We start from the raw sequence: 144,179 nt of genomic DNA on the forward strand, positions 1-144,179 counted from the left end.
ACAATATAGATTGTGTCATAATTAATATAAATACTGAATATAAAGTGAGATATCATATAACTCCTTCTGGAGATACTTTGATAGTAGATAGTCAATTATCTTTGTTATACCCATATATTTAGTATACTGTTAAATCCATTTAGGTGCACGCCTGGATTTTATCCTTGACATTTATATGTATATACGTATTCATATGATATGCTAGAATATAATGTTTCCAATGGATGCAGTGCAATGTAATTTTTGTAAACGTTTTATTATTTTGTACTGGCCATATGCCATAATAAATTATTTTGATACCCACCCTGCCTTACAACATGAGAGAAGGGATATCCTTTCTGTGGTCAACACTAATCACTCTGGGGGAATTGTGCCATGTATTCTTATCTAACACAGTTCCAAGTGTTGGATGTTATTTGATAAAGCCCTGTAAATCTTGAGGCTATCTTCTCCTTTGAACAGTGCCTTGGAGCTCTTCTCTGGCCTCCATGCAGTGATGAGGCAGGTGGCTGCCACAGGAAGAGTTTCTTCTATTGTGGCAATCCCCCACCCTTCCTTGCTTTGACCAGTCTCCCCCAGGGGTTAACTTTGTTGCTCACTTGGGTTTCTTTTGTCACTCAAGACCTTATCAGTTTCAGAGGACTTCTTAAAATGATGTACACTGGTTTTGTTCTGCTGGGGGATGCATTCTTACTGCTTCTTTGTGTCTGACTCATTTTATCTGTAACTGTTGGTTATTGGGTGTTCTCTGTTCTGGTAGTAGAAATGGATGGGGTATAGTTTTTTTAAAAAGGACACATTTTCCTGCAGGTGTTGTCAGATGAACATGCCCGGGAGATGTGCTTGCGCTTTGCTGACATGGAGTGCAAACTGGGTGAAATAGATCGGGCTCGGGCCATCTATTCTTACTGTTCGCAGATGTGCGATCCCCGTGTAAGTGACCTATTCCAAGTATCAGAGAACTAGTTAAAACACCTGTCTGCGCAACCAGGGAAGGAAGAAGAAATAGACTTGTTCTTTTCTTTGAGGCCAAATTAGAAATGCTAGCTTCCTATTCACTTCAGCTATTGATTGGCAACAGTACTATTGTTGCAAAGAATTGATAACTTTATGTATGTTTTGGGATAGAGACTTAAAAGGGTGGATGTTGCTACTTAGTTGCCTGTTGCCCAATGACTGGCCAGACATGATGTAGAGAATATGTAGCACAGCAGTAACTGACTCTACATTTCTGCATTCAGACCCATTTTCTCTGTATTGTTTAATACATAAGAAAGCTGAAAGGCAGCTGAAATGGAAAGGATAGGTTTTGTTCAAGCAGTCACTGCTATTGCCCCAATTGCTCCCTAAACCCAGACCTTTTTCTTCTCTCCAGACCACTGCCAATTTCTGGCAGACATGGAAAGAATTTGAGATCCGGCATGGAAATGAGGACACTATCCGGGAGATGCTGCGCATCAAACGAAGTGTGCAGGCTACCTACAATACGCAAGTCAACTTCATGGCCTCCCAAATGCTTAAAGTTTACAGCAATGCCACTGGCACAGGTAAGATATACAGTAAGAGCCCCTGGCAGAGGGGAGTCTGCTGTATCTCCTGTTGTAACCTCTTCCTGCAACTTCTGCCCCTTGCTTCTGCTTCTCTTTTGCTTTTAGTGTCTGACTTGGCACCTGGACAGAGTGGCATGGATGACATGAAACTCTTAGAGCAGCGGGCAGAGCAGCTGGCAGCTGAAGCAGAAAGAGATCAGCCCCGAACTAAGGAGAAGATCCTGTTTGTCAGGTAAGTAGTGGTGTAGGCAAGACTTGACTCCCATCCAACATGCCATACCTTCAGGGGCCAGCAGGCAAAAAAAAAAAGGGGGGGCAGGGACAAAGCCAATTTCTCAGTATTTGGTTAAGTGTAAGCAAGAACAGCCCAATAACTGTCATTTTAAGTAGGCTTTAAGATAAATCAAATAGGACAAAATGGGTATGATGGTTCCTATGACAAATCTGACTTCCAGATGTACTTAATGTGAACTGGACACTTATGTGTAAGTTTACATGTGTTAGATATATATATTTCTGACTACAGGTTTTAAGATGTTTTTCTAGAGTTTGCACCCACTGCATCAGTGCTGAAGTTGTCCTAGGGATAGACTGAAAAATGAGATTACCGTATTTTGTAAAAATAATGAGTTTGTCCATCCTGTTTATCAAATCTGTGCATGTGTGCACTTGTAACTTCAAGCTGGATAGGTAGGGGGGATATCAGTGAAGAATGGAACTGAAATATTAACAGTTATTCTCAAGGCAGGATTGTTTCTTACATAACCAATATTCAAGTGGTGTCCACTCAGACTAAAGCAGGCATTTAGTGCTGTGCTGGATTCTTCTTCCTTTGGTATTCTCAACTGGGAGCTGGATGTAAGGGTATAGCAGTGGCCAAGAGATGGCATGTAAGGGAAGAATCTAGGAAATAAGTCTGTTACTTTCATTTCCCTCGAACCTTACTTTTATTTCCATGGTCTGTTGGCACATGTAACGCGGTTATTATAGTTGTTTGTTGTGTACCTTCAAGTCATTCCCTTTTATGGCGATCCTTGGCACGATTTCTTCAGAGGAAGGTTGCCATTGCCCACCCCTGAAGTTCGAGAGCATGTGAGTTGGCCAAGGTCACCCTGTGGGTTTACATGGCTGAGCAGGGAATTGAACCCTTGTCTCTAGAGTTGTAGTCCAACACTCAAACTATGTCACACTGGCTCCTGTATTAATTATGGTCACTCAGATGGCTGTCCTTGTGGTGTTATTGTTCCAATATCCAGCACAGCTTGGAGTCATTATGATTTTGAGTTAAATTCTGAAGTAGCAAAGAGTATTATAAAGGTGGAGTGGTATCTTGATTTTCTTAATAGTGAAGGCCATGTGTGTAAATTTTCTTTAAAATGATTCTATACCTGAGGAGGGAACTATCATGACATACCTGTTTTCTTTGAGAGACACTAGTTTCCCTTTCATTATTTTTAGGAGTGATGCTTCCCGCAGTGAGTTGGCTGAACTCTCCAAACAAGCCAACCCTGATGAGATAGACATTGACTTGGACGATGAAGATGAGAGTGAGGACAATGAGCCTGATGGTAAGAGAGGACAACTATATGACTTAATCCTTTTTCTCTTTGTCCTCCATATTAATTCTCATTTCTGCTCTCTTACAGAGGTACAGCTGGAGCAGCAAAGTGTCCCTTCTGCTGTGTTTGGAGGTCTTAAGGACGACTGAACTGTTTTCAATGAGAGCAGACTATATTCTCTGCATAAACCTGGCTGTAGTGCAAGCCGCTACTTTCTTGTGATTTCCTAAGCTACTGCTCTAGTCTGTCCATAACTTTTATTTATAAAATAATTTTGTCAGATGGTTGTTGTTACTTCTCATGTTTCATCATAAAAAAATACATCAACTGCTGTGTTCTGCATAAGCAAACTTAATTGCCACCTCTCAGTGGGAACCTCAGGAAGATTGTTTTAAGAATAAAGGGGACAGAAAGAGAGGCTAGATCTGTAGCTATTTCTAAGATGAGAAGATTGCTTTATAAATAGAAATTCTTAAAATGCATTAAATATCATTTAGCCATGATGAAATACCATAATCAAGTATACTTAACTATTTGTTTTATGGGTATAAATTAAGATTACGGAGCCTGAGACAGCTTTTATCCTCTTTCTGTGCATACTATAACTCCCACCATCCATATCCAACATGCCCATGTTTCAGTACAGTTGATTTTTTGTATTTAGCTTCTATTGATGTCACTGGTGACTTCACAAGACACCAGGTGTTGGATTCAGTGAGCATCAGCTGAAGGGCGTTTGTTGTAACATGACTATTAGCATTGGATCCACCTTAAATGTTACCATACCTATTACAGCAAGATGTTTTTTTCCTTTGTAGAGGGGGGCTGGAAGGCTACAGCTCTGTAGCTGCTGTTGGATTCTAGTTCCCATCGTCCTTTGCACATCTGACTGAAGGATAAGTACTTGCTCAGCCTCAGAGCCCTCCCCTTTTTCCAGTCAGCTTACATACAGATCACTACTGTTAGATGAAGGAAGTCTGTCACAAGGACAGGGTGGTAGCAGCTTGCTTTCATCTACTAACAACATCCCCTACAATAAAGAAGGAATAGGTGCAGAAATAAATGGTTTTGCTATGTTCTGTACTTCCCTTAGGAAGTGAGGGGGAAAGACCTGCATCCGTATGGCCAACTTCTAAAGTGAAAAGATGAACTTTCAGAACGAGCAGGCAGTCTATGCCTGGTATTCGCAAGGTGTAGGTGTACAGTGGACTCTTGTTATATGATGGGGTTTGGTTCCATGATCCCCCATGTATAACAAAATCTGTGTATGCTCAAGTTCCATTAAATAGAATGACATGGCAAAATGATGTCCCTTATAAAAAAATGGAAAATCAAGGTTTGATATTTGAAATTTATACTTTTTTGAACATTTTCAAACCATGGATGCTTGAATCTGTGTATAAGAGGCCAACTGTATTTTTATTATTTTCCTGCTTAATGTTGCCCTAAAACACACCATGTAATGACCAGCCAAGAGCTCATTTAAGTTACTTTATTAAGCAGCCAGGGCAAAATCCCCATCCACTTTTTACACCAACCCTGTACTATACGGAACCCCCAAACACCTACATAACATTCAGTCAGCAACAAGCAACCACGAGAAACTAGGAATAGAAGGAAAGAATCAGGCTGGGGAATAAAACATGAGTGACAGTATCCCACATACTCTGCCTTGAGAGCAAGTAGATAGGAAATATAGAAGGGCCTAAAAAACAAGGTGGGGGTGGTGGGGAACATAGGAGCACCTGGGCCCAATCATCCTCTGTCTCTTGAAAGGGAGTAAAGGAGCAACCTACATTCACTGCCTACTCAGCCTTGGCGCCTAGCAGTTAGGGAAGGGAGTAGAGCTGGGAGCTCACTTTGCCCTAGAGTGGTAGGTGCCCACTTTCTTTTGGCAGTTCAGTTTAGGACTCACAAAGGCCTGCTCTGTGACTACAGGAACAGCCAGCTTCCCATCATTCAAAGGAAAGTGGCCAGCTAAAGCATGCTCTGCCTCACCAGAAAGACAGGCTCCCTGCTGGTTAATCTGACACCCCAAAAAAGTCTGCTAAAAAGTTATCCCATGTAACAGCCCTTTCCCTATGCCAAATAGCCCTTGTGCACAAGGGGGAGTAGACTAAAAAACCTATCAAGAGAGAAAGACACTGAAGGAAGGAACATACATACACACACCCTGCTGTGCTACCCCCGCCATGCCAACCTCATATATAAATTCACCCAGCCCCATTGTTCCAATTTGCTCCTTTTTATATACAAATTGAAAAATCATTAAATAGCTCCTATATATATATATATGTATAGTATGTATAAATATAAACAAGGACAGCCAGGCAATGAGAAACCTAGCCAGAACCAGGGAGGATCTGGGCAAGCAAGAGTCAGAAAATGGGACCCTGTAGTTGCTCTGGCTGTGGCCTGACATTCAGATGGGGGCTGGAGGCAGACTGAGCTTGAAGCCCCAGGCCCTATGTAGGGCAGTGTCACTATGGCAACTCTTGAGCCTCTAGCTTAGCATGGGATTTGGCAGTTTCCAGAGCATCTGTCCTCTTTGCTTCTTCCCACACACCCAAAGCAAATAGTCAAAAGCTGCCTCATCCTCAGAGCAGGCACCAAAATATACAAAAGACTCCCAGGTGGTTCTGATCCAGAGACAGCACTGGTCCATGCCAAGATATGCAGCCCTGTCTACTCAAGCCACCCATCATGGAAGGCCCCATGGGCTGGCAACTTAACAACAGCCCAAAGTTCAGGTAGAGACAGTAGACACCAAGCTCTGCTGATCATGGCTATTTGGGAGTACCAGGCTTCTTGGGGGTGCCTGGCCTCTTGGTCTGCCAGAGGTGGCCTTGGATGGTGAAGGCATCCACACTCATGGACATGGTCTTGCTGGGAATCTGAGTGAAGCGCTTGCGATCAGAACTGTACTTGTAGATGCCTTCAATCATGGGCAAGGTGATGGTGCGCGGACCATAGCCTGCCAAACGGGTCAGTTCATCCGTCTCCCCAGACAGTGTGTAGAGCGCTCGGAACTGGCAGCTTGAATCACGGAAGAGAATGAGGAAGTGATTGGCTTTACTCTTCTCAACTTCCTAAAATTGAAGGAAAGGGAGCAAAAGAGATGTAATACGGTGTTTTATAAGAGTAAAATGAAGTATAAACACATTCCTAAAGCATTTGAATTTTTTTTATTTACACTGATATTCTGCCTCTCTTCAAATGAGCTCAAAACTGGCAGACGGAGCTCCTCCCCTTTATCCCTCTTCATCCTCATAACAACTCTGTGATTGTCCAAAGGTCACTCAGTGAATTTGCTGGCAGTGCAAACTTGAACATGGAATTCCCAAGTCCTGAACTACACTGGCTGATCTATTGAACAAGTACTAGAAGGTGTAGGTTCTTGTGGATAGTTAAACAACAAACTAGAAGAGTAACAGATATAATTTTTTCCAGACCCATGGACAGAAGGGAGATTAGTGTTGCTTTAAGCTATCATGGAGTTGTCCCCACAAAAGCAGGATCTCTTACCTTCTGGAAGAAAAGTTCAGCTACCTTCATATCTCAACCTCCTGAATAGCTGTACTTTACTTGAGGCTTATAGCTAGGCAAGGGGCTGAACCTTTGCACTTCATCCTCTGGTATGACATCCCAGTGCACTTCATCCTCTGGTATGGTATACAGTCATCCCTTTCGATTTGTGGGGGATCCATTCTGGACCCCCGCCCCTCCACAAATTGGAAAAACCTCAAAAACCAAATATTGCAGCCCCATTTTTTTAGTGCCCGCGCACTCCTGAGTGCGGCCCCATACACATGCCATTTTGTCCCTCCTGGCTGTCCATCTGCAGAAACTCAAAACCGCGAATGGGAAGTCAGCGAATCTGGAGGGACAACTAATAGTTCTAGGAAGAAGATGGAAGATAAGTCTGTATGTATCTATGATGCATCAGGCCTTGCTGTACTTCACAAAAGGCAAATATCTACAAAACTAGCCGTATCAAAATCTATTTGGCCAACCAGCTGGGTTCTTAATCTTTGCATACCTACAACTACTACAGCAAATAAACCTGATCTAAAGCTATTGACTCTGGAATAGTCTGCCTTGAGTGTGGTAGGCTCTCCTTCTTTGGAGAGTTTTAAACAGAGTCTGGATGGCCATTGTGTCTTCCTGCATTCAGGGAGTTGGACTGGATGACCTATGTGGTCTCTTCCAACCCTATGGTTCTATGATTCCAGAAAGAAATCATTTTTTTTTATAGATGACTAGGTACCAAAACTTAACAGATGGAGCTGATTATCTTACAGGCCTATATACCTTAAAGGCACCGTATCTCATCTGATCTGCAGGGTCAGCCCTGGTTAGTACTTGAATGGAATACCATTAACGAATACTTGGTGATATTTCAGAGGAAGGAACTGGCAAAACCACCTCTGAGTATTCCTTGCCTAAGAAAACTTTATGGAATTTGTGGGGTCACCATAAGTCAACAGACAACTTGAAGGCACACATATACATATACATACATACACAGAGAGAGAGAGATCTAGGCCAATTTCAAACAAGCTTTAGACCTGGTTTCAGAATGAAGAGTGCCTTGGTTACTTTGAGGTTATCTTTGTTAGGAGAAAGGTGGCCAGGTGTGCACTCCTATTGATTTCTCCTGAAGCTATCAGCATCATTTTGTATGATCATCCATAGCATCCCCTGGGCAGGTTTATCTGAACTGAGCATAAGAGCCACTATTTCCCTTTGGATGGGCTCTCCTTTGGATAGTCAGTTCCAGAAAGCAGTGCTGGGGAATCCTTGCTCTACTCAGTAAAAACTATTTTACCAACCCTCTGGGATCTCATTTTTCTCCTGTCTTTGTAGCACTTATATGAAATTTCTGAGAAAAATTCATCCACAGTGATGGAATGATGTATTGGCAGTATACAGATGATGCCCAATTTTCTCCCTTCATTAATGTAGTCACTATCCTTTCCTAGTGCTTTGGCTCTGTAATGGTCTGAATGAAGGCTAGTAAACTGAAGCTTAAGCCAGAGGAAATTGAGTTTCTGTTAGGTCATTTGTCTGGCTGGTGAAATTAAGCAGTGTTTAATCTGCCCTAACCAGAATTGCATATGTGTGGAAGGAGCAGGTTTGGAGCCTGGAACACTTCATAGATCCAAATGGATTCAGTGGCAGAGATAAGATTTTATCGGTTATCATTTAGACTGGGGTAGGCATGTTATGGCCCTCCAGATGCTGTTGGATTACATCTCCCATCATCTCTCACCCCTAGTTGTGATCTGGGAACTGCAGATCAACAGCATCTGGAGGGCTGGAATTTACCCACCGATGGTCTGATCAGAGATAGCCTGGCTGCAATTTTCTGTGCACTAGTAAACTCCCATCTGGATTACTGCAATGCAGCATATATAAACTTTATTTAAAGAAATGTATTTCAAAATCTTCAGCTGGTGCAGGACAAAGCAGCAAGATTGTTCAACTGGGTCTGGTTTTATCAAGTATATTGCTCCAGTGCTGTTTCAACTGCACCAGTTTCCCGTCAGTTCCAGGGTCCAATTCCAAATGCTGGTGCTAACCTTTAAAGCCCTAAAAGGTTAAGAAACAATTTACTTGAAAGAATGCCCTCTGCCTTCTTAATAAAATCATCCTTGAAAGCTTTACAATGGGTGGCTCCCAGGAAAAGAAATCCTTATAGTGACAGCATCAGAGGAATGCCCTTCCTTACAGAAATTTGCCTCACATCCTTACTATATACAGACATCAGGGTAAGACTTCTCTCCTTTGGAAGGAGTTTATATTATAATTTGTTTTTTACATCACTTATATTTTGGTCTTTCAAATATCTGAAGTTTTAATATTTTAATTAGTTGCACTGTTGCTTTGGTTGGTATTTTACTGTATTGGATATTTAACTTCAAGCCATGCAAAGGGCATTGGCCAGCTAAGCAATATATAAATTTAAATTAATAAAGGTAACCCAGACATAGGAGTTGCAACAGTTGTCTTTTTCCAGAGTCACATAGGCCAGTCAAAGCTGGGCTTACATATGACAGACTGCAGTTTTACAGAATCTGGGCCAAGTTAATGGTTAATGTGTGAAAATGAAGGCATAACAAAGCCTAAGGCTCCATTCCCACTGGGCTATAAAGCGATGAATCTTGCTGCGAGTCAGACATGGAACGAGTTCTCCGAGTCGTATTCGAATCACGTCCATCGTTCCCATTACAAAAGGGAGCAAACAGACTCTGTTTTTCTTGACCCATGTTCTCGTTCCAATTGATATTTCTCTGTTGTATTTTGACATGGACTTTTTGGTTTTTTAAGCTATCAATCAAGCGCTTAGGTGATTAGACGTCACAGTGATGTCAGTTGCTTCGATGCATTTAGACGTGGGCTATTTTTGTTCCCCGTTCCCATTTGTGTCTTTCAAACCTGTTTTTCTGATATATATATATATATATATATTGTGGTCAATGGATCACTGAAGCACCTGAGCGCTTGGGCGGCTAGGCGTCATTGTGATTGCCACCCAGATGCTGGAGCGCTGAGGCGCTTAGGCGCTCAGCAAAAACAGAAAAAGGAAAAAGAAATAATAGTTATAAAAAGGATGTGCAGTAGGTCTCCTCACACATTGATCTAGTGGGGGGGGGTGTTGACAGGGGGCGTCATGCGCTTACTGCGTTTGGATGCCAATGGAGCAATCTGTAATGTTCGGATACCCGACAGAGCACCTAGGGGATTGAAAGCTTAATTTTTTTAAAAAAAATTTTGTCTACATGCGCGATTGCTTTACCCTGCTTCCCGCTCCACCGAGGGAAAGGCTACGTGAACGGGGGGAAATGGTGCCAGGAATGCAGGAAACAGAACAAAGCGGGTGACACCCTCAGAACAGCCCCCTGAACATTGCTCCTCTCCTCCTAAAATACCGATTCAGACACTCTGTCGTACCCATTAGTTTGCCTCGAATCTGACAACGCAGCTGCAAAAAGAACTGCTGGAGAAGTGGTATCAGGATAACCCGGTTATCCACCACTATTGTTGTATCCCCTACCCTTTACAGTAAATCTTTCACTTAGCTCTCGAGATAGCCAGAACTTAAGGCTGTCATGCTATGTGGATAGCCAGCTTACCACATCAGAGTTCAGGAATGCCCTTGTATAAACCACACCCAGTTTGTAACCTTTCTGCCATCCTCCTCACTCTTCAGCTTACCTCCAGGATGCGGTTTTTCTGGGGCTCATTGACTTTGCCAGCAAGGCAGCAGTGAGACAGGGCATTGTGGATAATGTATTTATTGGACTTGGCACTGGGTTCCTTGTACAGCTTGGGCCCTGCAGAGAAGAGAGAGATCAGCAGAGCCAAAATAATATGTCTTCCCTCCTTTCCAGAGGAAAATAGTTAGAGGCGTGTTAACAAATTCCTTGGACAGCATGTAGATGGCTTTTTGGAGGCCCCTCAAGACCCTGTTGCATGCTGTAACAGCAGAGGCCAGATCAAAGCAACCAGTTTTACCAGGGCATCTGGAAAGGGGGGATTTAGCAAAACAGTGTCACTGAGAAAGCAGGAAAGCTTCAGGGGAGGGTTGAGAAAGCGCAGGATGGAACAACAGAGACTTACCAGTGTATTCTGGAATAGAAGCAGGTGAGGAGGCAGTTGAAGCATTCTCCCAGTCACGCTCCCTGCTCTGGTTTGAAAGCAACCGGCTGGGAGACATTGGCCCAGAAGGGGATGCAGCTCTGCAGAACAGATAAGTATTTCATTTCTCATTCCACAAAGCCACAACTGTGTATAACCAAACTCAGTTTCTAAGGTATACAACCAGTCTGAAGGTCCTGGTCTCAAACCTAAATGTCGCCCACCAGCAATCCAAGACCACCAGAGCCTGGGCTTGTTCAGCTTTGTGAGGAGAAGACTGAGGGGAGGCATGACTGTACTCTTTAAATACCTCAAGGGCTGTTACAGAGATGAGGGGGCAGGGTTGCTCTCTTCTGCTCCATAGTGCAGGGCCAGGTCTAAGTGACAGGACAGTAGATTTTGATTGAACATTAGAAGAAACATCTTGGCAATAAGAGCAGTTTGGCAATGGATCCAATTGCCCAGAGAGATGGTGGGGTCTTTAGATATTTTCAAAGAGAGGCTGGACAGCCATCTGCTGGGGATGCTTTAGCTGGAGATCCTGCAGTGAGCAGGGGATTGAATCTGATAGCCCATGAGGTCCCTTCCAACTCTATGATTTTAAGAGTGTCTGCTTCATTGTAGGCTTCTTGCATCAGAGCAACGGTACCTAAAAAGGTTATGGAAGAGCACTACACACTCACCGCGAAGACCTTTTGAGGGAAAGTGAATTGCCAGGATCATTAGCTACTGTTGAAAGTGAAAGAGTGGATTGGGAATACACTTTGCTGAGCTTGGATCCTAAAAAGAAAACAAGATGAGTTAGTATAGCGTAGGCTCACAGACATAAAATACCACTGATCACCATTCATCTGCCTAGCAGTAAAAACCAAGAACAAAATTGCCCAGCTTGATGGCTAGAAGTACAGCAACTGAAACAGGTATGAATTAGCTAGGACAGACATGAAATCTTGAGCCACATCTACCTAGGGGCTTCAGAGAGGATGTTAAAGACTCCTGCTCCAGTGCCAATGTCCTGCAGGAGGGAGATGATACACTTAACAGAATCTCCTTCCAGTCTTATATGACCATTGTCAATAATAGATAGGTGGCCCCGGTATCAAAGGAAGGAGTCATGAGAGACCACCACAACCCCACCTCCTCTCCCCCTGAACATTAGTCCATCCCTGTGATGAACTGACTCATAAACCAGCCAATCAGAAGTCAGAGACCCTAAGCCAATCAGGTGCTGGCTGAGGAGTTTGAAGATTCCACTTGGCAGTAGGTTTTAGTCAGTGAGGGTTTGGAATCCTGAGGAATGAAGCTGGTGTTCAGTTGGGGAACAGTAGAGTTCAAGAGAGGACTGTGTTCCAGGAGTTCCTGAGGGAACGGCATTTTGTTAGAGTGGGGTGTCGATCATAGACCAAGAAAGGGTGTCTGATAGGTCCAGAGAGGGACAGTATTAGTTTGGGAATCTAGAGAAGAGAGACTCAGGGTAGCCAGACTCTGGAAGAGGGGTTTCGGTTGCATAATTTCCTGTGGGATATTATAGCCTGTGTGGCTGAGTTATTAATTGAGATTTAAAAACAAACCTGTATATATGTAACCAAGAAAGACACAGTAAGAACTTCATGTCCAAGTTACCTTTTTCCATTCTGTTTTAAAATAAACTTTTATTCTTGTTTGAATATCCACTTGGCCTGTGTTTTGAAATCAAACCATGCTACTGATCTTTAGAAATGCAGGGTTGTGGGGCCATCATAGGAGAGTATCTTGGGGCCTTTCACATAAATTAGGTGGGAGCAGGGTCTAAAGAGCCAGTGTCAAGGTGAAGGGTGGGCAGAGACCTTCACAATCTCTCCTCCAAACTACCTCCAAAGCATCCTGCATTCTTATCCCTTAAGAAAGACAGCAACCTCTTTAAATTATAAAAATAAAAATTCTGTTTCCAGGGTATTCCTGTCCCTCCTCTCCCTCCACATCTCCACACTAAGCCAGACACAACCCTTACCAAGGAGCCCTTTTACTGGGCTGCGGGCAAGAGCAGAATCATCACAGAAAACTGTCTTGGGCCGACCCTTCTTCAGGGCACGCACTGTGGTGGGCTTCTGCCGCAGCACCTTGTCTAGGTCCTCCATCAGCTTGAGCTGGTGACGCCGTAGGTACTCCTGGCGGGTGAAGTCGCCACGCCTTGGCCCGACTTCCTCCTCTTGTCGTGAACGCTCTTCAGTCTGCAGCCTGAAAAAATGCAGACAAATGCCCTTTGAGGTTAAAAGCACTGACAAATAAGCTTTATCCAGGCCAAGACTCTTTCTACAAGCTAAAAAAAACCCCAAAAAACAACCCAAAATTGTGCACCATCATTTTGAGCAATTGAGTCCATTTTGAGTCCACAGTTCATGGAAGTAACTTTCAAACTGTACAATCTGTAACAGACAAGCCTCTCTGCTAAAACCCATTTGTTCTGTAACAAAATATGTTGGTTGCATTCTCAGTTTACACATGGCAACAGCAAAGCCAAGAGGTAAGGCCAGTGCCTTGTATCAACTGAGTACATGTCCTACCGTTGGAATCCTTTGCCAATGCATGAAGATTTCCTAAGAGACTTATGGGAGTTTTCAGCAGTCAAGTTGATATACACTGGCCAAGATACCAAATAGAAGCATGTAGCATAAGAATCCCACATGTGTAACTCTGCCATAGTTCCCCTCCTCCAGTACTCCCTGTGACACTGTGATAGCACCTTCTAAACCTATGAATGTCATTCTCTAGCTGGTGAAGAGCAGAAAGAGGGATTGGAGAAGCCTTTGGTTCTGTTCCCACAGCCAGACACAACCAGAGGACATCTTTGTCCAAGATCTCCAGAGATCTCAGCAGATGTTGTCCTCAGTCTGCATCAGACTATGGGAGTATAACCAGCCACCTTTCCAGTCGCCTGTGCTCTACCCCAGAGATGGAATGTCCCTTGGAGGTGGCTTCTGCAACAACACAGTGAGTGCAGGTGGAAGGCTTTGGTGGCTGATGAGACAGCAAGGGAATAGCACTGTTTGCAATAACCAAATACTCACACACACATGCAGGCAGTAGGGGGAATTATGCTTACATATGTTATTAACAGGATGCCAGATGTTTTATTCTCTGAATGTATACTGTGTGAAAAACCTCTAGACATTACACAATTACAATCCACTCAATACTGTCTCAGGACAAGCTCTTTTGTAGAGAATAGGGACTGCTCTCCAGTGCCTACTGGATAGAAACTCCAAGTTGCAGTCCCAGCAACATCTTAGTCATGGCCTAAGTCAGGGGTGGGAATCATGGCCCTCCAGATGTTGCTGAACTGCAATTTCAACAGCCCCAGTCAGCAGAGCCAATGAGGAGGGATGTTAGGACTGGTGCCCAGCAATAACTTGAGAACCACATGGCTCCTCCTGCATGTAAACAAAGAGGTGGCAGTGGTTAACACCAATGCCTCATTCACATGTGTATTCTAAAGACAACAGATCCAGCAAGATAGCCCACAGTCTGAACTAATAAGCATTGTTTTTTCCTCTCAGTGCCACTGACAAAGTAATCTTACTAATTTGCGACAACCAGATAATCCAGTGAAACTGCAGTTCAATCAAGCATATCTAACTCTTAAGACCATAACAGCAATTGATGCAGACAGGAATGGAACATTTGGCCACAGGATAGGGCTGGTAGGTGCACATGGCATAGCTGACCAGGGGCCCACTGCCACTTGAGCTTTGACCATCTATCCATTCTTTCCCTTTGGTTTGCCTTTAGCAAGACGTAATAAAACGAAGTTGCCTTATGCAACTTAATGGCTCAGAATTTTAAGGAGGGTGAGCAGGAACACTAATAATTGGGAAGAGAAGGAATGGAGCATCTGGCAAAGGTGAAGGTAACAGACAGACCAGATGGTTAGGGCAGATTTTGAGTCACAGGGAAAAGGCTGTTTGAAATATGCTTCTTGGAATGGAATGGAAGGCTACATATAGAAATCAGTGGCGAAATCAAGTAAATTAAAGTCAATGGAATTGAGCAGATATGTCTACCCACCCACAAAAGAAAGCCAATGAGTGCTTGATATGTTCAATCAGCATGACATATTGATTGACTTTGTTGGGGAGACTCTGAAAGGGGACATGGATGTGACCTCAAATAGAAGCATTCCACTCTGCAACAATTTATTGCAGGGCCACTTGCATTAAGTCGATGGGCAGAGTCCAGCTCAAACTCTTTTTGCAAAGGGGAGGCAACCCCAACCAGCCTATTTACACATATGTGCAGGGGAACCATTTCTCCATATGTGTTCATAAAAACACTTAATATGTGTAATCAAAGCCAACTGCATGGATCTTTCCCAACTGTTGTCACTCAGGAGGAAGGGCAGTAACAGGGTGAAAATCCCCATGCAAAGTGATTCCACCTACTTGGTGCCATGGTTCATAGCCTATTTAGAACAGAAAGTGTTATAACACAGCAAAACATTTCTGATGCCACTGGGTTGGCATACACAAGTGGTCAAAAATGGGGAAGACATTGAATACTGGCTTGGCCCCATCTCCCTTCACCTGGTCTCCTCTTTCTTCTGCTCTTTTTCCTCCTCCTGCCACTGCTTCCTGCGCCGGGCCTCCTCAGTGCGCCGCTGCTGCCTTTCTAGGAAGGTGGCACGCTTCTGTGCCATCTCCTCTTCAGCCTTCTCCTCATCCTGCACAAACACAGTACATCAGTATGGAACAAGAAGTCCTAACAGATACAATGTCACCTTCAGTTCACCAGCAAGGCAGGCACATTCCTTTCCCTGACCACCCTCAGGCTGGAACCAATCACTGTCTAATAATAATAACAACAGCAATAATAAATTTTATTTCTTTCCCACCTCTCCTCAAGGCTGGATTGCAATATGTTAAATTACAAAACACAATTTAAAAAGAAAAAACATAAGACCAACAGGCAAAATAAAATACTTTGAAATCATGAAGATACACTCCTATAAGTACATTCTTAAAAAGTAATAATTTAAAACTGACTAGGTAGGCCTGCTGGAAAAGACATTTTAAATGTAGTTAGCCTTTTCAGCTGTCATAGCTCTTCAGGCAGGTCATTCCACAGCCTGGGGCAGCAGACAAAAAGGTCCTCTACCCTGCAAAAGCCCAGCACACTGGTACCTGCACAGGATCCTTGCACTCTACTCCAGTTACTCCTGCTGGGCGTGCCTGCTATGGGTCCCTACTGAATCCCTTCTCCTTTTGTGTCGTGTCTTGTTAGATTGTAAGCCTGAGGGCAGGGAACCGTCCAATTAAAAAGATTGTATGTACAGCGCTGTGTAAATTTACAGCGCTTTATAAATAAAGGTTAATAATAATAATAATAATAATAATAATAATAATAATAATAATAATAATAATTGTGATTCACAGCATCTGCGGATGAGACCAACACTCCAGGAGCAGCTAAATGTCAAGTGTTACAGGATTATAAAGCCTTGAAATTGAGTTCAGTGGGTGGAAAGCTCAGGAATGAACAGCTTAGTTACCTGCACTAACTCCCAAGCTGCTCTGGTAGTAGATAGCACACACAGGAACTAAACCCTGTGACCTCTAATCCAACACTCAGCATTGGCTCCAGGATTCAGGCAGGTCCAGTATGACTATTTCAAGGTGCTGCAGAGATCTGTGTCACCACTAGAGAGCAGCAACAGTGGCAGGCTCTTCTGGTGGGATTCAAGCAGGTCAGTGCCAGTAAGACAGAGCCTCTGAAATAAAACCTTTGCTTTCTTGACCCAAGGATATAAAAAAGGAGAGGTGTGTAATTTTGAATCAGATTACTATCTAATAGCAAGTTCTATTAGATACAACTGCCAGGAGGCTTCTTAGTACCCCAGCCCCACTGCAAAGCTCTTCCTTACACCAAACTCTCACGTAGGGCTGGTGACAGCAGGCACTGGATCTGGGGCAAGATGCACAACTGGAACCTCCTCCTTAAATCTTCATACAAACCAAATGTAACTACTTTCTTTCAACAGGTTTTGAAGTGACTCGGATTTTGGTATAACGGGGGTCTAGGCTAGGGATTGGGATTTCTTGCCCCTGACTTTGTTAAGCTTTAGCATATCTGAATCATACTGATAAGTATTGGTGCATGCAGAAGACTTGGATACACTGAGATATAGCAATGAACATTATAGCTGCTGTGATACCAAAATTGATTTAGTAAATTATTGTTTGTTTGTTTTTCATTGTCCAGGACCTCCAGATATCTGAGACCTCGGAACTTTCCATACACACAGACACACAGTTCCATTCACTTTCAGCCAAGACCTAAACCAGCCATCCTGCCTGCAGTGAAACCCATTCCATATGGTTGGTCACATAGGAAAAGCCATTCCCTAGTCCTACTTACAAGACCATTCCCTTTCTCCAGGAGCAATTCTACCAAAGTGGAAGGCTCAGATAACTACCTAAGCCATCACAGTAGCCAAAGGATTCAGTGCTCACCTTGAAGAAGAAGCCCAGACTGGAGCGGGGCTCAGAATCCAGTGTCTCTGCAATAGATTCCTCCAGGGAGTCATCACCATCCATATCATCTTCCTCCTCCCCTTTCAAGCTGGACAGAGGGATTTCAATCAGGCTACTGCGCCGATCGCTGGGTGAGGAAACATCACTGGTGCCATCACCTGAAACACGGGCATTGCCCCCCTGGGGAGGTACTGAGGCAACAGGCCGCAGATTATTCTGAGCCTCTGCCTCTGGCACAGGCAGCTCCTCATCCTCAGCAAAATGGATCGAGGAACGAGTCTGCACATTCACTTGGCTGGGTGAGAATTTGCGGAGGTGTGGAAGGTTGTCCACATTGTGGGGAGGTGTCAAAACCCGTGTGAGGGGCGGTAGCTTTAGCTCAACTGGCCGGGTGTGCTTGGGGCTCTTGGGGGGAGCAGGGGCCGGGGACTTCTTGGGGGTGGGCTGAGGTGAACGAGATTTGCGGGAAGGGGATGGCGAAGGTGAAGGAGAGGAGAGTTCCAGGGAAGAGCGGGTTGGAGCACCCTCACGGCTGGCCCTTGGGGCTGGGATCACCCAGGCTTGGGCACTGGGCTTCTTCTCCTGCATGAGGCGCTGCTGTTGCTCACTTAGGCGCTGCATGTCCATCTGCAGGGAACTCAGAGCAGTGTTAAGCTTGGCCACCGCCCGATTGTAGTCGCCCAGGTTCTCATCAAGTGCTCCCTTAGTAATATCAGGTGAGAAAGTCACCTGCTTGTTCTCCAAGCGTGTCCGGGGGCTTCCAGCCTCATCCTCTGCCTCCAGTTGGGCAAGACGCTCTTCTAGGGTGAGCCGGCTGTCCTCCAGCTGTGCCTGGGAGTCAGGTGCTTTTTGAAGTTGCAAGAAGGCGCTCTTGCCCAAACGCTGGCGGTGCCGAGTGAAGATAGCTTCAATGCGCTTCTTCTGAGCCTCAATGGCGCGACGCTTCTCCTCCAGGCGGGCCCCCAACTGGCTCATCTCTGAGCTGAGGGCAGGGCTTTGGGCAGGGCTTTCGTCAGGTTGTGCAGGCCCAGTCTCTGAACCCTCAGAGCTGATCCCACTAGACTTGCTATCTGTGGCTGCCAACTTCTTCTTGCGCTCCGCAAAACTGGTCATACGCACGCCAGAAGTGGATGACGCCGTGCTGTCCGGCTGCGAGCTCAGTGAACTCACGCAGGAGGTGGAGTCATCTGGGCCACCTGGGGGCCGGGCAGCCTCCTCAGCATCAGAGTCCAAACTACCATCCTGGGCTGGCTCCCCACCATTAGGTGGTCCATTGTGGCAGCGGTAGACTGTGGACATGGGCACCTTCTCTGGCACAGAGGCTTTAGGTGGGTCTGGTGAGTGCAAGTAGAAGCCATCAGGGGCTCCCTCAGGGAGCAGGCGTTCACTGCTGTGGATGATCTGCAAGGCTTCCTCAATGGTGGGCAGGTCTGAGTACCCATCAGTCAGCCCATTCTCCAGGGCCAGCCCCTCTTGGCTCTTGTGCCCACCATGAAGTGATGGTGCCACTAGCCCATTTGGGGCCTCAACTACTTCGCTGGCCCGTGGGCGTGGGGAGCGAGGCAAGGAGGAGTAAAGGGCAGGGGCCAGGCTATCAGAACTGACAGAGCGAAGGATGCCCACAGGATTGCCCATCACAATGTCCACATCGCTGTCCAGACCAAAGGGGATGCTGAATGAGACTGCTTGAGACAAAGGATGACTAGAAAAGCAGAAAAAGGGGAAGAACATTAATGGAGTATCCCAGGTCTCTACTTTCCACCTGTTGGCCTCACATTACTCCCTTCCCCCACTATTCCACATTCATGTCTTTTAATTCTGAAAGGATATGGGATGCCAAGTTCTCTTCTAGTCTTATCTATGTGTCCCCTTGCATACAGAGAATCTTGGTATATGTTTTAATTTTAAAAAGCAGTACTAAGTATGTAATTCTCTACAAAAATGAACACTCTCCCATCTGGTTTTTACATCTTGGAGTCCCCACCTCAATTTTTTGTGGCTCAATTGTAAAGAACAAACATATGTACAAACAAATATACCTAACATGTATATTTCCCAAACACTTAGTTTCGCATCCACTCCAAAACGTTTTTTGACCTTTTTTAAAGGCTGAAGTGGACTTTCAGTAATTATCTGTTTCAGCAAGAGGGGATGGAGTGTGGACTGCAGGGTAGAACATTATTTATTTTGTCATTTATTCATTTAATTAGCCCCCACATCCTCTGAAGTTGTCCAGCTCTGCTCTAATATATGGAAACTGGCTTGGGAGTGGGGGCAGCAATTAGCTATAACTCAGGAGCCAGTGGAATGGGATGGTGGAGCCAGACATGACTACCACTGCCTTCTCTTCTTCCACATCCTCCTCAAAGGTGGGAAGGATGGGATTCAGTGGTCCATAAAGTGGATCCCTGATGGCACAGTGGTTAAAATGCCAGTACTGCAGCCACAAGGTTGTGAGTTCAATCCTGCAGGGCTCCAAGGTCCATCTTTTCATAGGTCAGTAAAATGAGTACCCAGCTTGATGGAAGCAATTGGTTTACACACTGTAAACTGCTTAGGGAGTGCTAGTTCACTGATAAGAGGTACAGAAATGGATTTGCAATTGCTATATCCCCAAAGTCAATCTCCCACCCACCCCATCCCTTTGACTAGCAGAATGAAGTATACAAAATACGGAATCTGAGTCAGTCTTTTTTACTGGTACAAGAAAATTTTGCTCCAGAAACCTGTTTATTAGCCCCAATATTTTAAGTAACTCTCATGCTAATAGCCTGCCAGAGTATGTCAATTGTTATTTTAATAGCTTCTTGTTGTGTGTGACTTTAAGTTGTTTCTGACTTAGGGCAACCCTAAGGTGAACCTGTTAAGAGGTTTTCTTGGCAAGATTTTTTCAGAGGTTTGTTTTTTCTGTCTTCTGAAGCTGAGAGAATGTGACTTGCCTAAGGGGGTTCCATGGCCAAAGTAGGGATTCGAACCCCGGTTTCCACAGCCATAGCAGAGAGTACAAATGACTACAAGCTACTACCTCAGTTAATAACTACAGTTAATAATTTAACTGTAGATAATTGTTTTATTTAATAGTTGCTGCCTACTATTTCAGCAAGTTGAATGAACAGGATATAAATTATTCTAATTAATAAATATATTTGTATTAAGGGGGGTTTCGTACTGATGGCAGAATCCAAAGGAATATTTCTGTTAAGCGATCTTCCTCCACCAACAAAAAAAGGATCCTGCTCCCCACTGCATCCCCAAAACCTGCTCCAGAGGACTAGAAACCCCTCCAAACCAGATCTGCACCTGCCCTGAAGAGTGACATCCTATTGGCTGCACATGGCAAGTATAGTGTTGGTTTCAGGCCTTGGTTTTTGAGTTTTGGATAACCCATTTTGGATTATTTCTACCTTCCAAGAGGCTAAAAGAATCTTCATGAAAAGTTTTTACAAGGACAACGAAATTTAAATGCAGTAATGTCCTTTAAATGAGTTTCAGGCATCTTTATAGTTGAAACCGTCCCAACAACTTTCTCCAGTTTGAATCACAAGATGATTAGGACAAGATTGTTTGAAGGGAAGGAGAAGCTGTACACTCAAAGAGTATATAATAAGAGACTATAATGCCTTTTCATGATTCATATTTTTCATACTCCAGATCTGTTTTTCATATCAGACAGAAAGCATTAATTATTAATTAGTAAAGAATGGGTTTTCCTCTGCCAAAACTGTTAAGGAAAATGCAACATGGGACATACAGTAAAAGAAATAAAACATGTATGTGAAAGTCACAATGACTAAGCAAGAGCAATTAAGAAGCCACACAGGTGAAAAAGCTAATGTAATTTAGAAGTCTTGAAAGTCAAGGACAGAATTATAGAATGTACAATTGGAAACACCTGAGATTCATTAAGTGTACAAGGTGAGATGATGAAATTCTTATGTATGGGTTGAACTATGTGAACCAATCAGAATGAATGTACACGCCCACTGGGTGGAAACTGACTACTGGGTGGTGATTAACAAATGGCTATAATAATAGCAATGTTTGCCAATGTATTTTGTGGGTAGTTGTGGATAGTTGGAGTGTTTTGGAGATATTGGAGATTGTGAGGGCATTAGTATTTGTATATAGTAGAATAAAGTAGATCTTTTATATAAGACTACTGAGTTGTCTGGTGTCTTGACTGAAGATACAAGAGCCAGCAGAATCCTGGAGAAGTTTGGAGACTTCTGAGGAAGAAGAGTGAGAAGGCTTGGAGAGTTTGTCAGGGTCTTCAGCCTATTCTCTGAAACTCTGCTGCTTTGGAAGAAAAGCATTAACCACTGACCAAAGCTGGTCAGCACCGCTGCATAACAAGGTGGTGAGTTTAAGCCAGAGGTGAAGAGCTACAACTCCCATCATCCCTGACAAAAACATCACCTGCTCCTGAATGTTCTTTAAACTTGTCCATGTACAGACTATAGCCAAGAACTTTCCAAAGTACCACCACTGCCCTTTAATTGTGTGGAACCAGCCCAGGACTCTGTACTCTTGCTAAGAAGTTCTTGATCTTCCTTCTTGCCTTTCCACACCACCATTCCCATGATCCCACAAGGGCCTCCTCACCCCTCTCACCTGAGCTGTTTCTTGCTCCATGCTTTACCAAAGCCCTCCACATGGGACATGGACGTGGAATGATGCAAAGAACCTATGGACACAAACAGAGACAGAAAGTCATGGAGGAGCACAGAACTAAGCAAGTTCCACAGAGGGCTCCTGGAAGTGTGTTAGCAACATTCAAAGCCTGCACACAAGGGAAAGTAAGTAGACATCTCAAAAGGATCAATGCCTAAAGGCAGTGACATGCCATGTTAGATCAAAGTAAGAAGGTTCACATACCTTGGGGGGGGGGGAATAAAAGGTGAAACAATAATCTGTTTTAAACGTGCACAACTTTGGCAAAATTGCTCTTAGCAAAACATGCATTTGAAAGAAAAACACAAAATTGGGGGCAGGAGGTACTACATTTCTGTCTGCAAGCACACAAAGCGATTGACACAAACTATCACGCTCTTTCATATTTCAGACTATATCAGAACCATCTTCTGAAGTTAGATTTTGATTAAAATCTAGTTTCTCAGGCTGATATTATTAAAAGTTAATTCCCACTGAGTGCCCTAGCAGTTTCTTCAAGACAGATTTGAATAAGACTGCAGCTCTCATTGCTTTGAACTACATCATAAAGCAGAAGTGGACAAAGTACAGTCCCCCAACTATAATGTCTTCCTTTTTTGGGGGGGGGGGCGACAATATTTGGCCCAGGTATGTCCCTAAACCTACCAAGCTCCTACAAAAAAAATTGCTCTTGGGTTCCCTTGCCTATCTCATGTCCCAGAACCCTAGAAAAAATGAAGAAAATTGGGCTTTGAGGAACAAAAACCAAAGCCATAACTGGCATTACATCACTTCCAGTCATGCCAGGAGATATGCTGCAGCACAGGAGGGCTCTAAGGGGGAATGATACTGAGCCCCTTTGCTGCTGTTCACCTCAATAATGAAGCAATAGGAAACACAGAGTCATTCAGGGAATGCAATTACCACTATTCAGTACATTCAAATAACATCTCAAGGGCCACAAACACAAAAAACTCATTTTGGGGCAGAAACCTTTAAGAAACATTTTAAAACAGTCTTACTGTTACCTTTCCTACTAGCACAGAAAAAAATGTGCAGCAACTGCTCCAAAGGACAAATAAAGGCCTAGACTGCTGCCTCTTAAGCTCTCAGATGTGGGAGATGACATACTCCCCCTGCCTCAAATGGGCCAGGAACCAGTGCCATATATATGCCTATTGGTTGTAACTGTTTGTTTATTTCCTGGAAGCATGCAAGGATGGCTCATGGACCAGCAACAGTCCACAGACCACCACCAGTTTAGTCAGAATAAGTCCTACAAGAGATTCTGATAGGATCCAAATGACTCAAGGGGGGTTATTTGAGGGAATGCCTCTCCCTACACAATCCACCCTGCATTCTCAGAACATCTGAGAAAAATTTATTAGAATACCATAAGCCCAGGTTAATGTCAACTTCCCATAGACTGTTTACGGCCACAACCCCCAAACTATGGAACAGCCTACCAAAAGAGATCTGTCTTATCACCACCTTAGATGCATTTAAGAAGGCACTTAAGACGGATCTCTTCTGGCAGGCTTATCCATCTGACCTCTTATAGGAGATCTTTAAGATAAAATGCTTCACTTCTGGTTATGATGTATGCTTTCTAGATGTTTTTGATGTTCTAGATGTTTTAGATATTTTATTGAACTAATAATAATGCCAGTTTTATTGATTGTATTTTATATTTGTACTGTGTTATTTTACTGATGTAATCCCACCTCGATCCGCAGATAGAGGTGGGAAAATATAAATAAAATTATGATTATTGTTTATTATTATTATTATTATTATTATTTGCTTGGACTAACTTTGTTCTCTAACAAAATCAAATAATTCCTGTTCTTCTTCTACATCTTACATGGGCAGTTATTGGGTGGGTGGGCAGGCAATAGCTGGGGAGAACAGAGGGTAGAGCATCTCACCTAAGGAACCACAGAGTGGAGACTGTGCCTGCCCCCCAGGCAACAGTGGGTGACGGAAGTTGAACACTGGGGAGCTGCTAGGAGAACAAGAGAGACAAGCAGAGATCAGTTCAAGACAGGGACATTGTTACAAAATGTGTAGGCACATACAGGAAGGCTGCAGTTCAGTTGTTAGGATGACATAAACTAAAGCCTGAGCCCACAGACACAAGCTTCCTATAGAAAGATATAGAAAGCCTTCAAACACAGAAAGGAAGCTTGCAAAAGACAAGCGAGTGCTCAAGCCAACCCTAAGGAAAATGCCCTATTTAGGGGTGAAGGGCAATGAGAGAAATCCAGGTATAAATTTACACAGCACTAGAATTACTGCATGGCATTAAATGTGGAACACGCATACATATACATTTGCATGGAGAAGAAAGTGTCAATCTGCTTTTTCATTTGGCAATTAAAATGAGCATGTGCTTACAGACTTGCACGAACACATTCCACTAATGTGCCTGCCTAAAGGCATTCCCATAGCTTGCAGATGGAAAGAGATCTGTGCCAACCTTAAGATCAGAAGCTTTCCCTGTCCCCCCCACAAAGATCCTTGGTCTCTACTGTCCCAGGGCAATCTGACAGCAACAGTTCAGGCCAGGAGTGCACTCCTCTTTCCTCGCTGAGTGAAATTCAATCCAGGTACCTCATGGAGGTTCCCCTGATTAACAGCTACAGCTGATCAGGAAAGGGAGTACACAGCTCCTACATAGAGAGATAGGACTCTCTTTTCTCCCTGAAGCATAGGAAGGTCCCCATCAGCCTGAAATATAAGAAGACACTAAGCCACCACAAAAATACAAGGAGCTTTCTCCACCCTGATAGCAGGAATAACTCCTTCTAGATCAGGTTTCGCCAAGCCATTTCTAATGTGCAAAGAGGCCCTTGGGCAAGTAGAGAAGCGACCACTGCTGCCAAGTAGAGTCTTGCAGCCTGGGAATACTGCCACAATCAAAGTGAAGTGGAAGGACACATTGCTTATTTAGAGGCGCAGGCATTATAATGTCCAATACCTCAGAAAGAATAAAGGACTGTTAAGGGCTGTTTAGCTCAACCTGCTACAATACAAGACTCAGTGTAAATAAACCACCTCTCATTACCTTGCCAAAAAAGGCAGGGAGGGGGAGAGACAGAGAATGGGAAAGATTATGTCTTATTTTCTAAGAGAGTCTTGATCTTTGTGAATAATGTAGAAAGGGACAATTAAGTCATCAGCAGCTTAGCTTGAAAAGTCTGGCAGATACTTGATGTTCTTAGTCAATATCACCATTACCAGCAGATTTGGCAGGTTGTGGCCTGGACACTCCACTTGCTAAAGCATCCCCAACAGCAAGTATTCTATGTATGAGGGACCCATATTCACAGCCTTGACAAGCACAGAAGCTGGGGACAGCACACAACAAGAAAGGCTGACTCAGAACATTATGCTGCCTAGAGTAAAGGACAAGATGATTCCCAAACAAAAAAGCTGACTGAGTTGGCTCTTCAACAATAACAACAGAACATCATCCTCTTGTTCTTGTGTGCTTTCAAATCATTTCTGATTTATGGCTTTGTCTTCCCCTGAGATTGAGAGAGTGTAACTTGTCAAAAGCCACCCTATGGGTTTCCATGACCAAGTGGGGAGTCAAACTCTGGTTTCCAAAGTTGCAGTCCAATGCTCAACCACAACACCATGCCAAGTCTCACAACAGCATCCTCTTCTGCACCCAAATAGAAACAGTGAGCTTTTTTATCAGTAACTTTTTATCTATGAGCAGCCTTGGGTCCTTTTCTGGGAGAAAGGTGGCACAGAAATTAAATGAAATTAAATAAATATATAGGGGAGCACAGGGCTGTCCATGCAGCACACCCAGCTTTATCTACTTATGCCTTGTCCCCTCAGCATCCTCCACCTGAAGCATCTGAGGCTGCATCCGTATTGCAGAAACAGTCCAGGCTGAAACCACATTAACTACATGGCTCAATGCTACGGAAGCCTGGGAACTGGCAACAGACCTCTCTGACAGAGAAGGATAAACATTTCACAAAATTACAAATTCCAGAATTCCATACTACTGAGACATGGCAAAATGGTGCTGAACAGCATTATTTCTGCAGGGTGCCAGCAGCTTGAGTCATCACATGAGGCCTCCCTCTACATAACAATAGGACTGGTCCTGCACAATGTCAGGCATTTTATGCTTATGGGCAGGAACAGGACTCTAGGGTGCCCCCTTGATAAATATTAGGATACTATTGCCCACTGGAAGTGTCATCCTCCATTCTCCATAGCTCTGCAAATTCAAGTTGGAGTGAAATCCCAAGGGGAGGACAGCCCTTACAAAATCCTGCCCCTTGCTTACTGAAACAAAGAAACTGAGTATCATTCCCAGCACAGGCAGAGAGAGTGGACCCAAGATCATCTAAAAATGGTGGTGAGACTACAAGAGGCTCACTCACCTGTTGTTCCCACTGTTTGGCGTCAAAGAGTCATTCAACCCAGGAGAATCTGAAAGAGAACAACTACTTTAGTGGACAATCAGGGAGGGCAGGGAGGGGGAAGAGCAGAGAGATCAGGTTGAGGATTAAGTCAGCAAAAGGTCAGGAGAGGGTGGAAATGCCAGCCACATGTACCAAAGTGGAGAAGAGAAACCTGCTCCATTCTCTGCTAACACAGGAGGTCATTGTTCCAGCACTGGGACATGCCAGATCCCGGCAGCCTCTTCTGCTCCTGCTCCATTTACTCAGTGAGGCACTGATTTTGGGGGAAGGTGTGGCTGTGAAGGACTGCTGTCAAATACTGAGCTCCATTATGGCGAATGTAAGTACATGCACACACAAGGTGTACAAAGAGTAGCTGAATATACTATTTGTTCCCTCTTTACAGTCTAGACATCAAAGAACGTGTGTATAAAGTGTCCCATCATACATACAAAATGCATAAGAAGAAATTCTCTGCTCTTAAAGCAAGACCACAAAAGTGTCCACAGCATCAAAATGCAAAGAAAGGCTAAGATTTAACATAGGCTGGGAAGATTCATGAAGTGTTGGGCAAGCTGAACCTATTAATCTGAGAATTTGAGAAAAAGGAAATACAAGCACAATGCATTTCCATTGACAGAATCCACAGATAAAAGTGAAGTAAGTTGCAGAAACATTTGGTCAATTTAGTCAGATTAAAATAGGTATTTTTGGTCCATTCACTTTGCCACCTGACATATTGCATTTGGTTTCTGCAACAAAATATCCCGCTACCCATCTTCTTGTTAGCGAGAGTGATTTCTGATCAGCAAGTCCAGAAATCTAGACAAATTGGATCTGATGTCTTGTGCAAGTTTGGCATTCTTTTCCCACCCATGCCTGAGAAACTTAGATTTTAAGAATATTTGCTTACTTTTTTTTTTTAAGAGCAGGAGCTAGAACCTCCACATTGCCAACACTCTGCCATACATGCAGCTAGTAATGATGTCTCAAACAACAACAAAATCTGGCTTCGGTTAAGATGGTTGCACACTTTCAATTATCTCCCTAGGATGTTTACCCTTGCTTTCCCTGCCATGTTTTTTTTCCTCTCCAGTACTCTAAATGCTTCAAAAATCCAAATTTTCATATTCAGAATCATACCAAAAAAAAAAAGATGCATCCTGTCCACTTAGTATTAAAATCTAAGTGCACTTATGGGAAATTATAGTGCACAACATAGCTAAGCCTGTGCTCAAATACTGCATTAACATGACTTCTTCCCTGCTGTATTGCAAAGACAGTAAGAACATGACTGCTTCCATCCCTAGCAACAGACCACCATTCTCTCATCCTGAGGTATCTCCTCTTCAAGCTACCCAATACCATGGCTAGGCTGAAGGGTAACATGCGTCAGCTTCTTACCTTGAAGTCTGGGCAGCTCCTTTGGGCACACAAATTCTGGCTTAAGTACCTCAAAGCACAGGAACAACTCTGCCAGAAACACCCCCACATTTATCTGGGGAAGCAGAAGAGTTTGTTAGGTTGCCACTCTGGGGAGAGAAATTTTCTTTCCCCTGAGAGAACTGAGAGACTCACGTCCTGAAAAATGCCTTTCCCTGGGCCAGAAATGGCCCTCCTCTCTCCCTGCTGCTTAGAGGGTCCTCCTCCACCATCCGCATAACCCTGAATCAGGTCTCTCCCACCCTGCAGCTAGTGCACAGGATAAGAGCTCCTTCCTAATGCCTAAACCATTCCCCCTGGTCCCCCTCCCTGGCTTGCCAGCGTCACTCCACCACCCACCACAGAAGGAACCATTGTCTCAGGCTCTAATTAGTGTGGCTAGAGGCACCAGCCAAAGCTCGTTAGGGCCAAGACAGGCTGGGCACTGGCACCAAGTGCTAATCCTCACTTGCTCCACATGAGCAGTGGAATGGGGCAGAGGACAGACTTTCAGCAAGGCTTGAAGTATTTCTGGTTCCAGGTGGATGCTCTTGCCTGAATCCAGGCCATTCCCTTCACTGCAAGCCAGGCATCAAGGTTCCTCTCCAGTAGCAGAGCCCCTCTGGCCAAAGCCAGTCTCTACGGCTATCCTTCTCCAGTTACAGAACTCACCTTCAGAGCAGGTGGCATGTAGAGCAAGTCCTCCAAGGAGAGAAAACAGGTGCCACCCAAGTAGTCTGAAGAAAAGCCTTGGATTAGCTGCAGGTTGTAGAGGCTGTCTGCCACAGACATTGTCTCCTTCAGGCATACATCTGCCAGGAAGGGAGAAGGGCACAGTGGCTGTTTGTGGTGATCAGAAAGGGAGGCAGACCCACCCGTAATAATAGAAACCTCTAAATGGTCATTCTACTTCCCCCAATGCACACTCAGCTGCTCCAAGATGACTCACCCTCAAGGCGTATGAGCTGGGGGCAGTAGTAGTGGATGGTGGCAGCAATGGCACCCCCGCTGGCCAGGTCCTTCATACCCGCAATGGCAGAGAAACAGGGGGTCTGTTTGGGCAGGGCTTTGTCTTTCCGATAGCGGATCTGAGCAGAACAGAAGGGCAGGAAGAAATCAATACAACAATGGCAGGAGCAAACCCCACACACAGGGGCCATTTTAAAAATAGACCAGCCCTCACTCATGGTTCTACAACCTAAGCTCCTCTGACCTTAGCCATTCTCCTCCCAACCTTACTATATAGTAGCCATCAAACACTTCCTGAGAATGGATACCCGACAGAGTCAAGGACCAGCTGGGACTAGGACCCACCTCAAACAAATAAGGAAACCAATGTGCACACCCAATGTGGTCCCTCCTTCCCTCTCCCACCCTGATACCAAATGCAAAGTGCATGCTGGGAGGGGAATAAGGATGGAAAGCAAGGAGGAAGGAGGCAAGCCAGAGCTTCATCAGGAGCCCATTGAGAAGCAGCTGAGAAGGAAAGCAGGAAGGAGGTGAAGGAAGCAGCCATTGCAGGAACAAAAAAAGGAGATACTCTCCTTTCTACAGTGCCCCTGGGTGACCCCAAAAAGAGCATGGGCCCCTTCCCCACCACTGTTTCAATGGAGGCCCTGGCCCTACACCAAGCCCAATAGGCAAGGACACCACAATGGCTTTGGTGGAAGGGGAAGGGTGTTAAATGGACAGAATCTGCCCTGAAAGGAAAGAGGGCAAAGGCACTATCCATCACTTTCCCCACATCACTTGACAACAATTAAATCTTATCATTTCCCCTCCAGACATGCTTGTCCTCACCCCAGGACACAGCAGACAAGACAACAAAGGCAGCCCCCACATTGGAGAGACACACACAGAGCAGGGCAGGCCGTGCATAGACAGCATACAGGGAGGGCACAGGGGGGAAAGGAGAAGGTGCATACAAACACACACACACACACACACACCCCAACAACCAGCAGGCCAGCAAAAGAAGAAGAAGAAAAATAAGAGGAGGCAAATGGGACACCTCCATTCCTGCTGCAATGAGCTGGAGGGAGGGCACAAACAAGTTTGCCATACACAGCAAGCACTGGATATCATAATGTGACCCTACCTACTCCACCCAGCCCTTCTCCCCCAACCCTGCCCCATTGTTCAGGTATCTCCTAGCTGAGAAGGAAATGTGGATAGTCCCCAACAAAGAAAAGAGAGCTGTAAAGACCAAAATGTATCCACTGCCAACACAGAAGAGCATTTTGCATGTGAGTGTGCATTAATCTGTCTGTCCTGGTGCCCATATCCACCTGTTCAGAAAGGGAAACATGGACATAACTTAAAATTCTGAAAAGAGAAGCAGACAGAAGCCCAAACAAACACAGTCCTGAGAAACAGGGTGCCTAACAAAAAGGGGAAATGCAACCTGTGATTTCTGGGGTGTCTGGGTAGGCAATGAAATGAGTCCAGACACCTCCAGGGTCACAGGAATTGCATGAGGTTAACTCTCCAAAGCTATGTCCAAGCAGTAGGTCTCTCACACTGCTAGGTACTGTGAACATGGAAAAAGGCCGGGGGGGGGGGGTCAGAAGGGGGGGGACCTCCCCACTTGAAGCCCCAAGAGGTCTGACAGTGGGTGAGCAGAAGTCAGGCCCATTGCAGCAGGAACAGCTGGAAGTTCTAGAACAGCAACCCAAGTGGATGGCAAGGTGGTGCAGGTGGGCAGGCGGGCAGGCGAGTGCACGCGCCGACGGGATACGTTACCACAGGAGGCTTATTCCCCGACTCCTTCAAACAAAAAGCGATGGCATGCTGGATGCAATAGCAAAGAAAAGAGAGAGCCTGATCAATGCACCCGCAAGGGGGGAGAAAGGAGGGATGGGGTGCTGCCTTGCAAGACTGGGGGAAAAGGGGTCACAACAATAAAAAGGGCACTGAGGGACCTTGCTTCGGCCTCCCATCCTGACTACTTGACTGCTTCCCAGCATGCACTTGGACTCGCGAGTGATCCAATTCCTTCTGGAGCACCCCCACAGTCCTAAGCACTAACACACCGGACCCTATCCAGACCTTTTGGTCACATCCTTGACTGCACCAGGTACTGCAGGGCAGCAAGCATAGGGGAAGGGGGCGGAAGGCAACACAGGGGGGGGGGGGGGGGAATAACGACATGTCATGTAAACTAGCATGCTGTTCCTACTTGGCAGCTCCAGGCATGAGCTGCCCTGCTCTGGCTGTCTCTTAACCCCTCCAAAGGACAAGCGGGGCATCCCATAGATCTCCCAAGGCAACCTATTCATCAGGCCCCAAGGCAAATGTGTGATCCTCTTATCTAGGTGGGAGAGAGATACATTAACCCTCACCACCCCACACAATTAGTAACCTGCCCCTCAACCGTCGCCATATGAAGAGTCGTGAAGCTAAGAGAGACCAAAGCAGGTACAGATTGTGGAGGGAAGGGAGATGAGAACAAAGGATGCTGGGATATACCAGCATCCCAGCAGCTGGTGTCCCATACAGGAACACTCCTACTCCCCAGGACAGGTGCCCCCTTTACCCTCACCCAGTTCTGGGGTAGATATTCAGTGTCCATCCATCAGGGAGCAGAAAAACTATCACCCAACCTGCTCCTCAAGGGGAGTCCCTCAATGCACCATGCAAGCACCTCTGCCCCATGATTCTAAACCCCCAGCATCCTTTGCTCTGGGTCCCCCTGGCATGCAGCACAGGAGCCGAGGCAGCAAGGAGATAATAAGTAAAGCCACCCACTTACAGGAACCAGTTTCCAGTACCACCTTGTGGGACACTGAAGCAGAGGAAGGAGAAAGGCCATGGGGAGAAGAGGAAAGAGATGCAGAAAAAGACAGCTCTGTCACATAGCACACCTTGACTATAAAGCACTTACAGCTCAGGCAGCCAGAAAGGCAGCTTGGCTGTGAAGAGGCCATCTTGCCCATCAGAAAAGGCAATGGGATGGCTTTCCCAGGTAGCCATCCCACCCCACCCCACCCCCACCCCCAATCATTCAACAGTTCCAGCCTAGCAGAGCCAGCCCCACAGAACAGCTTTGAGGACAAACAAATGCTCACTGGTTACCCAGGCAAACAAATGGACCATCCCAGGGGCACAGCAGGGAGAGAACAGACAAAAGCCACCTCACAAGAAGGTGAGGGTGGCATAGCAGTTTTACAAGTGGTGGTGGTAGTGGTGAACCCCTAACCTTGAGACTGCATGATTAAAGGGAGAAAGCAACATCTTCTAAGGCCTGAGTTGAAGAAAAAAGATGCGTCTCACACACAGAACAAAGCCAGTGTGAGAAAAGCACCCTTTTCTCATGGCCTCATTGCATTTTGACTAATGAGGCAAGTCCTGTAAACCACCTACAACTCTAACCCTCCCAAATATTAGTCTTTCCAAACTCCACCCCCATTCCCCACCCCACTTCACTCAGAAGGAAGCACTTGTAGCAAGACACACACACACACCTTGGGACCACTACTGGAAGCCTGGCTCTGGCCATCTGTACCAGGAGCAGACCGCTGAGAACTTTCTTGTTCGGCACTTTGCTGTATCTTGTGGATGATCTGAAAGGAGGCAACCATGAATAGTGGTAAACAGGCAATATTAACACCTATCTGGGCCCCACAAATTCCTGGAGACCCCCCTTCCCTTCTCCTCTTTCCACCCACAAAACAAGAAGCTTTCTTTCCTCCTTCTCCATATGTATCTTCATATAAATAAATAATAAATAAAACGTTTATTTATACCCCGCATTTCGTTAAAACAATCAAAGTGGCTTACAACAGTTAAATAGTACATCCATATACACGAAGTATCCCCCCTCCTTTAAAAAGATTAAACAATATAAGATTTAAAATTACATAACTATGAAAAACCAATAACAGGGCAGAGTCATCACACATATGTGGGGGAATCACCACATGGCCGAGTAGTTTATTTTGGAAAAGCCTGCCGGAAAAGATCTGTCTTGACAGCTTTCTTGAAGCTGTCTAAGTTGGTGATTTGACGGATCTCATCCGGCAGGTCGTTCCACAGGCTGGGAGTAGTTGCAGATATGGTCCTCTGGGAAGTCACAGTCAGTCTGGTTTTAATAGGTTGCAATAAATTCTTCCCAGAGGACCTGAGTGTACAGGGCAGATTATATGGAAGTAGGAGATCCCTTAGATAAGTTGGGCCCAAGCCATGTAGGGCTTTAAAGGTAATAACCAACACCTTGTACTGTGCCCGAAAACTAATAGGCAACCAGTGGAGTGACTTTAGTATTGGTGTTAGATGGTCACTCCTGGATGTTCCAGCGATCAACCTGGCTGACATATTCTGTACCAGTTGAAGTTTTCGGACTAGGCACAAAGGTAACCCCATGTAGAGTGCATTGCAAAAATCAAGTCTTAAAGTTACCAGTGCATGTACTACAGTTTTGAGATCCCCCGGTTCCAGGAAAGGGCGCAGCTGGCGTAGCAGCTGAAGCTGATAACAGGCGCTCTTGACCGTCACATTCACCTGCTTTCTCATATGAAGTGATAAATCAAGAAGCCCCTCCAGACTGCGAACATAGTCCTTTGAGGAAAGTGTGAACCCCTCTAGGACTGGAGGTTGCAACCCGATAGCTGGTTTGGGGCCCTGACTGTGAGTACTTCTGTTTTGTCTGGATTCAGCTTGAGCTTGTTTTCCCTCATCCAATCCATTACTGCCTCAAGACACTGATTGAGGGGAGAAATGGCATCTGTCGTCATTGCCGATGCCTGAGACATGGAGAAATATATTTGGGTGTCATCAGCGTACTGATAACACCCCGCCCCATGTCTACAGATTATTTCTCCCAGCGGCTTCATATAAATGTTAAATAGCATCGGGGACAGGATGATGCCCTAAGGGATGCCACAATTAAGTTCTATTTTTGAGGAGCAACTGTCATCGAGCACCACCCTCTGGAACCTGCCCGAGAGGAAGGAACAGAACCACTGCAATGCAGTATCTCCGATTCCTAACTCTCTTGGGCATTCCAAGAGGATGTTGTGGTCTACTGTGTTGAATGCCACTGAGAGGTCTAGAAGCACCAGCAGGGTCACACTCCCTCTGTTGATGGCTAGACGAAGGTCACCAGTTAAGGCGACCATGGCAGTCTCTACCCCATATCCCTTCCTGAAGCCAGTTTGAAATGGATCTAGATAATTGGCTTCATCCAAGACCACTTGGATCTGAAGAGCAACAGCCCTCTCGATCAACTTGCCCAAAAATGGCAGGTGGGAAACAGGCCTGTAATTTTCCATGTCCAGGGGGTCAAGAGAAGGTTTTTTCAAGAGCGGTCTAAAGATTGCTTCCTTTAGAAAAGATGGTACATAACCTTCCCCAAGGGATGCACTTCAGCCACCATCTTGGGGGGAGAGAGGCAGGCTATCTCCAACTGCCTGCCTGTAAGAAGAAAAGCCCTCCCTTCAGCCACCATCTTGGGGGAAGAGAGGCAGGCTAGCTCCAACTGCCTGCCTGAAAAAAGAAAAAGCCCTCCTTCCGACCACCATCTTGAGGGGGAGAGAGGCCTGTTATGTTTTATTTTGACTTTGTATTGTACTTCTTGTTGTACACCGCTTTGATCTAATTTGGAAAAGCGGAATATAAATAAACATTGTTGTTGTTGTTGTTGTTGTTGTTATGACACGTCTAAGAAGTGCCATCAAGGCATCAACCCCCTGGAAAGTGAGCCATGCTGGGCAAGGATCAAGAGGGCATGTCATCTTCCCCATCTTTCCAAGGATCTTGTCTACATCATCAGTACTCAAAAGTTCAAAATGATCCAGTCTAATCTCATAAACGGATTCACTGGACACTTCATCAGTCAGTTTTGCTCCAACATTGGCATCCAAGTGGGCTCTTATTTGAGAGATTTTAATCTGCAAAGTAGTTGTTAAATGCATCACAGCAGGCTGTTGTTGGGTTAAGTAGAAGGTTCTGGGTAGATGGCATCACCGTTAGTTCCCTCACTACCCTAAACAGCTCTGCCGGACGAGACTTTGCAGATGCAATACGAGCAGATGAGGAGGATCTCCTCATTACTTTTACTGCCTCTCTATAAGAATAAAGAAAATTCTTATGACGAGTTCTGTCGGATAAAAGTCCAGTTCTCCGCCAATCACACTCTAGTCATTGTCCCACCAGCTTCATGTTCTTCAACTCTCTGGTGTACCAGGATTTCCGATTTGAAGTGGGTTGGAAAGGACGTTTGGGAACAATTATGTCGATAGCCTTGGTAAGATTGGTGTTTCATCTATTTACCAAGGCTTCAACACCCAATGTCCTCTTATTCCCAACCCAAAATAGAATTTTAAAACCAGCCCCTACTTTATTTTTATTTAAAAGATGTTTGTTACTCCACTATTGTGAGATCATATTCAAACTGGCTAACAGAATTTTCATATTTATACCTGTAACTATTCTGGTATCTCAAGGTGACTTACAGTGCTTTCATCACTATAGCATTCTCATCAATACCTGAAGGGCTCAGAATATATTTAACCCATCAGGGTTCAATGTATGATAAAGCAAATCAATACATTACCACATCTATCCAGTGGAGAAGTTTCTGGTCCCAGGAGATGGCAACTGGATCAGTCCCTGGTGCAACACTCAAGGAGCTGGTGGCTTCCACCGCATAAGCTGTCATCAATGAGTCAATCAGTGCCAAGTGTGCAGCCTGGAAATGTGGTAGGGGAAAAAGAGATGGAGTGAAGTAACTTAAACAAGCTGCAGTATTCACAAGAAATGACTTGTTCACCAAATGCAGTCACACAAACTTGATATCATCAACAACACGGAAAAGACAATGAAAAGGAGATCTGTCTCCTAATAATATTGGGGCAAGTGAAACACATTTAATCCTTCAACTCATAAGGATTTCCAAGTTGAATTTTGCCTTTCTTATTGCTCTCCTAAATTCAGAGTAATACAACTACACAATGCTATGTGATTAATGTGTTACACAGCTAGCCACACTTTGGCATATCCTACTTCCTCAGATAAGGCAGAGCTCAAAAGCATATGCTACATGGACCTGGTCCTGAGTGATGGTAAATAACAAGAATGATCAATACAATTGTCCCTGGAGGCAGCTTGGCAAGGAAGGAAGACATAAAACCCTCAAGGACTAAAGCCTTGTCAAGATATACTCATGTTCAGATCAAAACCCTCCTTTTTCATGACCAAGCAAGCTCAGTCCCACTGTAACCCAGTCTTACACCACAGGAGAACTGGATTAGTGGACTTAAGCTTTTAATACTGTTAAGATGAACCTGGATGAGCATCATAGGCAACTGGCTCTTGTTGCCAATATAGAGCAATTTTTATTACCCAAATTCACCATAATGTATGCAGTCTGGCTGTCCCCTGCACCCCTCCCAATTCTGCATAAAAGCTCTCTCAGAGCCAGAGACAAAATACCTAGACAGACCCACAAATGACTCATCCAAGAGCAAAAGCCTCTTCAGCTCCTGGGCCGACCTAATAGGATAGCCTACAAGCCAATTATATCTGGGAAATACCTTGACATAATAGCCTCTGCCAAGGACATGCAAGTACCATACAGTAGCTGGGAGGAGGAAAATAATAATAATAATAATAATAATAATAATAATAATAATAATAATAATAATAATATTTATATGCCGTCCAATCACTGGGAATCCGAGTGGTTTACAACTCAGGCTTACCATCTCAAAATCACCAAACCACACCACAACCAAACCAAGTTTGGTTGGGTTGGTGTTGGTGGGGGGGTTTTGTTGGGGGGTGGGGGTTTTTGGGGGGTGTGTTTGGGGGGGTTTGGGGGGTGGTTTGTGGTTTGTGGGTGTTGGGGGTGGTGTGTGGGTGTGTTTTTTGGGTGTGGGTGTTGGTGGGGGGTTGGGGGGGGTGGGGGGTTGGGTTGGGGGGGGGGTGGGGTTTGGTGTGGGGGTGTGTGGGGTTGGTGGTTGTTGGGGGGGGTGTTGTTTTGTTTTTGTTGGTGTGGGGGTGGTGGGTGGTTGGTGTGGGGGTGTGTGTTTGTTGGGTGGTGGGGGGTGTGGGTGTGGTGTTTTGGGTGTGTTTGGTTTGGGTTGGGTTTGGGGTCTGTGGTGGGGGGGGGGTTTGGTTGGGTGTGTTGGGTGGTGGGTTGGTTTGTTGTTGTTGGGGGGGGTGTGTGGCGGGGTGTGGGGGTGGGTGAAAAACACACACACACACCAAAAAAAACCACCCCAACCACCAACCCACTCCAAAAACAAAAAAAACCCCACCAAACACCCCCCCCCACACCAACACAACCAAAAACAACAAACAACACAAAACCAACACACAACAACACCAAAAAAAACACACCAACCAAACCCAAACACACAAAAAAAACAAACACAACACCAAAACACCCCACAAAACCAACAACCCACCACCCACGACACAAAGGAGAATGGGAATGGTGGGGGGGAGGTCCAGCATTCTTCTCTCCCTCTGAGGCCTGGACCAAGGCAGATGGACTGGAGGGAGGGCTCTCTATCTTCAGGCTGGCCCTGATGGAGCTGAGCCAGCCTATACTCTCCCTCAGAAGAGTATTAAGAAGAGTATTTTCCTCTCATGATAATATAATTTCTAAACTCTGTTTGGTGCCCATATTCTACCATGAGATTCAAGAGTACCTATAATCTGGTCAATCTTAAATGAGACTATTTTTAATCCAGCCTCCTGCAATATGGTATCCTTCAGAAATTTCTGACTTCAGCTCTCATCAGTTCCAAACAACATGTCTGATGTTTGGAAATTTTGAGATTTGTACCTGAAGGACACCAGGTTGAAGATGGGCTCGGCACAGGCATCTCCACCAGTTACCAGAAAAGCTATTCTCTGCCTGTTAACTGGGAGGTATGTCCATAAAATCACAATCAAAGCCAATAAATCAGGAAGAACAGCGCCATATGTTTGTAGAAAAGAATAAATAAATTGGGGAGGGGGGGAGCCAGCATAAATGGTGAAATTTTAAATAAAAATAAGATCAAGGCCTGAATGGCTGCAGGAAGGTGTCACTTGGCATCTTAATGTTACTAATAAGAACATCATGGATTTCCCAAATTGAAGTGTATTCTTTTTATCTCTCTCTGCAGAGCCCTACTGCATCCCATATTCATCTTAAGGGCCAGTTCAACCAGAACTGTGCAGTACTAAATTTCAGCCAGTCTGGACTTTACTGGTTGGGAGTAAGGTGAAACAAATAAAAAATAGGCTGAATTCCTCTCCTCCAGATGCTTGGTTTTTTACATGTAGAATATACCAGGGAACTATTCAAGAAAACTGTTTTATTGGTTCATTGTGCTGGCTGTATAAGGTAGCCCATCTTAAGAAGTTCTGCTGAAACCCCTGAGCAGTCCACACTTGTAAAACCTGGGATAAAAACAACCCTTGACCTACGTCCTAGAACTCACATTTTGTTATGACTTATAGCTAGAATGAATAAAATTTACAACTATCAAGGAAAACTTGAAAAACTGGCTACAAACATAGTGGTGCCATTTCACTCTCTCAGTTCTAGCCTTATATACTGGAGGTTAGGGGGCAAGGAGAGATCAATATCCTTATTTTAACATTACACAGCATCAGTGCAGTAGGAAGCACTAGACAAGAGCAAGTGGGTTCAGTGAGCACTGGAACAGAAACGGAGCCTTGTAAGCAAGGACAAAAGGCCAGCAAGGAAACCTCTAGGCACTCCTGATTCAAGACTCTAGGTACTTCTGCACCACACCCAGGCTTTTCTGGCAGCCTGAACTTCCACACCACAGAAGGAACTGCAGCAGCAAAAAAAGAAGGTGTCAATTTGGCTATGAACAGAGACTGCAAGGTTGCTAATGAGGAGTTTATATTTCTCTAAGGGAGAAGATAAAGAGAATGTAGGGACATGCCAAGCAATTTGTTTTTTATTTTTATTTTATTTATATACCGCTATTCCAAAGATCATAGCGGTGAACAGCAAGTAAGCTATTTAGCAAGTACTGTAAGCTAATTTGCCCCCAACAGTCTGGGTACTCATTTCAACGACCTCGGAAGGATGCAAGCCTGAGTCGAGCTTGGGCCCTTTTGCTGGTCTTGAACTCGCAACCTTGTGGCTTTGAGTGAATGGCTACAGTACAGGCATTTAACCACTGCGCCACCAGGGCTCATGAAGGAAAACCCTGAGATAGTCTCTCTTAAGGCACCTCAAGATGCAGGCTGAAGAGTTGTTAATATTATGTCATAAATAACTGTTCATATCCAATTGGAAATTAAGTTAAGTAATATATATATAGAAGTCTCTTTAGGAAAATGTTGTATAGTGGTTTGAACATTGGACTACAATTCTGGAAACCAGGGTTCAAAACCCCGCTGGTACATAAAATACTCACCGGGTTGCCTTGGGCAAGTCACACCCTCTCAGCTTCAGATGATGGCAATGGCAACCCCCTCTGAACAAAACTTCCTAAGAAACCCCTATGACAGGTTTGCCTTGGGGTCACCACAAGTAAAAAATTACTCGGGGGCACACAACAAAAACATAAAAAACTAAAGCAAAACAGGATATGAAAGAAATGATACAATGACCTTTTTTTTTACAATGAATAATATACAAAGTAATAGCATACAAAATAATCATCAAATTTTGTTTTCCAAATATACATACGGTACTTACAACTGACTTCCCATATTCATCCAGTTTGTATTAATCTTTATCATTTAAATCTTATTTTCTTCAGTTCAAAATTAATGTTTTAATAATCCATCTTTGTGTTAAAGACTAGCTTAATTTGTTTTGATCACTCTATCTCGATTCATACAATTAGCGTCTCAATGAATTTAAGTTTTCCTTCTCACAGTACAGTAGTATTAGAGCCCATTCCTGTTTTATGTACGTTTTGTCTTTTTAATCTAGCAGTTAACATATCCATACTCATCATATCAACTAATTTCCAGAGCCAGTCTTGGATTGAAGGTACTTCAGTTATTTTCCATTTTTTGCCAAAATCAGTCTCACCATCAAAATCATGTACAGCAATAATCGGCAACATTTCTTCTCAATCTCTTTTTGTACCTTATGGAGAATATTTAATAAATACAGTTCTGGTGACATTTTAAAATTAATTTTAAGAATTTCACATATTACTCTATGAATATTTTTCCAATAAGATGTAACTAGATTATAATTCCACCATATATAAGTAATAAAGTAAGAGAAGATACAGACATCAAAGGAATACCATTAAAAGGACAGCATTATAAGTTAAAAGCTTTGGGGATGATATAGTCTTTTTTCTAGAAGAATCGATGGATATTGGAAAATTACAAATGATATTATCTGACTTTGAAAAAGTCTCAAGGATGAAAGTGAACAAAGATAAAACTGGTTCTGGTCAAAAATATGACAAAAGAAGAAAAATTGTTACAAAACAAATCAGGATACAAAACTGAGAAAAAATTAGATACTAAGGAATTTGGATAATGAAAAGGAATGCAGATTTGTATAAAAATAACTATGAAAAGAAATGGAAGGAAATCAAAGACGAATTAAATAAGTGGTCAAAGATTAACCTATCCTTGTTTGGCAGGATAGAAGCTCTTAAGGTGATGGTACTTCCCAATATGAACCAATAATCATTAATGAAAAACCATTCCAAACATGGCAAAGAAACTTGATAGTATTTATTTGGGCAGGTAAAAACCCAGAATTAAAAGGAACACTTCAATAGAAAAGAAAACAATGGTGAATGTAATCTTCCTGATTTGAGCATATTATTATGCAAATGCATTAACATGGATTACGGACTAGATTAATTTGGACAAAGAAAGAATATTGGCCCTAGAAGGCTTCCACCTAAGTAGCACGCCTATATGTGGTACAGAAAAACAGACATACACAAAGATTTTGAAAATCATTATATCAGAAGATCACTGTTTAAAATTTGGACTCAACAAAAAGAAAAATTCTATGGGAAATTACCACTATGGGTGTCCACACAGGAAGCTTTATTTGGAAGATGGCATGATGTATCAGGATAGCTTAGCTATCAAGATATTTTGAAAAAACAAAGCAGAAGACAATACACGATGAAATCCCTAGAAGGCCTGAGAGAACTCATCCAAAAATTCATTGGCTACCATACAAACAACTGACAGACAAATTTAAAACAATTATAAAGCAGAAGAATTTGAAGAAAATGAAAATGAATTAGATAAACTGAGAAGGAAAAATGGTTCAAAACTGACATCAAAATTTTACAGTGTATTGTTAAAAAGAGAATTGGAAGAGAACATTGTGAAAGAAATAAAGATTAAGTGGGAGAGGCATTGACCTGGAAAGTTGGGAATTAGCTAGAAGAAAACAATTTACTAGATACCAGGATTTAAAAGAAAACTATTTCAAAATGGAAAATGGCTGGTATCTAACTTCAGTAAAACTAGTAAAAATCTACAAGACATCTGGGAATAAATGCTGGAGGTGTAAAAGTACTGTGGGTGGGTGGTACAATACAATGAACTTTTAAATGGGAAAAAAATTACAAATGTTTTTTTTAAAAAAAAACATAAGGTGCACAGGTTAAAAAAAACCCAATTACCGATGAGAAAGGAAAATACAGTTAGTCCACCTGCATCCATGGATTCTTTATCCACTGATTCAACACTCCACAGATTTAAAATATTCAAAAATAAAAATAAAAATATGAATTCCCAAAAGCACACTTTGATTTAACCATTTTATATAAGGGACACCATTTTACATGCCATTGTATTTATTGGGACTTGAACATCCATGGATTTTGGTATCTATGGAGAGTCCTGGAACCAAACACCAGCGGATACCAAGGACCCATTACATACCTTTATTGTTTATTGTTTGTTGTGGTTGTTGTGTATGTATGTTATGTCCTATTTATGTTGTTATTTTTTTGTTGGTGTGTATATGTGTGTGTGTGTGTGTGTATACACAAATTTGTGCTAGAATGTGCACGTCTTTGGCCCGGAACAGATAGGCCAAATGCGCCATGCTGACCCCGATACTAGGGTTAGGGACCGTGCACCAGCTGCACGGTCCCTAACCCTAACACGGCACAATGGCAGAGTAATGGCAGCAGCACCATTTTGATGTAAGCAACACGCAGTGTTCGCATGCCGTCGTACGTTGCTTATGTCACAAGTGCACCAGTGGCACGCTCGTGATGTCACTCTGGCACCGCAAAAAGAACCCAGAAACACGACGTTAATTTTACTCCAGAGGGACGGTGTGTGGTTTGGGGGCTGCGCCATCCCTCCGGAATTTAAATGGGCGCCTGCAGACCGCCATTATGCGGCTGTCTGTACTGCCCATTTGTGTATATGAGATGGAGATGGAGGCTGAATAAGACCTTGTGAGACACAACTCACAAGGCTGCTGTTCTCTGCTTCAAAGGACAGGTCCACTGCCACCGGGAAACGCATAAAGCCTCCTAGGTCCCTTCTCTTCCAAAGCCCAGGCAAACTGCATGGACATAAATAAAACCTCTGCAGAATAAATACATACAGACTGTGTCAGATAAGGCCAGGGGAGTCGGATAATAGCCACTGCTCAGCTCTGACTGATGTCTGCTTTCCAATATTGTTGCTGGCAGTGGGCCAGCATGGCTGCCACTACCAGCTCCCTCCACAGAGCAACTAATCCACAGCTTTGCTCTCCCATCCTTAGGGCTGGGGGGTTGGTGGCTGCAATCCAGTTGCCCTCTCAGTACAGCCCCTTATATGATATCTAGGCATCCTGCCCCACAGACACACTTACAACTTCCTGAGGCAGGGATGCAAGGGACGTTTCCTGAAATTATACCAGAATCGAGAGAATCACCACCATCATTTCCCCCTTGCTCTGATTAAATCCTTTTTTTCAGCTTCCTCAGCGGACAGTATTTACCAGCACAACAGGAAGCAAAGGAGAAAGGATACCCCTCCCTTCAGCCAACCAGAGCTCCCATCCTTCCTCCCAACTTTGACAGAATTGTCAAAGCAAAATTAATAGCAATCAGTGAAACATGCTTGAGGCAGATCTATCCCGTCAGGCACTTGGTGGCAGAGCCACCACAGCAGCTGGGATCTCCCCTCATCTCCTACACACACACACACACACACACACACACACACACGAGATGGAAGAATTATAATTGTTGGACAATGTGAAGCCAGAAATCCCCACCTCAGTGCATTAAGATTTCCCAGGACTGGCTAGGAGAACCTTGGGAAAGCAGAAGCAGCACTGGCACCGATCCCCCGACCCAGCTGGCACCTGCCGCTAATGCTGATCAGATTCCAGCACAGCAAGGAATTCAAGCCATCAGCCATGTTGTCAGCTTGTTTTGAACCCTAACCTCGGAGTTTTTGTTTTCAAACCATCATACATGGGGAAAGCGAAGGAATACCAACTTCGTCTTTCTTCTGCCCTCCCACCAACTTGTTGCTCAAATATAGCTGGTTCCTTTCTTCTCATTTACTTTCCACTGAAAAACACACACCCAAACAACTCAGCATTTTTAATATGCCACTACACCTGCTGGCAATCTACCCAGATGTGATGGAATAGCAGGCATGTGAGAAAAGAAAACAGCCCACCCTCTCCTAATATAGTACTATTTCTAAAGACAGAGGGATATGCAGCTTCCTCTTTTGCCTCTACTTGAGGTAACAGTGATTGTGAAGTAAAACCAAACAAGAGCACCCCATTATCTCCAGCACAATTCATCCTACTGCATTAAGGTCCTGCTAAGAACCACTACTGTGCCACCCAGGTTAAATCAACCGTAAATTCTACTGTAATTTGGGGGGGGGGATATGAGTAGAAAAGGTCCCATGCCTTTTTAAGAGTGGAGGTCCTTATTTTCTCAAACATTTACAAGAATTGGTGTATTTCTGGTAACAAGGGCCATATAATCTGTAGCACATCACCATTCTAGCTCCCCAGAAAACCTTGGTGCTTCAACAGAGCTGCAGCAGGCTCCTTTCTCTCTTGACAAGTAACCTAAAGCCCTGGGAAAAGCTATTCTTGGGGTGACTTCAACCACACCTCAGCCCTTCCCACTAGAGAAAGAGAGAGGATGATGAGGGGGGAAGGTTCCCACGGAGTGGCTGGGACCATAAAGCTTGTAAAGGCCCAACCCTAAAGCTGTGGCGCCACATGGGATACTCCTACTATGAAGAATAAGCAAGAGACAAGCAAGAAGAGAGGTTTGGGTACTTCTCTTTCACCCTTAGGGCCTCCATCAGTCCCCTCCTTGCCTGGTAGAGTCCTGAGAAATGTCATACCTATGCAAAGTCCATGAACAGGAGCAGCGAGTTTTAGATTTGGCTCCTCTTCATTAACAACAGACCTCACAAAACTCCAAGGGAGAAGAGAGGGGAGCAGGAATCATTTCATAAGGAGTTTTCTTTCTCTTAAATCACTGAGTCTAGGATAACCAACACTTTTCTGTTGACAGAAACCTCACCTATTTATTGCAGCATGCGAGATATACCTACCAGACAGCAGCAGCAGCAACTCAAAAGAGAAGAACCACACACTCATATTTTCATAATTTAAAAGTATGGATTTTGTAGGCAAGACCAAATACATTGAACATACAGTAGCTCTAAAGAACAGATGGGCAAGTGCAGCCTGCAGGCCATACATAAGCCTTCTGGATTGCATTTATTAATTTTTGCGAAACATTTTTCCCCCTGAAAAAAGTCCAATAATGTCCCCAAAGCATCTGGAGGACAATTTTGCTAAGGGAAGGGCTGTCTGGAAGAAGCACTGTCTGCTCCTGTACAGTTTTGAAAAAAGCCCTCAGACCTGAAACAGCATAGTGATGGTTTAGAAGATAACAAGCCGCATACCCTGCGTGCAGTATTCCCCAGTGTACCACTGTAATTTAGCAAAAAGATCCTACCAAGTAATTCTGAGAATATATTACTGTGCTCTAAGCTCTATTTCTTGTTTCAGTTGATTGTTTGGAAAACATTACGAGGATTGGTGTGACATACGTGCAATAGCCTAACTGTCCTACTCCATATGTAATTTATTATAAATGCTTTGTCTATGAGGATACATTGGTTTATATTGTTGTCCTCCGTTATTGCTTGGATGCTTATTTTCTTCACTATTTAAAAAAATTCAGGGGAAGGAGGTGGGGAAAACAACCTGACCCTTCTCCTCCTACATCACAACCATTTTCAGACGACTACTCTGGCTTCTTCACAAGAGCACCAGAACAAGATGCCAACACCCATGCACACCCCTCACCCAGAAGATACCTGCTTGCAGACTTAAAAGAAGGAAAAGGGGGTAAAGAAGGGGAGCATCTAAAGAAATCTACAGAAGGAACAAAAGGCATATCTCAAGATGCTTAACTGTGGTTTTGTAATGGTTTTTGTTGTCCAACAAATGGTTCAATAGTTACTGGTTCAGAAATTTCTTAATTTTGATTCTAGGTAACCCCTGAAGATCTTAACAGTATACATAGACCAAAATGCATCAGGTTTCTACCAATTAACAACCTTCTTTTGAGCAACCTGAGACACATCTCCTGTTTCTTGTGTTTGCAGCCTTACCAGCCTGATTGGTTTGTGGTGCAGGTCTGCTTCCTTTACAGGCTTTTCTTGGAAGGTGGGCACCAAGCCACGACGGGCCAGAAGTTGCAGCAAAGCAGCATTGTCCTTGGGGGATGGGTTGCCATCAGGACCTGAAGGCAAGGCCTGGCGCCAGGCACGACAATAGATATCAGATGAAAGTAAGAGACGGATGAGGGGAGGTTTCATGTGCTCCTGTTCATACTGGTCCGTATAGAAGGGTTCACGCAGCTCAGCTGGGACATGCTCTGTTAGGAGGGAGAAAAAACAGTTATGCTGTTTCTGGTGTCCATTCAGCCTCTCAGAATTCTCAAATCTATTTAAACTAGGTTCTCTGTACTGGAAATCCCATAGCTTCTTCCATTACTTTTCTGTCATTATCTCTGTCCCAAGTCAATGGCCAGAACACTGGTTTTGAATGCTGGAAGCAGAGCTTCAAATCCCCATTCAGCCAGGAAACCCAGCAGGTGGCCTGAGCCAAGGAATCAGTTTTAAGTCTAACCTCAAGTCATAATAGTGGTATGCGGATGAAAGAAGATATCCCACATGCAATGCATCTTGTTCTCCTTGGGAGAAGAATTGGACACACTTGCAATGAAAAATAACCCAAACCAGGCGAGGTGGTGGTACACGTATACTGCTGTTTGGCTCAGTTAGTTTCTTTGTCACAGTACTATAGCAACAGTAGCACAGCTGGAATGCTGTCAGGATAAGAACACGGGGAAATGGGCATTTGCAAGAAAGCATGGCAGGTGCACAAGGGTGCTCTGCTATTCTGCTGGACGTCCTCCTGCTTCAGGGCCGGCAACAAATCTGTCAGAAAAGCTACTCATAATTTTGGTTCTCTCACAGCATTCAAAATATGGTCTCTTGGAATGTTATTGAAAAATTAAAGGGCCGGTAGATTCCCCCAAAAAATCCTCTGCTGTCATATAAACCCACAGCTGGGCAAACAGGCAAGCAGGGAAGCACTGGTAAGACCAGGGAAAGCTAGGGATGCCATATCCCGTGTGTAGGCGGGGCAATCCCGCTTTTGGGGGGGCCTGGCCTGGTCCCGGTCCGGTTTCCAGCCAAAAGGGGGGACTGCCCCGCCCGCGGCCACCCACCTCTCCTCCTCCTCCGCCTCCTCTGCCCCTGCACACGCCCTGTATGGCCGTGGCTGCTCATGCAGCCGACCGGCCAGTCACTTCTGCCTCCTCCATCTCCTCCGCCTTTCTAGCCCCGCGCGCAAGCAGGGGCGAGTGTGCGCTGCCGCCGGCCGGGGCAAAGACAAGCACCCAGCGCACGAGGCGGAAGAGGAGGTGGGTGGCTGCCTGCCTGCTTCCGGTGCGCGCGGATGTGGAGCGCGCCAAGGCAGGCGGAGGCAGAGGAGGAGGAGGAGGAGGGGCCTGCCTGCCTTGGCGCGTTCCCGTCCATGCGCACCGGAAGCAGGCAGGCAGCCACCCACCTCCTCTTCTGCCTCCGCCTCGCGCGCAACTGAGCTGGGTGCTTGTCTTGGCCCCGGCCGGCAGCAGCACACACTCACCCCTGCTTGCGCGCGGGGCTAGAAAGGCGGAGGAGGCAGAGGTGGCTGCCTGCCTCTGCCGCTGGAGCGCGCGGAGGGGGAGCACACCAAGGCGGAGGAGGAGGGAGGAAGGAGGAGGAAGAAGAGGAAGAAGAGGAGGAGGAGGAAGGAGGAAGGAGGAGGGAGAGGAGGAGGGATGAAGGAGGAAGAAGAGGAGGAGGAGGAAGGATGAAGGAGGAGGAAGAAGAGTTGGAGGGAGGAAGGAGGAAGAAGAGGAGGAGGATTTCCATTCCATTTGTACAGGTTTGCTTTGTTTTAACAATGATACTGGTGATGATGATGATGATGATGATGATATCAGCAAGCCTCTGAGGTGATTTTTACAAACTCATGTGCAGTGAAGAAAAAGCAAAGTCCCTTGACCAAGTACACACTTCTGAGAGGTATAGTTGGTGCGAGACACATGAAACCGAGGGCAAATCACTTCTTGTTAAACCACCTTAACATATTCAGTATGCATAGCTATGTGAATCCAGTGTGAAACCCAAAGAGTTTGGTTATGCAATAAGCCTCTGAAATATGCAAGAGATTACCATGTTAAGTAAAGCCATGTTCAATGCCCAAATGTGCTGTCGTGTGTTTTGGGATGGGGAGGGGGATGGTTTGGCCAGAAAGGGAAGTACATTTGTGCCATCTGTCTAGGAATAATGCCCAAATGTTCTCCATTTTGATCATGCCTAAGAAACATGCATTTATATTAACATTTTTTTAAAAACCATCCAATGTTTTCGCATGTCCTCCATTTTTAAAAATTGTCCTACATTTGAAAATTTTGTCCTACACTTGTCCTACATTTGTCCCAGTTTGGAGGTCCTGACTTATGGCAACCCTAGGGAAAGCCAATCCAGAGTGTTTTGCCTGCCTACCATGCCTTTGTTAGCAGCCTCTTTCCAGGGAGATTACTCCAAGTGCTAGAAACAACACAGAATCTGTTTGTGCACATGCCACTTGGAAACCCATTATACATATACTTGTTTCAACACTCAATGATTTTCAACATTCATGAACATGCTGTGACCAAGCGACCAGCTATTTCTCTCACATACCAAGCAGAATATTGTCTGGAGGCTCTTCCAAGCTTAACCTCTTCCTGTGTCCAGACAAATAAGCTGATTCAATGCAAATTAATATACTTTTCATATTCTATTAGTTGTCCATCTAAAGACTAATCTTACTGGGGAAAGTCTCAGGAATCTGGGGCTCTTTCACATTATAGTTAGAGTGCTGAGAGTCCACAACAACAACCTATGGAACTCTGGGATTTGCAGTTTAGAATTTTCAGCCAGAGAGCTCTGCTATCTCATTAAACTACAATTCCCAGGATTCTACAGGACACAGCCATGGCACTTAAAATGGTATCAAAGTGCTATAACTGTTTAGTGTGAAAGGGCCCCTGGATGAGTAGCCTTTTTCCAGTCCTCTTCCTGCAGAGGAGGACATAACAGTGTCAGAATCAGGAACACAAATGATCTTGACTGCTCAGGGTTGCTGCCAGGACATCACTAGTCAGGATCCTAGAGTAGATCAAGAGTATGGCATGAACAGCCTGTGGATCATTGCTGCTCAGGGGTCCTATTTTGTGTTTTCTAAAGCCCTGCAAAGCTCCCAAAACCCTGAAGAACTTTTTCTGAGACACAAGAAACATCAGAAACTATACAAACTGCCATGAAAATATGGCAGTTTGGGTCCCGTTACTTGCCCAGTCCACATATTTACTGTACTTCAGGCAAATTCCAGAACAAGAAATAACATAGCATCACTTGCAGTTGTGTGAGGAGCAATGACATGACCTATGGGGAGAGGGCAGGCAGAAAAATGGTGGTTGGCCCTGCCCCCTTGACAATTGTCCATTTTTCACTGCTTGCCCTCCATATACAGGGCTTCTGGCATCACAAGTATACAGAGGCACACAGATTGGCACATCGTATCCATGGGATTTGGCAACACCTATAACCAATATATGAGGGATTTCCCCTGATCATTCACTTTCATGTCCACTTCAGAAGCCATGCCCTATTCAGCATGTTTCCCCTCCAGCATGCAGGAAGGAGGGAGACAGAGACATGGCTGGGAAGTTACTGGGCCAACTTCGTACTTCCAACTGTGCGACTGTATGTAGCTATAGATCAGACTGGAATACTTCAAGAGGAGTTAGAGATACATGAGGCAGAAGGCAAAGACAGAGCCTCACAGGGGCACTCTCAAAAGTTCATTAAGCAGGGGTGGTACTCCCACATATATGCCCCCATGGTGCAGGCAGGCAGGCAGCTTAGGGGCACCTACTGTCCAAGTTGGCATCCAGCCATAACAGAAAGAACTTAATTAACTATCCTGGCAGCATGACTGATACGCCGCAGGCACGTCTGCCCATTTCACATCAAAGCCTGGAAAAGTTACTTTTTTGACTATGGGTCCTTGATTCCCCTAGCCACCAGGACAACTGGCTGGGGAACTCTGGGAGTAGTTGTCCAAAAGTAACTTTCCTCAGCACTCCAGGAGGAAATGGAATCCAGAATTTGCCCTTCAGTCCCTCAAAGGGTGGAGGAGGAAAGGAGGTGGGAATCTTGTGTCCAAACCCCTGGCTTGCAAAAGGCAAATGATGTTGAGTAGGTTTAGATTATGAGCCAGGGCTTCTGAATTTCACCGTATGCTTTGAAGAGAGTGGTCTTTTTCTGGGCTGGGCCACCCTCAAGCTCAAGAATAAAAGTTAGCTCTCTTCCTTCAACAAGGTAATGTAAGGGCTCACATACATATGCTCTAGCAGTCCATTTCCTCAAGAGGTAAGGCCATGAGACTCGAGATTTAAGATCTACGTGTCAGCTCCTGCCAGTGAGTTGGCTGGGAAGGCCAGGACATTCCTGAGAGAGAGGGTGAGAAGGGAGGAGGGAAAGAGCATGTGCACAAGGGAAACAGGTGGAGCAGCTTCACCAGCTGATTCAGCATCACCTGATCACAACCACATCTGCACGAGACCAGACTTGTGGCTACCATCCCAGCTCCTTTCCGCCCCATGGCTTAAAGCCCAAACTTGTCCACCCACCCTGGCTGAAAGCCCATCACACCCACCTTTGCAAGTCCGAAGGGTGTTCAATGTTGGGGGGGCAGGTATACTTAGGTTACAAACACAGCAGCTCCCACATATAGTTTCAGTAAAATATAACAGAAACGTAGGCAGTGCAGGCAGGAAACGACAGTGGCCATAGGCCGAGACTGAGAAGAAGCCTCTCCCCTCTAAAAGCATCATTACTGTAAATGGATCCCTTCTGAGGCAAGCATGCATCAAGCAGATAGTTCAGATATGAACACTGTCCATCGTGTTTTTCCCCCTTTTCCCTTCACTACTAGCACCAATAATTTCTCAGAACCAGTATGGGTGGACATACGTTTTTATGACACACTTGCTACAACCAAGATGGTGCAAACATTGCTCTGCCTAGCAAACAAGCCCAGTAAGACAAACTAACAATGCTGCTTCCCATTTTCCAAGGCATTTCACTCTCTCTTTTAAAAAGGAAACATTCAAGGTATGATAGGGCTGAAGCCATGGCAGGCAGAAAGTGCATTGTCTTTAAGAGGCCTTCCACAAACCTTTCTTTGTTCTCCACATTCATACCAGCCCTCTCTACTCCCGTACCAGACGTAACAAGAAAAAGATGCCCTATGTAGATTGGCTCAGGGTAAGGGTGGGCATAATTTAGATTGGAATACAGTACTGGTAGTTCTCGGGGGGGGGGGTTACAGGAAATTGGCATGGTTTTGGACTCTAAATTATTTAACAATGTTATACAATTTTGATATTAAAAAATTCCTGGGCTGCTCAAAAGCATCCTGTTCCTCAGCTGTAAATATATTCCTTTGCTCCTCCCTGTTCTACCTGTTAGGCCTCAGGGTTTAAGTAAGAGGAGCCAATTGATCTAGCAAGCCTGAAGTCCACCCACCCTAGCTCAGGGAGCTAATCCTGCCAGCAGTCCGATTTATTTAACCAGGCAGGCCAAACAGGAAAGGTCTTGGTGTGGTACTGGTGCCAAGGCCTTGCCCTGAACCCAACCTTATTTGATTTTCTACTAACATGAACAGGCAGTGGTTAACACTTTCCTGAAAGCCAAGCAAATCCAAATCAGATTCAAATGCTGAGGCTGGAAGCATAGCTAACCTTGGTAAAGCAGGCATCCCAACAGATACTTATGCCTTAGCTTGAATCCACAGCCTCAAAGGAAGGTTTGTTCATATTTACAGACAATTTCTATAAACCCAGCTTGAAGAGCTTCCTTTCTCTTCCTTCAGCATAGGTCCAGATTTGCCATAAGAGGGATATTTTGCTATTGGCCATTTACACAAGATGGCTGCAGTTCAAGCAACAGGGCTCTGAAAGAGAAACTACCCTGAGATGGCTGCATTTCAAACTGAGCTTTCCTCAGCTTTGCCTTCTTCCTTATAGGTATCTGTGCCTATTAGTCATTATGGCAAATAAGCTACAGTGTCAGGCCCCAGCCATTTGGAGGCCCTATTATAATGTGTCTATGCACAAACATATGTGGAGATTATGTTTATCCTGTTGCTTTTACTGGATCCTCCTAATGCTATCAATAACTGAGCAAGGAGGAAACAGATATTCCCTTACTACATAAAACACAGAGCAGAATGGCCACATTCCCACTTATAAAGAGATTTTTAAAATGGCGGCAGCCTGCTCAATATGCAGAACTAAAAAATGTCCATTATAGGAACTTCATTAGTTCAACAGAGACATTTGACCACTTGAGTGCAGATGGAGATATTGGCAAGAGAAATGCTGAGCCCCAAAGCAAGGCTAAACACTACAGATCCTCCATGACCTTAAAGAATTGCTTCTTACCAAGCCAAACATAACACTAGCATGAAGGAGAAGGGCCTGAGAATGCAAGTTAGACAGAAGCTACACTGATGCTGCCCAAAGGTTCAAGGCAAAGAGATCCAAAGTCTGCCCCCCCCCCCCCACACACACACTTTCAAGCTTACTGCTGAAGAACTTACTTTACAAGAGATAGAGGGGCCAGGTTGTCTGACATTTGAAAGCAGCCTAGCAAGACATGATCCTTTGCAAGACATGATCCTTCTCACTTATTTGGCCTTGAGGGTCTGACTGAGAGCACTGTATAAGGAGAAAAGATGCTTTAACTCTTTTGCCCCTGCCCCACACCAATTGGAAATCAGTCACTCCTCACATCTTCTTTTCACAGCATGAGAGAAAGCCCCAACTGGTACCAAAGGTTGCTCCACTGAAGTAGGGAGAGACAGAGGGGTCTAAGGGTTTGGGAGTTTTGAACAGGGACTGGGGAGATTAAAGTCCTAGTCACCAGTGAGCCATGAAATTCACTGAGTGGCTGAGGGCCAATCTCTCTCTCTCTCGTTCTCTCTCCCAACTGATTCATCTCATGGGATGCTTCGGAATATAAAATACATTTTTATGTTTATTTAATTTATATCCTGCCTTTCTCCTGACAAGATAGCAAAGGCAGCTTACCAAAATAGAGATCAGGTAAGCTGTCTGCATTTCCTGGAGTTCAAGGAGGAAATAATTGTATCCTAGCTGGTAAATGAATATAGCAGATAACAGATTACTTAGAAGCAGGACTGTGGTAAAGACTTAGAAGCACCTCCCCTCTGCCACTGCCCCACTGCAGCTTATCTTCCCCTAACTACCAACAGCTCCCAAACCACATGACAAATGTCATTTTTAGTTTGGCCTTCACATGTATCGTTGACCCTCCATAACCATGGGTTCTTTATGCAAGGATTCAGCCATCCATGGCTTTAAGATATTTTTAAAATATATAAATTCCAAAAGACAAAACTTATTTTCCATCTTATGTAAGGGGCACCATTTTACTATGCCATTATATTTAATGGGACTTGAGCATCCACAGATTTTGGTATTCGTGGGGGGTCCTTAAACCAAACCCCAGCAGATACCAAGGGCCCACTGTAGTTGATCTAATCATGATTCCTATTATAGTGCTAGAAAGTAGTCAGCCCAAGCCCCTGTCATGGAACTACTGTACCACACAGGACAAAGGTGAATTGGGCTTTTTTTTTTTAAGTAGAGAGGGCAGCCAGAAGAAAACAAGCTGTCCCAGCAGTAAAGCCCACAACAATCACGTTCCCCTTTCCTCACCTAAGAGGCATGAGATTTAAGGCCTTCAATACATAGCAAAATGATCCCATGCAGCACCTTGATATGATAAGCCCCTAGGGTAGCCTTTGGCCACTAACCATAAAGGACAAAAAACAAAAACATCTTTGAGACAACATGAGGGGCAGAGGAATTCCATGATTGCATACAGCTTTGGGCCCTGCAGGGTTTTGGGGAAATGCAGGTTGAAAATTTAATTTAAAAAAAGGAATCCTGCTGATCCCTTCAAACAATCACCACCACAGGAGGACACGCCATGCTGCAAAGAGAACACCTTCTGAAAGTCAACCTCAGCATGTTTCAGAGGGAAGTGGAAACTCCCAGGCCTGGGAAAAGAAGCTATCACTTCCAGCTCTTAACTTCAGCTCACGGGCAATAATCCCACAGGCACTGCTGTCTTCCCCAAAGCTGCAAACTGAACTCAAGGAAGTATCTGAACAGATGAATTAAGACTATTCAAAAGATGAAATTTATTTAAACATGGGGTACCACATGGGAGGTTTTCCACTAACACGGTGCTGGTTTCATTCTAATCTGCACTTGTGATCATGAGAAAAAGGCATGAACAAACATGGGACTGGTAAGAACAGGGAAACAGGTTTCAAAAGAAACAGCAGAGTTTGAACTCAGTCCCAAACTATCCACTATACAGCATGGAAATATGTGTAAAGAGAGGTAGTCTCATCTCTTTTTTGGAACAAACAACTAGCCATGATACAGGGAAGCAACGAAATGGGTGCACCTTAACCTCTTCCCTGTCCAGCACTGTTTTTCTCCAAATTGCCTACTCAATCTTTCAAACAAATGTGTGTCTTCTCAGGACCAATCTGTACATGTTGCTAATGGGAGGATTTCCTTCCCACACACACACTATCTTCCTCAGAACTAGAATTTTCCTCAGGATCACAGGACAGAAAGGGTTTCCTCCATCAGCTTTATTTGCATTTTTAAAAACACACTTATTGAATGCAAGACCACCATAGCTATACACATTTAAAACCCCACAAAACTGGGAAAGGTTAGGTGAAAAGCTGAGATCTGGAACTGGAAAACAGCAGTCAATCAAAGGATCTGGGCAACTCTCCCCATCCTATTACCTTTTGCTATCAACCACTTCCACTGGAAGTGCCTGTTTCTGTTCAAAAAGGTTTGCTGGGCTACCATTATCCATTTTGAAGTTAGTACTTCATTTGGGCCTAAGGTAGCAAAGACAATTGTGGTTGAAACACCTTGAGCACTTACTAATCCATGTTAAGTCATGACTTAAGCATGAAGATGTGCCCTGAAGTGCTGAATGGCAATTCTGAAACAAGCGAACAGTTTGCTAGGACAGAGGGATAGGTTGTGTTTGTTATGAGGCAACTCAAGCCAAAAGGAGCTGATCGAGTTCCACCTGTGTCTGTTCTTTTGTTCTTTCAGGCTGAGATGGCCAGAAAGGGAATGAGCCAAAGAGCACTCTTTCTTTCTTTTCACAAAGCAGCAGCTTCTTCAACCCATTGTGGATCATCCCTAGGCCTCAGTAGGTCTGTTCTGCAGCCAGCACCTAAAACTACAGGGGCTTGTACAAGGCAACGTGACAAAATCATCCAAGGAACTAAGCCAGAGGGGTGAAAGCAAAACCTGTAACTTAACACAGCACCACACCTCCCCAAGAAAGCAGGTCCAAACGTGCAATGGCAGCCCCAGGGTGTAAGTAATGTGGCCTGAAATGACATCAGCTGTGTAATATAAAACATTCTTCCCGTTATCACTGATGCCTGCTACTAGGACATCTTTTTCCAGACAAAGGGTTCTTCCTCTACTGCAAGAGAGTGGCAATGTTGGCTCTCTCAAACCTTTAGACTTCACATCCCGGAAGCTCTATCTAACAGGGCCAAAGGTAAAACAGATTATAGGAGGTGGAGCCCAAAACATCTGGAGGAAGACAAGTCTCCCATCCCTTCTCTAAATCACTCATCCAAGCAGCAGGACTAGTGAAATAAAGCCCAACACTGACATACCTTATTCAATGGCAAAAGGTGTATCTCAGGAACAAGCTTGAAAAAGCAGAAACTTGAGATAAGCAAAACACGGTATTTGAGCGATCAGGAAGGAAAGAGATGGAACCTGATGTCGCCAGGAAGTAGACAAATATGGATCAATCCCCTTGTAAGCACAACCACAGCAGGCGGAGGTAGGTGAAATGCTTCTCTCTAGAGCCCAAGATCATGGGGCCCTTTGATCAATACAATGGACGGCATATAGCCCAAACAGATCAACAGAAAGGATAGTAATAGAAACCAGGAGGACTCTTGTGAGAGCAACAAAGGAAATTCATATTGTTCTGAGGTACCAAAATGGGCTGTGCCTTTCTGAATTTACATGAGAATTGCATACCTTCCCTGTCCTGTAAGTAGAGTGGGAGGCTAAGATCTCTTGCTCCCCCTCTCCTGGGTATCCTAGGAGGTTCTTTTTTTAAACACTGTTTACATTAAAAAGCCACATACCTTTTAAATCCTTTTTAAAGGATTCAGAAGCCCTCTTACCTAGGGTTTCAAATGAGTAGATGCCTTCTCAGACCTACACAAGCTATTGTGGCAATGGGAGATCCCCCTCCAATGCAAGTATCACCTTATGAACTGGTATTTTCCTCAGAAAAACACAGTAAGGCTAAATCTCTCCCTTGAACAAACTCCTCCACTTGTAGCTTGAAGCAGTTTGGCCTGTTTTAGATTCACAGTTGACTGCCTGTGGAGATAGGGCCTATATTTATTGAGGCCCAAGATGGGTCATATTTTTAAGAAAACTACTGGGCACACCAAAGAAGAATATAGTGGTGGGGGGAGTGCAGCACAGAAATATTTTAACTTTCAAATACTACTGATGTGGGAAATAATTCCCCTGCTTGAGGACTGGAATCACTTTTATTGAGAATCGGCTGTCAAGTTCACAACTAGTCATTATCATGCAGGTAGACTGGTCTGGTTAGACACAAGTTAACATCAGAAGATATTGGGTACCCTAGAACATGCATCAAACATAGAACATTACAGGTCTTGTACACTACAACAGCCATTCTCAATCTTTTTACTTTGGAAAAACCTTGAAATAATTTTCACATCTCAGGAAACTCCTGCATAAAAAAAATAATATTAAGTGTACACCTCAAAAAAATGTGTTTCTTTCCAGACACCATCTGTCGCAGAACCAACCCCTAGTGAACTCTTGTGGAACCCTAGGTTTGACAAACCCTGGGCTAAGAGGTTTGACTGAAGCCAGGAAACTGTTTTGAAAAATCACATGTGGGAGTCTTAGCCAAGCAGCCGGATTAGAGAGAAAAACAAGCAGGGCAGCAGTCACCTCCCCGTCCCCCTCCTTCTTGCAACGCCAAGGTCACAGCTCAGGCTCTACACCAGGGTCACAGACAAGCAATGGGGAAGAACACAACAAGCTGCCTATAAGACATGGATGGGAATCCTGTGCCCTTCCAGATGTTGTTGAATTGCAATTTCCAGCAGTCCAAACTAGCACAAGAATGCTGTCAGTTGCAGTTCAATAACATCTGGAATGCCACACAAACTGCAAGGGCAACCTTATAGAGCCCAAAGATGTGTCACTTGTGAGTCAAGGTAAAGGAAGACCATATACTCTCAATTTCTTTTAAGAAGACACATACTAGATCAGGCTACAGGATTGATTGTATCCAAAGTCCTGTTTCCTACCATAATCAACCAGGTGTCTAAAAGAGGTCCACAAGTAAGACATAATGGCAAAAGCCCCTTCCAAACTGTTTGCCAGCAATTAGTATTCAAAAGCATTCACACAGGCCCCATTAGTGGTGTGGGATATCTCTAGCCTCCATAAATTTCTCTAATCCTTTTTTAAAGTCTTCGAAATTGGTGGAGAGTCCCACATTCCATAACAAATTCCATAATTTAACTGTGTGTTTTGAGAATAAATACTTCTATTTGACCTGAAGCTCCCACTACTCAGCTTTAGTAGTTCATCCCAGATTCTATTATGTATTATGAGAAAGGAAGATAAACCTTCACCACATCCACTTTCAAAATATAAAGCACAATTGTATACATCTGATATCCCATCCCACCTTACATGCCTTGTCCCCCACTAAATAAGACAATTTAAAATATTGCCAACTTTTTCACCGAAGTTTTCCTCTGATCACTTTGGCTTTTCTTTTTTTGTGCCACTGAAATCCATGGAAAAAAGTAATATCTCATGAGAACAACAGCAGGGATGGAGAACCACTGGCCATGCAGGAGATTTTGACTATAATTCCCACAGTCCTTTACCATTGTTCATATTGGGTGACACTGATAGGAGATGTAGATCAAAACATCCAAAGGTCCAAGGGTTTTCAAAAGGGGAGGGGAGGGGATGAAATAAAAAGGCAAAGGAAGAACATCTATGCCAACAGCTTCCCCCATGGTGGGGCCCTCACTACAAGGTACATTTTGGAAGAAGCTTCTGCACCATCCTAGTAGTGTGCCATGAGAATTCAATCAGGGGTCTGCAAACCTAGCTATTATCCACTTACAAGGGAACAAGCCACCAAGTGGCAGAGATGGGCACTGGTAGATTAACCTAGCTTAGATATGAAACCAAGGAAGAATGTCTCAGAGAAGGCTCTGGCAACCTCCTGCCTCCCCCAGCAGTTTTGATACAGTAGAACTGTTACCTGGAAGGAAGGAAAGCTACAAATACTTTAGTTCAGAACCTTTCCCCCCACACTACTGAAAATGTCTGGCTCACTCCAGCTTGTAGACTAGATAGAAAGAGCTGCATGGCAAGTCTAAGACTAACACAGAATTAAACTAGCAAGAGACAAGTGAGGCAACATATACTCCACCATGTAAAAGACTCAGGGTTACAGAATACCAGAGATAATGGAGGCTGGACAATGGCTGCTCTAAGCCAAGACAGATCAAGGACCAAGCCAGTTTTCTACAAAGGCGTAGTACTCTTTCAACAATTACCCACTTCAATACTAGAATTCAAGCAGTAGTTCTTAGGGTCACATGCAAAGATTGTAGAATATGGCTTCACTAGAGTGAAAGAGAGGTCTAATTTATAAACTGGGATTATAAACAGTTTCTCAGTCTGCAGTAACTGAAAACTACTACAATAATACTAACAAACCTTTTATTAATTACCCAAAGGTTAATCAGGTTTGGAATAGTAATCTGATTTATGAAAATATATGGCAATATGTACATACACATAGTCATGGTCATTGAACCAGGCAGAGCTCAGGTTAATTCTCAACGTCATTTTCAGTGACCCAGGCTATGACTGCACCTTAAAAGCCTCTTAGATATAGTGCCAGGATATGTACCATGACATGAGTTATTCAGGAGTTTACCTGAATGTATGGAGGACTAAATGGGTAGTAGGGACATGGGCATGCATACAAGCTCCTACTCCCCAAAATCCATACACCTGCCAGAATCAGAGACCTTTGTGCATAATAATAATAATGATCAAAATTTTGGAAAAGCGGGTTACAAATAAACTATGTTGTTGTTGTTGTTGTTGTTATTGTTATTATTATTATTATTATTATTATTCCGCTTAATCACTTGTAATCCAAGCAGATTACAACAATAAAACAAGATACAGTTAAAATTCTAAAAAAAACTATCCCTCCCCCCCCAGTATAAAAACATAGTAATCCTAAAAAGAGATTAAACCAGAGAGATATTAAAACAATAGTATAAAATCAGTTAAAATCAGTGGAAGATTTGTAAAAAAGAACTGTATAGCAGGGGTCCAGATAGGATGGAAAAGGGGATGGAGAAAAAAGGAGAGAAGTGAAGGGGGAGGGGGCAGGAAAATAGAGGTGGACCTAGTCTGGAAAGGCCTGCCGGAAGAGATATGTCTTAATAGCCTTCTTAAAGGTTTCCAAGTTGGTAATCTGATGGATCTCGTCCGGCAGGTCGTTCCAGAGTCTAGGAGCAACTGCTGAAAAGGAACGCTGGATCACTGCCAAAAGTCTAGTCCTCTTTGGTTGAAGCAGATTTTTCCAAGCAGAACGAAGAGTACGGGGAGGATGATATGGGAGAAGGCGTTCCTGTGTAAGAAGTCAGGACCCAAGCCATGTAGGGCTTTAAAGGTTAAAACCAACACTTTGTATCTTGCCCAGAAATTAACAGGCAGCCAGTGAAGGGATTTTAAAACTGGTGTGATGTGGGCAAATCTAGATTTGCCAGTAACCAGCCTGGCTGCCATATTCTGTACCAGTTGAAGTTTCTGAACTTGACACAGAGGTAGCCCCATGTAGAGCACATTACAAAAGTCGAGCCAAGAGGTTACCAGCGCATGTACTACTGCATCATTCATGAAGGTCTGCAAAAGGCTCTTGGCCAAACACAATTAGGGAATTCTACTGACTGGGAATCTGACCAGACAGGGCTCCTGCTCATGAGACCTTTGTAACATCATTCAGGCAAAGGCAGCTCAGAACATGAAGGTCTCTAATGCTGCCAGCTGCACTGCGATAGTCAGGAAGTGGGGCTGCCATGTGCAGCCACATCCCCATCATTCATTCATCCCATCAAGCTTGAATGGGGCTTCATTCTTGAGCAGAACATCTGAACATCTACAAGGAACAGAACAACTACAGGTTCCATATTGATCTTAGCCTAGCAGATGTTCAATATTTTCACAAACCACACAGCTAAAAACATTTCCAACACAATCAGCATGTTGTCTGTGAAATTCTGGGAACTGTAATCCAAAAAAACCTTTTCCAAGCTTTGTCTCAGACAGTGCTTGTCAAGAACAAGAAAGAATTAGGGCATTAACCCCTACATCTATAGGGCAGTTACAAAGCCCTGGAAGAGCTCAGGAAAGTATTAACAAAAACTGATAGGTCAGTTCCTACCACTACAATGACACTAATTCAGTCAAGTTACACTAGCTATCAGTCTTCTGGGGACTCAACTCATGGCACTCTAGCTTGACCACAGCAAGCCAGACTCTGCCAGAAATAAGGTCAAATGAGGCATCCAGGACTTGGATTCCATGGATGAAGCCACAGCTTCATGGTTAAAGTGAGGAACAATACAACACCACAAAGGACTGAGGCATGATAAGGCTTTTATTTTGTTTCTTGCCAAATTCCTTTCTCATAGGAAAGCAAAACTGCTTAGTACTCACTTTGCTTCATTTTCCTTACCAACAATGGATAGTGATTGCCATTTAATTAGATCAAAGAAACACAAAGGATTAAGACAAAAAAAACTGGTTAAAATTTTGTATCTATAGCTTTACAAACTACACTCTCAAAAGGGTGTTTGAGGAAACACCCTTTGAGGAAAGGGTGTTCGAGGACTTTGAGAAAATCTCAGAGTCACTATGAGAAATCTTAAGGATCCAGCAGACTAGTAAAAAGACATAAGAGGGCTCAAGAAGAGGCCTCACTTCTACCTATAAGACAATGCTGGGGCAAAGTAAGTTTCTTTAGAAATCCAGAACCACCTAAACAAAAACAAGAAATGACTAGCAACTCAGATGGATTTTCAGAGAGCAAAACAGTGTTATGTTGTTTGGTGTTTACGAGTGCTAGCCAGCATAGCCAATAGGCATGCTAGCAGGGCGTGATGGAAGTTGTAGTTAAACACATCTACAGGTCACAAGGTTCAGGAAAGCAGTTCTACACAGTTCCAAAAGAAATCAAAGTAATAGATCAGAAGAGTACCATGACATGAGTACTCGTTACTGCTCAAGCTTTATACAAACAAAATAAAGCTGATTTAAAAGATATGAAAGTAGTAGAATGTAATGTTCCTAAGAGGTCTTTCATAAGGGGCAGTACAACTCAAGATTTTTATTTGTGATTGAAATAAAAGAATGGGGAAAATGTGGCCCTGCAGATTGCACTACAGTTTCTATTAGCCCTAGATACACTAACCAGTGGTGAGAGATGATGGGCCTTGTACTACAACAATATCTGAAAGGATACAAGTTCTCTACCCCTGTTATAGACAGTGAAAATGTTCAGAAGTTTGGGACATTACACAGAGTAGAATTCAAATGAATGTAAATGACAAACAGCAGCACTGAAACACCACTAAAGGCCATATTGATATATGTGTTTTGATGCTGATGTGTATATGCATTTCCATACAGTTGGATACATGCAACTGGAGCTTAGTCAGAAAATCACATAATTCCCCTCCCCCCCAAAAAAACCACCCTCAAAATATCAAGTAAATGGCTAGCTGCTAACAGTATCAAAAAGGCCTTTAGGGGTTTTTTGTCATCAGTATAAGCTAAGAAAGAACTGACAGTGTGATGCTATTGTCAAAAAAGACTTCACCAATGTGTAGTAAAAGTGTTCCATTTAGCACTGGTTAATCCTAGATATTACCTTCTAGGAAACACAGCAAAGGCACGATTAGAAGCATGCACGGCAGAGTTAGCAAAATATATAAAAAGGCTGATGGAGAGACAATTTGTAGGAAAGACAGGAGGCAAGACAACACATTTATTGTATTTTTATACAGTCCTTTCCTCCCATGTCCATGTAGTTGAAGTGTGTAATTGGATATTCTCTTTTATCCTCACTATCATTTTGTCAGATTGGTTAGACTCACAGATGGTGATTTTGCACAAGATCACCCTGTGAGCTTCAGGACTATTAAAAGGGGGTTGGACTGGATGGCCCTTGTGGTCTCTTCCAACTCTACGATTCTATGATTCTATGATTTAAAGGATTTTAACCCAGAATTTCTCAATCTACATCTTTCCTGTAGCAGGAAGAAAACACAAAAATCCACCTGGATCCACACAAAAAAAACTGGTGTGCTGTCCAACAATTCATCAGGATCAAGACAGGCAAACAGCCAACAGGTTCCAGACACAGCAAAATAGATTTCGGGGGGGGGAGGGGGGGCAGGGGGCATGAGGGACTGCTTTGTGACAAGGAAGAGCAAAACACCAGACACCCAGGTTGGTTATCAGAGTAACTTCCCATAAAATTAGCACCATCTTAGAATCTTTCTGTTGGGCTGAGCAGAACTAAATGACCCCAGTCTTGGGTATTCTTCCAGGAGAGCAGAAAGTATTCATGAATCCAAAATACTGAACTGTATACAACATGTGTCCCACCCTACTACATTCAATACACTCTCCCCTGACTGACACTGATACATCTCATTTATGACTAATCATTCTACATTTCAGGAAGACTCTAGATACTTTTGCCCAATTACACAAAGTATCCACTTGGTTGAATATTCCAGGACACTGGGCTATGGTGAATCCTATCCGGGCTTTATTTCATTCCTTGTATTTTACTTGCCAATTTGGCAAATTGTATATAGTTTGCATGCTGGTTCTGCAGGGAATAGTTTGGTGTAAGGAACAAAAGGCTAACTATTCTGTAAAGATATTGTTTTATTCTTGGCATTTCTGGTGGAGGAAAAAAAAGACACTTGAGATATGCTACAATAGTTGATGCTCAAGTTGCCATGACCATTCAACTCACAGAGCAGTGACACCAAAACAGAAGGGACAAAAAGGTTCAGTCCCAGCTAACTAGATCACTGATCAGGTCGAAGGCTTGGACAAATACTCTAGGCTGGGTGCTGTTGATCCAATCCCTCAGTTCCTGACCCACACTTTGCTACAAACCCTGAAGGGTAGGGACTGCCCAATTTGTGAAACAAAACACAGGGGATCCAATTCACAGGGAGGATTAATTTAAGCATGCCACCATAATACACATAACTATTAGCAACTAGCCATGAATGTACAACGCACAACGTCAGACCGGAAACCCTGTCAAAAGGTCAATAGGTTCCTGATCCAGTTACAGGGAAGGTTTCAGTTGTTGGACACATAAGCCAAATGGCCCAACCCACATTGTACAACACTGCTGTTCAAGCCTACAGTCAGAAGATGAGCTGACAGAGATAGGCCACATCTCCCAGGATATTTCTTAGCTTTCAGTAAGTGGAGGTGTCTGGTGGAATAAAATACGCAGGCAATCGTGTGCATCCAGTAAAGCAAAGTTGCAATCAGCTTCTAATATCTTAATCAATGTGTACAAAGCACTGGAATGAGCAGTAAGTACCGCAACCATGTTTTAAAACAATGAAAATGTTAAATTACTTAGTACAATTTATGTTAAATGCAGATCTTGTTTTGGCCGTTTTGCTTCTTTTCAGTGGTTTCTATGTTGAACCTTTAGATCCAAGTAACACTGTAACGCTGCTACTTCGGTACCTATTGATGACTCCTCTCCACCACACCACCAGTCATTTATTTTTGTAGGTAAAAGTAGCATGTGCACTCTTCTGGTACAGGGGCAGACATCTGTTAGGCTTTGAAAGGCTTGGCTTACAAACACAAAGGGGCATCAAAGCTCCAGTCCAAAGCTATGGTGGACCTAAGCATGCAAATTTCTTCGCACTTCCCTGGACTTTGAACCCAGCACTGGCTCCACAGGGCTGCTCATTCTGGCCTCCGTCCAAGGCAAATGACAAGGCCTGGTCCCTTCTGTCACAGAGTCCTGCTTGTGTGTCATCAGTGTGACACAGAAGGGCAGGGACAAGGGGAACCTGTTCTCGTTTGGTTTGATCAGATTGTATGTTTGTACTAACTCCCAACTAGAGAACTGGTCACCCAATTACACCCTTGAGAGAACATGCCAAAGGCACAAGGCATTTCTAGGATCCACCAGTTTACTCCACTCTTTTCCTTCTGTTGCTTCACAGAATGGCGGTTGCACTTCACCTAAGAGACAGTCACATTTTATCAGTGGCAGTGGGAGGAGGCAGTTTCTGGGCAGAAAAACACTGGAAAGAGGGCAGGAAGAAGAGTTGCTCATTGTCCCATAACCTCACAAGCCATTCCCCTGTTCCAAGCTCTAAGGCTGGCTTGCAGCCCAGCAGGCTTCAAACCCTATTATGTTACTTCCAGGTCAGCAGTCTCAGAGGAATGCTCCACACACAAACACACACACAGGAGGTGGCCTGTCAACCCCACACCTCCCTGATATAACCCCTTAGACTTTGAACAATACCAAGTGTTCAGGCCTCCACTTCAACATAGAAAGGCAGGGGCAGTTCATAATGGTACCCATGCCTGGTTTGAGCCCATCACCACACTCCAGAGCCACACAAGGCTGTCCGTTCTGAAGCAACACTATGGAAACTGTGAGCTAGAAGAATAAGAAGCACCTAGGCCCCAATGTCTTTTTAGTAGCCAGGTGAGGATGGAGCCAGGCAGAGGAAGCAAAATCTGGGTCAGAAGGGACACCAGACTGGGAAGACAATACCCCACTTGGATGAAAAATGTCTGCTACCCTTTCTCTTCCCTGCCTCCTTCATGCGTGGAAGCAAAGGCAATCTGCAAATCCTCACAGGACATTAATTCCAGGCCTGGCAGAAACAAAAGAGCAGGGTTGCCAAGATGCAGAGCGCTCCTGGGCCCGGCATTGCTAAAGAGGACCAAACGAAGGATGCAAAGTGGCCTTTCAGCAATGCCTGTTTGGATCCCCAGTGCCAAGGTGAGACCAGAGGACCAAGCCCTGCCCTGGCATCCCCAGGATAACGCTAACTGCCTCCCACCTCAGTCTCCCCCCCCCCCAAAGCAGCCAGAAACAAGGGAAAGAATGGCACTTAACAGCTAAGGCCATGCTCCTGGCACTATTTTTCCTTCAGGAGTGTATGGAGAGGCCATGATGCTACTGAACAAAGGTAAACACCTTCGGGTTGGGATCCTGTTCCCAGGATCTTGCCAAAGGCCTCAACTTGGGTGGGGCAGCGATGATGGGGACCCAAGCAGACATGGGGGCCCTGGGCAGAGAGCCCATTGCGAGGAGCCTCTGGTCTGACTTGAGAGCATCCCAGTCATGCAGGCTCTGCACATGAGGATGACAAAAGCCAACACCAAACGATGGCTAAGGAAAGGGAGGGGGGGCCAGAAGCAGCCATCGCCGCAGGGAGCCCCCCGCACCCCATCGTCCCCAGTCCAGAAGACACGATGGGGCAGTCCTCCCACCCCAGTGCTGCCAGTCTGGGCAAAGGGGGCACCTGCCCTCTGGAGAAAAGGGGCCAAGAGGGCTCTGCCAGCCCCGCCCGACTGAGCCATGCCCATTGTCAGCCCTGGAGGGATGAAAGGGGCACCAGGCAGAGCAGCCTCACCGGACCCCCTTTCTCCTCCCTCCCTCTCCGATGAGAAAGGGCAAAGGGGAGGGGGGCTGAGAAGAGGAGGGAGTGGGGCTCCCCAGCCAGACCGAGGACCAGGCACGTCCTCCTTTCCCAGGACGCGCCCTCCTCTCCCGCCTTCTCCTCTTCCTCCTTCTGCCCAGGACCAGGAGGGATCCCAAAACGCCCTCCATTTTGAGCAGGGCTAAGCAGTACGGATCTAGGTTGGGGCGAGGGGTTTGTAGCTTTGAGGTGGGTCCTCCCTTGTTGCTTAAAGGTCCTCCATTTGGCGATGGGAGGACAAGCTTCCCTCTCCCCCAGCCTTGAAGAGAGGGAGGGGCCGGGTCCCCAGGGCCCCCAGGAGGAGGGGGCATCTCCCTCTCCCCCTCTGGCCCAGATCAAGGAGGAGGGGAAGGAAAGGGCTCCCCTGCCACCAAGACAAGTCCAGCTCCCCCTGCCTGCCTTCTTCCCTCCATCCTCCTCCTCTGGCAGAGATGGACTCCTCTGCCAGCAACGCAAACCCCAGATCCTTCCTTCCTCCTCTCTCACAGGAAATGGATCGAGGAGGAGGGAAATACAAGGTTCCCCTGCCATCAATGCAACACCAGCCCCCTCCTGCCTTCCTCGCCCTCCGACAGAGACCAGGAAGGAGGCAAGGGGGAAGCAAGGGCTCCCCGCCGCCGCCACGAGCCTGGCTCCCTCCCTCCCTCCCTCTCCTTCAACCCCTTTCTCCCTCCTTCCTTCCTCCTAGCTGTTTCTTTTCTTTCCTTCCAGCTCCTTTTTTTTCCCCTTCCATCCCTCCCTCCCAGTTCTTCCTTCCTTCCTTCCTTCCTTCTCTCCCTTTCTCCCTCCTTGCCTTGCCTGCCTACCTGCTCCGCCGTAGCCCTTGGCCAGGACCCAGGCCAGGCTGGCGGCGCTGCGTGCGCGGGCGAAGTCGTACTGGTCCAGGGGCTTGATCTCGGGCACCAGGAAGCTCTTCCTCATGGCCGCAGCTGCAGAGGGGGCAGCGGCCACCATGGCCCCGCCGACGGGCTGCTGCTGCTGCTGCTGCTGCTGGGGATGGCCTCCTCCTCCTCCTCCTCCTCCTCCTTCTCCTGCAGCAGGGAGACGCAAGCGAGGCGGAGGCAGCCGCCCAGCGCATCCCCTGCCCTCCCTCCCGCCCGCCCGCCCGGCGCTTCCTCCTCCTTCTCTCAGGTACAGCAGGCGCCCGCCCCGCTCTCCTCGCCTCCCAGCCCCCCCTCCGACACACGCTCCCACGTGATGCAAGCTGTCAGTCACCGAGCGGGGGCGGGGCTTGCAGTCAGGTAATGGCCCTCGGGGGGGAGGGGAGGAGAGGGGAGGGGGACTGGCGCATCCTCATTCCTGCAGCCTGCTTTGCAAAAGGGCCCAGCAGCAGCTGCCGCCACTAGGCTTCCCCCGGACGCCTCCGCCCTTCTTTTTCCCAGGGCTTGGCTTACACTTCTCAAGCCTCCCTTTGTCCTCCTCCTCCACCTGCCCTTCGGAGGGAGCATCGCGGAGAGGCGCGGACTGGCATTCTTGGATATAGCAGGGTCCTGAGTTTGGTTTTTGATTTGGCCATGCCTTGCCTTATGTCCTGGAACAAGGCCTCTCTTGGGCGGGGCCTTGCCCTCCTTTTTAGGGCTATGAGGACGCCTGCCTGTTGCCCTGGGCCTTTCTCGCCTTCTGTCCAGGAGGAATTCCAAAAGGCCCTCCCTCCAAGAAGCGCGGGTCCATATTGGCGCCTTTTAGGTCTTTTTATTGTGTGTCCCATTTTCTTTCTGGAAAGGCCTGAGTCTGGCGGGGCCTGGGCCCTTTTGGGGGGTGGCGGGTGAGGCCACCTGGACCCTTCAGGGCCAGGAGCAGGTCCCAAATGCCCTCCAGAAGCAGGGGCCTCTATTTCTGTGAAGCGTTTTCAAAGCTTGTCTTTGGCCAGGTCCCCCTTTTTTCGTGAGCGTCCTCCATCTGGCCATTTCCAGCCTTTTTTCTGCCCGGGAGGAGTTCCAGAATGCTCCCCTTTGGAGCATGAGTGTACATGGCTAGCAGTGTGGCTCGTTGTGCTTCGACCTGCTGCCTGGCGTTTTCCTGGAAGGTGCTGCATTTGGCGGCGATTGAGCCCCATTGCTCCTCCTCCTCCTCACCCGCCGCGAAAGCAGCAGCAGCAAAGAGGGAGGCGGCTGGGAGAGCCTCTCCTCCACAACTAGCCAGCCAGCCACCCTCCTCCGCCTGGCCCAAGTTGTTCCCCATTGCCTAGCCTGGAAACGAAAGCCCAGCCCTCTTTCTCTCTCGCTCTTTCCACACACAAAGGAGCCGCAGCAGCTCCCTCCTCCTCCTCCTCCTCCTCCATGTTGGCAGGCAAGGCAGCACCACCCCCCGCCTGGCAGCCTAGTGTGGTGTGTCGTGTCGTTTCCCACCTATAGCCACCCTAAGACAAACCTATCTATCATGGGGTTTTCTTTGTTCAGAGGGGGGTTGCCATGGCCTTCCCCTGAGGAGGCTGAGAGAGTGTGACTTGGTCAAAGGCACCCCATGGGTTTCACTGCCAAGCTGGGAATCGAACCCCGGTCTCCAGATACAGCCTTCCATACTATACCTCCCTCTGAATATCCGTAAGCCGCTCTGAGAGCCTTTAGGGCTGAAGAGCAGGGTGTAAATACCCTAAATAAATAAATATCTTGACTACTGTATATACTCATGTATAAGTCCTTTCTTCCAATATAGGGACTCAAGTTTTAAACAGCAGATTTAAAACAATATGATTTAAAAACAATACAACATTAAAATGTATAAATATAAAAAATTTAAAACCCAGGTAAACCATTTTAAAAGTTAAAACATTTATGAGTTAAAATAGAATATGTTAAAAATACAGCCATATTAGTCTGTGGGATCAGTATGTAGTGATCTCTTGTAGCACCTTTGAGACTAACTGAAAGAAAGAAGGTGGTAGCATGAGCTTTCATAGACTTCCGAAAGCTCATGCTGCTAACTTCTTTCTTTCAGTGAGTCTCAGAGGTGCTACAACGGCTTCCATTTGTGTTTCTCCTGTTTGGCTTGTAACACCTTGGCTGATGAAGACGCCAGTGATGCTTTGAAAGCTTGCAACATGTATAGCGTGCATTTTAGTTCATCCAATAAAGGTGTCACTGTTTGGTGGATTTTTTATTGGATTTGCATGACTACCCCTGGATGTTTCCTGGTTTCCAGAGTCCTAGTACAACACTCAAACCATTGTCTATTCAGCCAATTTATTGTTGTCTGCCTTCAAGCTATTTCTCATCCAAAATATATTGAAGAAATAATCCAGTTTGAGACCGCTTTAACTGCCCTGGCTCAGTGCTAGGGAGTCCTTGGAATTGTAGCTCATTGTGGCACCAGAGCCTTCTCTCTGACAGAGAAGGCTAAATATCTCACCAAACTACAATTCCAAGAATTCCCTGATATTGAACCAGGACATTTAAAGCGGTCTTGGGATCTTGTCCATAAGGCCTAAGTCTTAGGTCCAAACACTGGATTATTTCTGCAGTGTTTTGGACCTAAGACTTAGGCCTTATGGACAAGATCCCAAACTGTAAAGATATAACACTTGGCCAGAAGAAAGTGGGTCCGAATAGTACCTTACCATCTGAACTGAGGACAACTACAACATCTTGACCAAATGCAGGACTATGACTAACATCCTGAATTTCTTTTTTCCTTTCTCCTGTACAATTTTTAACACTTTTGTGTTAAAATGCAGGGCTATGACTAACATTGTCACTTTTTCTTTCATTCTCCTATATGATTTTGAACACCTTTGCCCAATGAAGAATCTAGTGGTGCTTTGAAAGCTTGCAACATGAATACTGTGCATTTTGGTTGACCCAACAAAGGTACCACTGTTTTGTGGATTTTGTATGATACTGTTCTGAACACTAAAGCCACCTCGAGCCTCACTTTGGGAGAAAGGCAGGATAATAAATAAATAAAGTGAGGCTCGTCCAAGCCATAGTATTCACCATCACCAGGTATGGATATGAGAGCTGGTCAATGAAGAAAATGGATAAGAAAATAAACCCATCTGAGATGTGGTGCGACAAACAAATGCATCCTTGAACAGAACAAACCCAAACATTCCCTGGAAGCCAGGATGACTAAATTGAGGATGCCATACTTTGGCCACATCATGAAAAAGACATGAGTCATTAGGAGAGGCAATAATGCTTGGAAAGATGGAAGGCAGTAGAAAGAAAGACCAGACACCAGATGGATGAACTCAATCAGAGAGGACACAGCAGGGACGTAGCCAAGGTCTTGGGGTCTGGACCCCCCCTTCCATTAGAAAAATGAATGGTGTGTACTGCTGCTCCGCCACACCCAAGCCCCATTATAATGGTGGCACTTAGTCTGGACCCCCCCCCTTCCTAAAATCCTAGCTACGTCCTTGGACACAGGCCTGAATCTGCAGGAACACGGGTTAGGGAGGACAGCATTGAAAGGCCTATAAAATTAAGCATGGAATGAAAAAAATTCTCTCAGCACCAGCAATAGGGTGAACCAATGTAATTGATTGGCAATAGATTCTGATCAGATAAAGTGGGAGGGATGTATGCAATTCCTATGTATGTTTATGAAAGGCGGATGGTGAAGATATTCTACTGATCTCATTGACTTTCAGAAAGACAAGTAAATAGATCAAGAGCAAATCAAGCCTGAACTCTCCTTAGGAGTCAAAATTAGGCTGTCATACTTTATATATAGCATGAGGCAACTATAATGTTCAGTGTGAGAGTCAGCATATTACTGTATAGTGGTCTGAGCATTGAACTATGACTGGAGACCAGAGTTCCAGTCCCACTCAGTCATGGAAACCCCCTAAGTTGCCTTGGGCAAGTCATACTCTCTCAGACTCAGGTAGGCAAAGGCAAACCCCCTTTGAAGAAATATTTGCCAAGAAAACTCTGTGAAAGTCACCTTAGGGTCACCATAAGTCAGAAACTAATTTAAAGCACACAACAACAAAGTTCAGTAAAGTGGAAGGCAGTAAGTGAAGAGAAAGAACACAACACAATCAAGGAAGCCACAGCCCTGAGCCTGCAAGAGGTTAGCAGGGCTTTTAATAATAAGGGTGTCTTCGTGGGCTATTACTGTATCACAGGGTCACCATAATTCATAGACAACTTGATTGTAATTGACAACAAATGGCAAATAGGAGATTTGGAGCCCAGAGGTGTAGTGATGGCCGAGGCTTAGGTTGCAGCTGGACAATGTGGTATCAGGAGCCAGTTTGAATGCTCTTGGTTTCTATTCAATTGGGTGGGGTTAAACATTTGCTGTGTTAAAACAGGGAGCAAAGGTCTCAATTCTGTTTCTCCTTTTCCATCTGATAACTACTTCCCCCACCTAGAAGGTGTTTTAGTTTTCCTCTTAGCTGCAGCTGTCCTAGTTGGGGGGGGGGTGTTACCGAGTATGGTTTTATATAAATTTTGGGTGCCATGCAGTCTGAAGCCATGACCCCTGACGGACCCCATCACTAGCCGCCATTATCCCAAAAGCGAGCAGACCACATAGCCAGCAGCCCTTGCTAGGCATGGTCACAGGAAAAAAGGTAGATTTAAACCTTTCAGCAGCAGTTTTGGGAGTTGCTAGACCGGACTCGCAAGCTACCTGAAGCAGGAGGACAATAGCTATGGCTCCCTCCTTAATGAACCAGTGATTAAATTAATGGCTCAGCCATCTAGATATTTGTCCCCTCCTGAATAAGTGCCAGACCTATGCTTTGTGTATCCATTGTGTAAGTTTCAGCTTAGACAAAGATAAGTCATCAAGCCTTTTGTCTGCCAGGCTGCCATAGCCTGAGGTCATGTTTAGGGGTATATAAGGACCTTGTTTCCAGCCCTTCCTTGGGCTTGTCGAGCAGTAAGTTCCAAGCCTGATTTCCAAGCTGGGCTTGTAGAGCAGAAGTTCTGAGCCTGAGTTCCTTGCTTGTAGAGCATTTCACTCCAAGCTTGCATTCGTGGAGCCTTGTGCTCTGCTGAAATCACTTGAGCGAAGCCAAGCTCACTGTCTTTTCGGGCCTCTAGTTAGCTTTGCCCGCCGGAACTCAGCTCCTAGCCACCGCAGCCGCCTCTTTCCGTTCCGTTCCCGCGGCCGTGTCTCACCATCCCTCACATCCGACGTCTTGGAAAAGACTTCAAAGGTAAATATTCCCAACGGTGCCTCTATCCTTTTCCTTTACTCCCGAACTCACCCCTCCCTTGCTTTAGCATTGAATGTGTGTGTGCATGTGTGATCCCTTTTGTTATGTGGCTTTAATAAATGTTCATATTTTAATTGCACCTCCTTTGGCATCCGAGTCTCTATCTCTTGGGGTTGGACTAGATGACCTCTGGTATACACATAGGGACATGATCCTGCTGCGTGCGTTGTTAGGACGCGCCTCTTGTAATATTTGAGCTAATTAAAATTCCCCTAATTCGATCCTTCCTAACAGGTGTCACTTTACTTCCTTCCACTCACACATGTTGCACTTGCAGTTAGCTAGCCCACACCTTTTAGCTGGAGTCCAACAATATATGGAGGGCATCATTTACATTTATATGGCATCCTACTGGCTTTGTTTTTGTCTTATTTTTGAAGGGAGCTTTTTAAAAAAAATCTCTTAAATTGATTGATTTGAATCTCTCTCTCTCTCTCTCTCTCTCTCTCTCTCTCTGGAAGTTTTTTTTAGTATACTTACTTAAATAATAAACATACACATATTAACATGATTGGGAGATCAGAACGAATAGCTGAATCATGGAAAGAAAATCCACATTACTTTTTGGAGTTCAGATGAGTGTTCAGGAAAGATGAAAGTGCAGAGCTCTTGCAGCCCAATCATATATTTATTCAAAAGCCAATCCTGCAGTATTCAACAGTCATTCTCCCCAAAGAGAATGACTGAATTATGTCCTAAATCTCACCCTGTTGCCACGAGTGGTTCATATTATTTTATTTTCATTTATTAATTTCATTTATGAAATATATCTCAATAAACAACCATACAAACATTAAACTACGGATCTTACATTCTCTTTATCCTTTCTTCTTTTTTCTTTCTCAATCCTTAATCTTCCTATTCTCCTCTCTTCTTTATACCCCATTCCACATCTACTCCTCCTTCCCTTTCTCATCCTACTTCTTTCTTCTATCCTTCTCTTTCCCCTCTCAACCTCTCCACTCTACCTATCATCATCCTCTACACACATATTCTTTACCTCAACTACATACTTTTACCTTCTATTCATATCTAATCCTCCTTCTTATAAATTTACCTCATCCTTTCTTAAAAAGAGAAAAAATTCTTCCCAACTTCCTCACTTCTGATTTATCTCCTATTTGTATCTTCTTTGCTACTACACTTTAATCACATTTTCCTTAATATTTTCTTCTATCCCTTTAAATCCCTTTTATCATCCAGTTTTATCTCTATATCAGTATTCTGTAACTTTATACTTTCTTTAATAGTTTTACCTCTATTCTACCAAACATATTGTTGCCAGTTATCCACAGTGGTCTCTCGTAAACTTAATTATCAATCTCCAATCTCTATTGAATTTCTGTAATGTATTATCTCTCATTAGTTGTGTTAATCTATTCACTTCCATAACATCATATCGTTTCTACATCCAATCCTGGGAATTTCTTTCTTTTTCCAATTTTGGGCAAAGGCTATCCTAACCATAGCAGTTAAATAAAAAGTTTCCATATTTCTTATCTATTTTATCATCAAATATTCCAAGCAAGTAGATTTCGGGTTTCATTTCCATTTTTATATCTAATATCTTGTTAACCATTTCATTAATCATTTTCCAATATTTTGTGGGAAATTTATATGTCCACCAGCAATGATAGAAGGTTCCAGGTGTTTCATTACACTTCCAACAATTATTATTTACATTTTTATAAATTTTAGCTAGTTTATCTGGAGATAGGTATCATCTATGATACATTTTATACCAGTTTTCTTTTAAACTCTGTGATGCAGTTTATTTCAATCCTTTGCTCCATGCTTTCTCCCACTGATCCATTTGTATACGATATCCTACGTAATTCGCCCATTTTATCATTGTATCTTTAACCTCTTTATCTTCCATTTGAATTTCCAATAATTTTTATTGATCCTGTCATTCTTTATTTATTCCACATAATATTCATTCTGTCTGTTTTTCCTTCAGCTAATCCCTGACTTTTAATGTCCGTCATTGCTCTGTCATAGATTTGTCTGTATTGAATTTAAATCCCTTACTCTGTAGGACTTTGTGTTTTACTATTTTAATATACTCTTCTTGTTTCTCCACTATATCCTTATATGTGCACCAATTATCCTCTCTATCCATAAAGACCTCCTGTGGGGTAACCATATAGGGATTTTATTCATTATTCTATTGTTGTATTTTTTCCATACTTTCAGAAGGGCCTTCCTTATACAGTGGTTATTAAATATTTGATTCATCTTTTCTTTATTGTAAGCTAAGTAGGCATGTAAGACAAATTTTATTCCTTCTCCCTCTAATTCTAACAATCTCTTATCTTCCAGTTTCATCCATTCCTTAATCCAATCTAGGCCACATGATTCAAAATATAATTTTAAATCTGGTAATGCCAATCCTCCTCTTTCACTGGCATCTTGAAGTATTTTAAGTCTTACCCTAGGTTTTTTCCCTTGCCATGTGACTCTCGAAATATCTCTATGCCATTTCACAAAGGGTTCATTATTAATTATAATTGGTATCATTTGAAACAGGAAAAGTATTTTAGGTAAGATTGTCATTTTAACCACTGATAATCTAACTAAACGAGAAAGATTCAATTTATTCCAATTCAATAAGTCTTTTAAAATCTCTTTCCATAACCTTATATAATTATTTTCAGATAATTCATTTTTTTTAGTAATTTGAATTCCTAAATATCTCCCCTTTTTCTTTATCTCCATTCCTACTCTTTCTTGTTATTTCTTTCCCTTTTTTGAGTCCAAATTCTTTGTGATAATCACTGATTTCTTCTTATTTATCTTACATCGGACCTTATCACACGTGAGGGGGTTTGCAGCTCAGATCCGCAGTCACTCCTGTTCTAGCAATGCAAAGTGTGATGTTTTTTCACGCCAGATCCAGAGTCACTCCTGTCTAGCAATGCGAATTAAGGTTAAAACGTGATGTTTTACCACACCTGGTTGCCTTTCTGTTGCCCTTCCGAATTGAGGGGGAAGCGAAGTCAGTTCTATTCCAAGCAAGTCACATGATGTGGATTCAAGCAAAGTGGGGTGAGTGCATTGTATTACCACACTGGAGGGTTCAACGATTTGAATCGGCATCCTTGCACATGCTCAGTGGGGCTCTGGATGCTGTCCTCCTTCTCTGCCCCCTCCTTAACTGTCACCCTTCATGGGGTGAAGGGATAGGTCGCTGAGGGTTGCTTGGGCCAGGATTGGGATGCAGGAAAAGGCAGAGGATGATGGAATAGGTCGCTAGGGGTCCCTGGGGACAGGATTGGGATGCAGGAGAAGGCAGAGGATGATGGGATAGCTCACTGGGGGTCCCTGGGGCCAGGATCGGGATGCAGGAGAAGGCAGGGGATGATAGGATAGCTCACTGGGAGTCCCTGGGGCCAGGATCGGGATGCAGGAGAAGGCAGGGGATGATGGGATAGCTCGCTGGGGGTCCCTGGAGCCAGGATCAGCATGCAGGAGAAGGCAGGGGATTATGGGATAGCTTGCTGGGGTTTGATGGGGCCAGGATTGGGATGCAGGAGAAGGCTGGGGATGATGGGATAGCTCACTGGGGATCGCTGGGGCCAGGATCGGCATGCAGGAGTAGGCAGGGGATGATGGGAATGATGGGATGAGTTGCAGGATGGCAGAGGAGGCGAGATGGCATGAAGGAGGAGGAGGAGAATGACGGAGCAGGACGCAGGAGGCCAAGGGGGGGTGACATCGGAGTGGTTTTCCACACCAGACCAATTCGCAGTGCAATCGAAGTGAGCCTGGAAGCGAATTCTGTGAAGTCTGGGTTTTTTTCGGTTTTACCAAAATGAGGGGTCACTTAGGACTCACTGCGGAAGCACCTCACAAGGAGCTCCCATAGAAAGGAATGGCGTCTGATAACACAGTCACGTTACGATGTGAATGCGCGTTGTTGGAAGTGCAGTCACGTCAGAACTGAGCCGGAAAATCTCCAAAAAGCTCCCTGTGTTGTACTCCATCCTGTCATCTCCCCAAATTCTTTCATTATCTTCATTAATATTTCTATATTTTCAACTTGGTAATCCAAATTGACTCCTAAATCATGAACATACGCCTTAATTTTATATTTATACTTCTTAATTTTTATCCTTTGTAATTTATCTTCTTTATTAATTTTCCTAATCAATAATTCTATTACCAGCCCAAAAAAAATTAGAGGTGACAAGGAGCTTCCTTATCTCGTTCCTCTACATATTTGTACCAATTTAGTTTTACCTCCATTAACAAGAATATGTGCTCTTTGATTACTATATATTTCCCTGATCCATATTTTTTCCCCTACATTCATTATATCTGTAAATTCCAATAGTGCCATCCAATTAACTGAGTCGAATGCTTTTTCTAGGTAAAAAATATCTATCCCAATTTCTTGTCACTATGTCTCTCATAATACTCGATAAAGTTCAAAATATGTTTTATATGATTCTTCATATATCTTCCTGGCAGGAATCCTCTTTGGTCATCATCTATTCGTGTTTTTAAGTATGTTTTCAGTCTGTTTGCTAAAATTGCTGTGAAAATCTTATAGTCTACATTAGCACCAACAGGGTCATACTTCCTCTGTCAATGCCCAGACGGAGATCATTGACTAAGACGACCATGGCAATCTCAACTCCATATCCCATCCTGAAACCAGTTTGAAATGGATCCAGAAAATCAATTTCCTCCAAGATTGCTTGTAGTTTATTGACAACCGCCCTCTCAATCACCTTGCTCAAGAATGGCAACAACAAGACTGGCCTATAGTTATTTCTATCCAAGGGGTCCAGGGAAGGCTTTTGAAGAGTGGTCGAACCACTGCCTCTTTAAGACAAAAAGGCAGGGTGCCCTCCCTGAAAAATTCATTAATTATATTTCTCTTTATCCTCTGCACAAAATACTTTCCATATAGGTATATTAAACAGCTGAACAGAGAGCTTTAATTTTACAGCTTCTGCAATAAGTGCCAGTGCTCAACCCCTGGAAAACAGGAGGTAGTTGTAATGATTTTTATTGTTTATTCTTAGCAAAGTGATCTACTAGTGTACCTTGACCTTGCAACATTTCACAGATGATGATGATGATGATTTCCTCTTCTTCCTGTTGAGTTAACTGACTGTAAACTACTTTTGCACTTTGAACTCAACTTGCAACAACTGAAGCAAGTCAAAGATGAAGGGTGAAAGTGGGAGGAGAGAGAAACTAGGACATTTTAAAAGCAGCTGAGGAAGTGGGATAGTAGAGAATTAAATACCTGAGGACTGAAATTGTCCCTGCCAAACCAGGACAATTAGAGAGTATGAAACAGTCACTCCTAATCTGTATATATCTGGAACTAGGATGAAGGGTGTCCAAGTGCAAGGGTTTTAAACAGATCATAACTGATCAGAAAACTGGCCAGCAGATGCAATGAAACTTCATTGTTCATTCTACTATTCTGAGCAGCTGCCTATTATAAGAAAATGGCCAAAATCCTTTTACAGCTTGGCAGAAATAGTTTTTAAGTGTTTGAGTCATAGTGCTTTGAACATTTCAAGGTCTGGCCTGGTCTGCTTGTGCGTACATGTAGATGGATTTTATGTATGTTTTTAAATTAATTATATTGCTCCACATCACATATTTGAGGGGGAAAATACACACCCATGTCACTCCTCCTTCTCCCCACTGCCTTGCCTGGAGCTCTGTAGGGCCTGGCAACCTACCCTGCCCATTACAGGATAAAGATCCACCTCATCTGCTAAATGTTTAAAATACTTTTTCAACGAGGAGCTTATTTTGAGACTTCTCATATTTCCACTGGACACTATTTGGTTCTTGTTTGCATCTGGGAACCTATTTGCCAGATATCTTTAGTTCATAGGACATTCCAGACATCAGAATCCTAAAGCAACAAAGCACAATTCACTCAGCACATGGGTGCTGGGGAATAGAAAGTTCTGTTTCTTAGTATGAAAATCATATTGCATCTCACCAGTTCTGTGGAGGCATGCAAAACAAACACTCCACAATGTCTTCTCTCCTCATCTGAACTTATCTAGTCCTTATCTGGTTATCTAGTCTTCACCCTGGCTACTGAACATGAAAATAATCTTGCCCCATCAATATAATTAAAATGGGCTATGAAGCAATTACTGGAATTTAGGGAAACTTGTAAGAGCAAGCTTTAAGTTATTATATATTAGAATTTAGATCAATTGGGTCTTGGCATTTGACTAGTTTATAACTTAGCTCTACACAGAATTATTGGAAATAAGTCCCAGTGATTGGTCTGGAACATGTATATTAACTGCCTTCAAGTCAGCTTCAATGTATGGCAATCCATAATGCATTACAGTTGACCAAGCTGTCTAGGCTAATGAGAATTGGAGAGCAACATCTGAAGGGTTACAGGTTCCCAACCTCTGGTGTACAGAGACAGGGCTAACTGAGTACTGTATCATGTTTGAAATATTTTTCTAACCTGGGCACCCCATCAAGATGCTTCTCGTACTTAGCAACTGTACCTAAAATGGAGCCTTCAAAGATAAAAATGTGTAAGGAGGTTCATATAGGAAGAAGCAGTCCTTCAAGGATTCCAATCCCAAATCACCTAGCATTTAAAGTTCATGACTAGCAGTGCTCTGAAGTGAACATAGATACAAACTGGGAACCAATTAAATTGGTGCAACAACAAGATTGATATTGACAGACGTACAAAAACAGACTTGTGTTTGGAGTCAAGCTGTTGTATTCTCTACCAATGGAGAATTTCAAACACTTTTCAAAAGCAACCTAGGTAGGGTGTATTACAGTTATTATCAAGACATGTATAATTGTGGAAGGATCACCATTCATAGAATTCCACATATTTAAACAGGAGCACTCTCAAAGTAGGAACCTACTCCTCAGGGGAAAGTCTGGTTCCACTGAATTGGCCATTTATCTAACCAAAACATCCTTCATCTTTCCTGGATTAAACCCTAGCTTGATGTCCAGTCCCTCAGTGATCACTGACAATGAACCTCCTGACAGACTGAGGCTCAAGATTGTTTTATCCATCATTCACAAGTCAGGCATAAAGACATCAACCCTTCTGCACTGTCGCCCCACCACCACCTGTTTTCCCACTCTCTTATCATACCAGAACTAAGAAGTCTTTAATTCACCTTGCTGAATCTGTCTCCAGGCACTTCTACTGAGTTATGCCACATTCTAATGGTATGAAAGAGGAGGAAAGTTATATGCGTGTGTATGTATACACAAACACACACACACTTTAATTTGAAAACTCTAATTCAGGAAAGATGCAGACTCACAGACAGTGTGGATCAATCAGGCCAAGGACTTCTCTAACTTGTTTCAACCAGTCTATTATGTTGTAGTTTTTGGTGGGTTTTTCGGGCTATGTGGCCATGTTTAGCCCCAAAAACCCACAAAAAACTATGGATGCTGGCCATGAAAGCCTTCGACTTCACAGTCTGTTATGTTGTTTCAAGGGCTGAGAGGATTGTGGTTTTCCTTTGTTCCTAGGGCCCCTATGTAAATGTGAGTTCATCATCTTTTTAAGGCCTGAGTCAGTCCACCAAGGTGAGCTTGGTTCCATGGACTAAGATAATGATGCTACACCTGTTTTATGGGTTTCATCGTGGAGACATCTGCACTAAGGTGCTCTGACCCCATGGCAACAGTTTCCCACTTCCTCACCAGCTGAATCAGAGTAACTGTGTGTTTTTTTTAATCATTTTTCAGGGCAAAGTCTGGCATTGCTGCTGTGGGGGAATGCAAGGCAAAGCTCCTGCTAGTTAATCATTAACAGATATACGTAAAGGAAATTAGCCAAAGCAAATTCTAAAATACTCAGTGCTCTTCAGAGTAGCTGAAGTGGACCTCTGGAGTCCTTCTCACAGGTGTATTTAGTAACACTTTAGAATATGACACCAATTTTTGTCTAGGAACATGTGGAGTAGAGCCTGTTTATGAAAAAAAAGAATATTGTAGAGCCAGTATGGGTAGTGGTCTGAGTGTTGGACTACAACAGTGGAGATCAGGGTTTGATCCCCAGCTCAGCCATGAAACCCACTGGGTGACCTTCAGCAAGTCACATGCTTTCAGCCTTAGGGGAAGGTGATGGCAAACCTCTGAAGAAATTTTGCCAAGAAATCCCTGGGATAGGGTCATCATGAGTCAGTAGCCCTTATCAGATGAGTGTGGAACTGGGGGTCTGTGCGATTCGAATTCCACGTTATGTCGACAATACCATCATACCTGCATTCCGAATGGCCCATCCACCTCACGTGAATGCGCGAGGCTGCCGAACTGGATGCGATCTGGGCTCTCTTTTGGAGCGTGGTTGGCAGTGCGCTGATAGGGGATGTGGCGAGTATCCTGGATGTGGGCTCTGTTCGATCTCAGTGGAAGGTGGTTCTGTGTGTGACTACCAGTCCTGAATTCCATCGAAGGACCCGCAGATTTCCATTTTTTACTTTCCGGTGGGTCTTTCCTCTTGGGCCGGTTCCAGGGAGAGCGGGGGGTGGTGCGGTTCCAGCGTGCCTCGCTCCTCCTCCTCGGCTTGAGAGGCATCCTGGGCTGCTCCCGGCAGGGGAGAGGCGCGGGGGGTCCGGCGGAATCGTTGTGTTCCAGCAGCCTCCTCCTCCCAGTCTGTTGAGAGGCATCCCTGGCTGCATCCCGTGCAGGGGAAGAGGCACGGGGGCCGCTGGAAGTGCGGTTCCAGCGCTCCGTCCCTCCTCCCCCCGGCTTTGGGAGGCCAGCCTAGGCTGCCTCTCAAGCCGGGGGGAGGATGGAGGAGGCCGTTGGAACGGCGGCAAGTGCCGCGATTCTGAGGCGGCCCCGCGCTGTTGTCCTGCCGGTGGATTGCAGCCGCAGGCGTGGCTCCCAGCCGGGAGGAGGAGGAGGAGGCTGCTGGAACCGCGATTCCCCGTTGCCCCCCCGCGCCTCTTCCCTGCCTGGAAGGGCAAGGCATTTCCTCCCCTCATCGGAGGGGAGGGGGAGGAGGAAAGAGCCCTGGGCAGAAGGGAGCAAGGGAGGCATTTCTGTAGGAGCCTCTTTTCCCTGCACCCCTGCCCAAAGCCCTCTGTCGCGGGCATTCCTTCCCTGTGCAGGAGGAAAAAGCAGGTCATGAACGGAGCTCAGTGTCAGGCACCCCCCCCCCTTTTTCAAATTCAACAATTTTTTTTGAGCGCACATGCGCATGGGTTTATATCCAGAATGTATGTTTCATTTTTACCATTTTTTTTGAGCGCACATGCGCATGGTTTATTTCAGAGGCAGATGGAGCAGGCTTGCACTTGCTTTCTGCAGAGGGAGAAGCTACAAATGTGGCAAACAATCAATGTTACATTTTTACCAATTTTTTTTGAGCAAATATGCGAATGATTTGTCTTCTTGAGCAGATACAGCAAGGGAACAAGGAAAGCTAATGTTGCTTTTAAAAGCAAAAAAAAAAAAAACCAAGCAGGCATGTAGAGAGGAAACATAATGGGACTTTGTATCGTGATGTTAATGTGCATGAGCTGGCTCTCCAGCTGTTACCGGGCTGTCATACGGGACCCTCCCCTTCACCCCGGAAGCGTTTAAGGTCGCAACCCATGCAGGGCACCACTGAGCATGTGCGAGGCGGCGAGTACGAATCGGCCAATCCTCATGTTGAGCACGGTGTGACAAACATCTGCACTGAAGCACTTCGCGGAATGCAGATTGGCCAATTGGAACGGCCAATAGAGGACTCCCAGGTATGACAGTATGTGCGAAATAACGTGAATTCGAATCGCCAGTGCAGAAGACCCCCAGTTCACACATCATCTGATAAGGGCTAGTAACAACTTGAAGGCGTGAAACAATAAGAGGTGAGAAAAGGTAGCCAAAACTGTCAAAGGGCTGGAGCAGACCCTCAGTGTGAAAAGGCAACGTGGGACTGTTTAGCCCCCTTGACTGAAAGATAGCAAAGGGAGACATGAGAAGGTGTACATAGTTTTCAGTCATCTAGTTTCACTGAATAGGGAGATGCAGGCTGGATGAAAGCAAGTACAGTACTAGCACAGAGCTAAAGTGAAAATCACTACTGTGAGATGTAGAGAAGGACATGAATTTGGATGGTTTAAAGAATGTTGAGCAAAAAAAAAAGGAGGCTGTAGCTAAATGGCTGCCCATTATGATGGCTATATATCGTATTTAGTATCAGAGACAGTAAATTTCTGTATACAGTACTATTTGCTGAGAAGCAGAAAGGTGCTCTGACACTCAAATCCTATTGGTGGCTTCCCACAGACATCTTGTTGGCCAAAGACCCTTCCAGATGATTGGTTATGCCCTCTTGATTAATGTTGAATGGAGTGGGGGAAGACAGTTATGCGGGAGGATAAATCAATCTGCGTTCATCCAACAGTCTACTTACAAACTTGACCAAGATTAACACAGATTGGAGAAGAGCCAGGTTGAGGCAGAGAGTCTAATTTTCTCATACAGAAGCGATGCTAGGAGGATCAGTTCTGTAAATGAGAGGAGAGAGAGAGAAGAGTGCCCTCTGTTGATTGAGTTGCCTTGCAACTTCAACACATTCCTCCCTCCCTCTTAGGCCAGCTCAGACATGAAGCTGTTTACCTGAGATCTGCATGAAACTGGCTGGTGGAAGACTGCCAGCCATTTGCAGAGGCAAGCACAACATGCCAAGGTATGTCTGTCTCAAATTGTATGTTCTGCCATTTGTTATAGTTGAGCATCAGTAGAGTTACACCTTAAAGAAGGGAAAGAATGCTGTTTAGATCAGAGTTGATAGAACAGAGGAAGCAAGGGAAATGTTTTCCAGTAATTACCAACCCAGTTCCAGACTTTTTTTTAAATGACAGATATACTGCCCAATCAGTTTATCTTAATTTCAGTAGTTAAATTACCTGAAATTATTTTTCCATGGTGTTATCACACACATACCTAGGATCATTATTCCTCTGAGGGATCTATCTGTACTAAGTGATCATTAATATTTTTCCAGCACTAACTTTGTCTTGTATTATATTCCATCGCTTAAAATCACCCTGCAGGGAGAACAACAGAAAGAAAACGCATGGTTGCTCCAAAGGAAGTCCCATTAAGTTAAAGGGGGGCTTATTCTTATATAAGTGTGCGCTGGACTTTGGCCTTAATAACATTTTCCCCTTCTGACACAGAGGTATTTAGTGACTCCTAACTTACATAAGCAATAGAGAGTATAACTACATACCATTAAACTTTCTAACATGACAAGAACAGTCTTGATTCATCTGCTGTCACCCCACTTTTAAGCTACTTTTAAAATGTCCCACTTTCCCCCTTTGCCTTCTGAGCTCCTTTGTACAAACTCAGTTTCTAAGTGCAAAAGTACTTACACTCATGGCCCCAGTTCTCTTTCATTCGAAATTATGAGAAATTCCTCCCGTGTGATAAACTCCCAGTCAACTCAGCAGGAGCAAAAAGGGGAAGATGTGACAGAATCTTGCCTTGTCAGAATGCTCAATAAAAAGCAATGGCTGCAGCCTCTTCTAGCTAGTTTGTCCTTCCTCATTAATCTCTTCCACCATCTTGACCACACTCTGAAGTTGCCTGGCCACACATGTTCCAGTTTTTTAATCTGTGAAATGTTGGATGGTATGTAAACTGAAAGAATGGTCAGAGCATACATGATGCAGTTCCCGCATTCAGACAGGCAGGTCGGGGTTCCTATGCTCCCTCAGTGAGGAAATGCCTAGAAACCACATAGGACTGGCATAGTGTCATAGCTAAGGGATAAAGGGGTACAGAGCAGGAAGACTGAAGATTAAGTTCTATTGATATCTGCAGGACCAGACATCCATCGGATTCCAGTGCACATTCAATCTGCATTCACAAACTAGAGCCTCTCCCCAACAAACTTCCTTGGAAACATTGGCCCAGTAATACCTTCTTGAAGGTCTGGTTGGCGGAGAGGTTTTTCCATGGAGGGAAGCTGCAGCCGCCAAACCGTGGCAAAAAGCCAGGTTCTTTTTATGCCACAGTGGGGGTGTAACTAGTGCACCACTGGTGCACTGGTTATGTACATGCTGTGCGGCACTTAAGTAACAATGGTGGCGCCTTGTATACAGGACACCACCATGTTATGTCGCCATGACGTATTAGGGTTAGGAAGCATATACATGGTGTGCACTCCCTAACCCTAATGCCGGCGCCGGTACGCCACTTGTTGGTGGTTTGCACCATGCCATAGCAACTCCGACTGGTTGAACAGAGCCAGTGATGCTCCGCACTTGTTCACATGCAGGGACAGCAATGACTGAGTCAACAATAATAAACTCTCAGTGCCACTCTTGGTATACTCTCCAACAGACCTGATTGCCAGGACAATCCTGATTATTCTTTGCAGCCCTGCTTTTCAAGTTTCTTTTTAAAGTCCCAGTTTCTTTCTCTCCCACTTTCCCTGGTGAGCGTTCAGAATTTTTGAACAAATTATTGAAACTATCGATTTTTTAAGCATCATGGGACGGAAATGGATTGCCTAATTAATTATCGTGCCAATCAATAAATGTAATTAATGTAAATCTTTGATATCCACATACAGATAGGTCGGCTTAGATTACCAGGTTGTGAAGCAATGTCTAAATCCCTGACACTAATTACAGTTTCCTATCTATATCTTGCTTTCTATCATTGGTATTTATTCAGACAGTTCCCTAGGTATCACCCTTGTTTGTGTAACAGTGGACTCCCACGTCCAACTGTAGAATGAGGTGAGGAACCAGAATTCTGACACATAGATTGTCTCCCTTCCAGATTGACCTAGGTGTTTTCTATGAAGAAGTAGTAAAGAAGCAACATCTATTTTAATTTCATAATCATTCACACACTTTATTTATACACACTTCCTTCCTGCAAACTTTGATTGCAGCCAGCTTAAAATTTAAGCCAAATTCAATATAGATGAAAATGTTCAAAAGACTGTCTTCAAAATGTATTCAACTATGAATAAGACGTGAACAAATTAAATATACATAAAAGGTAAAAGAAAAAATATACAGTATCTTATTTTGTTGTTGTTGTGTTGTTTGTTATTATATATTATTATTTCTATTTCGCGCCCTCCCCTGTGGATCAAGGCGGGACACACAGTATCAGCAATACAAATTACAAATCACACAATAGGATAAAAACAGCATTTATTAACAATACAGTACAATACTAATCAACCATAGTGCTGCTGTAGGAGAGTTAACACATCCAAATCGTGGTCTGTTTTCCATATTATCAATTCAGAGTGGGAATATTAACTATAGCAAGTTGGGTGGATATGCCTGCTGGAAGAGACTCTTTAATGCCTTCTAAAGGCCAGTGGTGGGAAAGACGGACTCTCCGGAAGGTTAGTCCAATGAGCGGCCGCGGCGTAAAGGCGGGGGGGAAGTAGTGACCAGTCAGTTGGATTCTAGCAATTTCTCCCGGAGGTCTGAGAGGGCGGGGCGGAGTGTGGAGGGAGAGGCGTTCCCTTAAGTAACTCGGGCCTGAGCCATGAGGGCTTTAAAGGTAAGGACCAACACTTGTAGGCGCCCAGAAGCTAATTGGCAGCCAGTGTAAAGATTTTAATACTGAGGTAATATGGTCCAATCTTGATGTCCTGTGACCAATCTGGCGGCAGCATTTTGAATTAATTGAAGTCCGAACTTGGTACAAAGGTAGCCCCATGTAGAGTGCATACAGAGTCAAATGAGGGTTACCAGCACATGTCCCACTGCTTCAAGGCCTTTCTGAACAGGTAGGGGCGCAGCTGGCATAGCAACCAAAGTTGATACCAGGCACTCCTGGCCACTGCCGCCACATGAGATGTCAACTGTAGAGACAAGTCCAGGAGCACTCCCAAACTGCAAACCTCGTTCTTTAGGGGAAGGTGACCCCCATCCAGGACTGGTTGACAAACTCCCCACCCGGACCAGGGTTCCTATGCAAGTACCTCCATTTCTCTGTATCAGCTGGAGCTTGTTTTTCCTCATCCAGCCCTTACCAACTCAAGACAGGCATTTAGAGGAGAGATGCCATCCTTGGTCACTGCAGCAGTTGGGGACACGGAGAGATAGATTTGGGTGTCACACATACTGATAACACCGCACTTGGTGTCTCCAGATGATCCTCCCAGCAGCTTCATTAAATATTAAACAGCATGGGAGACAGAATGGCGCCCTGAGGGACACCTGATGTCAGCTCCGTTTACGGGAGCAACTGTCTCCCATCATCATCATATGAATCTGCCCGAGAGGTAGGATCTTGTTAAAAGCTTGTTCCCAATAGCCAGTCTGAATAGAAAAATATTTACCTGTGACATACAGAAAGCCAAGTTGGGCCTTTACAAAAAGAGACAGCTTTTTTTCTTCCACTATAATGTCTTAGTTGGACTCTGCATTTTAAACAATGGACTCGTAACTGAAATACCATCTAAACACAGTTGCAAACAACTTTAGGGATGTTCCTTTATATTTTATTTGCATACTGAAACTCACAGAAAACACCTGAGCACTCCTTTCCCTAGGACCTTTGCAGGAACCCTCCCATGGCCCCAGGCACAAATATGCCACAGTGACCAATATTTCAATGTTGGATGCAAAGACAGAGCATCCTGCTAAAGAAGGGGACAACAGTTGCTGACAAGGAGACTGCTGTGAGATCATCCCATGTCACCCATCCTGGCCCTGTGACCTGTCTGGACTATATTGTTGCTATTAACACTTTTCTCAAACAGCAGGTAGTATAACCTCCCATACACAGGTAAACTCTCTGTTGACAGTGCCAATAATCCTCTCCAGCTTTTCCTGTGCAGATCCCAGTCTGGAGGCAGGAAGCAGAAGAAACTGACAGCCAAGGCAAGACGGTCTATTGCCACCTCCCATGTGCTTGGTGTATTTCTTGTTATTGTCACTCTTGTCTCCATTTGTTCTCTGTGGCCCTTCTCTGGCCACAATATCACACTGTTCCGTAGGCCACAAACAGCTGGCAACTGGCCCTGAGGCAAGAAGCATATCAGGGGCCACTCCAATTTTAGCAACAGATCCCATGACCATTCATGGACAACAGGGATTGCTAAATCTAAAGTCCAGGCCCAGGCATTTTCTCTTCCTCTCCTTCCTCAATCTGTGCCAGAAGAGAGGCTCACCCATGACAATAGTAGGACACTTGATCTTTCCAGCTGTGGCTGACTTGCCTTGGCGGCGCTGCAGCCCTCACATACCAGGAGAGGCAGCCAGTGTTAATAGTGGAGTCACTTCTATTCTAGAAGGTTAAGAGACTTGGAACTGCTACCTACTATGCAGTCAGTTACCAAAAAGTACAGGAGCCCAGCTGGTTGACTGGCTACAACCTCACACATCTTCATGAATTCTTTATCCTAGATGCTGTTCAATAAAGACTATGATTTGCCAATCTGTTGTTTATTGTAGCTTGAGAAGGAGTTAGGCATTCTTTTCCCAAAGCTACTTTTTTTGGAGGGGGAATCTTGGATAGGATTCTGGGATAGTCTTGGGATAAGACTCTGGAATAGCTTGATGGGCTCAGTAGCAGCAGTTCGTCTCTCTGCTGCTTCAGGTTCCCTGAGCTGTGGTGCTAGTGCTGCTGTTACATCACATGCAGAAACCATCAGTGGGATAAAGCAAGGTTAGGGGAATGAACCTTCTGGGATGCTACTTAATAGAAGCACTAGATAGCACAAAGCGGAAAGAGTGGTAGTATCCTGATCCTTCCATAGTATGTACGTAATATACCAGTGATAGTTGCAGAGATAATACCACAAGGAATTGGTGCACAGCTTTCTTCAAAGAAAATAGGAGTTGAACTGAGGCTTCTCTCTCTCTCTCTCTTCATTTTTAACCTCATCATTCATCCAAAATCATTTCAAAAAAACTCTTCGCTGATTAATAAAATGACCCACCGGGATAGGAATGATGGAATGGAAAATTGGATGGCCCTATTTTAACTAATAAATGGAGTGTGGTTTTAGCTTTTAACCACTGTGACCTCAAATGCTATTAACCAGCAAACATTTGTGTTTCACTATGATGGGCATCATCTGTTTAATAAAGCTTGAGTTATTCCGTGAAGTTTGACATTTGCAATTTGCCTAGCACGTTTAAACATATGATTTTGACATATCCAATTGTAGCTTATGGGGAGAGGTAGTTCATTAGCACAGTCTTTGAATTTGCAGGGTGCTTTTAAATATTACCCACTTCTTTGAAATTAGCTAAGTTCAACTGAAGCCCCTTGGTGGCTAAAAGATATACTTTGAAACAAAGGAAGGACCCGTCTCTCATTATTAAATGGGATTGACAGCCTTACAGTCTTAAGTATCTGAACACATGGAAACGCACAGGACTTCATAGGCTATCAATCTGGATATTTGGTCATCCTTCATTGAAATGTGTGCATATAGGTTGTGGTTGTTGTTTTAAGTGATGCACCTTGAGTTTTGAAGAAAGGTGAAATTTAAATAAAATATTATCATTGCTATCACCATCATTAAATTTCTCCCTTACTAATTTCTTATCCTCTTTTTCCATCTAGTAGTTTTTCTTATATTATTTGGGGCATTAAAAATAATGCAAAAGGAAAATAGAAAAAGAGACATAAGGTAAGTTTAGATTTGGATGTCTAAATGTTGTTGCCAACTCAATAGAAAGTGTGATCCTACTGCAGCTTGGCTTTTATAGAACAGACTTAAAAGTCAGAATTCACAAGTGGCACCAACATGACATGACGGTTCACACAATGGATGGGATAGGCGGTAGCCTTGCTGAGGAGTGGTGTTCCTGTTCTTAAGGCCAGTTCACATCACCCAGTGATGTGAACAGGGAGTGCCTCTCCTGTAAGAACTGAGATTCTCATGGGAGCTGAAAGTGACTGGTCTCAGGATGACCTGTGAAAAGGCCCTCACTTAGTGTCACCTTAGATGCAATTTCAGGCCAGATATCAAAACCAAGGTGAAAAGTGGTGGTGGTGAGACAGGGAACTCAGAGCAAAACTTAGGAGGCAGAAGTCCAGGGTCTTATCACTCAGCAGAATGAACAAGAACTCCCTAAACAAAGCAGGCTGTGGCTTCTTCACATATGCCTCTAATAATAACATCTTCCAACTAAAATTACACACAGGCACGAGGTAAGATCAGAGAACTTTGCAACATTATCACGAATCCTTCCTAGCTATTACTACCCGCTACTGCAAGGCTAAAAGATTATTGGCTTCCCAAGGCCACTAGATTTGTGTTCTGGGGTGACATTTGGAAGATCCCACCAGCTCCCATAAATCCCCCTTTTCAGACTGAGCCCTGATAATTTGATCACAACATGGCAATGATAGGAAGAAGTTAATATTTCCTTGAATGTAGTTGCTTGCTGGGAGAAATTATATATGTTATCTTGCAACTTCAGTAGAATTTCCTATTTGGGGAAGGCTAGATCCTCTGCAACAAATAAGCAATATTGCATATCTGTTGAGCTTCAGACTGAATGTGGGTGGCCTACACAACAATTGGCTAAGAAGAATCTAGAGTTGTTGATCGGGCAGGTAAACTAATGCATCGTTCAGGCCTTCAAGTATCTGAGATTAAAGAGTAAGGAATCATAGTGGTAGCATATTCCGGATCAGATTAAAATTCTGTGCTAGTCTATCTGTTTGTGCAACTTGCAAACGTTTTCATAATACAGGTGCTTGTTGGATTTATGCTGTTTCAGGGCTTTATTATAGGACTTGTTTTGCTGGTGGAAGAGGGGGAAGAGAGGTGGGTGCTGGCAGCAGCACCACACATACCCCACCCCCATAGCAGGAGAGGGTCAACCAGTGTCACCCCTATGAGGTGTCACTCAGTATGGTTTTCCACACAACCCCCTCTAGTGATGCCTCTGATCATAGGATTTAGCTAGAAAGAGCTTTGCGTTTGAAATTTTGTTGGGTTTGATAACTGAGTACAAATAGTGGCCAAAATCCTATTGTGTGTTTTGACTAAAGTAAAGCTATGAATTAATTGTTTTTGCCTATGTGTTGACATAGCGACCTCTCCAGGGCTATACACAGTATCGCTCCTAAGTGTCCTTTCCGGCCGGCTTCGAATAAAAACCCTGGTACACGAAATCTCTGGAAATGAAGCGGGCCACGCAATGACTAGAGCGCAGTTGGGCGGAGACATCAGCGCTTGTCTGACAAGACACTCCATCAGGCTCTTTTGAAGTCTTACAGATGGCATAGGTGCAGCAAAGAATTCTTTCTATGCTGCGTTGTATGTGCGTCTGCAGAGTCACGTCCAGCGGAACTGTGTCGGGTGGTCAGGGAGCTGACTCAGCTTCCCCACTCTGAACCCTATTTTAAACCAACTAAGGCCGGCTGTGACGATTTTAACAACTTCTTCGCACTGGTGGCGCAGTGGTTAAATGCCTGTACTGCAGCCATTCACTCAAAACCACAAGGTTGCGAGTTCAAGACCAGCAAAGGGCCCAAGCTCAACTCAGGCTTGCATCCTTCCGAGGTTGCTAAATGAGACCCAGACTGTTGGGCAAATTAGCTTACTTGCTAATTAGCTTACTTGCTGTTCACCACTATGATCATAGACCATGGTTATCCTTCTGGAACGCCTGAGGGAATTGGGTATCGGGGCACTGCCTCCATTGGTTCCGATCCTATCTCTTGGGCAGATTCCAGATGGTGCAGTTGGGGGAAACTTGCTCCTCTAGAGGCAACTGACATCTGGTGTCCCTCAGGAGCATTTGTCCCCCACTTTGTTCAACATTTACAGAAACCGCTGGGAGAGATCATCCAGAGACACGAGGCGCAGTGTTATCAGTAGCTGATGACACCCAAATATGTTTCTCTGTGTCTCCGACTGAGGCGTACTAGGATGGTGTCTCTCCTCTGAATGCCTGCCTGGAGTCAGTAATGGTCGGATGAGGGAAAACAATTCAGTCTGAATCAGAGAAAACGGAAGTCTGGTGTATAGGTTCCCAAGCCTGGGAAGGAAAGTTTCTACCTGTCCTGAACGGATCACACTCCTCAGAAGGACGAAGTTCGGATCTAGGAGTACTTCTGGACTCGTCCCTGCAGTTGTCATCTCAAGTAGATGCGACGGTCAGAAGTGCTTGCATCAATCAGTTGATACGCCAACTGCGACCCTACCTGGCCAAAGGGACCTTGAAATGTGGTACATGCTCTGGTAACCTCTCGTCTAGATTTCTGTAATGCTCTCTACATGGGGCTACCCTTGTACCAAGCCCGGAAGTTCAGTTAGTACAAAGATATGGCACAGACTGGTCACCAGTACATGAGGTTTGACCATATAACACCTATTTTAAAAGATCTTCACTGGCTGCCTATTCGATTCCGAGCGCATACAAGGTGTGGTTATTACCTATAAAGCCCTACATGGCTTGGGCCCCGAGTTACTTGAGGGACCGCATCTCCCCATATAATCCGCCCCCACACCTCAGAACATCCGGGAAGAATTCTTATGAAAATTCCACCTTCCAAATATGTTCTACATCCCAGATGGCCTTTTCAGTGATGGCCCCGGAATCTGGAATAGCCTTCCCGAGGAGCTCCGTTGACGACCCCCCTAGAAACATTTAAAAAAGGCTTAAAACCTCCTTTTTGTCAAGCCTTCCCCCTGATGAAATGAAGTGTGTATGTTGATGCCATTGATTCCCTGCCTTACCTTGCTGTATGACTGTGTTTTAAATTTTGTATAATTGGTTTTTTCTAGAGATATTTTGTAATGGTTTTTTATGTTGTAATGGTTTTCTACAGCTGGTAAACTGCTTTGATCTGTGGAAAAGTGGTATACAAATAAAATTTATTATTATTAGTGACTCGCATCAACAATTTATTTAATGGACCTACTCTACTCAGGTCTAAGTAACAAGATTCCAGCTGGTATGTCATGTTGACACAGAGAGGAAGAAGCATTAACCAATGGGATAAACATCTGTTCTTGTAGTGCTGAAGGTTCAGACACGGCATAGGCACTATTGCACTAGTGGGCTGTCTTACAAAATTTTGAATACTAGTTTTGTCAAGTTCATGGGTAAAACAGTCACATTAAAAATGAATGTAAAGTACAGAAGTAGTCTGAATTTGAGAGTTGCACATTACAATGCAACTCTTTTCCCTCACTTCTACCTTTTACCAAACCAAGGTCAGTTTGAACCCTTCCCAGAGAACTGTATAAAAAGCAGAGCTCTGGCTGCATGCTGGGTTGCAGAACCAACATAAAGTATAGTTTTATCCACAGTTTCAAAGAATCCTTCATATTCCCAAAAGGTCCCTAAGGGCATGAGGCTTGGGGCATGCTCTTGAGCACCAGGGAGAGAAAATCCTTCTTGCTTAGACCAACATACTCTCCAACATTTCACAGAACTGGGATTCATGTGGTGAAGCAACATCAAAGTGTGTTCAAGGTGGCTAAAATTAAAGAACAAAAAAGAAGGGAGAGGCTGCAGCGGTTTGCTTTTGCCTGAACCTCCTAAAAATGGTCCCTTCTCTGTTCCATCTCTCCTCCCCCCCCCCCCCCAGCCCTGCTGGGTTAAGTGAGCGTAAACTACTTTTACACTTCTGAACTCCATTTGCAACAACTGAAGTAAGCTGAGGACAAATAGAGAAAGTAAGAGGAGGAGAGAGAAACTGGGATGGTTTCAAAGCAGCTGAAAAAGCGGGGTGACAGAGGATTGATCAGGACTGCCCTTATCAAATTGGTATAATTGGAGGGTAGGGAAGAAGTGGTCTCTTATAACTCTTTGGTTCTACGATTCTATTAAGTTGAGGCTGTGTTTCTGATGCCTAAAAAGGAACAAGTGGCAGGGCCACCAAGACAAGAACCTTTCCTGTAAATCCTAAAGTAACCCCTGGCTGTAGGTTGCTACAAAAAATGGTCTCTCATGGGCCTGAAATGGCTCGGCAGCGGGGAGGCGGGGACAAAAAGTGGCAAAAACTACCCCCCTAGAGGGAGCTTGGTAACAATTTTAAGCAAACAAAATGGCAGTAAGGTAGGGTGAAATGCATGCAGCCTTCAAAAGTCTCTTGGGGGCACGTGGCCCCCAACCCTTGAATAGTTACCCATTACTACAAGCCTCAGTTTCTAAGTCAGCCTAGCCATGCTTGCTTGAAGATTCTGGGAATTGTAGTCCAAAACAAAATAACATTTTCAAGTTCTGTCCAAGATACAAATCTTGCCTTCATGGTCTCACTTTGGCTGAGAAAAAAAAAGTGGCTTCAGTAATGCAGACCATGAAAAACAGTTCATGCTACATATTAAGAAACATATAAAATACTGACTTTAAGAAGCTCTAAAAATGTGTGTGTGTTAATGTACCTACACCAGTAGCAGCCATTCAAAAGCAAAACAACTGCATATTGAAAAGAAGTTCCAAAATGGGCCATTTTACTCACAAACAACTAAATTCAGCCTGGGCCCAGAATATTTCACAAGCCACAACCTCCCAAGCCAAACTTTCCACAAAAACTGAAGTGCAATTATGGTTTCTAGAGTTTTACTACAGCGTTCTGCTTCTCATTGCCTCCCCCCACCGGGATGCTTTCCCTACAATGTAAGACATTTGCCAGCCATAAAACAACTCGGAATACATTACATTCCTTCCAAGGAAATTTTACTCTGCTTGTTACAACCATATGTATAGCTAATGTATCTGTGTACACAGTGTCTCCAACTTGTATCTCTGTAGCTGTCTCTTTGCAATGTACACTTATGGGATAGCAAACAGATGTGTTTATTGCAGATGCTTAAATGAGTGGCAGGAAGGAAAAAATATGGGTGGCTGAGAAATCTTTGGCTGTGCTATTCACAGGCAATGTGGAAACCATCGCTGCATTTCTCTTCTCCTTGTGGTCTGGGTTTGGGAATGGAGTATTATAAAGGTAGCTCCATTCATTTTTAATGCAGAATTTTGCACATGAAAAAGATGGTGCAGATCAGCCCTGAAAGATCAAGGATTAAAGAGATGATGTGACCATCTTGCTTGAAACATGTGAGTCTTTACAAAGTCCATCTGTGAAGTGTTTATCACATAGCAGCTATGTGATCCTTTTATGTTTCTCATTTTATCAAATTTGCCATGCTTTCTGTGATCAGACAGCTTTATGCATACATTCCAACATGTCACAGATGAAAACTGGGACACGTAGCCAAGTAACATCAGAACATGGGCAAAATGGCAAAAGGTAATAAAGAGGACAAACGCACGAGCCAGGAGAGACTGCAGCAGTTTTCTTTGGTCTAAGACAACTGGGAAGATTATCCCTTTCCAGGAAATGTTGTTAATGGTGTACCTATACAAGCTAGTGTACCTCAATTAACAGAGCTGAATCTGATGCAGACCTCCAATAAATGCAACTTAAAATCAGTACATTATTATTAACCCTTTGTTTACCTGGAAAGGAGACTATACTCCTCAGATGTGTTGCTCAGATAAAGGGGGAGCCCTTAGCACACATTCCCCCATATCTCAGATGATCTACGAAAGCTGAAGGCTAGAACTATAATGGCTGTGACTTCATCTTGTAACTTAGGAAAGAACAGAATTAAAACACAAATGCAAACAGCTGTGCCAGCACCCTGTTAGTGACTTATACACACGTACGTCCTTTTTCAGATGAGATGCAGAGGACTATTCTCTTGACATTGCCCTTAATCGAAAAACCTCATTGCCCAGCGGAGGAAGTGAGGAAGCAATTCAGACCATGAAGATACAACTCCACTGAGCATCTGGGGAAAGGAAAAGTGAGTGCACTCCATCTGAAAGTGTGCCCTAATTTCTCCCACTACCACCCCAAGTGGGTTGAGCCCATCTGCTTTTTCATGGTCTGAATTGCCCCTGTTCCCTAACAGTAAGAGACAGGATGGAACTGTGGTCCCACTCAGGGCTCAACAGCTGCCAGTTAGTGGGAAGGCACAAAGCTGTGCATACAGAGCTACATGCATGTATTTTGGCCAAGGACTTCACCTTGTGGCTTCATAAAGATATTAAAACAGTATAGGGACAGGATGGAATTCTAGTATCCCATAGCTTAATCACCATGGGGCTGAACAGGAATCCTGCAATGCTACTCTCCAGAGTTGGCCCTATGTATAGTTCTGGCTTGTACCTCCTACATTTTCACTGGGACAACCTTCCATCTTCACAGGTCAGTAAGCAACCCCCTGGTAAGCATTCCAGTTCCTTCTTCTGAACATTATGGGCACTGTTTGTGGAAGAGGAAGCTTCTTTTTTAAACCATCATCAATTTGCAAGCAGCACTTGCCAACCATTCAAATTCAACACTAAACAGATTTACTTGTCTTCCCATTGTGCCTTATCTTGTTTTATTACCGGACATGGTATGCTTAATCCATCAGAGCATAATTTGAACAAAAGCTGATCATGCCTTGGAACTTGTTTTAATATAAGACTAGGCCTGTAGCTAGGTGGTGGGGAAGTCTATGAGCTTTTGGCTTGCTCAGAGATACAGAAATACCACAGAGAACAAAGAAGCTCCTTTTTACCAAATCTTTTTATGCCTGCCCAACACTCCTTCCCCTTCCTGTTTCTTTTCTTCTGTCTAAGTGGGTTGTTTGTTTGATTGTTTGTTTGTTTGTTTGTTTGTTTGTTTTAGCAGCATTGGCGTTGGGACTATGGTGAAGTAGGGATGGACTTTGAGTGTTAGGTTGCAGCTATATGAAACTATTGCAGACAACAGTTGATTTATTCACAGCAAACAACAAAGCTTGATCTGGGGAAAGAATTAGATGCCTGCAACAAGCAAGGTAAACAGCAGCTGCTTCATGAAACCTTCAATGAATATGCATGAACAGAGGAACAGAGAGGAAATAGGAGAACCGATAAACCTACCTCATCAGCTATTTCCAGTATGTTTTAAAAAATCATAGATCTGTAAGTTTGGCCACCAAGATGGGAATCATAAGGAAAATTAAGACTGCTGAAAATAAAAATCATCCCTAGATGCATTTTGGAAGAAGCCTTTAAATGGTCACTAAAAGATTTAAAATGTTTATGTTTACTGAGCAAGGCTTACCTGTCTTGGTTGCTTAGTTTCACTTGTGCATATTGTTAATTTGAATAAAGAATTCCCTGAAGCAAAATAAACTGCTCTTCCTTTTTTGCAGTGTAGGAATCTGTCCCTATTCTTTCCATATTATTTTTTATTCTGGTACCAAATTTTCTGTTAAAGAAGTAATGCCCAGGAACACATTTCCCCATTAACTGAGATATAACTGTATGTATTCCAGGCTAGTTCCCTTAATTTCAGTACACACACATATTAAAGTCTCTGTCCTTTATATTCTTAGAGGGATAAGGAAAGAGATGGACCACAAATTAGTTGAGTTTCATCCCAAAATCAAGCAAGCAGGAAAGCAATATTCTTTCCTATTGATCAATTAGATATAAACCTATTCCAGTAACCGTAATAAAACTATACTGTAACTGTAAAGATGACAGATTATTTCACTGATTGGTGGAAGGTAAACCAGGAATTACTGGTAGATCTCTGGGTACTTTGTGATACTCATCTGCTTGTAAAGTGGAATGGGTGTATCTTGCATTACCTGTCCCATCTGTATGGATGGAGGACAGGGAAGAAAAGGTCACCCCCTATGCTGCAAGAGCAATCCTGCCGTCCCACACCTGCCATTCCATCCCCACCCCCAGCTTACTCCTTCTTCTGCCTACAGTCATGTCAAAGGTTGGTTTTTCTTTTATCCTTTGAATAGCCACAGGGAATCAGAACTGATTTCTCTGAACCTCTTCCACCCCACATTCAAGGGCATTCTGTGTATCAATTGTTTCCTCCTCATGATAGAAGAAGAGCTACAATCTGGCACACAATCCCCTTGTGCCATTAGTTGCTTTATATAAAGAGACTGCTCATATTTTCAATTCTCCTTCTGCCCATCTTGGTGGTTGTTGTTTGCTTTCAGGTTATTTCAGACTTATGGCAACTTTAAAGTGACCCTATCATGGGTTTTCTTAGCAAGATGTTTTCAGAAGGGGATTGCCATTGCCTTCTTCTGAGGATGAGAGACAATGTGATTTGCCCAAGGTTTTCCAGTGGGGATTCGAACCCTGATGTCCTATAGTGTTCCAGGCCAACACTCAGAGCACTACAGCAGACTGGCTGACTGACTACATAAATGATAGTTTTGAAACATGGCTTAAAACTCACAGCCAGGTGTTGAAAAAGTTAAGCCAGTCAGGTACTGGTCAGCAAAGGATCCGTTTCACATTTGGTCAATGCATGTGCCAAGAACAGCTTCACTACAACAAATGCTTGTTCTGGCTCTTTCTCACAGGCAGTTGCAGGAGGAGAAGCTCTCCCATGCATGCCTACATACTGAGCACTTTTCCTGAGATGGGACGAGGGTGTGGTTGGGCAGTGCCACCATTTTGTGCTGCTGCTGAGCATCTGTTTTGGTAGCCAAAGGGAGTTTTCTGAAGAAATTTTCTCCTTGAAAGGAGGACACCTGGCAGCACTACAGTGAATTATGGAATGTTTGTTACCGTATGACACACTTGCCAGCGTGTGGTGCAGCCTACATCCCCACCCTGATGCACATAGTCAGGCACATCCTCTACACAGGTTCTAGGCCTACACAGGCCCTGGCAAGTCCCAGCTGCCAGCACTTCTCCCATCCCTGAAACACATGCTGGCACACCCTTGGCTTGTTTTTGAAGTCTTTCTCCTTCTACGGGGGTACAGCCTATTTTTCTTCCCAGCAGACAGGCTTTTGAAGTATACTCCAGTGTCCCCATCTGACATCCTCAGCTGACCCCATAGAGAAGCAATACTCCTTTGTTCCTGCTCTGCTCCAAACAGCAGCAGCAGCAGCAGTAGTATTATAGCATTGCACAGATTTCATGGTCCTCAATCAGTCCCAGGAATTTATGCATCCATCACAATGAGCTCAGCCATTTCTAGGAGGGTAAGGACTTTGCATACCCTGTACTTTGTATTTGCATGGAGTCCTTCTAGGCATGCAATCTGGCTCATTCAAACTGCTTGGGCCAGTGAAGGTTAATCCTTTGGCATGGGGTTCACATTCCCCAGAGGCTCTGTACCAACCATGTGGTACACATACCCCAGTCTAGAAAGTAAGAGGATTAAATGTCCAATTAAAGTTCTACAAGCAGGGAAAGCAGAGTGAAAGAGAGGGTCTTCCAGTGGTTATAATCTGTCTTGTTTCTCTACCCCTCCAAACTCTTTCTCTCTTTCCCCTCAGTACAGAGCAAGAGAATGCACATAATAAAGAACTAGATGATGCAATCCTGAACCTGTTCTCCAAAGGTTACATGGGCACCTTCTATAAGTTGGAGAGAAAAAATAACTGGAAAGATCAATAGGAAGATGATGGCTAAGATTCATGATTGCCAAGATTTAAATCATTGTGTGCCATGTAAGAATTCTGCATGCAGTATTCTGCTAAAGCTCCCTTGTCACTAGCACCCAGGACTCACCATTGAGCTGTGATAGTTCTTTGTATGGCTATTCCATTGCTGGTGGAGAGTGAAGGAGACCAAAGAAGCATCTGGCTATGTCCCCATTGCCAGTTGCAAACAGAGGATGTCTTCTACAGTGGTGCCTCGGGTTACGAAATTAATTCGTTCCGCGGCTAATTTCGTAACCCGAAAAACCTTCGTAAGCCAAATTGCCATAGGCGCTAATGGGGAAAAAAGCCGCGGCTCTGCCGCGGCTCCATTTAAAACAGCGCCGGAGTTTTTTCGTAACCCGAAAAAACTTTCGTAACCCGAAACAATAAATCCCTATGGGATTTATTCGTATCCCGAAAAATTCGTAACCTGGGTATTTCGTATCCCGAGGTACCACTGTACTGAGATCTTCTGGAGTCCTTCAGAGATCCTATCAGCAGATGAAGAAAGATAATAACAATCTCTGCAACAATAAAAGATGTAGGCAGGCATAAGGTGGACTTGCACCCTTGTATGTCACTGAAAAAGAATCAGCATGTTGCAGTGGTTTGAGCACTGGACTATGACTTTGAAAACCAGGGTTTGAATCCCCATTCAAACATGGAAACTGATTTATTATTAGATTTTTGTGGGTTTTTCAGGCTATGTGGCCATGTTCTAGAAGAATTTCTTCCTGACTTTTCGCCAGCATCTGTGGCTGGCATCTTCATTTTTTTTTTATTGGGTGAGCTTTATTTATTGTTTAGTTGTACAAATGTACAAAAAGTGGCTGGCATCTTCAGAAGAAACTCTTCTAGAACATGGTCACATAGCCCGAAAAACCCACAAAAAACTATGGATGCCGGCCATGAAAGCCTTCAACTTCACATTGATTTATTATTGTTTATTGCAACAATAATAATTAATAATGGAAACCCATTGAGTGACCAAAGGCAATCCCCCTCTGAACAAATCTTGCCAAGAAATCCATGACAGATTTGCCTTTGGGTTGCCACAGTTAGAAGAGTAGAAAGCACACTATAACATGTCACCAAAAGGATACCAACCACATATTCTTACTTATGTTCTCCACTTCCTCTTTTATATCTACACTATTAGGCCTCTCAAGATACTATAACTCTTTTTTATTATTATAACAGAATTGGAGAGTATAATCCCCCGCGGCCCAGGTACATAACTTGATAGCACATTTTAGGTGGTTGATTCAGACATTCAGCCTACAGCAGAGACCTGAGTTCTTCTTACACCTTGCAAGGACACAAAATATATCTAAAGAGTGAGACTGTTGTCTCTGTCCTTGTGTTGCTTTGTTACCCTTCCGGGAGAGTCTAGCAAGGTATGTGAAATCAGATAAATGTATAGACAGCAAGCTTTCACATGATATCATATGCACAGTGGGAGATACATCAACTCTTGAGACCTGGATCTAACCCCACCCAATGTTGGGGCTTGCCACTGGATGCCTGAATCAGTTTTTGAAGATCCACTGTAATAGGAAACTCATCATACTACAAGTGAGATGTTGCCGGTGAATTGTTTTAAGAGGAAGAAGAGAAAGATTGGATTTAAAAAGAAGGGTATAAAAATGGGCTGCTAAGGGACACCCTAAAAGTATTTCCTGTGATCCATATGAAGTAGCATCAGTGGGGAAAGACACTTAAAAAGTAGATCTGCACTGCAACGATGTGAAGAAAATACCTGATGATCAAAATATTTTGAAATAGCTCAGTCATGACAAGAAGAATCAGAGTTGGAGATTTAAGCACCCTCTGTCTTAGGGACCATAAAATGTTTTGCAGCTGCCTCATTACTGTACTTTTAAACCCAAAAGTGAGTCTCACTAAGATGGAGAGAATTTAACCCAAAGAACATGAGATAGGATTGCATTGTCCTAATTTTGACCAACCTGTTCCCACCAGACTGACATATGCTCTCTTCCTGGGTTGGATCCTGTTCTTGATGTTTAATTTTCAAAGAAAAATCCTGGTGTTGAACTGTAACTTGCATCTTTATGCATAATTCTCTCAATGCATCTCTCTTTATCCCCAAATGGTAACGACCAAGGATTCTCCACAGTTCCCAGTGGCTAGCTTATTTTCTAGCCTAATAATTCTCTATCCTGCTTGTTGATACAAACACGAATATGTCTGGGCCTAATGGAACTGGCAATAATAGCAGCATCCAAAATAGCGAAATGTTGCAGCATGTGATAACATGAAGAAACTGGGGAGAGCTGACCCCACTGAGACCATGAGATTTTTAAAGTCAACTTGGAGAACCACTAGACAGATGCATTTCCCACAAGAGGCCACCCAGTTCAGTTATACTGCTAGCCTGCAAGATGATTGCAATGGGATTTCTATATTTAATTTTTCTTATAACTTGGCCCCACTCAGGGAAGTGTAGCCGACTATAGGTTATATTGCCAAGCTCCCCCCTCCGCCTTCCCCCCCCCCCAAAATGGCACTGGAGCCATTCAGAAGCCCAGCACAGCCAAGCATTTCCAATACCTCTGTTAAAATCATCAGGGCGACTAGGGATTTTCACACAGAACTTTTGAGCGCGGGGGGAAAATTATGGTCAGTTTCGAATGGTCGATGCATATTCCGTTATCATTGCATTTGTTTTCCACACCTGTGAGCTCAGAATACGTATTTGACAATGCGACTATACGGAATACGCCTTGGCCCAATGCGTATTACGGCCTGGTGGTGGGTTCTGGGTCTGAACTAAGGCAGCCGCTCCTCCGTTTTGCGGAGTGCGCAAAATTAATGGATAGGCAAGGATTCAGTATTGATGGCCACAGTGCCAAAACCTTGCTGCTTTGGCTGGTGTGTAATCCACATCCGCTGGTTCTCCTGAAGACCACTGGGTTACAAAATTTCCCATGATGGAATTCCCCCATCTCCTTCCGTTGGCCCTTTCCCCTTTCAGGCAAACCGCCGGGGCTGGGGAGCGATTTTTTCACTGACCGAGGATATAAAGCGGCAACTTTTGTGTCGGGGGGGGGGGGGTGACTGTGCTGCGGGGCTGTCTATGTACATGTTGTTTTATTTGTATATATGTACGTCATATGTATGTATACACACACACACACAAGCTGTGTGTGTACGCATATTATACAGCAGCGTTACACTTTCGGCTGCTCCACAGTTTGGTGTGTTGTGTATTATATGTCTCTGTAATCTGTATATAGATTAACCACCACACCCACACACCCAAAGACTGTGTGTGTAAGCCTCTACATACCGCATTACACTTTTCTGCTTCTCACAGTTTGTGTGTGTGTGTGGTGTGTATAATATATATATACACGCCCCTCGGGTACGAAACTTTTAAATTGTCCGGGCCGCTTCGTAACCCGAAAAAGCCTTCGTCCGCGAAAGCCATCGGGCTAATGGGGGAACGAGAAAACGCCGCAATTCCGTGTGAAATAGCGCCGAAAAACGCACCAAAACTTTTTTCGTAACCCGAAAAAATAACATTCTTAACCCGGAAACAATTATTTCTATGGGCTTTTTTTCGTATCCCGGAAATTTAGTAACCCTGGGGTATTTCGTATCCCGACTGTTACCATGTATTATAGTTTGTGTGTGTGTGTGTGTGTTGTTGGTGTGTGTGTAAGCATATATCTGCAGTCATTTTACACTTTCGGCTGCTCCACAGTTTATGTCTGTGATGTTGTGTGGTGTGGGTGTGTGTGTATGTTACTATATATACACACACACACCCACACACACGCATCTATACAGCAATCATTACACTTTCGGCCTGCCCCACAGTTTGGTATTGGTATATATAATGTGGTGTTTGTGTTGTGTGTGTGTGGGTATTACACACACCACACACCCACAAAGATTGGTTGTGATGTAAGCATCTAATGCACCATCCACTTGGCTGCTCCACAGTTTGCTGTGTGGGTGTGTGGTGTATGTGTTCACATTATATGATTGGTATAATAATTATATAGATATTGATCTATACACCCACACACACACCACCAACACAAAGATGTTCCTGTTACAGAGAAGCGGAGGGAGAGGTAGCTGGGCAGCCATTTTAAGTGTGTTGACTGTTTAATTGTTTTTTTACAAACTCTAGGAAGGAGTGTCCTTGTCGACACCTCTTCAGGAGTCAACTGGAGTCACTGGGGTGGGGGGTTAGCGACTAGCTCTTTATTTTTCTCCCAGAGCGCCCGCACCTAACGGTACGTTGCAAATTTTATTGTATTTTATTCATTTTTTTTACATTCCAAGGAAATCTACAGCAGAGAGGCCGAATCGATTGGCTCACTGCCACAAATGTTGATTGATTTGTGTGATGAAACATCAGGTGCTTACCGTTGGTGTTTTCTGGAGGATTTTTTTCAGGGAGGAAGCTCCACACATCCTGTTCCAGTTAATTTCCTAGATTTTCAGTAGGACCACGCGGAACCCCGGCCCGTCACCTGCAACATTTGGGCATGGTTTCTCTTCTGCCTACAGAAGTGGGAAACTTTCCCATGCAACCAAGTGGCTTGAAGCCCTCTTGGGGAGAAACGGCAGCAGTTTGAGTCCAGAGTAGGTACACTTCAGCATATTACGGAGGCAGGAGGATTCCCTTTCCACCAACAGATCCTAACAATCCTGGACGAATATCACGCAGAGGAAGATCAGAGGAGATACTGGAGCCAAGGAGGTACTTTACATATTACAGGAGGCAGAATGCTGGAGGAAATGTCCACAGAGAAGTCGGCCAAGAAGGGATTGTCGTTGGAGCTTGCAGCTAGAGAATCGATTCAAAGTCTTTTCCCCTATCAAGGAGGATGAATACGAGCAGTCTTGGACGACTTTCAGGGACAGAGCAGGCAAAGCTGCGCGTCCCACCCAAGGGATACCGTGCCTGCTCAACTTCTTAGGAGGGGGTGGTCGTAGTGGGGGATCTTGCTGAGGGTTACAGGTAAGCAGTTGATTGTAGCCTGACAAGATGTCTCGCGAGGGGTGTTCGTCTCCCAGGGGCAAAGATCCGTGATGTGGACGAGCAGGCTGACAAGAATGTCAACGCCTACTGCCCAATACCCCTCCTTTGTCCAACGTTAGGAACCAATGATACCTGCAGACACAGCCTGCAGACATCAAAAGGGATTACGAGGCGCTTGGTAGGAAAGCTGAAAGGAAGGGCTTGTCAACGGTTTCATCTCAATTCTTTGCCAGTTGAGGGCACGGCCCGGAGGGAGAGGAAAATAGAGTGTGAACAACTGGCTTGCAGATGGTGCTACAAGACACATTTGGATTCTTTGATCAGGGCTGCGGTTTCCATGAGGAGGGACTCTTGCAACAGACTGTGTGAATCTCACACATTTGCGTAAGCAATTTTTTGCCAACAGTTCAAGAAACTTGACAGGAGCGGCTTTAAACTGCGTTCCGTGGGGAGGGAGGGACAATATTAAGGAAGGCGAAAGCGCTTGAGAAAAACTAGTCAACAGACAGAGCGAGGAAAACAAGACAAAAAGTGCAAGGATCCAAACCGTGGAGCAAATAAACTTGCACACGCAAAAGTTAAATGGGATACCGTGGGTCTGCGATGCTCTCTACCTAAGCACAGAGATGGGAATAAGCAAGATGAACTTGAACTCTATTACCGCAAAGCAAATATGATATTAATAGGCATCACTGAAAATCCTGGTGGGATGGGCATGAGTTCATGATTGAATGTGGAAACTAGCGGGTATAACCTTTTTAAGAGAACTGCCAAACAGGATACGGAGGAGGAATAGCACTCTCTGTCAGAGATCTTTACACCAGTGAAAAAGAGACTCCTGGGACACACTCATGGACGCCAGGTGGAGGCATCTGGATACGAATCAAAGGGAGGGGAAACAACAATGCTGTATGGTGGTTCTACTACAAGACCCCCAAGTCAGACGGCGGAAAGGAATGGAGGATGATGCCTTTCTAGAACAGATGAACATCACAGTCAAGGAAAAGAGGAGATGTCAGTCGTGATGGGCGACTTTCAATACCCTGTTATTTGTTGGAAGTCAACAACTCAGCCAGATCTCAGGTCTCGCAAATTCCTCACTTCCTGGAACAGACTATTTCATGGTCCAAAAGTTGGAGAGGCCAACAAAGGGGGTCAGCTATTTTGGATGATCCGAACCAACAAGGGATGACTTGGTTTAATGGGGTAGTGACAGTGGTGGGATCCTTCGGTGGGAAGGGACATGTCTCCTGGAGTTTTGTTCTTCCAATGGAGGGCGAAGCAGGCCTAGCAGACACTCATCAAACCTTAGTAGAGCGGATTCAGTAAACTTAGAGGAAGTAGTTTGAGGGTGATCCATGGTCATAAATACTAAAAAGAGAAGGGAGTCAGACACCGGATTGGAGTTCTCAACAGAGCGATACTGAAGCCACAATTTAAAAAACCGTTTTCCTGTGAGACAGAAAAATGGGAGGTGCTCAAGAAACAGGATGATTCTGACTAAGAAAAATTTCAACCGAGCTAAGTTTGAAACGGAACCTGTATAAGAAATGGAAAAAAAGGGGGAAGGAAATCACCAAAAAAGGAATTCAAAGAAACAGCAGGCATGTGTATGGGTCAAGTCAGGACAGAAAAGCTAAAGCACAGAAATGAACTCAGGCTTGCTAGGAGAGGTTAAGAACAACAAAAAGGGCTTTTTTGGATATGTCGCAGCAAAAGGAAGACGCAGAAACGGTAGGGCCACTGTGTGGCGGAGAAGATTGCCAAAATGCTAACAGGCAGACAGAGAAAGGCAGAATTACTCACACCTTCTTTGCCTCATTTTCTCATAAAAGGCAAAGGGCGCTCAACCTGAAGATAATGGAGCAGAGGACAGCACAGGGGAATTCAGCACAGAATTAAGTTACCGGATAGTAGAGGAAAACCTTGTTAATCTACATGAATATAAGTCTCCAGGACCAGATAACTCTCATCCAAGGGTTATTAAAACACTGGAGAAATGTTAAATCGGAGGCCATGGCCAATAATCTTTGAGAAACTCCTTGGATGCACAGGAGAAGTCCCCAGCAGCCTGGAGGAGGGCAAACGTTTTTTTGTCCCCATCTTAAAAAGGGGAAAGGATCAAAAACGAGGATCCACACAATTATCGTCCCGTTAGTCTGGACATCATAAGGAAAGATCTGAGCAGATAATTAAACGGAGTTTGAACATCTAAGGCAATGCCATAATCACAAAAAGGTCAACATGGGTTTCAGGAAACAGTCATGCCAGACAAATCTGCTCTTTTCTTTGATAAAATACCAGCTTGGTAGATGAAGGGATGTGTGGATTAGTGTTCTTGATTTCAGGTAAGCCTTTGACAAGGTTCCCCTATTTCTTGCACAAGCTTGAAATGTGGGCTAGACAAAGTAATGTAAATGGTCTGTAATGGTTGACCAGCCGAACCAAAGGGTGCTCAACAGGCTTTTTTCCTCTGGAGGGAAGTGACCATGGGGCCACAGGGCTCTGTCTGCCCGGTTATTCACATCTTTATCCAGATGGATGACAGAATTGGGAGCATACTTATAAATTTGCAGTGACACAAATTAGGGGAATAACAATTCCAGGACGGACAAAATTCAAAATGATCTGATAGACTAGAAGCTGGCCAAAGCTACAATGAAATTCAACCAGGAATGCATACTGCACAGGCAAAAAATGAAGCACGATATGGATGGGACAATGCTGAATAAAGAAGTGAAAGGAGATCTGGAGTCCAAGTAGACCATAAGTGAAATGTCACAGTGTGATGTGGCGCTAAAAAAGGCAAGCAATCTAGGCTGCATCAATAAAGTATAGGAGATCAGAGACGTATAGTGCCACTGTATTCTGCTCTGTTGGCCCACTGGAAATTGTGCCCAGTTCTGGACACCACAATCAAAAAGGACTTGAGAACTGGAGCGTGTCCAGAGGAGGGGACTAAAATGTGAAGGTTGGAACCTTGCCTATGAGGAACGACTTAGGAGCTGGGATGTTTAGCTGGAGAGAGAAGGTTAAGATGATATGATAGCCCTGTTTAAATTTGAAAGGTGTCACATTGAGGAGGGGCAAGCTTGTTTCTGCTGCTCCGAGAACGGACGGAACAATGGCGCTACTAGAAACGGAATTCACCTCATTAGGAAGATCTTCCTGAGTAAGGGCTATCCGACGTGGAACACATCCCTTGGGTGTAGTGGAGTTCTCCTGGGGTCTTAAGAGGGATGGCCATCTTTGGGGTGCTTTGTTTAGATTCCTGCATGGAGGGGGTGGATGGTGCCCTTGGGCTCTCACTAGATTTATGATCCTCCTTTCTATGATTCTATGATTCTATTAATGCAGCATTCACTTTCAGCGCTCCACAGTTTAGTGTGTGTTATGCGGTGTTAATTGTTAGATGTATACACACACACACAACACAGAAGCTGGTGTGTACACTAATAGTTCACACTTTTGCAGTTACCATCTGTGTATGTGGTATATCTTGTGGGTGTGTGTGTGTGTGTGTACCACACCCACACACCACACACACACATATTAAACACTCAAGCAGACAGCTGTGTGTGTACACATATAAATCGGCATACCCTTTGGCTGTGGCAAGTGTGTTTTTGTATTATATATGTGGTGTGTGTGTGTGTATTAACACTCATACAGACAAATGTGTGTGTACACATAAAAGAGGCATCACACTTTTGGCTGTACCACTATGTGTATATGTAAATGTGTGTGTACACATAAAAAAAAGGCATCTCACTTTTTGGCTGTACCACTATGTGTATGTATATATATAAGTATGTATGTATTTATGTGTGTGCATATAAATATACACACACACACACACACACACACATACAGATGGTGCATACCCCTTTTGTAAGTGGCTAAAGGCAGCAATTCTCGCGATATTACGCACTAAACAGTGACCTCATTCTTCACCCCGGAAGTTAAAAATGTTGCCCCCGTTCAGAGCCCCACAGAGCATGCGCAAAGCTGCTGATGTGCATTGGCCAATACACATTGTATTGGGCTGGTGTGGTTATCCAATCTGCACTTGCCTCACTTTGCCTGAATACGCATTGGCTGATTCGCAAAACCTTGATTTGGAAGGCCGCCCAGGTGTGAAACAACAATGCGATATGACGCGAATACGAATCGGCAAAGCGTATTCAGAGAGCAAGAGTGTGAATGAACGATGCGATATGACGCGAATACGCATCGACCAATGCGAACTGAAACTACTTCTGTGCCCTGTGTGGTAAGGTCCTAGGTGTCCTTGGTACGAATCTTCTTGTCTGAGCCATTGCTTCCATTGCTTATGTTACAGTATATGGTACTGTGGCTGGTAATGTCTTCAGTTGAGTTTAAGGCTGGTCCTTAAACTGTCACAAGCAAACTTTGTCCCACCTGCTTTTCTTGGCACATCAGCATGATGAGCTCATTTTGCTTCCTGCTGCAAGCAATTCCCCCATTAAGGCTTTTATCAGCCCACCTCAGTTTCCCAGGGAACAATAGATATGTCTGCTTCTAAGGCCTGGAGACCTTTTGAAGTCAGGCATGTTAACAAAATTAAAAGAGGACATGGACCTTTGAGAACATGGACCCTTCTCCACCAATACCACCAACTTGATTAATTCACCTCCATCCCAACCAGTTAACCACACAAATCATGACAAACTGCACTGAGTCAAGGAAGAGTAGAGTGCTTCAGCCGCTCCTTTCTTCTCTAGGTATTTTGTTGGGATGTAGGAGTGAGATTGTTATTGTTGTAGTCCACGCTCAAACCACTACAAACTACTGCAAGTTGTTGTGTGACTTGGCTCTTTTAAATTGCTTCACAGAGTTGTGTGTCTTCAAGTCACACAACTTGCAGTGTGGTGTAGTGGTTTGAGCACGGGCTACACTACCAAGCTCAAGTGTCAGCTGGCTTGTGTCCAGCTTTTTTCTCTGGATACCTTGGGTGCTGTAAGAACTCCACCTTAGGTAATCTGTTTTACATTTGACATACTTTTCATTTTTCACAAATCTAAGTTGGAGACTTTTACTATCTCTGCTGCCACATAGTGGTAAGTAACTGCTGTATCAGGACAGGAAAACTAACAGTAAAAGGAAAAACTAAGTAGGGTAGAGGATGTTTGACACAAGGGGCCAAAACAGTAGGCAGACCCATTGGAGTATGGTAATATTTCCATGTCCACTCAGGACACAGGATATTTCTGGGCAACTGTAGCATCACCCGTATTGTCTCCTCAAAGAAATAGTGATTTGAGTTCTCAGATCTTATGCCCTGGACCCTCTTCTACAGATCAAATGTTGAGGGGCCTGCCTTGAAAAGTGTTGGAGTGTGTATACAGACTATTTATTGTTCCAGTGGTACAATCTGTGCAACTGTGGTTAACAATTACTATATTTTGCTTAATAATATTGCCTGGGCTTCCCCCTTTAACAGGACCCTCATAACCTCACCTGGGTTCATCCTTTTGTCTCAGGTTTGGGCCTGGAAATTTCAGATCTTAGAATAGTCTTGACCTGATAATCCTAGCAAAGACAGATGTACTGTAAGGCCCTAAACTAAGATCATCAGAACTACCTTAACTGTTAAAGGAAGCCTTGACCACCAGCCATCATATGTGGCTGTTTATTTTTATTCCTTTCCTGATGGAATTGCTTCTTTAGAAGTTTTCAGTAAAGATGGATGGATGGATGAGGAAATAGTGTGATATCTATGAATAGATAGGCATTAAGGCTTCAGTGGCACAGTTAATTACATCCTGAGTTTAGTTTTCCAGTCAGACGTAACACACTTTGGCCTGAATCTTATTGGCTGTCCCAAGCAGAGTAGGTCTATTCAATAAATGGTATTTACTTAAGCCTTGGCTCAGAACTGATCAATTAATTAAATGTGTCTACTCTAGTTAGGTCTATCAACAAGACTCTGGGTGCTTTTCAAATTATTTCCAAAATTATCAAGGGCACAGAGGTGTGGAGGCTGGAGGCTGTTGTTGTTCGGCACCTTTAAGTTATTACTGACTTATGGTGACCCTAAGGTGAACCTATCACAGGGTTTTCTTGGCAAGTTTCTTCACAGGTTTGCCATTGTCATCCTCTGAGGCTGAGAAAGTGTGACTTGCCCAAGGTCACTAAGTAGGTTTCCATGGCCAAGCCAGGATTCGAATCCTGGTCTCCAGAGTCCAAGTCCTAGTGCTCAAACCACTAGACCTCGCTGGCTCCCAAGACTGGACAGGAGTCACAACTATACAAAACTAAGTTGAATTTTTTCTTTTTACAGTTTAGGATTTTGTGAACTGCAGCTCTCAGACCTTGTACTGGGTTCGATTACATCTCAACTTTACACTATTCTGTAAAAATTAATCAGGCTGTTCCTCAAAAATTAACCATGGTAGGGAGCTGTTTCTAATACCACCATGTCCATGACAGTGAAGGGAAGGCCAAGGTCACTTTTGAGGAATGAACATCTAGTTTACACAGAATAAAATAGTTCTGATAAGATTAGATTTGCAACACATAGCTACAAATCTGGGGTTCCTCCCCCTGCAGAATCAAGGGCTATCTTAGGGACTGTAGACTGGGATTTTGGGGGCATGAAGACATAAACCCATACTTAAGTTAAACTCTTGTTGATGTGCAATAGCATAGCACATCTGAATGAGAAACTGTATTTATTCTAAGGAACAGCAGTATCCCTTAGATCTAAGCTATCCTGGACATATATTCCTCAGGTCTGTTAAAATCTCCTGTGGGCATCTCAACTACAGAGCGAACTGCTGGAACAAAGTGGAGAGAGGCTGCTGATGTGCACTTCCTTACTGATTCAAAATTCATAGTTGTGAAATACTGGAGGAGAGGGCTGATCACTTTATTTGCTTTTAATTTTCCACTATTGTTGCTTTTAGTATATCTTTCCAGGGCTGTGATGAGAATTATGGAGAAAAGTTATGTGAAGTATTCTAAAGTGCTATATAAATGGTGGTATTGCTTCAGCTTATGTTCCCAAATCTCAGACACATTCTTGTTTGTACAATATATACTTTCAAGCTATTCAAGCAGTCCTTTGGTGATAGATGTTTGAGTAGCGATTTTTAAAAAGTCCTCTCATCCAGAGATATGCCTGCAATTCTGAAGGCAGTTTATGGATTAGGCTATTAATTGTGCCATCAGCCCACCTCAGTCACAGAACCACCACCTTTATATTGATAGGTGCTCCTTCTTTCCCCATTGCTACTTTTTTTCTTACTAAAATCAGATAAGAAAAGGCAAAACTGCACAATGCCTTTGGACTGGAAAAGCTGTAAAACCTTTGTCTGGAATATCCCTTGTCTCTTCGAAAAACTACTATGGGCCCAAACAGACAGGCCAAAATAAAGCTGCTTCGGGTTACTTTGGAAGTATGCTGTTTAAATGACACACGCATCCTAGGAGGCCGGAAGCCACGCCAAAGCTATGCTCCAGTCCTTAGGGCTGGAGTGTGGCTTTGCCATGGCTTTTGGCATCTTAGGACGCATGCATAATTTAAACAGCATACCTCCAATGTGACCCAAAGCAGCTTTATTTTGGCCTGTCTGTTCAGGCCCCAAGATACCAAGACGTGAGTTTCCAAACTTTAGTCATCCAGATGTTTTGGACTTCAGCTCCCAGACTTCCTGCTAGCTGACCAAGTTGGCTTGGCATTTTGGGAACAGAAGTCCAAAATACCTGGAGAGCCAAAGTTTGGGAACTAATGTCCTAAGACCTCGGATACAGGGCAATATATATTATTTTTGTTTAAACAAAAATTTAATCATATTAGATTGTCTTTCAAAGTATATTGATCTCAGTGCCCCCATGTTGGAAAACTGATTCTTGCGAGTCCTCTTTCACATGTTTGTCCAGAAGCTACATTGGTGGCATAGAACAAGCAGCTGTAAGGCTCGTAATGGAAGAATGTTTTCTTAGTATTTAGCACTTACCAGGATACGTGGATGGGAAATAAGATGGTATCCATGGAATTATAATTATTGGTAGTGGGATACTTTTAATGAATCATTTAATAACCTAAACCCAAAAGTATGAGTAAATAATAAACAAAGAAAGAAATGACACACAAAGGAAGCGGAGGCAGTTTCCTTATTAGCTATGTTTATTATGCCGCGGCTCAAGCCGCTCTGTACACAAAGCACCCAGCTGCTTTAAAGCTACTTGGTTTACACTGGATTTTTTTTTTTTAAAAAAAAGGGTTTTTTTAAATGAGCTAGAAATTGTCCTTCTATAGCAGAGGGGAGACTAGCAGGGCTGTCCCCCCATTACACTACACAGCATGGGAAGGGAAGAGGGAACAGGGAGCAGCAGTTGCCCCTGGACTGGGCTCCTGCCTGCTCACTGCTCCCACCAGCAGTATTTACAGCCAGGAATAGCTGGAATGTACAGGGTGCAAGGAGGAAAGTAGGTAGTTGACTGCTGGGCCAAAAGTCTTCAGGAGAAACAAGACAAGTATTTTTTTTTAATATAATCTCAGTACCTTGCATGCCAAAGTGAAACATATGATGTCTGTGGCTGCCCCAAGATCCTACAGTACCACAGGGGCAAGAGCATTGCCTTCAGGAAAAAGTAGGCTGAAGGCAGCCTCAGACAAGGTAGTGGTGGGGAAGTCAGGAAGGGCCAGGCATAAAAACACAGTGGCTCAGAATACTTTGGAGACTGGGAAATCCCCATGACCACGGCTAACATTAGCCAAAACAACACAGGGATTTTTTTTTAAGGGGGGCGGAGGAATGGGCTGAGGCATAGCTTTAGAATTTCAGATGAATAAATTAACCTGGAATGTGATGAAGTGCCAAGTTCAAGGGTGGGGCTCAGTTCCCTGCATGACAGAGGCAAGGTTGGGACTTGGCCCTCTGTGTGGCAGTGCCAGCCTAGGCTAATGCTGCGTACCCAGTACACAAATACAGTGAGCAAAATCCCGCCCCAACATGGTGGGAAGGGAGGTGGGTGCTCAACCCGACAAACAATGCCACACAGAGGGGGAGAAAGGGTGCCTACTTTCCTCTTCATCCCTCACAACATGAAGGCCCACAGGAAGAAGAGTGGCACAACAGGGGCTGACACTGAATATGCTGTAAAAATAAAGGCGTTTAGAGTAAAATGCAGGGTTTATACAAAAAAGGGTTATTTTTAAAAAAACCTCCCCAGAAATCAGGTTGTCATGTCAACAAAGGAGGGACAGCCTGGGCTCTGTGGCAGTGAGGGAATGAGGAAGCCAAGCCTCCCCTCTCCCAAATCAGGCATCTTATTTTTTAAAAAAACTTTTTTACACTTGAGTTTTTTCTTATAAAAACACAATTCGGGGAAACAACAGGATCCTGGAGGCGAGCACAGGCCCCAATGGGGGCCACAGTGGGACACAAGCCTCTGGGAGTTTTTCCACAATTTAGCTCCTCATGCAAACACCTGCATTTTAGCGGACGGCTCCGCCGAAGGAAGCTGAGTGTGGCTGGGGCCCAGGACAGTGGGGCTGGGGGTGGACTCAGACCAATCGGACAAGGAGTGCGGAGAGGGGCTGCTCCACTGCTCTGGGGACTCTGGGGAGGGGGTCAGGTAGGGGTGCTCGCTTGGCGGGTGGAGGAAGTGCTTGGGTGTTGCATCCTGGCCCTGCGTGTAACTGTGTTGAGAGGGTGGTGTTGGATAATCCTCCACCCCTGTGGGCTTTAAGTACTGTGGGGGCCCTGCACGCGGAGCCCCTTGGCCTTGGCCCTCCTGAGGGGAGACAGGCTGGTTGGCCCGCATGGTGGTTGCTGGTGGGGGCATGGGTTGGGCTGGCTCCTTGGCCTGTGCAGGAGCTGGATTGGGCAACCCCTGTGAGCTGTGACCCATGGCCATGTGGTTAGGCAGAAGCAACCCGGGTGGGAAAGCTTGGCCAGGCTGGTGTAGGTTAGGATGGGAGGCAGCAGGGTGCACAACTCCTATGATTGGCTGGCACTGGGAAGTAGGGACACGGGCATGCCAATCAAAAGGCATGGCCACAGGGCTGACCATGCCCAGACTGAGCCCCATGCGGCCAGGTGGCACGGAGAGGCGGTTCATAGAGAGAAGGGTGCCATCACCTAGGTCACTGAGGCGTGCCAAACTGACAGCAAAAGGGGCTTCCATCATGCCATGGACCATGGGAGTGGAGGGTACTGACAATGATGCACTGGCTGTGTGGAAAACCCCTGGCGAGGCAGGATTGGGCACATATGGGGAGTCCAGCGAATCAACAGGAGACAGGGTGACAGAACTTTCCAAGAGAGCACCTTGACACTCCAGGTTAAGCTTCTTGGCACGGGCCTTGGCCTCTTTGCTCTCCCGGGCCAGGCTGGCACTGCTGCCTGCTGTCACATTCTTGGCACTAGGCCGCCGGCTCTTCTTGCCTTGTGGAGTGGGCTTGAGGCTGGGTAAGTAGCTATTGGGAGGGCACATGAGCGGGGAAAGGGAATGACCAGCAGGTAGCCCCCCTTGTGGGCTGCGCACAGTGTTGTAGTCATCCAAAAGCCGGACAATGTCATGGTGCAGGCGCTCCTGGGCCACATCACGTGGCAGCCGATCCATATGGTCTGTGATCTCACGGTTAGCGAAGTGGTCCAGCAGGATTTTGGCTGCCTCATGACTGCCTTCCCGGGCCGCCAGAAACAATGGTGTCTCCTCCTACCACAGAGAAGACAGATTGATGGGCATGTACTGTAGATGTTCTAGTACTGTGTAGTGCTTCTACTTCCCCCAAAAACGCCCCAATTTTTTTTAAAAAATGCACAAAAATGGCAGGAAAGACACCAGATCTACCTGGAAAGCACCTAGAAGAGTGGAAAGAACTCCACCCGCTAGTAGGTGCTGACAGTAACAGTTATGATTCTCCAAATTATGGGGAAGGCACTATGGTTTTAAAAAAAAATCAAATATAATCAAGAACATACCTTGCTGTCCTGCATATCCTTGTTAGCCCCATTCTTAAGCAGTGCAATTGTAGCCTCTACATTGTTGACAGCTGCTGCCCAGTGCAGGGCTGATTTACCTGGGAGAGAGGATGGCATCCAGCTTAATAAAACTGCTCCTGTGTCAATGATCTTTCAAATCTACCAGACACCTTCTGTTATACCAGTTCTCCCAATGCTCCTTAGTCTTAAGGTACCATCTTCTTTTCCATTACTATTGCAGCCATTACCACCCCTCTAACCCCTGACCATCTATAGATGTGGGACTTTGTAAATGCCCTCAGAAAAAAACTACATTGTTATGTAGATGAATGCCCAGGCCAGTTTTGAGCAACTATAAGCCACCACCCCCACCCCAATATGTCTAATGTTCTGCAAAACAAATGGTCTGATAAGATTTTCTGTGGAACAGCTTGTTTGTCCCTTCTTGCCAGGCCCATACACCACTCTTTGAACACAACAAGGCACTGCTGTTACTACAGCCTTCCCCTCAGATATTCTACTACAGTGCGCCAGTGTTATACATGGGCGTGTTTTACGCGGATTCCAGCATATGCTGGAAGCCGTGACGGAAGTGAGGGAGGTGTGCAGTGGGAAGAAAACAATGGCACACGCTCCTGCGGCATGCACCCCGTACACCGCTGCTGCACCGCCGCCACGGGCATGAACCCCATTCAAATGAGCATCCACGTTTTTTCCTTTATGCGGGGGGATCCGGAACAGATCCCCCACGTAAGGGAAGGGCGGACTGTACTCCTACCTCTCCCTCTTCTAGCTGTGTGGGTACAGGGCTCTGCAAAAACACTGCCCATGGCCATGGAAAGCTCTCACCTCAGGAACAGATACCAAATGAGTTTTGTGGAAGGAAAATGAACAAAATTCAGGAAAACAGCCAAGTGAATTCCTGCTGGTTGAGGCATATCCAGAGTAACCAGATTAGTGGTTCAGGTTGGAAGGTGAGCATAGTGGGAGGAGAGGAATGAGACTGCCTCTGCATGTGTAAAGTCTCTACATGTGTAAAATCAATCTGGCATACTTTTGCAAAAGGTAGTCTGTGATCTGCAAATATAGATACAGTGGTACCTCGGGTTACGAAATTAATTCGTTCCGCGGCTAATTTCGTAACCCGAAAAACCTTCGTAAGCCGAATTGCCATAGGCGCTAATGGAAAAATAGCTCTCTGCTGCCCTCCGGTGGCGGAAAATAGCGCCGAGGTTTTTTCGTAACCCGAAGAAACCTTCGTAAGCCGAAACAATAAATCCCTATGGGATTTTTTCGTAACCCGAAAAATTCGTAACCTGGGTAATTCGTATCCCGGGGTACCACTGTATAAGGAGGCCTGCTGAAAACCTAAAGTAGAAGATGTTAATGGCAACTATCTAAGTAATGGAGACAAATTCCAGTGCTGCCCAGCTTGTAGGATAAACCAGTTCATTCTGAGGGCCACATACCCATCTCATCCACAGCATTGACATCGGCATGACAGGCAATCAATTCCTCCACCATGCCTTCCACAGCCAGTCTGGCTGCCAGGATCAGTGCAGTTGAACCATCCCCCATTCGAGCATCCAAATCTGTAGATCGATTCCGGATCAGGATCTGTCAACAATAGTGGGACATTAGGTGGGAGTGGAACCAAGCACACCATGCAAAATAGTACACCTCCACTGTCCAGTTCTCATTTTTCTCAGATGTTATGTCAATGGGAACTGCAGAAAGGGCTAGCTTTCTGCATTGATAACATAGGTGATAACAATTGCAGTGACTCTTCACTGGAAATGCATAACTGTGCTGCCAGTGTAAGCAAGGCAAATGATAATAGCCATGGATATCTCACAGGATTCCAAAAGGCTTCAAAAGTGTACTGGGAAAGAATTGTTACATCAAGAGGACAAGTCTCACCTGAAAGACCCCCTGGGCATCAGCAGTCACAGCAGCATGAAGTGGTGTGCGCCCTGTGTTGTCCTGCGCATTGGTGTCTGCACCAGCATCCAACAAACGCTTGGCAGCATCTGCACGTGCATATCTGGCAGCCAAGTGCAGTGCAGTCTCTCCAGTGCGGTCGGTTTGGGCACTCAGATTAGCCCCCTGGCAGATTAGGTCTGAAATGATGTTGGCTGAAGAATCATCTGCTTCCTCTTCCTCGGCCAGATCAGTCTCCATGCCACCACCACAGAAGGAAGCCAGCATAAGTGGCGTGAAACCATCTGAAAGGAGCCACCAACAATGATTTATTTTCCAAAAAAGTATTTACTTTGTTTCTTTTTTCTCAATACACTATATATTTCTATGGGAACAAAGCATGTTGGGGCATTGCTTGTGAAAAGAAGTCACAGACCGATTCTGTTCTGCAGATGCAGACAAAGACTATGCACAGGGTTTTCTGCCCCTACACCACCCTCTTTTCTAAATTACCTGGTCCACGGACGTTGACATCCATACAGTCAGTGTCAAATTCACCCTGGGGTGGTGTAAGGGCCATAGAAGGTGGCATGCGGATGTCTGCTGCTACCAAGTGGTGCTGTGTCCATTGGCGGCAGTCCACAGGGTCTTCACAGTCTATAGTAGGCTCCTCCACCTGGCAAGGAAAAACACAGGTCTGTAACTTAGGGGACATTTCCCCTATTCATCTGCTACATCCAACAATGTAATTGCTGACTGCAATGTACTTCGCAGGGAAAGATCACATAAATCCAGGCCACGGTCAAAACACAAAACAAAACCAAAAACCCAGCAGCCATAGCATTTAAAAGACAGGAAAGAAAGCAGAGTGGAGACAGACAGAGGGGTTGCTCCAAAAATGACAAGTGTAAAGAAGAAAAAGAAGCAAAACCCAAATGGAATAGTCACTACCTTTAGTCTCTTGGCCTCTGGGCATTCAGCTTCCAACCAGTCTTCTGAGCTGTCTGGTATGAGACTCTCCCCTTTGCCAATATTCCTGCAGGTGGAGCAATGAAGCCAAATGGTAGTGCAAGGAAGACAGTAATTAGTTTTCAACAACTTGCTTTCTTTTATGTACACCCACATACAAGCATAATTAAAGGAAATGTTCTCCATGAACTACTCACTAGTACTGCTAACAATGCTGCACAATTTGACAAGTTACTATGACTGTTCTCTGTAGCAGCTGCTACAGAGGGACAGAGGCCTTGTATCTAAGAACTTGCTTGGAAGCCACAGGTGACAATGAATTCCATGTAAGTGTGTGAGCAGAGTGGAAGAGAATAAATGGATTCCTCCTCCAACAGCCTGCTTGGTTTCAATGCTAACTGAAGAGAAAAGCAAATCTATTCCTCTGCTGTCAGCACAGAAAGAGAACAGGAGGGGTGATAGTGTGATCCATCTTTCTACCTCTTCCCTTGAGTAAACATCTTTTCTTCTCTTTCACTACTAGACTGTGTTTCCGCACTGGCTGCAGAGAAATGGCTTCTCTTTTTCTGCAGCCAGCAAAGAAATGGAGACTAGTAGCTTCTTAGCAGATCAATACAGAAATTTACTTTGGCTGGCAAGTAACTTCTAGAAAGTTATTTGCAAGGTTCTCTGTAACAGAGACTATGTATTGATTCTGGGCAGCAGCTGGATGTGTGAGAGTCTCTTACTTCATGCCGAGGGCATCCTGGCCCACAGGCTCACGCCGGTTCTTGTTGCTATTCTCTTTCTTCAAACTGAAACCTTCAGGAAACCAGAGGGTGCTATGCTCTCTTTTGCGTCGTGCTACCAGCACACCCAACACCAGAATCACCAGGAGGATCAGGGCTGCTACCACCAGCAGTGGTAGCAGCTTGAGTGGGTCTGACCCATCTTCCAACTTTACACCTAAAGAAGCAATGTCACAGCATTAATAGAACTTCCAATAACACGCTGTACTTTAAACCAGACAGAGGGAAGAAAAACCAAATGCAGTAAAACTGTGATTCCCCAACTCCCACAAAAGGACCCTTACCTTTTACAGCCTTGAGTGGGTATGGGAACTCTAGGCGCTCTACAGCTGAGAGAGCACCAAGGTAGTCAGCAGCACTTTCTGCATCAGGAAAGCACTTGTCTGAAGCTTGATAACAGAGGCGGTTATCAATCTCAAGAGTAACTTCAGACCTGGAGAAAGAGCCAAGAATTATAAGGGCCTAGTGCAAGTCAACCACCTCTACAAGAAATACCACCCTTCAGTTTATGAGAAGACCTAGCTTTTTACATCTGAATTTACTAGAGGCATTTCTGGCTGAAATTACCCTTGCCTCCAGATGTATGAACATTAGGAATGCCAATGCAATTGTTATAATTCTCCCTCTACAATAAATATATGCATTTTCCCCATAATTGTTAACAGTTATTTGTTTTAATGGTGCATTCAGTATATTTCACTGACATTCACACAGATCTCCAGTAATCTGGCACCACCTTAGGGACTTACTTCTTTATTTTTATTTTGTATTAACTGCATATATTCCTTGGGTAACATAGTGGAATTCTTTGAGAATGCATGCATATGGCAATTTATCAGTGTATAATCTACTATTTGGCTCTGAAGCCTCTTCTGTGGTCATTTGGATTTGTAGCATTTTTGCAAAAGTGGCAGACAGGTAGTTACAGTTATGTACTTTCTCGGGCATCTTCTCTAGTGAAGGCAGCTGGAAACAGTTTCCCTAAACTGCTTCTTTCCATGCAAGCTGTGTTTCCTCCTCCCTCAATATCCTCCAAACCCAGATTGCTGCTAAGTGCCATAACAGCTCTATTAGCCAGCCTTGAAACCCTTCCCTTTCCTTGGGTTCATCTGTACCTCTTACCCAATAATCTCTTGCCCCAGCTCCCTGCGATGTCGAGCACCAGATCCATAATATGGCTTGATCATATAATTGCCATTGTTATCAAGCCGAAAGCGCACTGAGGTTCGCAAAATGGCACTTAGCTTCTGGAGGAAGACAGTACTTGTGCGGAGCAGTTCATCAGGATGCAGCAGCACCGTTATGACCAAAACACCGTTTGCCAAGTGCTCAGGCACTTCCCGGGCACAATCGAGACCATCCCAGCCACATTCTTCAGTGTTACAGCCCTGGTCACAGCGTCCATCAGCAAAGTGATCTGAGCAGTATTTTTCATAAACAGGGCTGTGGAGGAAGAAGGAGACAGAACTGTATCAAACCAGTCAAGAAAAATGCTGTGCTAACCCAGATAACAGTTCATCCTGAATGGCTAATCATCACTAAGGGAAGAGCACACAACAGTGTGGGTCTGCTGGAGAGATTATTTCTACACATCCTCAACACAAGTGTTATACACAAGGAGAAGGATACAGGAACAAAAAGAAATGTTCAAGTCTCTAGGTTTGGGAAATAACTTAAGCTTTGAGGGCTTGTGTATAGCACTCCCTTAACCCAAGTAAGAAACTTTGCACTCTCATTTGGTTAGTAAGAAGCTTTGCACTCTCATTTGGTTAATCTGGAGTAAAACCCAACCCTCCATATTTGGAGAATCTGGTATATGGTATATCACTAAAGCCCACCCTACCCCCCCCCCCCAAAAAAAACCCATGCAGCAGCTGGACTCACTTGCAGGTGCGATCTCGGTTCTTGCAGTCAAAATTATCATAAAGGCATTCAACAGTGTTGCATAACTCATCACACTGGCTGTTGTTGAAGTACTGCCAACATTGCGGGCTCTCACACTGCTTCCAGGGATCATCCACCAACAGGGAACAGTCACCCCCATCCCAGTGACAAGCTGGAATATTGCACATCTTATCACAGTACCAATCTCCAGCCTTGGCAGCACATTCCTCCAGTGGACAACGGACTTCAGGAAGCTGAGGGGGATGCATGTGGCGTGGGGCCTGGCACTGTGGGCCGGAGAAGTCCCCAAGACAAAGGCACTGAAAATAAGGAGGGCTAGAAATCTCACGGCAGGCACCCCCATTGTGACAAGGCAGGCTTGAGCAGCTACTGTTTGCACGAAGGCGGCAGTCAGGTCCAGCCCACCCAGGTGGACAGTAGCAGCGAGCACCAAGGACTGAGGTCCGGCAGGTGCCACCATTGAAGCAGAAGAGTTCCCGGCAGGAGAGGATGCTGCGCTCACAGTTAAAGCCCGAGTAGCCCTGGAAAGACAGTTAGCACAGAAAAGCTCATAAAATCCAGAATATTCTCCAATGGCTAAGATAGGAACAAAACAAAAACCCTCAACAGTCTTGTTCCCCATCTAATCCTCACCATAGTTAGGAAATCCTTCCCTCTAGAAAGATCTAGACTTAAAGCTGACATCCTGCCTTCAACTATCTTCTCTTATCCCTCACTCTCTAGCACAGGCACACCAGCACAATACTCCCTTTCCTGGACAAATGAAAACTGCCTTTTACTGCACCAAACCACTCTTGTTGGAACTGCAATCAGAACATCCAGTTCTGTGGGTAATGTCAGGTCTTGCAGTGGAACTGCTCCTCACCATTCATCCAATGGAAGCAGAAGTCCTTTCCACAGCAAGCTTTCTACTAGAGAATGCTATACTCCCTGGCCAAAAGTCTGAATGACAAACCCCTTACTTAGCAGGAACCAATATTCACTCAAGCCACAGCTTCAGCTTATCCACCTTACAGTTTTTCCATTTAACCAACCCACTGTCATCCTCTCCTTAAATATATTCCTTTGTAATGATTCTGTTGAGGATCTGCATTCATCAGTTCATGGGCACAGAGCTGGAAGGCACTTACCCGGGGGCAGTGGCAGGTGTATCCTAGAGGCAGGTTTACTGCCAGCTTACATTGTCCACCATTTTGACAAGGCTGAGACTCACATGCATTCACAATATTCTTACAGTGACGGCCTGAAGAAAAAAACAGAGTGTTACTAGTAGAGACCTGTCCATAAGACAACAAACATTTGAGCAAGGCCAAGAATATTACCCTACCATATCTGGTCCTGTATCTTACTGCCAGTTCCTGCATTCTCTCCTTGCACATACATCATAAAAAAGAACTACCTCATACACACATTTTAATCCTCCATGCATACACGTACTTCTCCAATGATATTTGGTACAACTCCTACCTCTGCCTTTATGGCTTTAAAGTGCACTTAGTTTCACATACACCCACTTGTCTTCACTTGAGCCTCTATCATCATCATGATCACAACCATCTACCTTTCCTCACAAACTGGGCTGCTTATGAATATGGGAAAACAATTGTATGTAGCATATATCCTCATTATGAAATTGCACTGGCCTCGATATGTAACCAGTGGGTGTGTAACTATGTGTAATTTCAGAAATAAAACTACTATAACATAGCTCTGTGCAACTGGAAGATACTAAATGTACCAAGCAAAAGTCTAGAAACAAACAAATGGGAAATGGTGCTAAAAATTTATGCACAAGTAGTTCAGAGTTTATACATAGTCAAGTTAGAAATCCCCCACAGAACAAAGAATGCTAAGCATTCACTGTAAGAGGTAGAATAGGATGTCAAAGAGCATTCCTTTTTTTTGCTGTCAACCAGCATCTATAAGGCAAAATGGACCAAATGGAAAAACAAATCAACCACATACTATTTGTAAGACAGAAGGGAAAAAACCCTACGTTTTACGGTACAACATTGTGATGGATTTTCTGAACAACATGAAAAGCCATACAACAATTTGAGCAGCAGGGGGCTACAGAAAAATATAACCAGCAAATGCATATGCTCTGCTGTTCTGCTGAAATTAAATGGTTAGATACAGTCCCCTTCTTTTGTTTTATTTAATAAAATTAGTGTCACTGTTAGCCATAGTTTCAGCCTGCTGCATCAATAGAATAGTGCTAGAGAAACAGAACCTACATTTATCATGCCTCTTGCAACGAAAGACTCATATGCTCATTTTGTAATTTCTATGGCTGGAAAAGCAATTTGGGGGATTCCAAAAAACCTTAGGCTTTGAATCTAAAACGTTAGGGCTGCTTGTTAAACCAGGTATGTTTCTTTAAGATGTAGGTTAAAATAAACTATGACGGTTTTCCCCTTTGTCATGTAGTTCCTAATTGATTAAGCACACCTTGCCTACTTCTTGCTACTCACCATTCTTTACTTAAACCTGGCTGCCCTACATACCATCACTGTAGCCGAGATCACACACACTTCTCTACTTTGACACACATCGCAATAACTTAGCATGCACTCCCACTCACCAGTGTAGCCAGGCTTGCAAATACACTGATAGTCACTGGCTTCCTGAACGCAGTCAAGTGTGTTGCGTGGGTGGCAGTGATTGGATTGGCATTCATTTATGTCTCCCTCACAACGCTCGCCTGTAAAGCCTGGTGGGCAGCTGCATCGGTAGCCACCCACTCTGTCCACACATGTTCCATTATTGAGGCACTTAGGGACACGACTGCCAGGATTCATGGCACAATCATCCTCATTAATTTCACACAAGACACCTAGAGACATAACACAAAGTCACCACACAAACATCCCAACACAGGAAAGTCTAAACCTCTTCCCCACACCTTTTAAATTGTCTCCATAGGTAAAAGAACTCGTTTTCTACACTCTGTGGTGCTCTAGAAAAAATTAGTATTCTTTCCCCCCAATGCCTTATGGTAGAAGACATCCATGTGGCCACCAGGTAGTTTTCGACTATAGTCCCCATCTCTCTAGTGTGGGCAACAGGGTCTGAAGTCTAACAACACTAGGGAATCACTGCTCCAGAAGGACCAACTCTGTGGTTGTCCTGCTTCAAAACTATTCTGAGCCTATATCCTCCATCTTGTGACCTAAGGGAAAAAATCCAGAGTCTCTCTTCACATTATTCAACCAGGAACTCAAAACTGCAATGGCAAAAACCTCAAGTCCTCTCCTTTTCATATTGTTTATTTCTGCTACTGCAGAAGTATATTATTTACATAGCAAAGATCTCCCTACCCAATCATCACTTACCCAAAGTTCCCGGTGGACAGGAACAAATATAACGACCCACAAGGTCGATGCAAGTGCCTCCATTCTGGCAGGGGTGTGACTGACACTCATCAGTGTCATACTCACAGTTCTTCCCTTCAAAGCCTACTGGACACTAGAGTGAGAGAGAAACAAAAAAGGCAGTGTGATAAGAAGAGCCAGGAGAACTGAAACTTAGACCTTTTGACAATGTTTCCTGCTCTTGATTCTGTTGGAAATCTGTACTGTCCTTATTAGTTGCAAGTAGGTAGAAATAAGACCATTTTATATATATAAGGAAATATTCTTCAAGGATTATTAATTCCTATTCTTTGGTAGTGTTATAATCCCTTCTTGTTGCTACATCAAAATTATTAATTTTTAATGGGACATTACATGAACAGATTTTATCAAATTATGAGATATAAACTTATGCAGATCAGTCCAGCTTTACAAAGAGGAGGAACAGCAGCATCAAGTATTGTAAGCATTAAACATAAATCACAATATGGAGGTATCATATTGATCAACTGTTTAAAGATATATGTTAAAACTAATTGAAAACACGAGTTAAAGCCTTAACTCCAACAAGGACTTTTTAAAAATATGCCTGTCCCCCCTAGCCCCCCCCCCCCACAGTCTTTGGGTGTGTTTTTATTAGTGGATAAGAATTTATTATAACTAGAGTGCAAGTCTGAAGGGCAAAGCAGACTCAACAAAACCAGCCCCAGACCACAGCAACTGGAAAGCATGCTCCTTTTGCTGGCAGCATTGGGCTGACTTAGGTAGCCTCAGAGCAGCTTCTGGCCTTACGGGGTGTGTGTGCATTGTCTAAACACTACACCCTCAAAGAATATGCCCTGTTACAACCAGCTAACAATCTCGGGGTACAGACCGCCGCTTTGCGGCGGTCTGCCGCCGCCGCCAGAAGGTCCGCGGGGGTGCCGGAGTTATTTCATTTGTATGCCATCTTTTTTCCAGAGTGGGACCCAAGGTGGCTACCATAGAAAATCAATTTAAAAAACTTATTAGTAGTTATTATTTATATACAAGCTGTGTATAATAGCTCCTTAATTTTACAAGATAGCAAGCACTGTAAAATCAGTCATGTCTGTTGGGAAACATAATAAATAAATAAATACATACATACATACATACCACCTCTTCTGTTTTGGGGATCAAGGCAGGTAACAACAAAGTTTGTACAATATACAGCAATAAAAACACTAAGCCCCACAAGACCCAGGTCCAACCCTCCCTCCCAAGTATAAAATTAAACAATAAAACATGGTTTTAAAAAATACATAACAATACACTGAAATTAATAAACAACCACGAATGAGAAAAAAAGTAAGAGGAGGGGGATTCAATTGGTTCTGGACATTATCAATCTACCAAATAATTAAGATGGTCAAATATTATTGGAATAGAATTTTTATAGGTTCAGACAGAATTCTAAGTAGATAAGGGTTTCCACAGCAAAAATGAATTATCATTGCCTATTTTGTTTTAGGTTTTTTTACTTCAAGTTCTAAACACAAGAAAGACTAGCAAAAGATATACAGTGTGCCCTTACTTTGTGCAGGGGATCCGTTCTGGACTCCCCTGCATAAAGCAAATTCCACCTATGCTTGAGCCCCATTTAAATGAATGGGGCTCATGCATGCAACGGCACACCAGTACGGAGCCCACGCGTGCCATGGGCACGCACCCCATTGTTCCCTATGGGACACGAGTCAATAGTTTTGCACAGAAGAGTTCAATACTCATGCTTTCATTCACCATAGGAAACTGCTGTGGTTGTCATTTTAAAAAAAACTCTTTCAAAGGAAATTAATTCTAATAAATCATACAGACATGGGACACACATTTCTGTTATATATCTTCCTACTATATAATCTGGATAGGAAACAAATTTGAACAAAACACTAAGATGAGAAAATATATTTAAATGTGGAATCTGAGATATCAGATGTTGGCAGTGTGATGAGAAGACAGAAGCCCCCAAATGCCAATATTGAGATTTGGAGCGCGCGCGCACACACACACACACACACACATATATGAGAGCATTTCGTTGTAGCATAAGAATGATTTGGAGCTCACTTTCAGAAATCATACAGTAATGCTTTTAACCTGATTTAAAATAGATGTTATCTAAAGAACTAAATGGTTTTTGGTAGCCAGGTGCCACTTGACAATAAGGAGAGCAGGTATTTTGTGGACTGCAGTTTCCATCATCCCTGAGCACTGGCTATTCTGGATAGGGGTGATGGAATCTGGAGACATAGGGGAATACAATTATCACCCAAATTTTGAATGCCTAATAATTGGGATAATTTGGGGCTTCTGAGAAGGTAGAAAATATATTTTTAAAATACTCACTGAAAATTTTTATTGCATCGACTTTAACTGATATACTTGTAATGCAACATTATACTAGTACAGTAGTTTAGTCAAGTCTCTAAGCATCACTTTAAGTATACTGGTTTGATTTAGGCTGCCAATGCAACAGAAGCAAGTCTAGGGAATTATCAGTGTAAAAAAAACAACCCCACCAGCCTAGGCAAAAAGGGAAGGAGGAGGCGCCTGGCTGGTGCTGTGGGCAGTGCCAGCATTCAGCAGTGAGTCACATGGGGAAGGGGAGCTATGTCTGGGTGACTGACTGGTATCCAACCGGGACATCAGCCAGGCCCATTACACCACATATCCTTTCTGTGACAGCCGGAAGCTGCTTGCTCAAGGCAGTCTGGGGTGCCTCTTTATGTGAGTAACGAGAACATAGAACCACTCATGCAACCGGGAGTTGTGCAAGCTGACCAAGATATTTTACTGACAGAGCTAAACACAAACAACATGTATAGATTGTGTAACATGTTAACCAACCTCTCCACCAAGTGTTACTAGCAAAGCTAAGGGGAGCAGCAGCAATGAAAAAACAAACATTAATTCGTATTAGTGAAAGAATGCTACTCCACGGGATAAAATTTTAGGGCAAACTTATTTTTCTGTTTAAATTATTGGGAAAATAATGTTTAGATCTTTATTGCTTCCTTATCTTTAAAAAAACTGTGGTAGTCTGTTGGCTGTAATGGAAAAATAAATAATCAAATAAGTATCCTTCACCTTCTTCTGAAACCCCCCCCCCCTCCTTTTCCCAGAATTCTGAAGAGAAGCCAGGATCCCTGGCTATTGCCTGCTAGACTTCTCTCACCTCACAGATGTATCCTCCCACAAAACTGCGACAAGTGCCTCCATTTCGGCACAGGCTGTGCTGGCAGTGGTTGACTTCACTTTCACAGTAACTGCCAGTGTAGCTTTTCTTGCAAATACAGTAGTGAGTATTTCCAGCATCCACACAACGGCCACCATAATGACACACTTGCTCCTTGGTAACACCTATCCCATCAGAAAGAAAATTGTACAATGTCAGTCTAATAGACATTCCTTCCCAAAGGACAGTTAGGCAAAGTCATCAAAAACAAGGGAGGTCAAGAACGAAAGAAATAGTGAAAACCAAGAACGGAACCCAAGACCTTGCACCTAGAGATGTAAAATTTTGAAGCCATGAAGGAAAAAAAAAAAGGGGGGGGGTTTCCCCCCAGGAAAAAAATGGAAATTTTCACAAAAATTGAAAAAATTAAACTTTAGCACTTTTTATAGATTGAAAGTCACTTTGTTACTTTAGGAACATAAAATACCACTATATACAATTTGATTTGGCATCAAATTATCACAATTGGTATGTTAAAAATACAGTGTATTCAAACAATTATTACAAATGAAATTTACTTTTATGATTTTTAAAAAATATTTGTAACAAATGGAGTAACAGTCTCCCAAATTGTATGGAACCTCACTGGTTTTGCTTGTACATGTGGAACAGGCAAGAAAAATATTTTAAAGAAACCATCAACATTAGTAACAAAGAAAATTATTTATAATTCCTCTACATAGTATCAGATAGATATAAAGATCCCATTCCCATCAAACGAATCGAAAGAGAAAAGTGTATGAAAGGGAGAAGGGACTAAGATTGAATGAACAGGCATGACATTTAATCACTCATTTCCAAACTCTAGGCCACACTGCAGAAATAATCCAGTTTGATACCACTTTAACTGTCATGGCTCAATGCCAGGGGTAGGCAACCTGTGGCCCGCGGGCCGGATGCGGCCCGGCAAGGCCTTGGGACCGGCCTCAGCCCGGTCCTGCTGGCGATTGCCGCCGGGGCCTTTGGCGTCTCGCACGAGGGGCATGGTGGGGCAATTGTCTATAGAAGCCTCAGAAACATGCATTTATCTTAACATTTTTTTAAAAAATCAGCAAATTTTTTTGCGTGTCCTCCATTTTTTATTTAAAATGTGCCCTCCATTTGGAAATTTTGTCCTACATTTGTCCCGGTTTGTTTATTTATTTACTTAATTTTTTTAAAAAATTATTTAATTATTTATTTTTTGGCTTCGGCCCCCCAGTTGTCTGAGGGACAGCAACTCGGCCCCCGGCTCAAAAGGGTTGCCTACCCATGCTCAATGCTATGGGATAGCCAGGGGTCAATGCTATGGAATTCTGGGAATTATAGTTTGTTGTGGCACCAGAGCTCTCTGACAGGGAATGTGAAATATCTCACAAAACTACAATTCCCTGAATTCCATTGCATTGAGCCCTGGCAGTTAAAGTGGTATTAAACTATATTATTTCCACAGTGCAGATGCAGCCCTGGTTATCAGTATCAGTTTCAATCTCTGCTTCTGCTTCAACATTTGTCATCATCACAATTATCATGGCCTTCTAAAACCCAAAGGTTTACCAGGATTTCACTATCCTTTCGCATGCCAGTTTTTTTCTTGATTTATCTATATTCAACTATTAATCGACCTCATGTATAAGTTGAGGGCAGGCTTTGGGGCCAACATTATGGATTTTGCCATGACCCATAGATAAGTCGAGGGCAAAATTTAGGAGCGTGTAACAAAGGATCTAAAGGACGATGGGGAAAAAAACAATACCAAAGAACTTACAAAATTCCAGCAGACATAACTGTTTGTATGCACACTAAAGGATGAGAGAGTAGAGGGGACCACTGCTTCCAGTACAGATTATACTCTTGCCTTTAACCAGGGCACGGTTAAAGACTTAAAACGAGTATATACCGTACTCTGTTTCCAAATATAGGCCAGATTCTTTCAGTGCCCCCTAAAGGAAGAAATGCATCTTGCTCGTGCATTGGACAGTTCAATTTGTCACCTAGGACTTGCCTGTCCTCCTCACTCAGTGCACAGGAATTAAAATATGATACTGTGCATAGTTTTTAGAAATGATTTGGAGAATATATGCACACCTTGTCTAAGGTTTTATTCATCATGCATTTCATAAACAAATTTCTTCTGTTATAGTTTTTTTGGAGGGGGAATGAAAAAAGCTTCAGGAAAAAAATGAAAGAAAAACTTCTTTTTCTGAATTTTTCCAGTTTTTTTTCTGGGCCTTCACATATCTACTTGATCCAACCTTTTGCTTGAGAACGTATCCCCAACCCATGCTTCAGAACTGAAAAGAAACTTTATTAGAAATGGACAACCTAAGTCCAATGTTTTCAAAGTTCTACCTTTCATTTCTCTTTGAAGAGCATAATTTAATGACCTCTAGAAGAGAAAAGCGAGACACATCTCAAGATGCTTTGAGATGGTCTTTATTAGCTAAAAAATTCTTCATCTTTTATTTATCTACTTTCATTTTGCCAGTAAATGGTTTTGGAGTTCTTTGTTCAGAAATTTCTGCAGTGTTGACTTTATATACATAAGGTAATTATATCCATTAAGTGGGTATACATAGGCTACAGACAATGTCCAAATATATAACAGTGATTTTATATGTGATGATGTCAGTTGTGTTGCCCTTACTCGTTTTTTACACAGCCCTCTGAAAAAAGCGTTAAGAGTAGCCACAGGCTAAAATGCATCAGGTTTTTAGCCAACAAAGACCTGCTTCCAGCATCTTGAGATGTGTCTCCCCTTTAAAAATAATAATAAATAAAAATAAAACTTTTATTTATATCCTGCTTTTCTGTGACAAAACAATCAAAGTGGCTTTCTCTTGTAGATTTTATTAGCTGCTCCCTAGTCCTTGCTATTCTAATTCTCATGAGCACCACTAATAGAAAAGGATACAAATGTTTAAAAAGTCAACAAAACGTTTGTAGGAAATTGTAAAAAGTGAAAGCTACCACAAGAGCTCAGTTTTGTTTGCAGAATTTGGTTCTCAAATACCACAGTAGGACTTGGGATTCCAGACCACCTTTCCACTGCCTCAGTGTGTTGTCTGCCAAGCTCTCATTCTGTTTCACTCCTCTTTAGTAGCATGCCATTTTGATATTATACAATGAGTCAAATACAGTGCTGTGGTTTTTGCTAACACCAAACCTAACACCACATATTTTCAGCTTTTATTCTGCTCTAAGGAAGCATGGAAAATCTAACTTCATAGGTTGCAAATATTTAGTTTATACACGTCCCTGGGGACAGCTGTCAGAAGTTTTAATTGTTGCATCAATGAACCTTAGAACATCATCTCAGCATCGCTGAAGGGAAGTGACATATCGTTGGAAATCCTGTATTCTGTAGTACACAGCTCCACATCCCTTTCTTCATTGGAAGAAAGCTTCCATAGGCCATGGCATTATGCAATGGCTATTTATTGCTGGGGGGTGGTATAGCAGGGATATGGGGGAGTTGCCTAAGTAGCACCCAACTTCATTTCTACAACTGGGAGAAGAAAACTAATATCACCCTCCTAGGTCTTTAGCAAGTGGTTGGAGATCCAGGATGCCAATGGTAGGTCTTTCCCTCAGGATACAAAACTGCAGTTGGGTACTGCCTATGTGCCTTCTGCTATCCCTCCCCAGGCAGTAAATGGCCACAGCAGCATTCCCTTGCACATAGAAGCTGCTGAGGGGTTGGAAGGCATGCAAGGAGGTATTGAATAGTTCCTTTATAATATCCAAAAAAAGGACAACCACCTATTCCTGCCTGACTGTGCCAACTGTGAAAGTCCTGTAACAGTTTTGACAGTGAACACAATGATATTGGTGAGTCTGGATAGAAAACCCTACACCTTCAAGCTTGCTGCCTAGATACTTTCATGGGAATGAAGAAGAAAAAATAATGAACAAGGGACTAAATCCCACTTAGACTTCTAATTTCACTGGCCCTGGAACAAGACAGCCTTACCTCGGTTCCTGGCCACCACTTCACAAGAAACATTGGGGATATCACAATAACGACCAGTCCAGCCTCCAGGACAATCACAGGATACAGTAGTCCCTGTCTGCACACAGCGGCCTCCATTCTGACAAGGGGAGCGACTGCACAAATCCAGTAGGGTCTGGAAGGAGCAAGAAGATAAGAATGTGATTATCTTGCATCTGTCAATAATGAAGTCCAACTACCTTCCCACATACCCACTGAGGTCCCAGTGCTGCATCCTCCCTGGTAATCCATATGGAAAGAATTAATAATGGGTTTAAATGTTTTGTTATTATGGTATGCTCCCAACTGGCAAAACCACCTGAGTATTCCTTGCCTAAGAAAACCCTATGAAATTCATGCTGTAATTTAACAAATGACTAGAAGGAGCGTGCACACATACACACAAACAATCTAACCACATGGGTTAAGTTTTGCTTGCAGAATTTGGTTCTCAAGTTCTCAATATTGTTCACCTTTTCCCACTAGACATGGAGAAAATTACCTGGCACTGAGAACCTGTGTAGCCCTGAGGGCAGGTGCAGCGATAGGATTGCACACCATCCTGGCACATACCACCATTGAGGCAGGGCTGTGACTGGCACTCATCAATCTCATGCTGGCAGTGTGAGCCTGTGAAGCCAGCACGACAGTGGCATGTATATGAATTCACACCATCTAAGCACGTTCCACCATTGAAGCAAGAGCTGTGGAAATATGAACAACAATGTCAAGGAGCAAGCCTAATGGACTCCTAGTGAAGACAGGCCTGTCCCACTACATAATGGCTTGCAAAACTATCCAGAACTAACGTAACAGAGGTGCTTCCACTCTAGTTGAAGAGATACAAGTATGAAAAGATAACTTTTTCTCACTATTTAATTTTATTAAGAAAGTTACAATGGAGAAGAAGAGAGAAGGCAGGGAGAGAGGGAAAAACACAGGCTGACAGAGTAACTTCAAATAACATATGGCAAAAGATGTATATGTCCTTTCAAAACTTGGGGATTCAGTACAGCATGTCTTTCTAGAGACTGGCATTAAAGACTTGGATGCAAAGTTGATACAGGTATTGCTGGCATATGAAATAAATGGGTGCCATGTTGAAAAAAGGTTGCTGTGTCTTCATTCCTTAAGAAGTAAGGCTAAGAGAAGAAATTTCCTCTACTCCTACTCAGAAACTGCAGGTTCATTCAGTTGTTCATCCCTCTTCAAAATCAACATTTGGGTATTATTTCCAGTTGGACTGTGTTTGACTGAAAATGATAGCGACCTTAGATCTAGCCCTCAGTACTCTTTTGCATACAATGTTCCAGATTTCAACCATGTTCACAAGAACAGCTAACTCACTGATTTTCACTGACAAGAGGGATTAAAAGCAAAGACGAACAGGAGTAGAGTCCTCTTTTAAACATGTTTACCACTTCTCGACCTGAAATTTATTGGAATACTTACCTATAGTACCTCTGTTGTCTATAATAAAAATTTGTTAAAAACCAACCAAAAAACAACAACAAATAACCCTCTTAAATATCTTTCATTAAACAAAATGCTTCATGCAAAGGGTAAAGCTGAGAATATACTCCAGTACAAGTGAAGTGTGTGAACAGAACAAAAATCAAGGCCACCATTGTGCCACTTGGCTTTGTTGATAAGACTGTATCACTAGTGACCATTCTGCACACTGTGTTTGCCAAACAATCTGAGACACTCCGGGAATTTTGAAAACTGAAAAGCAGTATAAAAATGTCTTATATAAATACATACATTCTGCCACAAACCCTTGGAGAGACACTGGGCAAGTCACACAAACCCTCTTGGCTACCTCACCTGTCAGTGCACTCCTGCACATTATGCTCACAGTGAAGACCAGCCCATCCTGGTGCACAAGAGCAAGTGTAGCTGTTGACATAGTCTGTGCAGGTGGCCCCATTGCGGCAGGGGTTGCTCAAGCACTCATTGGTCTCAGTTGCACAGCGTACACCTGTAAAGCCAGGCAGGCAGGTACACATAAAAGAACTGATGCCATCCTGACAGGAGCCACCATTCAGACAAGGATCTGTTGATGTAAGGAGAGACATATGGATAATTAAGTTCACAATTACCATGTATCTATGATATAACATTAAGAGGTTATGCTTACTTGCATAATTTCCATAAAATGACACTGGTCTACATTATTTAATTTGCCCTAGAATACTAATTTTCTAGGCTTAATGTAGATACAATGTATGTATTTATACATTTTCTAGGCACAATGTATTTATACCCAACCCTTTCATTAAAAAAAAGTTTAAGATGGCCAAAACATAATGTACAATTACTTGCACTAATGTAGGACTTAGAAAGAAAGTTGGAAAAGTTATATGTTGCCTATGCTTACTAACGTCTTCACCCAGTCCCCCTTTCTTGCCTGCGTTTCTCCCCATTCCCTGTGACACATTGCTTCTTCCTGGAAGTTCCATCCAGACCCCTTTACCATGCTGCCCCCCCCCCCCCAAAAAAAAACAGGCAGCAGGGACTTAAACTGCCAGCTGCTCTCTGCCCCCTTCCTTTTGTCTTATCAGCTCAATGAACTCACTGGGTGTGCAATCATCAATATCCATCTCACAGTTGATACCAGTGTAGCCAGGACGGCAAGCACATCGGTAACTGCCCAGCGTGTTGGTGCAGGTGCCCCTGTTTCGACATGGGTTCTGGTCACATTCATTAATGTCAATGTGGCACTGCTGCCCTATGAAGAAAGTGGGAAAACACCAATCATAATTTCATTGTTGCAATTATACTGATTTTTAAAAAAATAATGTTTCCACCCACAGATATTCAACACTGAGCAACTGAGACTCAAATTACGTACAGAAAAATGACTTAGTAGGTTTTAAAAAAAACTACCAAAATGACAGGAAACAATAACATTACATTAGAAACCATCATTTATAGACAGTGCTATACTCTACAATACACAGAAGCAGATGGGAGAAAAGAGATTCCTTGGTTTAAATACCTTGCCAGCCTGGTGCACAGCCACAGGTGAATCCTTCATAGTCAGGCGTGTGGTCACAGACACCATTGTTCTCACATGGATTGGAGGAGCAGGGAGCCAACACTGTCTCACAGTTCCGACCTGCGAAGAGAAACCAATAAGCCTGTCACAGTACTTAGCTTTCCATAGTTCAACAGCCAGAATGTCCTGAATTACAAATGTATTCCTTAGGCTCAAAATGAATGCAGATGAAACTACATCTAGCGACAGAGGAATGTCAATGAGGAAACAAACATCTAACGACAGAGTGATGTCAATGAGAGTTCTGCTTTGTACACTAGAGGAATGTAATCAAGTTCAAGTTCATTCAAGAGCTTTCTCTTCCAGTCAGTTCACACAGCACCAAATGCTAAGTTGTCAGTCATCTGTGGCTTGAATCCAGATGTCTTTCTTTATGGAAGCATTTCTGTTTATACCACATCTTCAAGAATAGAAGTCATAATACAGCGCGCCTGCGTCATACGTGGGCGCACCTTACGCGGCTTGAGCATACGCGCTCAAACCGCGGAGTGCACGCAAGGTGGAAGGGGCGGTGCGTCCCATTCAATTGAATGGGCGCACGCGCCCGTTGCGCCCATGCGCCGCCGCGCTGCCGTGCATGAGCCCCATTGTTTACAATGGGGCTTGAGCATAGGTGGAATTCATCTTACGCAGCGGGATCCAGAAAGGATCCCCGCGTAAGGCGAGGGCCCACTGTATATTGTTTGCTGGAAATTATTCTCTCCTTTCACAGCCTACAGATGCTGTTATAACTGAACTGAAATTTAGAATGTAGTTGTACAAATGCCATATTGGGGAAGAAGAAGCTAAGTCCAACCATTTTGTGATACTGTCATCTGAATGTAGTCAAAGATGGGATACACAAGAGTTAGGCTGACTAAAATAAGGGTTATTTGTTTCTCTCCTTTGGTCATGATCTGTACAACTATCATATGAATGGCTAAAATACAGAATATGAATATGAGTCATGACCCTGCAGTTTTCAATGCAGCATGCAACATAAACGAATTACTTCTTACCAATTCCTCCCTTCCCAACTGTAATCTGGGAATAAAGCTACATCCCAACCAAGGAGGCTTTTGCTACACAGCTCTCTGATGGTCTGGAGATGAGTTTTCCTAACAAGAATTAAATTTTCTAGCAAATTATAACCTAGATATCCACACAACCACACATCTATCCACAAATCACTCTTTGCTCACCAGTGTAAGGCAAGTCACAGAGGCAGTCATAGCTAGCAATTCCATCAATGCAGGTACCCTTGTTGAGGCAGGGGCTGGAGGCACAATCATTTATGTTGGTCTGGCAGTAGGTCCCTGCCGGGAGGGAAAGAATGGAAAATTTTAAGACTGTCCATGAGCAGGAAGACCCAGGGAGAAGAATCTAATGCTACTACCCAATACTAGCTTTCATGTTAGATCAAACAGGAGGAAAAGCTGCCATTCTGCAAATAGTCATACAGTGCCCCACACTATTCCTAGATATGGGTAGATACACAAGAAAAGTACCCTATGGACCTAGACAGATAAAAAATCAAGGGTTTATATGGAAATCCTAATTATAGAAACCAATCAGAGTATTATCCATGAACCAAGGAAGGGAAAATGAGAGATTCTGGAACAGAAAAAATCTAGATAGAGATCAGAAGTACCATAAACCTTTGGGGCAAAATACAGTCGGCCCTTCTTATACACGGATTTTTTATACAGTACACGGATTCAAGCATACACGGTTTGAAAATGTTCCAAAAAAGTATAAAGTTACCTTGATTTTCCTTTTTTTATAAGGGACACCATTTTGCTATGTCATTATATGTAATGGGACTTGAGCATACACGCATTTTGTTATACATGGGGGATCTTGGAACCAAACCCCAGTGTATAACAAGGGTCCACTGTATGAGTGAAGGAAAGCCATTGGAAAGTTTACCTTGGAAGCCTTCTTTGCACTTGCAGCGGTAGCCATTGACGTAGTCTGTGCAGGTGCCCCCATGCTGGCATGGATTGGAGTCACACTCATTACGGTTCACATCACAGTTGGTGCCAGCCCAACCTGGCTCACATTCACACTGGTACCTGCAAAGGGCATAAGAATGCATGAATGAAGTCGATTTCTTACTAAGCCCATTTGACTAGTCAGTAGAGATCAGCATAATCCATTTCTTTCTTCATAACCACCTCACAGCAAACCCTAGCTTGCTACCACCATCAATTTGTCCCAAAGACATCCTGCTGCCTATGCTAGTTCTTACCCGTTGATGTCATCATGGCATGTGCCATGCACACAAGGACTGCTACTGCACTCGTCCACCTCTGAATAACAATGCGGGTCATGGAAACCCTCAGGGCAAAGGCAAGAGAAACCATCTTCACCATCTATACAGGTGCCACCATTCTTGCAGGGATTGGATGCACATTCATTGATCTCTACATTGCACAGAGGACCTAAGTGAGAAAAGGAGATTGTTTAGCAATGGGATGGCTAAGGGCAGTTCCGGCAGCTTTTAAGCCAGCTGGATCAGTCCAGCTTTAACTGCTTTACCAGATGAGAAAAACATCCTATAGCTGAACAGTAGGGCCTCAAGTAATATCCACAAAGCCAAAGAATGGTTACTTGCATAGGAAATCAGCCATGGCATTACCTCTTAAACCAGCATAGCAGCTCTTATATCAACCCCTCCCTCCTTGTCTCTCTACCACTTCCAAGCCATACCTGTAAAGCCAGGTTTGCAGATGCAGTCATAACGATTGATGCCATCACGGCAGATGCCATAATCACAGGGGTTGCTGGCACAGTCATCAAAGTTTATCTCACAGTTAGCACCTGAGAGAGAAAGATATTATCACAGGCACGGAATATCACATATTGCACCTACTTCACAGGGTCCCATATGAATTTGGAACTTCCTTCCCACCTTGGCTAAATTATACCCTAACAGTGGGTGTAACTGAGAGGAACAGAAAGAGATATGATGAAAGCAAAGCTATCACAGCTGTCTAGGCATCACCTAAATTTGCTGCTTGACAGAATTGCAAAATGATACCATGCTGCCTTCCTCAAAGTGCTGCCAGAAGAGAGATGGATGTAATGCAAAGGAAAAAAAGGAACTCTGTGCAACAAGGAGAAATGGCCTACCTGAGGTCCCTGGTTGGCAGTGGCACAGATACTTATTGACCAGGTCAATGCACTTGCCACCATGCTGGCAAGGATTGCTGTGGCACTCATTGATCTGGTTCTCACAACGGTAACCAGTGTAACCAGCCACACATGTGCAAGTGAAGCTAGCAATGCCATCCACACAAGTGCCATGGTGGCAAGGATCTGGCGAACAGTCATCAATGTTCTTTTCACATAGAGTCCCCTCGAAACCTGTGAGGGAGAAGTGAATGACGCATTAGCATGGCTCACAGAAATTCATACACATACAGCACAATGGAAAAAGCTACCTCCCCTGCCTCTGCCTCTCTGGTTTCAGAAAACCAGTACTTGATGTTAGGTCTGATCTTTCAACCAAATCTGGTTGACAAGGCATTTATCCTTTCTTCCCAATTCTTCCCAACTATTTCCATTTAATTAAAACTTCTGTTTTGAATTTTTCAGATTTTTCCTTGGCTCTCATAGATATTTATTATTATCCATATTGCAAAATCTATCTTTCCTGTATTAATTTGTTTGAGCAAATGGTAAGGGATGCAGCTTCTTGCTTAGCAAACAAGTCAGGATGAGGATTTCAGAACCTTGGTAAGAAATGAAAACTAACCTACAACTTCCTCATCACTGAAGTATGAACTATGCATTACTTGAACTTCCCTTTTCTCAGTTGTTATAAGCAGTTTTCAATAGGGGTTCCCCGTCTTTTCTTGAAATGTCCAGACCCATACATCTTTACTAATAGGAAGGTTAGCATGGGTTATGATATGATGATGACATGAACTATGTACAATTTGTTCTTTAAATCAGGGATGGGAGCCACTGGTTCTTCAGATACTGCTGGTCTACAATTCCCATCAGTGGCAATTCTGGTCCTCACTACTGACTATACTGGCTTGTGTTGATGAGAATTGGAGTTCAACAATATCAGTTTCCTTGGCATTGGAAATTGGGCAACCTAAAATTCTTAGGTTTGTGTTTTGTCTTCCAAATCAAATTCATGCCTCAGAGTCTAAAAAACCTTGTGCTATCATAATCAACAGTGCCCTCTTGACTCAGGGAAAGCCTTTCTGGAACACAGAAGCAGAGAAAAACAACCACTGTGGAAAACAACACCTTCTGTACAGCGGCACTCATAGGCATTGGGTCGGTCCACACACTTGGCACCATTCTGGCAGGGGGTGCTGGCACACTCGTCAATGTCAATCTGACACATGGAGCCTGAGAAGCCTGAACCCAGAAAGAGAAAGAGGTCAAACAAATCAGAAGGATGTTCTGGCAGCATTTTCATGAACACTCAATATCAAGCAATACATGGGACAACTTCCTGTCCAACGCATACATACACACATGCTATTATCCACCCTGATGCACAGGAATTTGGCAATAACACCAATATTATTTGTACCAAACAAGATGGTAAATGAGAAAGAAAACCTCAAACTGAATTAGGAAAAATGGAAATACTGCACAGATAACTACTTCTGTTTCCCCAGTTGTGTTCCCCATAGGACTAAGTGAGGAAAGGCCTTTGTACTAAGCAGCCTGCATCTGTTAAGATGGAATATAAAACTTTGCAAAATTGACTAAGTCTGAAAAAAAGCACTGAATAAGCTGATAAAAATGCAGCAAAGCATTTGAGGTTAGTGTGCAGCTAGATTAATCTAGTAAAATCAACAGTCCAACTGGAGGATCTCAACAGAAGGAAAAGAAATGTTTGCACGGAAGGAGAAATTATGTGGGATAGACCTCCTCATGTTCCAGCCTCCTTGTCCAGCCTAGCCCTACTATCAGAGGTCTATAGCAAGGACTCTCAATGTCTTCCCCCCTCCTCTCCACAGGAGGCTTTGCGGTGTCTGCCCCACATGTAAATTGGGTTCAGGGGCCTGTGCAACAGGCTGGGGGAACAAAGATGCCATTGTCCCAGCTCCCACACAGCAAGCTTATAGGCCTGTCTGTCAATCAACCCTAGAAGCAATTGAATGGAGTACAGGTCCCCCGCCCATTTGCTAGCAGAAAGACTGGGCCAGTCCTGGGGAATACGCTGAACACATCTTCCCTAGGGCTGCAGTTGTGTCCCAGACACTGATAAGAAAATCCTCAAAACAGGTGCCCAACTCAGCAAGGGACATCTATAGAACGTTACTACAGTGCAAGGGAGAGAAGGAAGCACCAGGGGCAGTGTGAACTCATGAAAAACTAATGCAGAAATCTACTGTGTTCTATTTTACTTCAGGTACACACAATTGAGTTCACATAAATACCAAATATTTCCTAATGTCAAGAGAAGAACGTCTGAAAACTAGCTAGGCCCCTTGCATGAAGGGTTGATTCTCCACAGCTTTCTGAGAGTGAAGACTGGGCACATCTGAGGTATATTCATGCATGCAGAGCGCTTTCAAATTACCAGGAAGAAAGCCCTGTGTGAAAATGAGTTCAAGTTCATTCATAGGATGCAAAAATAATTTCTGCTGCTTAGGTGCTGGGGGCTGAGGGGGGGGGGAAGACATAAGGAAAGACATCTACTTTCATTCCTCTTCTGGTAGAAAGGTAACAGAGAACACCTCATTACCAAAAGTGCTAAGCTTACCTGAGGGACAGGTACAGCTGAATCCATTGACAATATCCTTGCAGACACCACCATTGACACAGGGATTACTCTCACACTCATTGATGTTGATCTCACAGTAAGTACCACTGAAACCTACAACCAAGGGAAGCCATGTGTGTTACAGAACCTGCTCTCACCTTATCATTCTCATAGTCACAACTTGTACACAGCAACAAAAAAGACAAAGGACCCATCTCATCCTGGTAGGTTCATGCCTGGAAACATTAGCTTACTACATGAGCAAACATGCACCATAAATTACAGCACCATCTCTGGTACAGAACACTTATAAAACACATTTTTAAAAGCTGCTAGAGGCACCTTATGGTTACAAATACAGCGTGCCTGCGCCATATGCGGCTTTAACCTTACATGGAAGGTTAAGCCGCTGGAAACACAATGGTGCGCGCGCCGCACTGAACGTGGGACCACTCCCCCTTTTAAACAAAAATGGTTTGAGCATCTGCGTTTTTTTCCCATACGCATGTGTGTGTGTGTGTAATGGATCCCCCGCGTATAGGGAGGGCCCACTGTACAACATCTGACAGGCCCAAACAGTTAAGTTCACAATTTAAGAGTTAGAATGTTATGTAAGGTACAACCAGGTAGACTGAAACAGAATTTTTTTCTCCAAACGCCAATTCCATTTCCCTCATCCCTACTGCCACCCCAGTCCTATCATCTTCTCTCTAGTATTTCACCATGATCTCATTTTACAGTCATGGTAAACCAAAGCATATGCAACTTCTTTACATAAATTATTACTACTTCCAGTGATTATGAATGGGCCATGCATTTTATATATCACATTAGATCATGAGTTAATTAACTAATCCAAACCAGCATTTGCACATGCTTAGTGGTGTGTAATTGATATAAAGAGTTCCCGTACCTTGGATCAAACACTGAACAGAAGATTGCAGTCAAGAAATAAGAAGACTAGGAATGGGAAGGACAGACATGAAAGAATTAGACAAGATCCTGAAGTGTAAAGACATATAACTGACCACTAAAGTCAGAATAGCCCAAGCCATTATATTTACCATCACCATGTATGGACATGAGAGCTGGACAGTGAAGAAAGCCAACAGAAAGAAAATAAATTCATTTGAGATGTGGTGCTGGAGAAGAGTGTTGAAAATACTAGGGACAGCCAAAAGACAAACAAATAGGTCCTTGATAAGATCAAGCCTGAACCTTCTCTGGAAGCCAAGATGCCAAAACCTAGAGCCCAGAGGCTGTCATAGTTTGTGTTGTATCTTAACTTAGTTTGGCTTTCTAAGAATTTTAGTTATCACAGTGTGTGTATATAAATGTGTGCTTTGTTCATTCCCCTTTAATGGAGTAGGCACTATTGAGCAATGGTAGCTCTTGCCTTGTTTGCATGGAGAAGACTCCAGGTTCAACCCCTGACATCCCCAGTTAAAAGAATCAGGGAGCAGGTGATGTAAATGCTAATCAGAGAAAAGATAATACAGTGCACCCTTGTTTAAAGCGGGGGATTTGTTCTGGACTCCCCAGTGTAAAGCAAATTCCACGTGTGCTCGAACCCCATTTTAATGAATGGGGCTCATGCATGCGGCGGTGCTGCAGCATGCATGTGCCACAGGCGCATGCCCCATTAGTCCCTATGGGATGTGCTGCCCCTTCCTCCCCATGTGGCTTTCAGCGTCTGCTGAAAGCCGCGTATGATGCGGGCGCACTGTACTGGGCTACTTGGAAAATAGTCAGGCTGACTTTAAGGCAGTTTCTGATCATCCTAATAAGATTGGTACAGGAACACAATAAAAGAAAAGAAGAAAACACAGTTTATTATATAAGCTGGAGCCAGGGAGATAAAAAGAATCTATCAAATATAATTTTTAGTAATGTTTATAGTAGTGATACATGCACATACTTATATGTATACAAGATCAACCTAGCCAAATACTGTCTATACCACCTAGCAGCAGCTTGCCATGTTCTTTAAGACTAGCCTTGTTAAGCCAGGTCACCTTTTAAATGAACATGTAGACAAAAATAAATAAATAAATAAATAAATAAACATGTAAACAAAGCACATACTGTACTATTGAGCAATAAGGTCCCTCATTTGCTGTGTAGGTGGAGAAGGCGCCTGGCATCCAGAAAGAGGAAGACATTGGCCATGCATTATGTTAGCACGTGATATGAAAGACCAATCATGCTGAATGGTCAGGGTTTCTAATCCTTGAGCCAATTTGTTTGTTTGTTGCTGCTATTGTTTTCATTTATATTCCACCTTTCTCCTGATAACAGGTCTCTAGGTGGCTAATAACATATTTAGAACAATACAAATTAAAAATGATACAAAAGCATTAATATAAGTATACCAATTTTAAAATCTTTTTGCCTGTAAACAATTTATGAAGTTAAAACATTAATAATAATAATAATTTGTTTTATTTATATACCGCTATTCCAAAGATCATAGCGGTGGACAGCAAGTAAGCTATTTAGCAAGTAAGCTAATTTGCCCCCAACAGTCTGGGTACTCATTTTAGCGACCTCGGAAGGATGCAAGCCTGAGTCGAGCTTGGGCCCTTTTGCTGGTCTTGAACTCGCAACCTTGTGGTTTTGAGTGAATGGCTGCAGTACAGGCATTTAACCACTGCACCACCATTAAACATTAAAAAAAATATTAAAATGCATTTAAAAACTTTATACAAACCTTAAAACAGCACTGTACAGCATTAAATGCCCAAGTAAAAGCACACAGTTGTTTTGACTTGTTGGCAGAAGAAGAGCAAGGACAAGGCCATCCTGGCCTCTCTAGGCAGAGAATGTCAAACTCTGGAAGTAGCCACCAAGAAGGCCCTCTCCCTTGTTCCCACAAAACATGTCTGAGAAAGTGGTGGGACAGAGAGAAGGGCCTGTCCAGATAATCTTACAGATCTAATAGACTCATAAAGGGGGATACGGTCCTTCAAATAACTTGGAAACAAGTCATATAGGTCCAAACCACCACTCTGAATTGTGCCCAGAAACAGACTGGCAGCCGATGAATCTGTTCCAACAAGGGAGTTGTGTGCTCCTTGTAGCTAGTCAAAGCTAACAACCAGGCCAAATGATGTTTCTGAGCACTTTTCACATAGAACGCATTACAGTAATCTAAATGGGATGAATTCAGGCACGTGGCACATTTTTTTGCTAATGTGCCCAGCCAGTTATGTACACCCTCCAAAGGGATCCTAGAAAGAACAAAGGAAGTCCAGCTGCTATAAAGGCACAGTATTGCATGACTACACTTCCCAAATCTGTTCATCTCAATCCTTCTCCACTAAAATAAAAACATGAAATCTACCTCTCCTATGAATACTCTGCTGGCAAGCAGCACTGAGGAAACCTTCATTCTCTGAAGATGCCAGCCACAGATGCTGGCAAAACGTCAGGAAGAAACTCTTCTAGAACATGGCCACATAGCCCGAAAAACCCACAAAAAACTGCGGAAATCATTTTGAGGCCTAGTCTCACACACACACACTACTTATTTGGCTACCCACTGAGCATCTGAGCAACAATGGCGTTATATTTAAGCTTCTGGCTGAGGCATCATTTCCTCCGCCATGAAAATTTCTTTCCCACTACATGACTGCCAAAGTACGGAGATGGGTGGAACAAGATCGCCTTACTTGTAATATGGCTCTTAAAAGTCTTTGTGCAAACTACTTAAACAGGCAGGGCTTGACCAAGGTCAAAAAGAAAGCCACATAACTCTGCCATCTACTGCTGTACCCTCAAAGACTAAGCTTCAGGCCAACTCCCATGTCTTTCCAATTTGGAGATAATATGTATACAAGGGAAGGAGTACAGTGTGTTAAAACAGTTTATTGTCCATCATCACCACATTTCTCAAACTCCTAGAGATTTTGAAGAAAAATTTAAATGGTGGTGATCAACATTATGTAGTCCCTTTCACCTGGTTATCCTTAATGCAGATACTCTTTTTCAAAATTTATTTTATTTTATTTCCTAGTGTAAATAATCTTATTGCCTCAAATATTATATAAAACATATCCCCGTCCACCCTGCTTGCTTTTTTAGCTGTACTGAGAAAAAGGAATGGGAAAGAAAGAAAAGCCACTTGGCACCTATGGGGGAGATGGGGAACAGAAATTCCTACTCTTTCCAAAAGAGAAAATAAATAAAGCTGGAAACTGTGTTTGGATATTGCAGTAACACAGCAAGATGAGAGGATATGAGTAAACCAGGAGTGGGCGCCTTGCCCATTCTTTGGAGTAAGCACAGAACTCCAGTGAAAAGGGAAGCAAGCTGAAGTTATATGAAGGAATTTGGGACAATCTGGTCACATGCTTCTGGCACATTTGCCCCAATGAGTAGCCCTGTGATCTGTGGCTCCCAGTAGGGGAAAGAATTGGAGTTCAAAGACTGTGAGGACCATACCAATAGGAGTCAGCACAGCTGTAAAAGTGAAGAGATGAGGCACCAATGCACACATTGATTGAGCTTTCAATAATCACAGGTATATGCTTTCTAGACCTGTTCCCTAACCCATATAAGGGAAGTGCTACAAGAGGAAACAAAACCACCCATGACACAGTCAAGAGGTTTTAAAGCTTTCGTGCCTCTGCTGTGGGAAGAGGATTATGTAGGAAAAGAATGCTATTGCATTCTGGCTTCCAATTTCTGGAGCTCCTTGCCAAGCATCTAAGCTAGATACACCAAATTTCTTACTACATCATAATCCCAAGAGGAATGGCTCCAGAATGCAGATACTGCGTTGGAACAGAATTGTAGTATGAAAACTAACCCTAGTCCAAAATCACTCCTAGCTAACAGGGCCCACCCTCCCCCAAGTTTTTACAAAAAGCCAGCATTAACCAATGAGTGAGCAAGGAAGCAGAATGTTCCTCCCTATATGGGGTAAAAGCAGCACAAAGCACAGCCAATTCACATCACCCGCCAGGCTGGCCCCACCATTAATATTCTAAGCACAATGCTGCACTCCCACTGTCTGTATGAACATTGTACTGATTTTCCCGGCACCCCAGTCCTACAGCACTGCCTCAATTTCCAAGGACTCCTCCATATGTATAAACATGCCTCAGCCCCACAGAAGCATCACTAAGTATCTCAGTTTCATTTTTTGTGAGGAAAGGTTGCCCTAACCCACAACACTGCATGGCACACTGGGAGTGGGCATGACTGTATAGACATCAAAGGTCTTCAATAAAGGCTGCATTCTCATTGCAATTTTGTGCCACAAACAGCCTGTCCCCTAAGTCTGTATTGGCCACCCATGCTGAAAGTAGTAATCAGTTATGCTCCTGCTGTAAGAATACAAATATAGAGCTTGAAACCATACAAACCAACATGGAAGAGA

At 43.9% G+C, this 144,179-nt stretch overlaps 3 protein-coding genes across 9 annotated transcripts in view; 1 reads left to right on the plus strand and 2 right to left on the minus strand.

Annotated features, from left to right (window-relative positions):
* XAB2 (XPA binding protein 2) overlaps positions 1-3,384 on the plus strand; it is a 32,139-nt gene extending 28,755 nt beyond the window's left edge. Inside the window, exons 15-19 of the mRNA XM_042451174.1 lie at positions 811-933; positions 1,376-1,547; positions 1,656-1,782; positions 3,009-3,118; positions 3,197-3,384. Coding sequence (XP_042307108.1) covers positions 811-933; positions 1,376-1,547; positions 1,656-1,782; positions 3,009-3,118; positions 3,197-3,258 — 594 coding nt within the window. The 3' untranslated portion in view covers positions 3,259-3,384. The remainder of the gene's footprint in view (positions 1-810; positions 934-1,375; positions 1,548-1,655; positions 1,783-3,008; positions 3,119-3,196) is intronic.
* A 1,203-nt stretch (positions 3,385-4,587) lies between these two features.
* On the minus strand, positions 4,588-66,348 carry CAMSAP3 (calmodulin regulated spectrin associated protein family member 3). 6 transcript variants are annotated; one of them, XM_042451168.1, is made up of 19 exons: positions 66,117-66,348; positions 45,339-45,604; positions 35,311-35,445; positions 32,222-32,320; positions 31,510-31,542; positions 30,501-30,548; positions 28,708-28,846; positions 28,431-28,570; positions 27,741-27,834; positions 26,316-26,364; positions 23,835-23,908; positions 21,868-21,940; positions 17,236-18,958; positions 15,310-15,446; positions 12,741-12,967; positions 11,434-11,530; positions 10,733-10,851; positions 10,328-10,446; positions 4,588-6,198 (listed from the first exon to the last, which is right to left on the minus strand). In XM_042451168.1, exons 1-19 carry the CDS (start codon positions 66,262-66,264, stop codon positions 5,896-5,898), a joined length of 4,023 nt encoding a protein of 1,340 aa, XP_042307102.1. In that variant the 5' UTR covers positions 66,265-66,348; the 3' UTR covers positions 4,588-5,895. The 6 variants fall into 6 exon arrangements, with proteins under 6 accessions (XP_042307102.1, XP_042307101.1, XP_042307103.1 ...); XM_042451167.1 differs by having other exon boundaries at positions 23,835-23,911; XM_042451169.1 differs by lacking the exon at positions 31,510-31,542 and having other exon boundaries at positions 23,835-23,911.
* A 44,686-nt stretch (positions 66,349-111,034) lies between these two features.
* NOTCH3 (notch receptor 3) overlaps positions 111,035-144,179 on the minus strand; it is a 76,471-nt gene continuing 43,326 nt past the window's right edge. Inside the window, exons 9-34 of one of the 2 annotated variants that reach the window (XM_042451158.1) lie at positions 138,797-138,910; positions 137,323-137,436; positions 136,192-136,425; positions 135,769-135,879; positions 135,308-135,500; positions 134,986-135,131; positions 134,259-134,372; positions 133,018-133,137; positions 132,595-132,747; positions 131,844-132,072; positions 130,519-130,720; positions 129,999-130,152; positions 125,987-126,171; positions 122,776-122,908; positions 122,025-122,276; positions 120,571-120,683; positions 119,420-119,961; positions 118,658-118,978; positions 117,820-117,968; positions 117,476-117,692; positions 116,730-116,814; positions 116,292-116,454; positions 115,779-116,083; positions 115,328-115,475; positions 113,859-113,956; positions 111,035-113,592 (exon numbers count right to left, since the gene is read on the minus strand). In XM_042451158.1, the coding sequence (XP_042307092.1) occupies positions 112,348-113,592; positions 113,859-113,956; positions 115,328-115,475; positions 115,779-116,083; positions 116,292-116,454; positions 116,730-116,814; positions 117,476-117,692; positions 117,820-117,968; positions 118,658-118,978; positions 119,420-119,961; positions 120,571-120,683; positions 122,025-122,276; positions 122,776-122,908; positions 125,987-126,171; positions 129,999-130,152; positions 130,519-130,720; positions 131,844-132,072; positions 132,595-132,747; positions 133,018-133,137; positions 134,259-134,372; positions 134,986-135,131; positions 135,308-135,500; positions 135,769-135,879; positions 136,192-136,425; positions 137,323-137,436; positions 138,797-138,910 (5,840 nt within the window). In that variant the 3' untranslated portion in view covers positions 111,035-112,347. Of the gene's footprint in view, positions 113,593-113,858; positions 113,957-115,327; positions 115,476-115,778; positions 116,084-116,291; positions 116,482-116,729; positions 116,815-117,475; positions 117,693-117,819; positions 117,969-118,657; positions 118,979-119,419; positions 119,962-120,570; positions 120,684-122,024; positions 122,277-122,775; positions 122,909-125,986; positions 126,172-129,998; positions 130,153-130,518; positions 130,721-131,843; positions 132,073-132,594; positions 132,748-133,017; positions 133,138-134,258; positions 134,373-134,985; positions 135,132-135,307; positions 135,501-135,768; positions 135,880-136,191; positions 136,426-137,322; positions 137,437-138,796; positions 138,911-144,179 lie in introns of both variants that reach the window. The other variant, XM_042451157.1, reaches the window with a different exon arrangement.

This window comes from Sceloporus undulatus, chromosome 2 (genome assembly GCF_019175285.1).
Source record: "Sceloporus undulatus isolate JIND9_A2432 ecotype Alabama chromosome 2, SceUnd_v1.1, whole genome shotgun sequence".
NCBI classification, from domain to species: Eukaryota; Metazoa; Chordata; class Lepidosauria; order Squamata; family Phrynosomatidae; genus Sceloporus; species Sceloporus undulatus.

Excerpts from the sequence above, each read along its gene's own strand:
- CAMSAP3 (XM_042451167.1), bottom strand. The coding sequence starts at position 66,264 with ATGGTGGCCGCTGCCCCCTCTGCAGCTGCGGCCATGAGGAAGAGCTTC. Across the intron at positions 15,447-17,235 it reads GTCTGGGCTTCTTCTTCAAG|GATGAGGAGAAGGCTGAAGA; the intron begins GTGAGCACTGAA and ends GTGTTTGTGCAG. Across the intron at positions 10,447-10,732 it reads TTCTATTCCAGAATACACTG|GGCCCAAGCTGTACAAGGAA; the intron begins GTAAGTCTCTGT and ends TCTTCTCTGCAG.